Source organism: Gobius niger, assembly GCF_951799975.1.
Source record: "Gobius niger genome assembly, chromosome: 3".
Taxonomy (NCBI): Eukaryota; Metazoa; Chordata; class Actinopteri; order Gobiiformes; family Gobiidae; genus Gobius; species Gobius niger.
This window is the reverse complement of record NC_136854.1, coordinates 562,591-706,769: the sequence shown is the minus strand read 5'-3', so window position 1 is coordinate 706,769 and position 144,179 is coordinate 562,591. Positions and strand designations below refer to the sequence as shown.

The 144,179-nt window shown below is 42.4% G+C and overlaps 2 protein-coding genes and 1 pseudogene across 3 annotated transcripts; all 3 read left to right on the top strand.

Annotated features, from left to right (window-relative positions):
• Positions 1–27,287: 27,287 nt before the first annotated feature.
• LOC306960550 (NACHT, LRR and PYD domains-containing protein 12-like) lies at positions 27,288–83,565 on the top strand (the record flags this gene model as incomplete). The annotated part of the gene is made up of 16 exons (XM_079552983.1): positions 27,288–27,347; positions 28,989–29,175; positions 41,077–41,147; positions 43,087–43,154; positions 44,228–44,326; positions 44,417–44,502; positions 44,595–45,091; positions 45,684–47,005; positions 47,082–47,255; positions 47,497–47,673; positions 56,914–57,090; positions 58,083–58,259; positions 60,928–61,104; positions 82,098–82,271; positions 83,020–83,193; positions 83,496–83,565. The coding sequence occupies 16 exons, from the start codon at positions 27,288–27,290 to the stop codon at positions 83,500–83,502; spliced, it is 3,627 nt and encodes a 1,208-aa protein (XP_079409109.1). The 3' UTR covers positions 83,503–83,565.
• On the top strand, positions 69,042–79,220 carry LOC306960391 (protein NLRC3-like; annotated as a pseudogene). The gene is made up of 6 exons (XR_013794269.1): positions 69,042–69,077; positions 76,197–76,295; positions 76,386–76,471; positions 76,564–77,060; positions 77,653–78,951; positions 79,028–79,220. The product of XR_013794269.1 is annotated as a protein NLRC3-like (transcript).
• A 16,878-nt stretch (positions 83,566–100,443) lies between the features above and the next one.
• Positions 100,444–118,283, top strand: LOC306960390 (NACHT, LRR and PYD domains-containing protein 14-like; the record flags this gene model as incomplete). The annotated part of the gene is given in 12 exon segments (XM_079552824.1): positions 100,444–100,508; positions 100,599–100,684; positions 100,777–101,273; positions 101,863–103,190; positions 103,267–103,440; positions 103,664–103,840; positions 105,569–105,745; positions 106,163–106,339; positions 115,167–115,172; positions 115,174–115,341; positions 116,187–116,363; positions 118,112–118,283. Coding segments are annotated over 12 exon segments (3,204 nt in total).
• Positions 118,284–144,179: the final 25,896 nt, after the last annotated feature.

Below are 144,179 nucleotides of genomic sequence, written 5' to 3'. Positions count from 1 at the left end.
AGGAGTCCCACAAGCCAACAAGGCCAGGTAGGACTCCTTCTTCAGCTTGACGGCATCCCTTACTTCCGGGCGCCACCACCGGGTTCGGGGATTGCCGCCGCGACAGGCACCAGAGACCTTACGGCCACAACTACGAGCAGCCGCATCGACAATGGAGGAGGAGAACAGAGTCCACTCTGACTCCATGTCCCCCGCCTCCCCCGGAATCTGGGTGAAGCTTTTCCGGAGGTGGGAGTTGAAGACCCCACTGACAGAGGGATCCACCAGACGTTCCCAGCAGACCCTCACAACACGCTTGGGTCTGCCAGGTCTGACCGGCTTCCTCCCCTGTCAGCGGATCCAGCTCACCACCAGGTGGTGATCGGTTGACAGCTCCGCCCCTCTCTTCACCCGAGTGTCCGAGACACGCGGCCGGAGGTCAGACGACACAACTACAAAGTCGATCATCGACCTCCTGCCTAGGGTGTCCTGGTGCCACGTGCACTTATGGACACCCTTGTGCTCGAACATGGTGTTCGTTATGGACAAACTGTGACTAGCACAGAAGTCCAATAACAGAACACCACTCGGGTTCAGATCGGGGAGGCCGTTCTTCCCAATCACCCCCTCCCAGGTCTCACTGTCGTTACCCACGTGGGCATTGAAGTCCCCCAGCAGAACAATGGAGTCCCCAGTCGGAGCACTATCTAGTACCCCTCCCAGGGACTCCAAGAAGGCCGGGTACTCTGCACCGATGTTGGGCCCGTAGGCCGAGACAACGGTGAGAGACCTGTCCCCGACCCGAAGGCGTAGAGACGCGACCCTCTCGTCCACCGGGGTGAACTCCAACACGTGACGGCTGAGCTGGGGGGATATGAGCAAACCCACCCCAGCCCGCCGCCTCTCCCCGCGGGCAACTCCAGAAAAATGGAGAGTCCAGCCTCTCTCCAGGAGTTGGGATCCGGAACCCAAGCTGTGCGTGGAGGTGAGCCCGACTATATCTAGTCGGTATCTCTCCACCTCCCGCACAAGCTCAGGCTCCTTCCCCCCCAGCGAGGTGACGTTCCATGTCCCGAACGCCAGAAGCTGCGCATGTGGACCAGGTCGTCGAGGCACAACCCCACCACGTTAAGGTAGCAGTTCACGGGGTTGAACCAGTTTGGTATTTAGTTTTGGGTTTTTTAAATCATACATTTTACCAAATCATGGTTAATATCTAACATTTTTAACACAAGTATTTTGAACAAAATAGGTTTTTTATTTTAACTTAGGCTTTAACCACATAATTCATATTTTTACTCAACCAAGGTTTTTTACACCATAAACATCAAATAACACAATTGCAGGTGGGTTTGATTGCAGGCATGAGCAGGAAGAGGAGAAGGAGCGCTTGTTTCGGTGTTGGATGTATCCTGGTCGGGTGGGCAGTGCACAAGCCATGACTTTGGAGCATTGTCTTCTTTATTCTTTTTCTGCTTGGACTTGACATTCACCTTGAGCATCTCTGAGCCGGACGACCCGTGTGCTGAGTCACGGTCACAGATGAAATAACAGATGTGACACGTGTATCTTCATATGATGTTGAGTTGACTTAATGTGTTAAAGGATGATTTAATCCAGAGCACGTGTTTTATTATGTTTTCTTCAGCCTCTTCTCTAGTCTGACTGTGACCTTTACTCCCCACAGGTGCACAGGCTGTTCCTGTTACTGCTGAGAAAAGCTCTGAAACACAACACTGGCTCCACTTCTCATCGGCCCCAAGTAGAAGCAGACCTTCAAAGAGGCCACGCCTGGAGGAGGACGAGGAGGAGGAAGACATGGACACACATGAGCCCAGAGCCTCGGCCATTTTAGAGGAGTCTGAAGTGATGTATGTGTTTCTAACCCTTTTACACTTTATGCTAATTGTCTTGTTGCACGGTGTGGCTATGCTAGTTCCTCTGACCTGAAGGTGTGAGCGCCTGGACTTCCTGTTTTCTTTTCCTGGAATAATAATCATATTTTCTAAAGATTATGTTGTGGGCGGTGAGTTCCTGGTAGATGATCATTTACTGTGTTCAAATCATGAAGTTCAGATCAGAGACGCCTGTGATCATGAAGGATCGATAGTTTGTCTTGAAGCTAAAGGCTAACATGCTATGAAAATATATATAAAGGCACTATTTCAAGTTGTGTAAAGCATTTACCCCTTAACTCCCACCTGAACCGAGCACATTTTCTCAACGAAAACAATGATGGAAATGTGGCAAAAAATGGACAAAAAATGACAAAAATGTGACCAAAAATGATGAAAAAAATGATGAAAAATGTGACAAAAATGACAAAAAAATTACAAAAAATTACAAAAAGGTGATAAAGATGTGATAAAAATGGATGAAAAAAAGGAAAAAAATGTGAAACAAATTTGACTAAAAAAATTAAATAAATTGACAAAAATGTGATAAAAAATGTGATAAAAAAAAAGATGAAAAATGTGACGAAAAATGTCAAATGTGACAAAAAAATGACGAAAAAAATTAAATAAATTGACAAAAATGAAAAATGTGACAAAAATGTCACAAGACATTGACGAAAAATGACAAAAATGTGACAAAAAAATGACCAAAAAATGAAAAAAATGTGATGATAAATTGACGAAAAAATGAAAAAAAAAAAAAAATGAAAAAAATTTAACAAAATGTGACAAGAAAATTACAAAAATGTGTTAAAAATTGACAAAAAAGGGACAAAAAATTGATGAAAAAGTGGCAAAAATGTGACAAATGTGACAAAAATGTGATAAAATTTGACCAAAAAATGAAAAAAATATGTGACAAAAAAATGACAAAAAAGTTACAAAAATTAGTTAAACACTCAACAAAAAAATGATGGCAAAAAAAAACTGACGTGAGGAAAAAAATGATCCTCTCGGTTCAGGCGGGAGTTAAGAGCTTAAATTAGCCTTTAGCATCTCGTCTATGGGAACTCACTGGTCTGAGCTAATCTTAATGGAAATGAATACGAACAGGAAGTGCTAGCGCCCACAGCTTCAGCTCAGAGGAACTAGCGTAGCCACATTGTGCAACCAGCCGATTAAACGCCGATACTGTTCTGTTTGATATGACGCAGTGACCAAGAGCCCACGGCCTCAGAAGACGCCAAGTACGTGGTGTTTGAGAGCCGTCTGAGGGAGCTCTTCCACCAGTGTCCCGTGTGTCCGAGCCGGTGCCGAGTCCAGAGGAGGATCTGTGGGACTCTGGTGTCGTTCACACAGGAGTGTCCGCGGTGCCGCTTCAGCCGCCGCTGGCAGAGCGGGCCAGTGGTCGGGAGCTCCCCCCTCGGCGACGTCCAGCTCTCTGCCGCCGTGTATTTCTCCGGGGCGTCTTTTGCGAAAGTCGCGAGGGTGAATATAAGAAAATATCATCTTTAGAACCTGCAAAACGCTGTAATACTGTCGCCTTCCTCAGATATGCAACGCCATGAACCTCCAAATCCACCGGTTTAGTTCCTTCAGGAGGCACAGTCGATGGTGCCTCGAACCAGCAATCCTCCACAGATGGACCCGAGAGCAGACACGCCTTTTAGAGGGTTTGAAGAAGAAAGGCAGAGTGGCTCTAGCTGGAGACATGAGAGCAGATCCCTCAGGTAATGACTGGTGTTCTAATAATCTGATAGAACATTACACTTTACACTTCCTCCTCTTTTGTTTCAGGACACAAGGCAAAGTTTGGCACCTACACATTAATGGATGTTGAAAGTGAAAAGGTTGTTGACGTGAAGCTGGTGCAGGTGTGTCTCAGTAAACCCCTCCCCCCTCACTACTGTAATGTGTGGTGAAATGTAATTATATAATGTGTTTTTGTAGAGCAGCGAGGTGGACGGGAGGGAACGCCTGGAGAAGGAAGGACTCCGCAGAAGTTTGGATTCCCTGGAGGAGAGCGGTCTGGAGATCGACTCGATTGTAACTGACGCCCACCCTCGAATTCAGAAGTTCCTTCGTGAGAGAGACGTTACACACTACTGCGATGTTCGGCATGTTGTGAAAGGTATGGTTTTAATGTGTTGTTCCTTTGTGTTAAGGGGTTAACTGAGTTAACCTTTAACTCCCACCTGCACCGAGCACATTTACCCCAGTCCAAAAGCTTCTGGGGAAAAGGTGTGGAAATAGCAACAAAACTGAGACAAAAACAGTGATGAAAATGTCACAAAAATGTCACAAGAAATTGACAGAAAATTGACGAATAAATGACAAAAAAAATGTGATAAAAAATGAAATGAAAAAAAAGACAAAATGTGACAAAAATGATAAAAATGTGACAAAAAAATGAAAAAAAAAGTTAACAAAAAAAATGACACAAATGTGATAAAAATTTGATAGAAATGGATGAAAAAAGGACAAAAATGTGATACAAATTTGACAAAATAGGACGAAAAAATGACAGATGTGACAAAAATGTGATAAAAAATGGATGAAATAAAAAAAAAAGACAAATGTGACAAAAAAGGACAAAAAATGTGACAAAAAATGGATGAAATTAAAAAAGACCAATGTGACAAAAAAGGACAAAAAATGTGATAAAAATTTGACAAAAAATAAAAAATGGACAAAAAAAATGACAAATGTGATAAAAATGGACGAAAAGAAATAAAAAAAATTACAAAATTGATGAAAATGTGACAAAAATGTGACAAAAAAAGGACAAAAATGTGATACAAATTTGACAAAATAGGACGAAAAAATGGACAAAAAAAAGACAAAAAAATTACAAAAAATTGCAGAAAAATGTGATAAAAATGGACAAAAAAATAAAAAAAAATGGACAAAAAATGACAAGAAATTGAAAAAAATTGATAAAAATGGATGAAAAAAGGACAAAAATGTGATACAAATTCGACAAAATATGACAAAAAAATTACAAATGTAACAAAAATGTGCTAAAAAATTGACGTTTTTTTGTTTTTTAAATGACAAATGTGACAAAAAAGGACAAAAATGTGACAAAAAAGGACAAAAAATGTGATAAAAAATGGACAAAATAAAAAAAAAAGACAAATGTGACAAAAGACAGAAATGTGATAAAAATTTGACAAAAAATAAAAAAATGGACAAAAAAAATGACAATGTGAAAAAATGTGATAAAAATGGATGAAAAAAAAATAAAAATTACAAAAAAAATTACGAAAATGTGACAAAAATGTGACAAAAAAAGGACAAAAATGTGATACAAATTTGACAAAATATGACAAAAAAATAAATGTGACAAATGTGATAAAAAAATTGACGTTTTTTTGTTTTTTTTAAATGACAAATGTGACAAAAAAGGACAAAAATGTGACAAAAAAATTGCAAAAAATGTGATAAAAATTTGACAAAAAAACAAAACAAAAATTGACAAAAAAAATAAAAAAATTGACAAAAAATGACAAAAATGTGACAAAAAAGTTCCAAAAATGAGTTGATACCCAACAAAAAAGTGATGACGTGAGGGAAAAAGCTCGTCTCGGTTGAGGCGGGAGTTCAGAGGTTAATCACCTGCTCATGTTCCTACAGGTCTATCCAAGAAGTTGGGAAAGATCTCAAAGGACAAAGCGTGTCCGCTGGTGAAGAAGTGGTCGACAGCCGTGAAGAACCACCTGTACTGGACCGCGTCCTCCTCAACATCTGGACCAGAGAAAGTGGCCAAGTGGACGTCCCTGATCCGTCACATCCAGGACGATGACCCGCTGTTTCCAGAGTGCGCCCGCCCACTCAAAGTGCCCAGAGAGCAGGACCAGAGGCTTCACCCTGGTCAGTCATGCTTCTCACCACTACTCTTCAAACGGTGATTTTCAAACGAGTGTTTCCTTCAAAAATTGATGGAAAAAAGGACAAAAATGTGATACAAATTTGACCAAAAAATTAAAAAATGTGACAAAAAATGACCAAAAATGTGATAAAAATGGATGAAAAAAGGACAAAAATGTGATACAAATTTGACAAAAAAAGGACATAAAATGATGAAAAAAATGACAGAAATGTAACAAAAATGACAAAAATGTGATACAAATTTGACAAAATTAAAAAAAAATTAAAAAAAAAGACAAAGAACACAAAAAAATGACAAAAAATGACAAAAATGTGATAAAAATTTGACCAATTTTTTTTTTTTAAATGTGACAAAAAAGACAAAAAAAATGACAAAAATTTGATAAAAATAGATGAAAAAATGACAAATGTGATACAAATTTGACCAATTTTTTTATTTAAAATTGACATAAATTAGACAAAAAAAAATTACAAAAATGTGACAAAAAATTACAAAAAAATTACAAAAAAGTTGCAAAAATGAGTTTAATACCCAACACAAAAATGATGGAAGGTTCAGGCGGGAGTTCAGAGGTTAATTACCTGCTCATGTTTCTACAGGTCTATCCAAGAAGTTGGAAGTTCACTCAGGCACATCAGCCTTGGACACGCTGGAGAAACTGATGGTGAACAAGAGAGTGCTTTCAGCTGTGGCTAAACTACGCTCAGCTCAACAAACGTCTGCTCTGGAGTCGTTCCACAGGACGAGTCTGCGCTTCACTCCCAAAACATCCGACTTCAAACACGTGGGGGTGCTGTGCCGGTACATCAAACACTTTGTTCTTTTCTAAACCTTCTGTCACGGCATAATCGCTTTTTCCTGTTCTAACCAGATTACATGTTTTTCTTTGCAGGCACTTCTTGGCAGCGATGCACCAGAATGAGAACGCTACAAGGAAACCAGCGTTATACAGGACGTCCTATCCCGAGCACGGGAAAGGCCCGGGCACAGCCAAGCCAAAACCAACCAAAGCCACGTACGGTACGAAACATATTTCAGGTCTTTGGTATAAATATTGAGTAAAAAAAAGAATATATATAATACACCTTGTAGACAAACAAGTAAGGGATAATGTAAGCACCGACTGGAGGTGCTTATTTTCCCGATAATGACCAGCGTTCTCTACATTATCCCGCTTATTATTCGGCCATTTGCAACTGAACACACACAACATAAACTTCGTACGCTTTTATGAAGGTCGAAAAGTTTATTTAATGACTTCCGCGACAAATAGTTCCCAAAAGTTGGCGAAAAGTTTGCGAGCAGCAGAGCAACGTTTTGCTAGGCTAGAAGCAGCAAGGCTAGCAGCTAGCCTTACTTAGCTGAAGGTGCAGTTGGAGGAATGGGGGTGAATCTCTGGGTAAATTGAAAGTCAGACTCACGCTAACTTCACGAGCGATTCCCCGACTTCTCTCTCAGTGACGGGACAGATAGTGTCGCTGCTACGTACTCGTACTACGGACCGGTAGAACGTTGGGAAATCCCATTCAAATCAACGGAGCTTCTACTTGCGTTGTGAAGAGCCGTATAATAAGAATAAATAACATACAAGAGGATATATTTAAACTGTAAACTAACTGTAAACTGTCCACACTTTAGGCTACGCTGCTGCTCTGATGCGTCTGGTGTTCGAGGAGGTTCTCCCTGATCCCTCAAAGTTTGTGGCACAGTTGAAGACGGTCCCGGTGCCAAAAGACCTTTGTGCAGAGTCTGAGAGGGCATCAAAGGAGGACGTCAGCACTGCCCATCAGCATCATCATCAGCATCAGGAGCATCATCAGGAGCATCCCAAACCCCCACACCGCGACCTTCAGGATCCTGAAGGTGGATCTGGAGGACAGCACACGCTGGAATGACCATCCTAACCGTTGCTCAGAGTAGCCCCAGCACCAGCTCACGATGCTTCTGTAGCTCTAAAACCAGACGTGTGTTGTTGTACAATATAGTTATGAACCACTGCTGCAGCGTCTACATGGCATATCATTGTTTCAATGTATTTTTTTGAATGTATGATTAATACATTGTATTTCAAATGTTTATTTTGTTACTTACTCTTCTGTTCTTCTACGAACTGGCCCATAGTCAGCGCCATGAATATTGTTCATGTTTTGCAAGGCTTATTTACAGGAACAGGCCAGCGTTTTTACAGACTGAGATATGTTCTTACCTGAGCTGTGACGAGTTCTTTAGGACCTGTCTGATCTTCAGTCACGTAAACACAGCGCAGACGGCGTTAGCATTTAGCCTCTCCCTCTCTCCTCTATAGCATTAGCATTTAGCCTCTCCCTCTCTCCTCTATAGCATTAGCATTTAGCCTCTCCCTCTCTCCTCTATAGCATTAGCATTTAGCCTCTCTCTCTCTCCTCTATAGCGTTAGCATTTAGCCTCTCTCTCTCTCCTCTATAGCGTTAGCATTTAGCCTCTCTCTCTCTCCTCTATAGCGTTAGCATTTAGCCTCTCTCTCTATCCTCTATAGCGTTAGCATTTAGCCTCTCTCTCTATCCTCTATAGCGTTAGCATTTAGCCTCTCTCTCTATCCTCTATAGCGTTAGCATTTAGCCTCTCTCTCTCTCCTCTATAGCGTTAGCATTTAGCCTCTCCCTCTCTCCTCTATAGCGTTAGCATTTAGCCTCTCTCTCTCTCCTCTATAGCGTTAGCATTTAGCCTCTCTCTCTCTCCTCTATAGCGTTAGCATTTAGCCTCTCTCTCTATCCTCTATAGCGTTAGCATTTAGCCTCTCTCTCTCTCCTCTATAGCGTTAGCATTTAGCCTCTCTCTCTCTCCTCTATAGCGTTAGCATTTAGCCTCTCTCTCTCTCCTCTATAGCGTTAGCATTTAGCCTCTCTCTCTATCCTCTATAGCGTTAGCATTTAGCCTCTCTCTCTATCCTCTATAGCGTTAGCATTTAGCCTCTCTCTCTCTCCTCTATAGCGTTAGCATTTAGCCTCTCTCTCTCTCCTCTATAGCGTTAGCATTTAGCCTCTCCCTGTCTCCTCTATAGCTCCAGATAGAAGCTACCAAGCTCTTCCACGTTTTCCCTATTTAAAGCCGTGCTAAGTAACCTGTTTACCTTAATAAACCCTCCCCGTAGTCCCTGTGGGGGTGATACAAGTGTTTATGGGATGATTGGAGGGTCTTTCATCATTTTGTAATTTTTTGTGATTTTTTGTGTGATTTTTTTGTGATTTTTTTTTGTCTTTTTTTTGCCATATTTTGTCATTTTTTGTCATTGTGTGTTTTTGTCACATTTTTTTGTTATTTTTTGTCACATGTTTTTAATTTTTTTGTGATTTTTTGTGATTTTTTTTGTGATTTTTCTTGTTTTTTTTTTTCCATTTTTTTCATTTTTTTTGTCTTTTTTTGTCATTTTTTGTCAGTTTTCTCACTTTTTTGTCCTTTTTTTCGTCACTTTTTTGTCCTTTTTTTCCGTCACTTTTTTCTCATTTCATGCGCGGGTGAAGATCAGACAGGTCCTAAAGAACTCGTCACAGCTCGGGTAAGAACATATCTCAGTGTGTAAAAACGCTGGCCTGTTCCTTTAATGAAAGCAGGATGGGCTGAAATGCACGGAGGTGGATGAAGGAGTCGGTTAATCCTCCTCATAACCTGAAAAACGGAGACAGTTCAGGAACTAGTTTAGAAGTTTGTATCACTGACACTTCTCATTATCCAGAGCAGTTTTCTTCTTTCTAAAGTATCACTCTATTTGTGAATGAGAATAAATGAGCTCAGTCAGAGTTGAGTTTGCTTTTTTCAGACTCACTGCTCTGATGCTTTTTCACCACCAGATGGCGCCTAAGCCTAACATCTACCATCTACCATCACTGCAGTAAGTGTAATAGGCTCCACACACTGCAGACTGGGACTGAAAACCAGCCCTGGACTCTGGTCAGTCTGGCCCAAATTAGCGTAAATGTGACGCCTCCACAAACACATGTGTGAACCTCTTTCCACCCGCCTTAACCCAGAGCATTTTCTCCAGTTCGGCTTTGCCCAAATCTAGAAGCTTCTTGACTGGAGAGCGACACTGTAACGCCTCATTTTCTTGTTGCTTTTTCATTACTTTTTTGTGGCTTTTTTGGTGCGTTTTTGTCACTTTCTTGTAGAGGTGGGCATAGATTAATTTTTTAAATCTAGATTAATCTAGATTAATTCTGAAATTAATCTAGATTAAAATGTCTCGCTTTAATTCTGCCGAAGCAATCAATTTTCTGGTGACAAACTAAATCTCCTCTTCTGCAACTATGACCTGCTACAGAAAAAAGATCCGGGACTTTAATGGTGCTTTTATCGGTGCTTTAAAAGAAAAAAGAAAACGTTAGATAGAGGCTACTGTATAAAGGCAATGTAGTCTAGGCCAATATTTTTTATTAAACTTTTTTATTACACATTTACTCTGCACTTGGACCTAATGTATTCCCAACACTTAATATATGGGAGGTAAAATACAAGTATAGACCAAAATGTAAAGTAGTAAAGGATTGAGTGTCATAGTTTGTTAATCAGGCTGTTGGTTAGATTTGGCTGGAGCTGACACGTGTGTGCGTTTGTGGAACATAGACTCCACTGGAATCGGGTATTTGTGACGAGGCTCTGTTCAATATGAAGGCGTTACGTTTCGCTTTTTACAGCGGGTCAGCGGCAGCAGCTCGGGGGGGTCGCAGCGTGTCGTTCCCGTGCACACCTGTCTCACCGCGCGCACCTGTCTCACCGCGCACGGCTGCAGAAGGATATGGCAAGCCATGTGTGCCAAAATTCATCACTTATTACGCGTTATTTAATAAAAAAAACGCCGCTTTTCAAAATAAAACGCCGCTTTTCAAAATAAAACGGCGTTCATTTACAAATAAAACGGCGTTTGAAACGCCGTCCAGAGTGTATGATATGATTTTTCAGCCAATCAGTAAATACAAGGACAAGCATTTAATTCTAAATGGACAATACTTACTTTAAACATATACATTAATACAATTGAAGTATAAAGATTATTATATTTTATTTTCAAACATGAGTTAATGACCCAGATTATCTGTCTCAGATGATGGGGTAGTGGACAGTGCGTGTGGCTCTACAGTAGTTGTGTTTTCTGTTCATGGGTTCGAACCCCGGCGGGGCATGTTTATTTTGCCTTTTCTCTTCAACGTGGATACATATTCTTCATTAATTAATTCTTAATTCTTTATGTGTAGCTTTTAACATGTTAACCTTTTATAAGCACCGTTGATTGAAAGTTAATTCACTTTAAAACAGTATATTGTGAAAGTACCATTAACCAATTCTGTCTCGCATATTCTGGCATATTATGAAACTGCAGCAACACAGAGAGCAAAGCAGTGACTGTGTTTACAAATCCTAACATTAAAAAATATATATATATATATATATATATATTTATGAAGAATACTGCACTGCTAAAACAAAACTGCATATATTTTATAAGTAAAAATAACTTCCAAAAGTAATAAACAGTTGACAACAATTGACAGTTTTTATTCTGTTCAACATTTATTTAGGTTGACAAACCACCTCCTACTTAAACTGGATTAAAAGTCTTTGTGTCTTTTTCTCTCAAAGTTATGCCAGCGACTGCCGTGAAAAAGCCAAACAATAACAGAAAGGCAAATCATCAAATGTATGTATCTGACTGACACATGGGGAAGAAAACAGTATTCGATTCAAGAAATAACAATGACATTCTTTATCCACATTATACTGGGCTCATTTTACACCTGTGAAGAGGCACTTTTGTAACATTCTGTATCAAAAAACAGATTGATAGCTTTCGACCCTCACAGATTTTAATGGCACTCTTTACATTTAGATTTCTCTTCAACTCTTGAAAGGCAGACTAGTCTCTTTGCCAAATCCAAGTGAACCTTTAATCGCAAAGTCCATCATTGCACGGAAGTCTTTTTTTTCTTCTACCCCTCTTGGTAGGAACAAAACCAATGCACATGTTGATGCACATGGCAAACCTTTTTCCCCAGGCTCCTGGTCAGGCTCCTGGTCAGGCTCCTGGTCAGGCTCCTGGTCAGGCTCCTGGTCAGGCTCCTGGTCAGGCTGCTGGTCAGGCTCCTGGTCAGGCTGCTGGTCAGGCTCCTGGTCAGGCTCCTGGTCAGGCTCCTGGTCAGGCTCCTGGTCAGGCTCCTGGTCAGGCTCCTGGTCAGGCTCCTGGTCAGGCTGCTGGTCAGGCTCCTGGTCAGGCTCCTGGTCAGGCTCCTGGTCAGGCTCCTGGTCAGGCAGCTGGTGCTGGCTCGAATCCCAGAGGGGGCACGGCATCTGCTCCAGTAACGAGGACATCCTGTAGTGTCGGGTCAACTTGGCCCTCTGTGAAGACAGTGTCAAATACTAACTTCTTTCATAATGATTATGAACAAATTCATGAGGCTAGATTTGTTTACCGTGAATATCCCTCAGTCAGCAGGCCCAGCAGAATATCGTTTCCTCCTCCGACTCCCTGCGATTGCTGCCAGCCACCGACCATTTCATCTTGAAAAGTGCCTGCATGTTGTTTGTCAGTTTCTCACCCGTGTGACAAAACACCGGCTGAAACTGCACAGAGGATCTCTGGGCGATTTCCCAGAAGCCCCCACAGGAGTTAAATCCCTCAATATCGTATCATGCTGGCCATTCTGTAAGGAAAATATATATTTTTGGTAAACTGAAAGAATTAGTATCATGCATTTCAACTATTAATCTAGCACAGCTTTTAATTTTAAATTGACCAAATATGAACAATTTGTATATTTTTTTTACCTGTGAAATAAGAAATGCTCCATTAGTCTTATTCGCACAACTGGGAGCTTTTCCAAGGTTGTGGCAAAGACTTCAGACATGCCACAGGACGCCACCCAGTCCCCAAGTTCCTCCTTCAGTTTGCTGACATCTTCCTGGGACAAGCACTTCCACACCTGTACACCCTGCAGTGGCACTGTCATACCATCAAAGTCATTATACATCAAATGAAACATTAAATCCTGCTCCATTTTCAGCCGTTCATCTTCGTCTGTCATGACATCTAGGCCGCTGTCAGTAGCCTAAAAGAGGCCTAGAAATAGGGTTTCGTTCCACCAAGTGGGGCACTAACTAATTTTTTTATATTTAACATCAGAAATATGTAGAGATTCCTTAGGAAAAAGTTCTCCACGCACAACCTTGCAGTTTTTGAGAAAAATGATGCTAAAGGTGCCCATTTTGAAGAAAAAAAAAGGTAAAAGAAAATTGCAATTTTGCACTTTCAAACCCAAGACCTCAAATAAACCCAAAAAATGCAATATTAACGCTTGAAGTACAAAATAAACCAGCTTGAAATGTGTGATCTACCTTAAGTTGTTATCTAGGCACAGTAAACGTGATCAGATTATCAAGAAAACCTCTACTTTAGCATTAACATCCCAATTACTTCTCATTATGTAATATTACCAACCAATATTACCAACATACAAAGTTAATATTTGCTTAATATTTGAGGCATTAGATTGTTGTTGAGAGTTGAGAGGCTGTTATGTCACAAAAATTTAATTTGAAAGTGTCTTGGTCCTTTTGTATGTATCGAAAAATGGGGGGGCAGCTGTTGGAGCTGCCCAAATCACGCTGCACCAGCCCCTATGGCTCCTCCTGCAGGTGGTGGGTCCAGAGGAGGACGGTCTCACGGTTCTAACAGGGCCTGTTGGTCTCTCATAAGGGGCTTCTGAACCGCTCTTTGTCTGACCCGTCACCTATAGGACCTGTTTGCCCTGGGAGACCCTACCAGGGGCACGAAGACCCCCTCAACAGAGCCCCCAGGATCATTCGGGCTCAAACCCCTCCAACACGTTAAGGTGGCGGTTCCAGGAGAGGATAAATAATTTGATTATGGAATTACATTGCATTCACACGCAATATGTAAATGTCATAGGTGTGATACCACAGATTTGTGAACAAATTTTTTTTATCTCTTTGAGTTTTGCTGAGAAATCATGTGTAATCTCGATAGCAGGATTTGTGGTATCGGATCTCGACTGCAATGCAGTCTTTCCCACGAATGTGTGTCAGAATGCTCTCATCTGATTTCCTTCGAGCTGCCTCACGAAGACGTCCTACATTCAAGATATTAAGAATAGATTATAACCCAGTTGACAATATACAGGTGCTCTACCTATAATTAGAAGATCATGAAAAAGTGTATTTATTTCTGTAATTACTTGCAAAGTGACATATGTCAAGCCTTTATTTGTTATCATTTTGATAATATTCTAATTTTATGACATTTTTAATTTGGGGTTTTTACAAGCTGAGCCATAACAATCCAAATTATAACAAATAAAGGCTATACATATCTCACTTTGCATGTAATGAGTCTATATTAGTTTCACAGTTGAAGTTGAATAACAGAAGTGAATGCACTTAATCATGATAGTCTAATTACAGGAGGAGCAGCTGTAGTAGCTTGCATAACATACAATACAAGCTATCGCTATGTCGTCATATCTGTTGGCCGTGGTCGGCATTTTACGTTTTCATATTTGATAAACATTTTATTAAAAACAATGCACAGCAAAAATGTCCATAAACAGGGCGTTGCTTCTCTTGCGCTGTAACAGATCTATCATTTTATAAAACCGAGTTAGAGACCTGGATGCATCAGGTGTTGCCGACCATTCACCAAAACATTCAGCGAAAATTGCGGAGGTAAACAATAACAGCGATCGCTCGTACTAACGCGTGAGTAAACATACCTGCATTTTCGGCCTCAGACTGCACCAACTTAACGTCTTTTCATCCGCTCTGTCTTATGTTGACGCTTTTGTGCACAAGTCAAGCGTTTTATGTCTATAAAACGCCGATAGCAAGCCGAGTGAAAGCCGTGGTTTGTTGGGACATCTGAGACCGGTTTGTCCAGGAGGGCTACATGTTTATTAGCAATAGCTAGCTCCGTAGTGTCCGACGTCTTCAGCCATTCCTTCGCACACTGCTTGATTTTTTCCCATCGGACTTCGGTAAAGGGCTGCGGACCTTTCCCACCATCTTTTCCGACACAAAGAATACATTTTACGGGTGTTAACCGAGCTTGATCTTCAGATGAAGGTGCGCTGTTTACGTCCTCCTCCATGTTTACATGCGCGGAGTGATATGAGCGTGATTTTGGCTCTGACCTACTTAAATTCTCGACGCTGATTGGTTGAAAATCGAGCTCAACCGTTTTACACGTCTCAATATGAAGTCAATATAGTGCGCCAATAAATCATACTTTTTTCATTAACTGCAGGATAATGCGTGGAGAACTTTTGGCTTGGATTCCTTTTATTAACGTTGAACAGTTTGAGCAAAAGAAAAAGTAGTGCCCCGTTTGTCGGAACGAAACTGAACAATACAGGTCACGTACAGCGGCCTAATCAGGGCCCAGAACACCAAGGTCCGTTTTCTGACCACACATATGTTGGAATAATTGTTTATTCCTTGTGAAAAATGGACCAAGCTGCTAGTTTGCCAGCAAGCTGATACTTTCCATCGGCGAGGGCTTGAAGATTATATGTGAAAAGGAGGTTGTCTGGTTTACCCTCAAATACTCCCAAAGAGGAGTTCACCTCCGCTCTCAGCAGCCTGAGGGACATTTTCTATTTACCATTTTGTTGGTGTAACAGCATTGTGATTTGATTGACAATTTTATATAAAATAAACATACCTTAAAAGCTCACGTCGTGGGCCTCCCAAATCTTCACCCATTTCTCCCACAAACTCTACAGATGGGGTTCTATTCCATAAAAAAATGGGACTGTCCATGGCGATTTTGGCGCTGCGGACAGTCCTTTTTCTGCGGGCAATTACTCCACTCTCCTGTGCATCTGCAAAAGCTGCCTGAAAACTGGAGAGTATTCCGGGCAAGTCATGGTTTTCCTGAAAATAAAATCAAAATATAAATCTGTGTTATTAAATATAATAATAGAGAGTTAAATCTCTGAACAGACAGTTATACTACTACTAAACGATCCTTTTAATTGACGGTAAATGTCACTCATACACACCTGTGTGTGTCCATTTGGGATTTTGCAGGTGGTTTACATAGTGTGGTTGATTAGTAAAGCTTGCTAAATTCATTGGAATTGATTATACACCTGCAGTAAATCCACATAAAACAGACTGTACCTGCGAGAGATACTAAAAGGTTAAATTATTACAACTCACATGAAGGCCAGGAGGTGCTTCGGACATCTGAGCAAGGTCCCCCTCCACTTCCTCATCGGAGCCCTCGGATAATGTGATGACCCTATTTTAAAGTGCAAATTGTTTTTAATTGTTCTTGTTTTGAAATTGTAATATTACTGCAAGATTACCGCCATAACGTTTCATTTAAAAACATGTCAATAATGACAAATAATAAAAACATTTTTCCTGTTTCTGCAGTGTCAAGGTGAGGATAGTGTAATGGAAAAAAATAACCTATAAACATCTAAACATAGACAATCATGTGAAACCACTAAATCCCAATCACTGCAAAGTGACTTACACAGAAACAAAGACAAGAGAGCACAATGAACACACACAGGAAGTTTACAAAGTGGACAAAAATAATGTGATAAACATTAGGACGTAGCAGGCTATCAACAAAAAGAACACGGACATGAAAGATAATCAAAGATAAAGTGAATAGTGTTTTGAATGCAGAATATTTCTTAAAATTATAAAACTGACCATGTATCCTCTGCTGCTGCAACTGCACCGTGCTGATTTTGTCCACTGTATTTGTGTTTAAAAAGGATTACAAATGTAGAGCAGACACCATAGTGAAGAAGGACATGAATAGAACACTTTCCTTGTGCCTGGTATTTCCACAGGTGGAAGGGTTTCCTGTAGAGTGGGTGAAGACTGCGGTGCTTTATGAATTCACAAGATTTATTTAAGTTTAGTACAGAGATAGTATGAGAAAGCCTTACAATTGATTTACAGACCTTTCAGCAGCCTCTGTCACTGCAACTTCACTGTGAAGGAAAATATATAATGAATATTGTTCAAATGTAATTCTGCGTTTTTGTTTGGGGGGGTCAGTACCTCGTTGACTCCTCTTCAGGATGAATTCTTGAATCCTGCACCAGGTAAGTAATTTAAATAGGGGGTTAATTCTGTAACTGTAAAAGACGTGCTAAAAATAAATCAATATTAACATACCAAAGGACGGATGTAGAGGGCTGATCGATTAAGGAGCCGGAGGCTCTTGATTTGAGCTGGTGTTTTTTCCCTTAAAGGGAGAACCACCCTTTGCCCATTCACCCGGCACAGCTCGAAGTTCTGTGGAATATTCTCCACAGATGTTCTTAAAAAATCCCCAAATTCATCCTCTGTTAGGTGTAGTGGCACAGCAAGAGAGCCTGGTGGATGAACCTCTGCAAATAAAAACATGTGTTTTAATGCCACGTACAAAGATAATGCTACATGCTGTACAACACAGTAGATAAAATACTAGGCTGATATGATTGTCTGACGTGCAGATGATCGGAATTGGTCACAGTGTTGTTTGAACACGGTGACCTTAAATGTTGCAACACGACGTCTGCGTCTGCTTTGTTGCCATTTTGTCATAGTTGCCAGGTTCTGGCTAAAATTCTGCAATCTGAAAACAAAAATATCAATATCTCTCTAGATATATAATATTACAATGAATAGAAATTAAATAGCTAAACTGAAATAGCTAGGCTACATTCATATTTCAATGCTGCACATTACAAATAAAAATTAAAAATAATCATACCAATCATTTTAAAATGGATTGCCTGTTTTTTCATAATGCTGTCTTGAGTACTCGTTCACCAATATTTAACACTTGTCCATTCAACTTATAAACTAAAGACATAGGCCTAGTTTTCTGAGGTCAGGCCAGAGAAAAACGAAAGTCGGCCTACTTTTTTTTTTTTTTTTACAAAGTAGTGAATAATATTTCTTAGATTACAATTAGAGTTCGTTACATACACACTAGTTTTTCTCAACCCCACTCAAGTCAATGATTTATCTTCACTACGATTAATATGTTTAAAACTACAGATGAAAACCAGCCTCCTGGCTAATTGTGGCGCGTTACGCAGTTACACTGTTGGTTAATATGCACTGTCCTATAAAAAATAAAAAGTAAATACAATTTATGACTTACCTTGGAAGTACAGACGCCTCTTCTCCCTCTGAATGTATAATCCGGTTAAACTGTGCCGTTACTCTGTCTCTAATGTTAGCTACACGTCTGTGAAATGACGACTCTGACATTTTATTTTTCAGTAGATATGGTCACCTTTGAGGGGGAAAAAGGCCAAGGCGCCAAGTCAAGTGCTTGTTCAAGTGCTTGTTCAAGTGCTTGTTCAAGTGCTTGTCAAGTGCTTGTCAAGTGCTTGTCAAGTGCTTGTCAAGTGCTTGTTCAAGTGCTTGTCAAGTGCTTGTCAAGTGCTTGTCAAGTGCTTGTCAAGTGCTTGTTCAAGTGCTTGTCAAGTGCTTGTTCAAGTGCTTGTCAAGTGCTTGTCAAGTGCTTGTTCAAGTGCTTGTTCAAGTGCTTGTCAAGTGCTTGTCAAGTGCTTGTTCAAGTGCTTGTTCAAGTGCTTGTCAAGTGCTTGTCAAGTGCTTGTTCAAGTGCTTGTCAAGTGCTTGTCAAGTGCTTGTCAAGTGCTTGTCAAGTGCTTGTTCAAGTGCTTGTTCAAGTGCTTGTCAAGTGCTTGTTCAAGTGCTTGTTCAAGTGCTTGTCAAGTGCTTGTCAAGTGCTTGTCAAGTGCTTGTCAAGTGCTTGTTCAAGTGCTTGTCAAGTGCTTGTCAAGTGCTTGTCAAGTGCTTGTCAAGTGCTTGTTCAAGTGCTTGTCAAGTGCTTGTTCAAGTGCTTGTCAAGTGCTTGTCAAGTGCTTGTTCAAGTGCTTGTTCAAGTGCTTGTCAAGTGCTTGTCAAGTGCTTGTTCAAGTGCTTGTTCAAGTGCTTGTCAAGTGCTTGTCAAGTGCTTGTTCAAGTGCTTGTTCAAGTGCTTGTTCAAGTGCTTGTTCAAGTGCTTGTTCAAGTGCTTGTCAAGTGCTTGTCAAGTGCTTGTTCAAGTGCTTGTTCAAGTGCTTGTCAAGTGCTTGTTCAAGTGCTTGTTCAAGTGCTTGTTCAAGTGCTTGTCAAGTGCTTGTCAAGTGCTTGTTCAAGTGCTTGTCAAGTGCTTGTCAAGTGCTTGTTCAAGTGCTTGTTCAAGTGCTTGTCAAGTGCTTGTCAAGTGCTTGTTCAAGTGCTTGTCAAGTGCTTGTTCAAGTGCTTGTTCAAGTGCTTGTCAAGTGCTTGTCAAGTGCTTGTTCAAGTGCTTGTTCAAGTGCTTGTCAAGTGCTTGTCAAGTGCTTGTCAAGTGCTTGTTCAAGTGCTTGTTCAAGTGCTTGTCAAGTGCTTGTCAAGTGCTTGTTCAAGTGCTTGTCAAGTGCTTGTCAAGTGCTTGTCAAGTGCTTGTCAAGTGCTTGTTCAAGTGCTTGTTCAAGTGCTTGTCAAGTGCTTGTCAAGTGCTTGTCAAGTGCTTGTTCAAGTGCTTGTTCAAGTGCTTGTCAAGTGCTTGTCAAGTGCTTGTCAAGTGCTTGTCAAGTGCTTGTCAAGTGCTTGTCAAGTGCTTGTCAAGTGCTTGTCAAGTGCTTGTTCAAGTGCTTGTTCAAGTGCTTGTTCAAGTGCTTGTTCAAGTGCTTGTCAAGTGCTTGTTCAAGTGCTTGTTCAAGTGCTTGTCAAGTGCTTGTTCAAGTGCTTGTCAAGTGCTTGTTCAAGTGCTTGTCAAGTGCTTGTTCAAGTGCTTGTTCAAGTGCTTGTTCAAGTGCTTGTCAAGTGCTTGTCAAGTGCTTGTCAAGTGCTTGTCAAGTGCTTGTTCAAGTGCTTGTCAAGTGCTTGTCAAGTGCTTGTCAAGTGCTTGTCAAGTGCTTGTTCAAGTGCTTGTCAAGTGCTTGTTCAAGTGCTTGTCAAGTGCTTGTCAAGTGCTTGTTCAAGTGCTTGTTCAAGTGCTTGTCAAGTGCTTGTCAAGTGCTTGTTCAAGTGCTTGTTCAAGTGCTTGTCAAGTGCTTGTCAAGTGCTTGTTCAAGTGCTTGTTCAAGTGCTTGTTCAAGTGCTTGTTCAAGTGCTTGTTCAAGTGCTTGTCAAGTGCTTGTCAAGTGCTTGTTCAAGTGCTTGTTCAAGTGCTTGTTCAAGTGCTTGTTCAAGTGCTTGTCAAGTGCTTGTCAAGTGCTTGTTCAAGTGCTTGTCAAGTGCTTGTCAAGTGCTTGTTCAAGTGCTTGTTCAAGTGCTTGTCAAGTGCTTGTTCAAGTGCTTGTCAAGTGCTTGTCAAGTGCTTGTTCAAGTGCTTGTTCAAGTGCTTGTCAAGTGCTTGTCAAGTGCTTGTTCAAGTGCTTGTTCAAGTGCTTGTTCAAGTGCTTGTTCAAGTGCTTGTCAAGTGCTTGTCAAGTGCTTGTTCAAGTGCTTGTCAAGTGCTTGTCAAGTGCTTGTTCAAGTGCTTGTCAAGTGCTTGTCAAGTGCTTGTTCAAGTGCTTGTCAAGTGCTTGTCAAGTGCTTGTTCAAGTGCTTGTTCAAGTGCTTGTTCAAGTGCTTGTTCAAGTGCTTGTTCAAGTGCTTGTCAAGTGCTTGTTCAAGTGCTTGTTCAAGTGCTTGTTCAAGTGCTTGTCAAGTGCTTGTCAAGTGCTTGTTCAAGTGCTTGTCAAGTGCTTGTCAAGTGCTTGTTCAAGTGCTTGTTCAAGTGCTTGTCAAGTGCTTGTCAAGTGCTTGTTCAAGTGCTTGTCAAGTGCTTGTTCAAGTGCTTGTTCAAGTGCTTGTCAAGTGCTTGTCAAGTGCTTGTTCAAGTGCTTGTTCAAGTGCTTGTCAAGTGCTTGTCAAGTGCTTGTCAAGTGCTTGTTCAAGTGCTTGTTCAAGTGCTTGTCAAGTGCTTGTCAAGTGCTTGTTCAAGTGCTTGTCAAGTGCTTGTCAAGTGCTTGTCAAGTGCTTGTCAAGTGCTTGTTCAAGTGCTTGTTCAAGTGCTTGTCAAGTGCTTGTCAAGTGCTTGTCAAGTGCTTGTTCAAGTGCTTGTCAAGTGCTTGTCAAGTGCTTGTTCAAGTGCTTGTTCAAGTGCTTGTTCAAGTGCTTGTTCAAGTGCTTGTCAAGTGCTTGTTCAAGTGCTTGTTCAAGTGCTTGTCAAGTGCTTGTTCAAGTGCTTGTCAAGTGCTTGTTCAAGTGCTTGTCAAGTGCTTGTTCAAGTGCTTGTTCAAGTGCTTGTTCAAGTGCTTGTCAAGTGCTTGTTCAAGTGCTTGTCAAGTGCTTGTCAAGTGCTTGTTCAAGTGCTTGTTCAAGTGCTTGTTCAAGTGCTTGTTCAAGTGCTTGTTCAAGTGCTTGTTCAAGTGCTTGTTCAAGTGCTTGTTCAAGTGCTTGTTCAAGTGCTTGTTCAAGTGCTTGTCAAGTGCTTGTTCAAGTGCTTGTTCAAGTGCTTGTCAAGTGCTTGTTCAAGTGCTTGTCAAGTGCTTGTTCAAGTGCTTGTTCAAGTGCTTGTTCAAGTGCTTGTTCAAGTGCTTGTTCAAGTGCTTGTTCAAGTGCTTGTCAAGTGCTTGTCAAGTGCTTTTCAAGTGCTTGTTCAAGTGCTTGTTCAAGTGCTTGTCAAGTGCTTGTCAAGTGCTTGTTCAAGTGCTTGTCAAGTGCTTGTTCAAGTGCTTGTCAAGTGCTTGTTCAAGTGCTTGTTCAAGTGCTTGTTCAAGTGCTTGTTCAAGTGCTTGTTCAAGTGCTTGTTCAAGTGCTTGTTCAAGTGCTTGTTCAAGTGCTTGTTCAAGTGCTTGTCAAGTGCTTGTTCAAGTGCTTGTTCAAGTGCTTGTCAAGTGCTTGTTCAAGTGCTTGTCAAGTGCTTGTTCAAGTGCTTGTCAAGTGCTTGTTCAAGTGCTTGTCAAGTGCTTGTCAAGTGCTTGTTCAAGTGCTTGTTCAAGTGCTTGTCAAGTGCTTGTTCAAGTGCTTGTTCAAGTGCTTGTTCAAGTGCTTGTTCAAGTGCTTGTTCAAGTGCTTGTTCAAGTGCTTGTTCAAGTGCTTGTTCAAGTGCTTGTTCAAGTGCTTGTTCAAGTGCTTGTCAAGTGCTTGTTCAAGTGCTTGTCAAGTGCTTGTTCAAGTGCTTGTCAAGTGCTTGTCAAGTGCTTGTTCAAGTGCTTGTCAAGTGCTTGTCAAGTGCTTGTTCAAGTGCTTGTTCAAGTGCTTGTCAAGTGCTTGTTCAAGTGCTTGTCAAGTGCTTGTCAAGTGCTTGTCAAGTGCTTGTTCAAGTGCTTGTTCAAGTGCTTGTCAAGTGCTTGTCAAGTGCTTGTCAAGTGCTTGTTCAAGTGCTTGTCAAGTGCTTGTCAAGTGCTTGTCAAGTGCTTGTCAAGTGCTTGTTCAAGTGCTTGTTCAAGTGCTTGTTCAAGTGCTTGTTCAAGTGCTTGTCAAGTGCTTGTTCAAGTGCTTGTTCAAGTGCTTGTTCAAGTGCTTGTTCAAGTGCTTGTTCAAGTGCTTGTCAAGTGCTTGTCAAGTGCTTGTTCAAGTGCTTGTTCAAGTGCTTGTTCAAGTGCTTGTTCAAGTGCTTGTTCAAGTGCTTGTCAAGTGCTTGTCAAGTGCTTGTTCAAGTGCTTGTCAAGTGCTTGTTCAAGTGCTTGTTCAAGTGCTTGTTCAAGTGCTTGTTCAAGTGCTTGTTCAAGTGCTTGTTCAAGTGCTTGTTCAAGTGCTTGTTCAAGTGCTTGTTCAAGTGCTTGTTCAAGTGCTTGTCAAGTGCTTGTTCAAGTGCTTGTCAAGTGCTTGTCAAGTGCTTGTTCAAGTGCTTGTTCAAGTGCTTGTCAAGTGCTTGTTCAAGTGCTTGTTCAAGTGCTTGTTCAAGTGCTTGTTCAAGTGCTTGTTCAAGTGCTTGTTCAAGTGCTTGTCAAGTGCTTGTTCAAGTGCTTGTCAAGTGCTTGTTCAAGTGCTTGTTCAAGTGCTTGTTCAAGTGCTTGTCAAGTGCTTGTCAAGTGCTTGTCAAGTGCTTGTTCAAGTGCTTGTTCAAGTGCTTGTTCAAGTGCTTGTTCAAGTGCTTGTTCAAGTGCTTGCGCGCGGGTGGGCATGATCTTTTTTCTTTCTGAAAATTAAAAAAAATAAAAAATAATAATAATTACTAAATATTATATCTATAGATATAAATATAAACATAAATATATTGTTTATATAACATTTGCCATTTCTCAGTACATTGCAGAGTTTGCCTGCTGTTGTATGGTTTGCAGCAGTTACTACCGATTTGCGACAGCTTGTTGTTTTCAAAACGAGAGCATTAGCTTTTTTATGTCGATCATCTCGACAGAAAAGACGAAATTGAAGCAGGCAGGATAATTTAAAATAATGTGCTAATGGAAGGATACTTTACCTATGTTGTTATATACTACAGTAAAACGTTATTCTGTTCCACCATCACATTATTACGTGTAGAGAATTAATATAGCTGTTACATTGGTTCTAAGTCAATTTGGCTGGTAACCAACCAATTGCCAATTATTTAAAGTGTTACATGTTGATGTTTCAAAATTGAAATGTGTGCCTCCATTTGACGATGTTTGCTCTATCGCAGGTTATATTAAAGATGGCTTTGACACGCTTTATGTCGAGGTGCAGATTCATTTTTGAGGATGCCACTCGACGATTGCTAATGGACAGTGCTGGGGCTGATGTTCGGACTTTGTCATTGACCAGGTATGTTTTCATAATCTGTTTTATCTGGCGAAGACATTTCACAATTGCAATGTATAAAGGCATAATGTTTTTAGAGTCTACGTTTTAGTAGTAGTCCCATATTTCTTTCCAGAGTGCTACTTATATGAAAAAAAGTCAAATGCTTTGAAAACATTAGTGTAACTGACTTGGGTTGATGTACTTGTTTATTCTTTAGTTTCCTTGAGCTTTTCTGCTTATGTTGTATATGTTCAGAACAAAAAGAATATGTACCCTGAATTCTGTTCCTCAAGCATTATGTATAAATGTAGGTTTCTTGAGGTGATGGAGGCTACTGGATTAAGATCCTTGGTTTTCACAAAGCATTGAATCACTTTTTTCCCTCTCAGGCTACAGTCATTGGAGAGAGTGCTTTGCTGGGGACAAGGCGATTGGCCCAATGAAAGGGAGAGTTTCGATCATCTGCTCCGTGACCTGAGGGAAGTTATTGAAGAAATGGCTCAAACTATCCGCCTGAAGTTGAAGGTGTGGAGAAAAAAACTTTCTCTGGAATGTTTATAGTATTGTGTAACTGACAAAGTTTGATCTGTTATTTCTTATTAAACTTCACATTTATAGAGACATTATCTGTTGAAGATGTGTTTTATATTTTAGGCCATAACAACATCAGATAATGCTTTATATGTTTATGTTTATGTTCTTTAAATATGTTTATGCTTCTCTGCGCTGTAGACACATTTATGTTTGAACCTTTTTTCAAACGTGACCACCACGACACAGAATGTTGACTCAATCATTTAACACTGGTACCTTTCAGCGAGTTTTCAGTATCAGGCTCCGCAAGATCCATGTAGTGGCAGAGGACGACCCACTTTTAAGATTCCTCAAGAACACCTCAGTTTTTTAATGGCCTGTGGATTTAATGCTCGTCACATTGCGGGCATTTTGGGTGTATCAAGGCGCACTGTCTACCGCCGCCGGAGGTACTTTTTTAAAGTAATTTTTGGTTCATTGTTGTTAATTTTGCCATTCCACTTACAATCTGTTCACTTGCAGAGAGTTTCATCTCCAACGATGTTTACTGTACAGCACTATAACACAAGAGGAGCTGGATCAGAGTGTACAGGGTATTGTTGGTCGAAACGAGCTTATGGGTCCAGAAGCTGTCCGGGCAGCACTATTTTCGCAAGGAAATAGAGTTCAGAGAAGAAGGGTGCGGTCTTCGATGGTTAGGATTAATCCAGCAGCTGCTGCCATGAGGTCACTGTTTCAGAGACCAGAAAGAAGAGAGTACCATGTCAGTGGCCCCAACTCTTTATGGCACATTGATGGGAACCATAAGCTAATGTGGTCACACCGCCTTTGCTCTGCCCAGTCCCGTCAGACCTTGGAAGCTCAGCAGGGAAGGGCCTGGTCGGTGCTTGGATGGGAGACCGTTTAGTAACACCAGGAAGCCTAGCGAATGTAGTGAGTGAGTGAGTGGTTGGTGGTGGTCGGAGGGGCCGATGGCGCAGACTGGTTGACTCGCTTCCGTCAGTCTACCCCAGGGCAGCTGTGGCTACAATAGTAGCTTACCACCACCAAGTATGGAGTGAATGAATAATGCAATGTAAAGCGTCTTTGAGTGTCCAGAAAAGCGCTATATAAAACCGATGCATTATTATTATCATTATTATTATTATTATTATTATTAATAAGGTGACTATTTGTATATTGGTTTTGGTTTGATATACTCCACCTCTGTAAAATGTGCAATCAAATAAGAAAAAGTTGAATGTGGAACGATGGAGTAGGAAGTATAAATGTACAAAGTGTAACAATATTAAAGCCAGCAGTGTTAATACATGAATCATTGGTGTTATAGTTGATGTGCTTTTTCTGTTTTAGATGGAGAATAGTTATTCACGGAGCCATTGATAGCTTCAGTCGACTTGTTGTATTCATGCGTGCTGCTGATAACAACAGAAGTGGCACAGTCTTGGATTTATTTGTGAGTGCTGTTGCACGTTATGGTACACCGTCAAGGGTGAGGACGGACAGAGGAGGGGAGAACAATGCCGTCTGTTTAATGATGAACGTTTTCCGGGGCTTTCATCGAGGCAGCGCTATACAGGGAAGGAGCACTCACAAGCAGAGGATTGAAAGACTGTGGGCAGATCTCTGGCGGAGCCTTAACAATGTCTACTATAGGCTCTTCCATCAACTGGAGGATGAGGGTTTCTTTGACGTGGACAACGAACTGCATCTCTGGGCTCTGCATTATGTGTACCTACCGAGTATAAACCATGATTTAGAGTTGTTTGTGAGGCAGTGGAACAATCACGGCTTGCGGACGGAGAGATTTTTGAGCCCACTTCAGCTTTTTGTCAGAGGCTGCCTGGAGCGGCGTGGCCAACAGTCAACAGCAATGCAAGACATTTTTCAGCCTTCAGTATAGAGCCTTGCACTCCCGCGGGAGTCCCACGGGACTAAAGCTCATTGCGGGAGGGGGGCGGGACGGCAGAGTGCGGGAGCGGGCGGGTGGGACGATAAACTGCTGTCCCGCAAACTAAATAATTTTTCATTTTCATTTCATTTGTTCATTCTATTTTATAACGAGAGCATTAGTACCGCAGAATCCCTGTGTTCATGCTCAACATTGATACAGTTATTGGCTCCAGTCACTGCGTAACACGGACAAGCGCAGACTGGATCTATCAAGTCAAACACATAACAACAAACGCACGCGCAATGAGTTAGTGCAACATGGCATTCAGCCAGACTTTACTCCACAGAATAAGCATAAAAACACTCACTGTGCACTCGATCTTCTGGGGATCCGTCGAAGAACTTGCTGCTCTTCACGTCTTTATCCAATGATTCTCTCCTGTCGTATCGGTCATTAGCGCCATTTGGAAAAACTTCTTTTGCATAATCCACAACAAAAGGCCTGTCTTTGCATTCAGGGACCGTGAGAAGTGCGCACTTCTGCCGCCGCTCCTCAGGTGCTGAAGTTCCGCCGGCTTTTCCTCCTCCTGCGGTCGTTCCTCCTGATGTTTGGGAGTCAGTCCCTGCCACCCCTATTGCCCCCCCGCTGGAGAACCCCACTGTTATATATTTGTCCACATTTTCCACACGTTTGTGGATAAAAGGGACAGTAAGAAGTGCGCCTTTCCCGCACTTCTCACGGTCCCTGAATGCATCTTCCACGCTGCCTCCACTGACCAAAACAACAGCGCGTGGTTACAGCAGCTACACCACAGATAAGTTAAGGCTTATTTACAACTTTTGACATGTAAAGCAAGCGGCGATGGGCGCGGGGCAGGTGAAGACAGGCCTGTTTTGTGGATTATAAAGTTTTTCCAACTGGAGCTGAGGACTGACCCAGGAGATCGAGTGCACAGTGAGTGTAGTGTTTTTATGCTTATTCTGTGGAGTAAAGTCGGCCCTTAATGTGCGGCTGTTACACTGACTTATCTGACATGAAGCGCGTGCGTTTGTTGATTTGTTTGTCTTGATAGATTCTGTGTCTGATGCTACACAGTGACAGGAGCATAGTTTGGGGTTGAACTGGTGTGACTGTCCCATACACCGTGAAAAACCTATGTCATACACAAGGCTATATGGACAGGCCTGAGCTGATTTGCTTTTTGTATAACCCGATTTGGCAAGAGCCCAATGAGTCAGGGGAGAGCAGGGCGGAGCGAGACGTCCCTGCTCTGCCCCGTGTGCGCGGCCGAGGTCTGTCCACACGTCTTCCTGCACTGGTCATGACTCCTGCAGTGCAAACGTCCCCATTTTGCGTATTGCGGGATTTTTGCGGGCGGGAGCGGGACAAAACAACACAGATGCGGGCGGGAGCGGGAATAAAAATTACAATCCTTTGCGGGATGCGGGCGGGAGCGGTACTGCACCATGCGGGGGCGGGCGGGCGCGGGACTGAAAAATCGGTACCGCGCAGACCTCTAGCGTGGCGCTCCAATTCAGTTTTTGGTTTGCCCTGATGTCCCCTTTGACTGTGGGGGGTACAGACGTACGCCCAAAAACGCGTGTGTTTTAGGCTCGGATAATGTGTCCAGTGGCCCATGTAAAAGGAGAAAGGATTAGAAAAGCACCTGAGACAACCACGCTACCACTGAGCCACCATGAGCAATGTTCCCGAGTCCAAAAGAAGAAGAAAAAAAAAAGAGTCAAGGTTGAGATCGATCCAGCCGTCTTATGGATGGGAACCCAGCACTCTACCAATTGAGCTTCTCAGACTGAGTGAATGACACAACCGATTTTACATTAATCTTATGAAAGACCGCACTTGTGTATTTGCAGAAAACAGAGTTACAGTTTAGGCAATAATATATTTAAACATTTTGTAATTAGGGTAAATTCCCCTGGCCGCACAAAGATGTGTTGAGAGGGTGCTCCAGCCCTGCAGCACCCTCGATATTGAAGCAATATTTGGTTGAGACCCATATAGTACGAGGAACACACAGAGAGATGGACAGGAAAACAGCCAAACTGAACTTCCTTTGATTTCCAGTCCAAAAAAGATGAATTTGGAGCAAAAAACATCCAAATTGAAGTGTCTTCTTTCGATGACAGAGGGGTAGTATGAATTTGTACGAGTCTAGTCTAAAACTGTGGCTTTTGTTAAGAAAGGGGGAAATAAGGGAATTTGACAAATTTCAGGACAAACTCTTACAGAGGCCAACATGCTGCCAGGCTAAGAACTCTGGCTATTTTCACAGAGGATGGGTGGGCCACTTACAAGCCACTGGAAAGGCTACATGAAAGTCAAAATTTCCGCCTCCCTGTGCATCCGGGCGTGGCACTACAATTCAGTTTTTGGCTTGCCCTGATGTTCCCTTTGACTGTGCCGAAGGGTTTGGGCGTACGACTAAAAACGCGCGTTTTCATTTGAATAGGGGTCAACTTCGAGGGGGCGCAGTGGAGCCATTTTGTTGTGGGCGCGGCAAATTAGTCTATTCCCATACATTTTCACGCCCCCCCAATGTCTCCGCCAAATTTGGTGAGTTTTCGGCAACATTTAGCGGGTCAAAAGTACGATCATTTCCGGAGACCGGGGACTGCGTCCGGTTCAGGCCTATTAAAAAAAATGTTATGTATAAATTCAGCTTCTTTATCAGTTTTATTTTAAACCTGATTTCACGATGTAGCGAGAAGAACCAACATTTATATTGAATAGTTGCCCAAACTCATCCCTAACTTTCTGTAAAAAGCAAGATGGTGGCGTAGGACGTGTTTGCGGTAAAACTTTGGATATTCAGATTCGTTTTTCAATCAAGCTTCAGATTTCATCTGACGATATACTTATAGTTCATATGCCACCCACTCGTTCCACTCTAAAAAAGGAAAAGGCCAAAATGAATCCCGAAACCACTACATCTCAGGGGCAAACCGAAGCCTACCTTGATTCAACTTTGACAAAGTTCTTTTTGGAAGCAGAAGGTAAATTCAAAAAGAGATTTGAGCGTTTGGAGAACCAACTTGGTACCATTTAAGAAACTTTGATTAAGCATACCGAAGAAATCAATGCACAGCGCGAGATCAGTGCTAATATTCAGGTGCGTGTTCAGAACAACGAGGACGCACTGCTGAAGATGAGCAACACCATCAACCAGTTGGAAAATAAATTGGTGGCCCTCGAGGACAGAAGCAGACGAGACAACCTACGGATTATGAACATCAAAGAGGGAGAAGAAAATGGAAATGCGCTGGCCTACCTTTCTGCAAACATAATGAAATGGTTTCCTGGCCTGGCTGGTAATCCACCGGAGTTTATGCGAGCCCACCGCATCGGTGCGCAAAATGAATCCTTTCCCAGAGTGATGATCGTGAAGTGCCTACGGTTCACCGATAGGGATCGTATCCTGAATGAAGCAAGAAAATCCTCCGTGCAGCTGTTTGGGAAAACCATTCGTTTTGCTCCGGACTACAGCGATTCTACGGCCAAGCGGAGACGACCTTGTTATCCAGTCATGAATCGTGCGCGGAGCGTGGGTTTTCAGGCATTTCTCCTCTATCCAGCCACAATTAATCTTTTGAAAGGCAATGAGCAACATCACTTCAGAAATCTGCCTGATGCGGAGAAGTTTGTCTCTGACTTTGAAGCTCCCTAAACTTCAACCCGGTAAGACTTTTCACATGAACACAACAGCGGCACATGACAGTTTGTTTACTTCCGCACGAGGTGACGTCACGGAACGCTCGGCGTCATACGTCATGAACTGATCTTTGTTTTTTGTTGTTTTTGTTTTTTCAAAGTTGTTATTATTATCACCACTATTACTTACTCAAAACGAACTATCCAAAGTTTGAGTCTATGTTTTTTTCCCTTGTCTGATATGCCCATAAAATGATGAAATCACATTATTAGTCCTTTTTTTTATATATATATATTTTATTTATTTTTTATTTATTTTTTATTATTTTTTTATCACCCCCATTTTTGCTATTAATGTTTTTTCATTGCTTGTTTTTATTTTTATTTATTTATTACTTCCTAGCTATGGTCTTGCGGTTGTTGTTTTTTTTTATTTTTTTATTTTTTTAGCCTTTATTTATTTTATTTATTTATTTTGCCTTTTTATTTGTTTTTATTTTTTATTTTTATTTATTTATTTATTTTTCTCTCTCTCCTTCTCTCTCTTCCTTTGTCTTTTTTTTGTGTTTTTGTGGTTTTTGTGTGTGTGTTTTTTTTTTTTTTTTTTTTTTTTTTTTCTTCACTTTTATTTTTATTCTTATTTTACTGTTTTCGTTCCCTTATAGACATGGGGCTCAGTGCGGGGGGAGCGAGCGGGGTTAGGATCTTTCCTTTCTCTAGTCTGTCTTGCTTAAAATCGCTTTGTGGGGGGACTGAAGGGATGGTTTGGGACCCAAACAGGTGGGAGGGTGGGAGGGGAGGGAGGGGACCTCATGGACTCAAGAACAACTATTTTTATTCCTTGGTGACATTGCTTACTTTTCTCCTTTATTATGAGTAACATAAGCTTGCTTTCATGGAATGTGCGGGGTTTGAATATTTTGCAAAAAAGAAATTAATTAATAATTTTGGGTAAACGCACACTTCCTATCCAACACTTGGGATCTGGAGGAGACAAACATGGAAGGATTGCATACACCAAATTAACATTAAACGGAATCAAATATGCAGTCTTGTCAATTTATGCACCAAACGAGTTTGATATCGCATTCTATAATGATTTATCAGATACTATTTGTGATTTAACTTAATTTGCTTTGATAATCGGCGGTGATTTTAACACCGTCTGGTCTCATACATTGGACAGATCGTGCATAAACCAATCAAGAGATCAGCGCCTAAGTTCAGAGGCCCTTAGAAAATGGGCCGCAGACTGGTCTGTGGTTGATGTGTGGCGCACTACACACCCCACGTTAAAAGAGTTTACTTATTTTTCTCCCAGACACCATTCATTTTCGCGTATTGACTACATCTTTGTTTCCACACATATGCATGATCAAGCTTTAGATTTTGATTTCCTCCCAATGTCTCTTTCAGATCACAGAGCAGTGATTGGTAAAATACTTATATCTCCCACCCATAGGAGAGCAACTCGTTGGCGTTTTAATTGCACCTTATTACAAAATGAAGAATTTGTCAAAGAAATGAAAGAGTATTTATTTGAAATGATCTCATGGAATAAATCTTCTGTTAATGATCCTAGTATCCTCTGGCAGACAGTGAAAGGCTGCATCAGAGGGAAAGCAATTAGCTTTGCCTCTCACTTACACAGATCTAGACTGAAACAAATTGAATTATTAGAAAAACAAATCTCGGAATTGGAACAGAACATGGTCTCTAATAATTCACCTGAAGTAATGTTGAAGAATGAATTGTTGAAAAAAGAATTAAATGATTTGCTCACTAAAAGAGCCAATTTTTTAATGCATCGAGTTAGACAAAAATATTACCTGAACAGTGCTCAGCCTAGTCGATTACTAGCCATGAAGCTAAAGACATGTGAAAATCTTGCAAATATAACAAGTGTTAAAACCAGCACCGGCCATTTAGTCACTGATTCCAAAGATATTAACGATACATTTGCGGCATTTTACAGCGTGTTGTACTTTTAATGAACAAGCCATTTCAACCTTTATGAATCCATTAAATCTACCTTGCCTCTCAGATCAAGATTGTAATAATCTGGATACACCTATTACTCTGTCTGAACTATTTAAGGCCCTCCAATCTATGAAAACCGGGAAATCAACCGGTTTAGATGGTCTCCCACCGGAATTTTATGTAATTTTCTGGTCAGAGTTAGGTCCCCTTTTACTGGAAATGATAAAATGGCCCATTGCAAGTGGCACATTTCATCAGCATACCAATACAGCTCTTATTTCTTTACTTCTGAAAAAAGGCAAAGATCCCACCGATTGCTCTAACTACAGACCACTTTCTCTTTTAAATACTGATATCAAATTATATGCTAAAGTTCTGGCTTCTCGCTTAGAATCCCACATGACTCCTCTGATTGATAAAGATCAAACTGGATTTATTAACACTGGACAAAAAGACCTAAAATCCGGGAAGATTTAACCCAGTATATGTCCGTATTTGTCAAAGATCCGGAGAATATCCGGAGATATGCAAACCGTATCTTCGACGTATGCAAATTCGGATCTTCCCGGATCGGGACCACTTTTGTATCCGGGAATATCCGAACTCCGGATATTTATCCCTGAAATATACGGAGATATCCGGAAGCCAGTATATGTCCGTATTTGTCAAAGATCCGGAGAATATCCGAAGATATGCAAGCCATATCTTCGAGGTATGCAAAGTTCGGATCTTCCCGGATCGGGACCACTTTTGTATCCGGGAATATCCGAACTCCGGATATTTATCCTTGACATATACGGATATCCGGATCCCGTATTCTCAAAAGATTCATCACGGATCTCCCCGCATATTTTCTGTATCTTCTAAAGATCGACGGATATAATCCCTCTTGTATCCGGAAAATATACGGAAACCGAATCTCCGACAGATCCATTTCGGATCCCCTTGCATATTTTTTTGTATAATTTTTTGGAAATCTCCGGATTTTTATTCCTTTGGTGCACCAAAATATCCTGAATCCAAATGCTTCACAGGTCCCGTCTGTGATCTCACTTAAGATCTCGTTTGAAAAAGTTGGAATACTTACTGCATATTTCACAGATATAACAAAATGCCTGTGCATCTTACAGTATATTTAAGTGAAGATACCATATTTCAGGAATCTCTAATTTATTAACCATGTCACATTTTGTAAATGTCAAACATTCAAAACATATTGAAAAATAAAAAAAGCTTGCTTTTACATAATACACTTGTCTGCAAAGCAATTCTCTCTCCAAACTGAAATCAGATAATCAATTAAACTTTTCACATATGAACAATAAAAACACATTTATTTCCAATAACCTTTCAAACTGTCCTGTTTGGAGAGAAGGGATATGACTTGAAGCAGTGTGGAAGTGCCACAACTAAACTAGATTTAATCTTGGACTAATGACAGGTAAAAACATGTACAATAGGCAAATCCTCTAGCCAGACTTGGATCCACTTCTGGAGATTGGTCCCTGGGGGGCGGTCCTGCCGTCACTCACTGCTCCTGGCGGGTTGTCCCAGCAGCATCAAAGGATGGGTCAAATGCCAAGGACACTTATCGTTGTATAGTTGATGCATAATGACAAATAAAGCACCTTAATCTTAAACTGTACCAGGACTAAACCTGAACTGAACCAAGACTTGAAACAGTACACAACTAGTACTAACATAAACCAGGACAGACAATGCAACCCGATTAAATTGACAAGGCAAAAACACCACATCAATGGGTTAGTAATGGCTCTCGATTAGGGCGGCACAATTGTATATTAATATCAATAACATTCTTTTAGACTTGTGTTGTAATCATCAATTTTTAAGATTCAAGATTAAGTTGAGACTCACTTTGACGTCACATTTTACACATAAGAGCATAATCACTAGAGTAAAAACTTCACACATGCATTTCAGAACATGAGGACAGATTTAGTTTGGAATTACCTAAGAATTGCAGTCATTTCCAATTTGATTTGAAAACAATTAACTGTGCAGCCCTATGCGACGCGTGGGACAAATATTTTTTCATTCGCCAAGGCAAAATAAAAGTAAAGCTATGATCAATAGCTGATAAATTGTATCCATCGCCAGAGCTTATTAAAAAGGTAACTGTGTTCTGTGAGGGAAGTCGCAACATCATGACCACACAGGCTGGACCGCCCTGTCCGACTGTTTCATGACATTACACAGTTGTGAGGCTGGGTGTCTCTTTGGGTTACACTGGTGTCCTCTTCAGAAAAACAGCAAGCAGAGGAGCCCCATCAGCCAGTGGCCTCCACTTTCACAGGATTCAGGTGCTTCAAGAAAAAAATAAAAATACATAAATATGTTTTGTTTATATACAGTAAATCAGCATCAAATACTTTTTGCACAAAGCCCTACATGCAAGGATACATGTAAGGATAGCTTTTGTTTGCTCACTTAATTTGAAATGCGTTTAGCTTACCTGTTTGTCTTGGCATGAAGATGGCCTTGAAATATGGTCTATTGCGCTCATAAGGGTTGCATGTTCCTGAAAAAAAAGCAAGGCAATGTCACTAAGGAGTGCTTAAAAAAAAACAAAGTATCTTGAAGGAAGCGAATGATAAAATAAGCAGTTAGATGAATACAGACTGTAGGTCAAACCTAGTATTAATGGAGACAAATCTAAGTGTTTATCTTGGAAATCTGATTCAATGTTTTTGCCCCCATGTCTGAATCAGTAGTTATGCAGAAACAAGGCTTTAACAAAAGGTAAAGAATCAAATCTAATCTCCTAGCAAACAGTTCACAACTCACACAAAGGTTGCTTCACCAGGCTGTGGTTCACAGAGAAAGTCACGTTGGCTCTGCACTGTTCGTTTCTCCAGCTCGGTCCTCCCTCTGTGTCTCCAGCGTCCTCGACTGCAGCTCCTCACTGTTCATGTGCAGCACTGCAGGTGACAAAACTGAGTTTCATTTGGCCAACCTAGTATGTAAAACCACAGTGTAGGAGAGGCTTTCCTGTACTTACCTTATTTGTGGGCCTCAGATTGTGGTCTTCCTCTTCTCCAGGTTCAATGTGGCCTTTCTGGCTGTGTGAGCCACTGTTGAGAAGAAGCCAATCACTGAGCATCCAAGAGGCTCTGTGCACACAAGCGACACATCAGCCGCTGGTTTTCCACTCGTTATTTTCCTATCGAAGATTAGTACAATAAATATTTCAAAATGGATGGATGTAACACAACTTCACTTGAGGATAATGTGTGTTCATAATGGAGGGTGTGAAATGGCACCAAGATCATAACTAAGTGAAGTCTTTAGTTTAAATTAGAACATTGAACATTAACTTTCAGTATTCTCATCCAACACATTTCCAGTGCTTGCAGCCTGCCACCTGTGTTCAAAACACTGCTAATCTTTCATGAGAAAAGGATGTATATGTACTATATATGGTAAATACATTACTTTGTAAAAAGTGTTGAAAATAACCTATGTCTGGCTCTTCTCCCTCAACTGCAGTGGTGTCATCTCTTCTTCCCTGCACACCACTTCCTGTCTGCCAGTACCCTGTTAAAAGACAAATATGGTGAAGTTGTGGCTCATTAGACAGATAAATAGTATTTTGCATAGGGGGAAAGGAAATCATTTCTGTACAGCACTTTTCACAGAACACACCCAAAGCCCTACGTAAGGGACACAAGCTTCCAATTATTGCCAACGTACCCTCTTACCCCCTCCGTCAACTTACTCAAGCTGCCATATATTTCCGCATGGTCTTCCATCGTGGTACAATCCCGCCCAAGCTGCTCAGCCTCTGACCCCTGGCTCGAACAGGCATTGTCAAAGTGGCATGGCCTGTAAATAAGAATAAACATTACATTCTAAAAACACAACAAACAAGATAAAAAACTAAAGGCAGATGATCCAAACATCTGTTGGGACATTAATATTTTTCCCTCCCAATGCACGGCCTTACAAACTTTCAGAAAGGCTGATTTAAAACAGTATGACAAAAATATGATTGAACTTACTATCTTAAATGGTCACATTTACACAGCGCCTTTCTACCTACTTTTGAAGCACTAAAAGCGCTTTACATCAAGGAATCACTCACCCATTCACATTCATACACCTGTGTATGCAGACACTGGAGGCAAGGTGGGGAAGTGTTTTGCCCAACGACACAATGACAGTGCGCACCTGTCCGAATGGATCTAAACACATAAAACAAAACAGGCTGATACAGTATATAACAACCCTTTAGTTTTCTTTTTCATTTTTTTTACTTGCCTCATATCGACATCCACCCTGGTCCTCATCCATGTGTGGACAGCATTCAGATCCTCCCAAAACGTTTGTGGCAAAGCAAATATAGACATTATTAATAGTAAAAGCATAAACAGTAAAGGATTACATGATGCAAACGAGATTAAATGCAGCATGAAAGTGCAATATTTTTGACACTTAGCAAATAAGGTAAGAAAATAATGAGTAATACTTATTTTTACCAAGTTTGTGCTGGTTTGACACACACAGTCTGTCTCAGAGACACACACTTAAAGTTTAGTCTTTTAAGCTTTAAAAATAAAACAGCGCCAAACAGTGTAAATATTAAAATTTTTGGTGCAAGGCATTAATGTCTAGGACCAAATGCATTATTAATATTATCATGTTGTTTTGTAAATGACATGACTCAGTCCAATTTATTAAAATAGAAGGCTATGCAGCACAATTAAGTGGCAAACTAATTTTAACTATAACAGAAAAAACGGTTGGCTTATCTTTAGGTCATTTATTAGACTTGTATTTTGTAACCTAGGGACAGTAGAAAATAATGTGTGTTTTGTCTGATTGCTAGCGACACAGTGCCAATATTCTCAGTGAAGTAAAATACTTACGTAAATGCCAGACATCGGTCGTTAGATAAAGCTAGCCATTAGCACAAGTATGCTAACTTAGCTTGCTAGCTATCTAACGGTTCTCGGCGCGGAGTTCTAGTCCCAAGGATCCAGTTTTGGTTTTTGGTTTGCTTCGACTTCTCCCAGCCGAGGCTTAGTCGATGTTGTGTCCATTTCACTCTGCTGGGTCCAAGTCCGAAGAGAACGTACATTAGGAAGAACATTTTCTCTCTCCGTGTCTCCGGAGCTCGCACCGCTCCCCGCTCTGGCCGCAACACACACTGTACAGCGCGAGCGCCCGTCTCTGTTACTCCCGCCCACAACAGGTGCACGAGCCAATCGGCTTTCGCGCCACAACTATTTCAAAATAATCTAGCTCCCTGATTGGTTCTTATTTTTCGGTTGAACGTAGTTATTATCCGGTATGTTGAAGCATAGTCGTAATTTTGAGTGTATTTTCAACCTTAGACGCCATCACCAATGCAAGGATAAATATTCGCTTCTTTTAGTAGAAGAAACTTGTGACGCGCGTCAAGGTCTCAATGGCACAGTAGACAGTGCGCGTGCATGTGCCCCCTCCTCCACCCCACCACCCAACTCCTGTTTAAAGTTTTAGGCCATGTCACCCTCATATCTACAAATATGATTGAAAATGTACCAAGATTGAACCTGCGAGAATCCAGCATGGATATTTTTCCGGATTTGTCGCGGACAGTCATATCTCACAGATCCGGAGAGATGCACCACTGGATCTGTACAGTAACATTAACAAGCTCATATAGTGGGGCTTTATGTTGTCTAAATATCTCCAAAACACAGCCCGTACATACGTAAAGATTGTTTAATGAAATATTGCCAAATAAAAAAATACTGACATTTTAAATTCTCAGATCCGGAAAGATAATTATATGCATATGTCAGGATCTGTGACAGATCAGATCCTCCCGGATTTTCCAGGATATTTCCGGATATCTGACAGATCCGTGAGCTAGGATCTTATTATATCTTCCCGGATTTTAGGGCTTTTTGTCCAGTGTAAAACACATCTTGCTTCTGATAACACAAGGCGTCTTCTTCACATTGTTGAAAATGCCAAGAAAATAAAATCTTCTGCTGCCATTCTTTCCTTAGACGCTGAGAAGGCGTTCGATCGCCTTGAATGGAGCTTTCTATGGTCAGTATTGGAATCTATGGGATTTGGCCCTCATTTTATTTCAATGATTAAGATATTACACACCAACCCTATGGCAATGGTAGTGACTGGGCAGACATTCTCTAAACCATTTCAGGTATCCCGTGGTTCTCGTCAGGGATGTCCTCTCTCACCTCTACTATTTGCACTCAGCCTTGAACCTGTGGCACAAGCAGTGCGTCAATCAATCAGCCATAAACCTATTCATCTTGCCAACACTTCTCATTCAATATCTTTATATGCAGATGATGTTTTGCTTTATTTGGAGGATGTTGCTCACTCACTTCCCCATCTTCTTGGTATTTTCAACAATTTTAGGCTAATCTCAGGCTACAAAGTCAATTGGAGTAAATCTGCAGTACTTCCACTCAATTCATCTGCTCGCCAAGAAAGCTTAATATCAAATATTCCAGTTGTAGACCATCTGAAATATCTAGAAGTATCTATATATCCCTCAATCTCAGATATAGTCAAACATAACTATAATCGGCTGGCAGCAGAAGTTGAAGTAGATTTACGAAAATGGGACTCACTTCCTCTGTCTTTTCATGGACGCATCTCTGTAGTAAAAATGAACATTCTTCCCCGTATTAATTTTATAAGCTCAATGATCCCTATTTCCCCTACTAAAGGATACTGGGAAAAGTTGCACTTATTAGCTGCTAATTTTATTTGGTGCAATAAAAAGCACAGAGTTAAATAATCAATATTACAAAAAACAAAAAAAGAAGGGGGGGGTTAATGCACCTAATTTTAAATGGTATCACTGGTCATTTGTTCTCCGCCCCTTGAGTCACTGGTTGAACCCATCATCAACTGTTTCTTGGAGACCCTTAGAGGAGAACCTTGTGTTCCCTCACAGACTCCAAGATTTTCTGTTTGCAAATATTCCTTCAAATGATTGCACCAAATATGGCTTAGTTATTGGTGAAATTATTAAAGTTTGGAATAATATAAGGAAACATTGTAACATCCAAGCCAAATGGTTCTCTCACTCGCCAATCTTTCATAATCTTTTACTCAAAATAGGAGAGATCCCTATTTCCTTTCCTCAATGGTCTCGTAAAGGTGTCCATAATTTGAGTCATATTTGCAACTCTTCAGGTCTCCTGACATTTCAAGACTTACAACAACGGTACGATCTGCCAGGATCAAGTTTTTTTTTCTATCTCCAATTGCGGACTGCAATGCGCACTTATGGGGTCCCATGGAACAGTTGTCTACTTACTCACCCATTGTACTCAACTCTACTTACCTCTCACAGAACAGTTTCTAAACTGTATTCTTTATTGCAATCAGCACTTGATGAGCCTATGCGTGTTCTCCAACTGTGGAAAGAAGAACTTCCTCATCCTACAAATCTAAATTGGAATATGATTTGGCAAAATATGCAGTTATCGTCAAGAAATCCTAATCATCAGGTTATTCATTTAAATTTTATCCATAGAACATATTTCACTCCCTACATTCTATTCAAAATGAAAGTGCTACCTTCCCCCAATTGTACATTTTGCAATCTCAAAACCCAAGGCACATTTATGCATATGGTTTGGGACTGTCAAAACGTTAAAACTTTCTGGATGGGTGTTTCGAAAACACTAACTGACCTGTTGCTGAAGAATATTCCCTGCACTCCCGAAGTTTTACTCCTCAATGATAGCTCCACTCTAGACCTCAATGTAATGGAGAAGCGTGTATGGCTAGCTGGTCTTACAGCAGCCAAACGAATACTTGCTCTTAGATGGAAGACACCACACTTGGTCACCATGCAAAAATGGCTTAGTGATTTCTTAGATTTGGCAAAACTGGAACAATGGGCCTCACAAATGCATAATGCAAGCTCAAAAAATATAATTTTCTGGGACAAAGTATTTACTGCTATAAATCCTGGGATGTTCCATTGAACATCTATATCTTTGATCTCACCACTGTAATTTTACTATTGTATCTCCGCATCTACGTGTCTGTTTAATCTTGGTTCATTCAATTATGGGTATGAAATGGACAGTACAAATAACCATCGAATGTTAATGATGAATTTTGTCAATAGAAAATACCATGGGGTCAGGGTCCAGGGGTGGTGGGGGAGGGGGGGTGGGTGTTGGGTCCCAATGGTTGGGATGGGGTAGCATACCTTTGAGTTTGCAGTATGTATCTGCGCTTTTTTTTTGTGTGTGTGTGCATCTCTCGCTGTACTATACACATGCTGAATATGTGGATTCTCACCCCTACACTTTAATGGAAAATTAATAAAAAATTGATCACAAAAAAAACAAAACAACAAACAAGAGACAAAAAACGCGACACAAGTGCTTAAAAAACAAAAACGTGGCAACAATGCATGTGCAATGCATGGAAAAAGTTACGTTCAGTTTAAGTTTAGTTTCCAAATGAGGAATGAGGAATTATACACTGTTGCTTTCCAGTTTAGAAGCTTTTAGATTTGGGTAAAACCAAACTGGAGAAAATGTGCTCAGTAAAGGTGGGGATAAGAGGTTTATTTGCTATCTGTCAGTTCAGGGTTATTTATTATATATTGGTTTATTTGGTCAGGACAGTGCATTTTAATGAACATACAGTGGGGCAAAAAAGTATTTAGTCAGCCACCAATTGTGCAAGTTCTCCCACTTAGAATAATGACAGAGGTCTGTAATTTTCATCATAGGTTCACTTCAACTGTGAGAGACAGAGTGTGAAAAAAAAATCCAGGAATTCACATAGTAGGATTTTTAAAGAATTTATTTGTAAATTATGGTGGAAAATAAGTATTCGGTCACTTCAAACAAGGAAGATCTCTGGCTCTCACAGACCTGTAACTTCTTCTTTAAGAAGCTCTTCTGTCCTCCACTCGTTACCTGTATTAATGGCACCTGTTTGAACTGGTTATCTGTATAAAAGGAAGTAAGTATATATGTCATGAATGCATGTTAAAATGTCGCAAAAGCTGCACATGTTAATGTAAAAAATGGTGTAAAAAAATGTATACATTGTACATTGAGCTCGGAATAAACAATCAATCAATCAAAGGTGAATCCAGTACAAACAAACTTCTCCTGCAGTTAAAGAACAGACGCCTGAAATTAAAGGAAAACTTCATTAACCTCTTAAGTCCCGCCTTCACAGAGCACATTTTCTCCAGTTTGAGTTTATGCAAAGTGTCATAAAAGCGACAAAAACAAGGATGGAAACACAACAAAAATGTGATCAGTTTTCTTTCACATGAAGCGTTAAACTGTTGCTCTCCAGCTGAGAAGCTTTTAGATTTGGGTAGAGCCGAACGAGAGACACTGTGCTCAGTTCAGGCAGGAGGTCAGAGGTTCAATGAATTCAGGAAACGGAGCTCCATAAAAGGACTGTGAAGTGACTGGACTCTGAGCGGAGCCCGTCCCTGTGTCAACAACACAAAGACACACAAAGACACACCTGGGTGAACTGTGCTGCTCTGTGATTGGCTGAAGCAGGTCACATGCTTTCCCGTAAACCTCCTGCTCCCTTTGCAGCTCAGACTCAGGGAAACTCTCCTCAGGCTGAACAACACTGCTGTAAAGGAACATCTTCACTGCTGATCCAGGTGAGGCTTTAGGATTCATTTATTTTCCATCAGTGGCTCGTCTGTTTCAAAGGTTCTGAACAGAGATTCAGTGGAAACATGATCACACTGATCTTTTCCTCACACATTTCACACAGACTCACTTTTGGGTTGTGTGAGTGTTTCTTTCATGTCGAGACTGAGTCACAGAGAGTTCTCACACTGGTGTCGTGGGGAAATGGAAATACCTCAGATTAATGTGAGACTCACTGACAGACACTCCTGTAAACTCCTCAGACCACCTCAGACCACCTCTGACCACCTCTGACCACCTCAGACCACCTCACACCACCTCAGACCACCTCAGACCACCTCAGACCACCTCTGACCACCTCAGACCACCTCAGACCACCTCAGACCACCTCAGACCACCTCAGACCACCTCAGATCACCTCAGACCACCTCTGACCACCTCAGACCACCTCTGACCACCTCAGACCACCTCAGACCACCTCTGACCACCTCAGACCACCTCAGACCACCTCAGACCACCTCAGACCACCTCAGACCACCTCAGATCACCTCAGACCACCTCTGACCACCTCAGACCACCTCTGACCACCTCAGACCACCTCAGACCACCTCTGACCACCTCAGACCACCTCAGACCACCTCAGACCACCTCAGGCAGAAACAGGAGGAGCAAACTCTCCACAGTGAACTGTGCTCCATTAACCTCTTACCACCCGCCAAAACCAAGTGCATTCTCTCCTCTTTGCCATTGTCGTCACTTTTTATTTACCTTATGTGTTTCTGCCATTTTTTAAATTACTTTTCTGCTGGATTTTTGTCTCTTTTTTTTGGATTTTTGTCACTTTTTTCTGGATTTTTGTCACTTTTTTGCTGGATTTTTGTCATTTTTGTCGCTGTTTTTGGTCACTCTTTATCGCTTTTTTGTTGTGTTCATCCTCATTTTCTTGTTTTCCTTTTTTATCGCTGTTTTGAAGAAGCCTTTGGATTTGGAGAATTTGGAGAACAGGAGAGAACATGTTCAGGTGGGAGTTAAGAGGTTAAAGGGAAGAGTCTGAGCTCCACCCACAGCAGAGTGAAGAGGAAGAAGCAGCACAGAGCCCGCCTCCACACTTCCTGTTTAGATTAGGGTAGTTTAGTTTGTTTATTTGAGCAACAGATGCATACAGGTATAGTATACATATAATACAGAATTATTCACAACATAATAATTCTGTATCAAAGGGAGTAGGAAGAAGTTAGTTATAACTTATAAGGCCCTACCCCTCCTTTCAGACTTACACAACTTAAACTACTGCTCACGGCACAATACTTTTAATGTGTAATTAGGCTTTAACCATGAGATCTATGCGGAAATTCCAGACTGAGGAATTGCCTTAGTAGCAAATTAAATCAACAAAAACGGCTCCTCTTAGCAAATCCCAACAGTAAAGTCATTAGTTCAGGACGTTCTTGTGTTGCTCTTGCATAAGGTTGAAGGTGCACATTCTGGACATCACATAGCAAATCCGGATTCATAACATACTTCTCATTATCAAGGATCAAAATAACAGACAATTCATAGTTCAGGAACAGATGATTCATTGCAGGAGTTTTGCATACTTTTCCAGTATTTGCTTTCTGTACATTATTATAAATTGTACTACAGTTGAACACATTTTTAAATCCTCTTCTAATGAGTTCCAGAGGTCGACTCCACTTCGTGTAACAGACATACTTTTTGAGTTGTACGGGAATATTTTTTCTTAAGATTCATTTTCCTTCTTAGGTTATAGCCCCCATCACGGTCTGAAAACATGATTTGAATGTTTGCAGGGAGTAGAGTGTCTTTGGCTTTGAAGACAACTTGGGCAGTTTTTAATTGCACCAATTCTGTAAATTTGAGAATCTGCGACTGTACAAATAGTGGGTTGGTGAGCTCCCTATATCCGACTTTGTGGATAATTCGTAGGGCCTTCACACTAAAACTGCAGAGGAGCCGCCTCAGATTCAGAACAGCACATTCAGAGACAGCGCCCTGTAAAGCCGCATTACGTAATAACACATTATGTATTAAAAGTCCAAATTGTAATAAAACTGTCCCTTCATTTTGTAATTAGTTCTTACATTATGAGACAATTGTTACAAGAAACATTTAACATGTTTTTGAAAAACGTAAGAACAATCCACAAAACAATTTAATAGTAATTTAGACTGAAACAAGGTAATAATAATGTTTGATGAAAATAGAAAATGAGCGCTCTTCGGGTCCCACAAGTTTAACAAGTTTTAGTGAACTCCGGGTGCTCATCCAAGGAGCCGATAGGATGGACAAAATAATAAAAAAAGGCTTTGATAATTTCCTCCGTGGAAACTCTACATGTCTCCCTCGAGCTCTGATCTGTTATGGTGTCCTATGTAAATGCTGCCATTCTCACTGTTTACTTTCCCCATTGCTCATGCAGTGTCAACATGTGCGGTCACTGTGCTTCGAAATATAGTATTTTCCACATGTGAATGGTTTTAACATGTCCTGTTCACATATGTGAAGTTTTTTGACAAGCTACTGGCCCTAGAAGTGATCACTTCATGTCTATGTACATTGTAAGTTTATTATTACAGAGTTTTTAAATGAAAAATGTTGAATTTGTTGCAAAGGCTGGAAATGAATAAAGATATTCTGATTCTGAACACATCTGTTGTAGATGAAGGTTTGTATTATGAACTATGGATCATGAACATTAAAGCCTTTTTTGAAAACAAATACTTCTCAAAATAACATATTCTTACTTCATACAATAAACAAGAAGCATAGAATAAAAGAAAAGTACCTCTTACCACAGCATTGCCTTTGGGAATTCTCACTGTGGCTCCGGTCTGTCCTTTACATGAGGAGGTTTATCTCTGTGTTTAACGGCTCTGACTCTCCCCCAGGACGAGACTCCAGGAAATGTCAAAAAGGAAAAGAAAGTCCTCTGAGCCTCCAGAGGGCAGCACTGAGCCACAGCTCTGTGGGACAAAGTGAGTTCAGTCGTTTCTTATCGACTTTAACCTCCTTCAAAGACACATGTGTTTTTAGACAAAGCAAAACCTTATTATTCTTCTCTCCACAGACACAGATCTACAACCTCAGTGTCGGCTCTGTCCATGAAGAGCGACTGGTCTAAAGCTCCTCCTCTAACCTTCAGTGGTGAACCTGCTCCAGACTCACAGTAAGACCTGACCTAAACTGTGCTTTATATTTGTGATTGTAACTTGTGAGATGTTAAAGACGTGCTCAGTGCTGTGTGTTTTTGTCACAGAGAAACAGAGTCAGAGCAGGACGCCTGGCCTCAGTGTGGAGACACAGGCAACAGTCCTGATCAGGGGGTTCAAGGCCCTGCACCAGGTGAGTCTGCTCAGTCTGAGACTCATCAACTACAGCAGGGAATAAGAGACCTGTTCATCAACATTAACAGGTGTCTCCTCCTCTGTGTCCAGGTGAAGGTCTCCACAAGGTTCTGAAGGAGCATAAGCAGAGCCTGAGCAGCAGATGTGAGAGTGTGACAGAGGGAAGTGAAGAATCAGGAGATAGAACTCTTCTGAACAGCATCTTCACTGAGCTGTACATCACAGAGGGCCTCAGTGAAGAGGCCAGAGCCCAACCTGAGGAGTGGAGTCTGGAGACACAGTCCAAGAAGAAGCAGGTCCAGGCGATCACCATCAGGTGCCAGGACATCTTTAAAGCTCTGCCCCCTGAGCAGCAGCAGGGGGCGCTGCAGCAGGGCTCCATCAGAGCCGTGCTGACTGTGGGCGTGGCTGGAGTGGGGAAGACCTTCTCAGTCCTGAAGTTCTGTCTGGACTGGGCCCAGGGCTCAGAGAACCAGGAGCTGCAGCTGGTGGTGCCACTGTCCTTCAGAGAGATGAACCTGGTCAGCAGGGGGCGCTACAGTCTGATGGAGCTGATCCAAGTGTTCCATCCAGCGCTGGATCCACAGGTCACTCTCATTTAGAGAAAGCTTTACCTTTCACATCATATATTTCAAAGTCTCAAACACTTTTGAAATGACTCCTGGCTCTCAGGGCGTTTGTTAGTTCAGTCTGTGTTCACATTCACTGCACCAAACGCTTCAAACTATTGTTCATGGTCAAAGCAGCGGCTCACACGCGCTTCCTAGAGCTAATCCTCTCACTCTCTTGTGGCCAAAAAGGAAGCAGGTGAAAGAAATGCACTTGATTAAACAGATGGAGATGAAAGCTTTACAGCACAGACTGAGGCAGAGACACATCGCGGTTATAAAGATGAACATCCATCAGACCAATGTTCCAAACGCCCAGCGCCGTGTATTCAGTAGGAAATGCTCCAGTCCTTTCTTCACTTCAAAATGAAACATGACACTGAAAGTGGGTCGTCAGCCTTCACACCCGTCAGGAGACTGACGCCACAAACCCGTTAAAGAAATGCTAAATCCATTGTAAACCCTGCAGTCCCTCACACTGGAGCTCCACCACTCACTGGTTTAAAGTGAGGGTTGAAGGAAAGTGGTGTAAAGTCATGGATGTTAAATGTTGTGTTTCTCTGCCCCACAGACGCTCACAGCCCACACTCTGTCCGTCTGTAAACTCCTGTTCATCTTTGACGGCCTCGACGAGAGCAGACTGTCTCTGGACTTCAGCTGTGAGCTCATCTCTGAGGTCACACAGAGGTCAGAGGTGGGCGTACTGTTGGTGAACCTCATCAGAGGCGCTCTGCTTCCTCACGCCCTTATATGGATCACCTCCCGCCCAGCGGCGGCCCATCAGATCCCAGCGCGGTGCGTGCACAGGGTCACGGAGGTCAGGGGCTTCATCACTGACCCACAGAAGGAGCAGTACTTCAGGAAGAGGTTCTCAGATGAAGAGCAGCTTCAAACAGTCCTGTCCCACCTCAGAACCTCCCGCAGCCTCCACAACATGAGCCAGATCCCAGTCTTCTGCTGGATCACCTCCACAGTCCTGGACCACGTGTTGAGAAGCCATCAGAGCGGACCACTGCCCCAGACCCTCACAGACATGTACGCACACTTCCTGTTGGTGCAGACGCACAGGAAGAGGAAGTACAAACAGACACAAACAGAGGTCAGGTCTGAGACCTGGGGGCTGACAGAGGCCGACACAGAGCTGCTCCTGAAGCTGGGGAGACTGGCCTTTGAGCATCTGCAGACAGGAAACATCATGTTCTACCAAGAAGACCTGGAGCAGGTGGGTCTGGACCTGAGCGAGGCCTCGGTCTACTCCGGACTCTGCACTGAGATCTTCAAACGAGAGAGTGTCTTCAACCAGTCAGTCTACTGCTTCATCCACCTGAGCGTGCAGGAGTTTCTGGCAGCCGTTTACCTTCACCACTGCTTTCAGAACAACCGGGAGGTGGTCAGGGAGTTTCTTTATGGAAGAGAAGGAACCGTCTCAGGGTTAAGTCCAAATGAGTTCCTCAGTAAAAATCTTGAAAAGTCCCTGCAGAGTCCAAACGGCCACCTGGACCTGTTTGTGCGGTTCCTTCATGGCCTCAGTCTGGAGTCCAACCACAGACTTTTAGGAGCTCTGCTGAGTCCAATAAAGGAATCAGAAATCACAGAAGTCATTGAAAACCTTAAAGAGATGAACATAGAGAAAGTCTCTCCCGACAGAAGCATCAACATCTTCCACTGTCTGATGGAGCTGAAGGACCAGTCTGTGCAGCAGCAGATCCAGGACTTCCTGAAGTCTGGAGGTGGATCTAAGGAGGAACTGTCTGAGATCCAGTGCTCGGCTCTGGCCTACATGCTGCAGATGTCAGAGCAGGTCCTGGAGGAGCTGGACCTAAAGAAGTACCACACGTCTTATCGGGGTAAAGAGAGACTGATCCCAGCGGCGAGGAACTGCAGGAAGGCTTTGTGAGTCCTCAGTCACAGACAGAAGCTTCACAGACCTGTTAGAATCACTCACATGTCGCTCTAACATCTGTTACAGGTTTGACAACTGTGGACTCTCAGAGCTTCACTGTGAAGTGGTGGCGTCAGCGCTGAGCTCCAGCCCCTCCCATCTCAGAGAGTTGGACCTGGGTTATAATAAACTGAGAGACTCCTCAGTGTCTGCTCTGTGTGTTGGTCTGAAGAGTCCTCACTGTCAGCTCTCCTCTCTCAGGTCAGTGTCAGGTCTGTGACGGCTCTCGCTCGTCCATCCTCCTCCTCATCCTTTAATCACTGAGTGATGGGACGTAACCGTTCTCTGACAGTGAAGTAAAGTGTAGGATATGAAAAACTACAGCATTTACCCCTGACCTCTGAGTCCTGCTCCAAACCAGAGTCTCAGATGTTCAGCTGTAGCTACAGAAACTCCTCTGACTTTAGTCTGGACTTAATCACTGCATTTATTCTTTATTCAGATTGAGTTGGTGTCGTTTGTCAGAGATCAGCTGTTCCTCTCTGGCCTCAGCTCTGAAGTCCAACCCCTCAAATCTCACTGAGCTGGACCTGGGTTATAACGAAGACCTGTCTGACTCAGGAGTGTCTCATCTGTGTGGTTTTCTGCAAATCAAAGACTGTCGCCTACAGACTCTCAGGTCAGTTCACTGTCTCTGTGTCAGAGCTCAAGCTTTAACACAAAGTATGAATAAAACAGTTTTAGTGATTTGTTTGTGTTTTGTTCATGTAGGGAATAAATTAATTTCCAGAAGAACTAAAGTCTATAAGTCTTATCCTGTAAATGTTTTAAAAAGAGACGTAACAAAATACATGTAATGTATTTATCTGTTTATGTGTTTAATGCATTTTGATTTGTATATTATTCACACTATGACTGTTTCCTAAAGCCTCGGTACCTCTCCTTGTGTTGGTCTGAAGTGGGCGTGGCCTTGGTCTGAAGTGGGCGTGGTCAGACATCTACATCATCACTCGCCGCCAACGTGATGTTTCAATAGGTGTGTTTAAGATGAGCGAGACGCTGCAGGCGCTGCAGGGGCTGCGGGCGCTGCGGGCGCTGCGGGCGCTGCGGGCGCTGCGGGCGCTGCGGGCCGGTCAGATTCGTGTCCAAGATGGCCGCCCCTCGCTCTGACGCCACCTGTGCGACGGTGCCGTATTCTCGTGAGACCGAGGCGGCTGGAGCGCCTTGGGTCGGCGAGCGAAGTTGCTTTTCTCCGCCTCGCTCGGCTGGCTGAACTACAAAGGCCAAAGGGATTGTGGGAAATGAAGTGCTGTAAACACGTTTGCTGACAGAGGACTGACAGATGATGGATCTGAGTTGTGTTTAGATCAGAAACGTGTTGCCCTGACGCTCCTACTTAAAGAGATCTACTTAAATCTGCAGAAATGCTTCATATTTGACAGAAAGTGCCGCGTGTTCAACATATGGCCTACATTTAAATAAGCATAAGTTTATTGTTGCAGCCATTTGAGGCACAGATGACCAGAGAGTTGTCTCATTCTGAAGAGTTTTATTTTTGGTCAAAAAAGGTAAAAGCATCTCAATACCCGTGCCTCTCTGCGCTGTCTAACAAGTCACGTTCAACAACACTTTGTACAATACCCGGTGAGGCGTTCGGGGGCAATCAGTAAGTTAGAGCACAACATTGAACAATGTTGCAAAATGACACACAAAATAAGAAAAACGTTGTGGGGTGTCTTTGAACCATTTGTAAACCATTGTATAACATAAAATTCTCAAATAAGTATAATAGTCCATATCTCTTACACTCTCCCCCACTTAAAAGATGTCGTCCCGACATGTAAATGTACCTTCTAAATAACAATTTATGAATCAAATAGTATGGAATGGACAGTTTGCATAGGTTATAACCTGTCTTCGAGTTACCCAGACTACCGTGCACTGCAGATGTGTATTCCCCTGATGCTTTCTCAGTTTACCATTAATCAGTCCATAACATGTAATGAATAGACATAACCAAACCATTTGACCATTTTTTTCACACAAGGGTATTGTTTTCACATTTCATTTACCAAAAGAAAATCATTTACCCAACTCTCAAAATACATAGCCGGCCATTAATCCATGTGTCATTAATATGAAGTATGTACATTTTCAAAATATATGTGGGGAACAAAGTGTCTTTTTTTTGCTTTTTTTTTTTTTTTTTTTTTTTTACCAAGGTCGCCAGTAACCATTAACATTTAAACTTTTAGTTGCAACTGCCCTTTCAATAAAGGTTGGTTGGCCAAGAGTGTGATAGGTCAAAGTCTGTGGTCTCTTCCTTTGTCTTTTAGGATATGAGCTTTTCTGCTCCGTTTCCTCAGCAAAGTCAGAATCGGAACCACTGTCATTGTCCCGTACGTCCTCATTGGCCACATCCTCCTCAGCAGGTTGAGCTGGGATGGGGTCGTCCTCACCATCCTCAGTCATTTGAAAAGGCTCATCTTGCTCCTGAACATCCATTTCGATCTGTGGGATGAACTCAGCAGCAGTGGGATCCAATGCAGGTGTACTGTGAGACTCAGGGGCAGGCCACTTGAAAACAAGATCTGCCAAATCTTCATCTGACTCCTCCTCACTTTCCACCTGCTGTGCTTGTGTCATCCTGGTGATGTTCTTTTTATCCAAATGTCTTTTCTTTGCTTTTGTCTCACTTACAGTCTTTCTGTCATCTGATGTGACAGGGAGGAAATCGCAGGGCAATAACAGATTTCTGTGCATAATCCTTGTCCTGCCTTTTCCAGTCTCTGGCTCCAACTCAAACACAGGACTGTCCTCACCCTTTTGACTTTTTATGACATAAACGTTATCTTCCCAGTAGGAGCGGATTTTGCCTGGGCCCCCCTTCTCAGTCACATTTCTCACCAGTACACGGCTACCTATCTGCAGTGGTGGGCCGTGAACCTTTTTGTCATACTGCTTTTTACCTCGCTGCGCCGATTTGCTTGCATTCCTGGTGGCAATGTTGTATGCCTCAGACATCCTTTGCCTCCATTTGTCGACATAGTCCTGGTAGGGGCCGGGGCTTTCCTCCTGTTCAATGTCAAATAGTAGATCCACAGGGAGCCGTGGTAGCCTACCAAACAGCAAGAAAAATGGAGAGTAGCCCGTGGACTCGTTAACGGTACAGTTGTAAGCATGTATGACTTTGGGAAGGTGGTTTTTCCAGTCTGTTTTTTGTTCTTCAGTTAGTGTTCTTAGCATAGATAGAAGTGTTCTGTTAAATCTTTCTGTCTGTCCATTCCCTTGCGGGTGATAAGGAGTTGTATGTGAACCTTTAATGCCGGATAGTTCTTTCAGGTGGTGTAGCAGTCTGTTTTCAAACTCTCGTGATGTAGTTTTTCAGGAAAGCCAAATCGAAGGCAAAAGTCATTAAAAAGTCTGTCTGCTACAGTCTTTGCTGTTTTGTTTGTAGTTGCATAGGCTTGAGCAAAGCGGGTATAGTGGTCCATGACTACAAGAATATACTCACAACCACCTTTACATTGCTCGAGGTGCAAAAAGTCAATAGACACAATCTGAAACGGGTGAGTGGTGTCAATGCTCTGCATAGGGGCACGCGCTTGTCTGTTTGGCTTCCTTTTTTTTAAACATTCACACACATTCATGACAAAATGCTCAATGTCTCTTTGCATTTTGGGCCAATAAAAACGACCTCGAATGATGTTTATTGTCCTTTCTGAGCCCAAATGACCCATCTGTTTGTGCATTTCGTTTAGGACAAGAGGGTGGTAAACTGTAGGAAGAACCAGCTGTTTTTTGTGTTGAGTTTCTCTAAACAAAGTCCCATCCTCCCTAATCTTGAGCTTACTCCACTCCCTGGAAAGTGCCTTAAACTCAGGGCTTTCATTTTGGAGTTCATGTGCAACAGGTTTCCTGTTTTGTTTCACGTAGCTGTACATTTTCCCAATCACAGGGTCATGTTGCTGAGCTGCACAGATCTCTTCTCTGGGTAAAGGCTGGATTGTGTCCAAAAGTCTCTCTGCCCCTACCTGCTGTTGTAGGGCGTCAAATGAAACAGCACTGAACATAGGAACTTGCTCTATTTGCTGTACAAGGATGCTCTGCTGTGTAGCTGCTATAGCATCCTGACTGACTGTCTGTGTACAGCGGCTCATATAGTCCTCAAAGTCCATTGGCATTCTCGATAATCCATCTGCGTCTGCATTAGATTTGCCTGGTCTGTATTTTATTGTAAAGTTAAAATCTGCCAACTCTGCCACCCAGCGTTGACCTGATGCATTTAACTTGGCTGAGGTTAAGACATAAGTGAGCGGATTATTATCAGTATAAACCACAAAAGACGGTGCATGGAACAAATAATCTCTGAAACGCTCACAAATAGCCCACTTAAGTGCTAAGAACTCTAATTTTCCTGAATGCATGTTGTAGTTTTTCTCAGGAGGCGTTAAAGTTCTGGACCCATAGGCTATGACTCTTAGCTTGCCATTACTGCGCTGATAGAGCACAGCTCCTAAACCTGCCTGAGAAGCATCAGTATGCAACACAAAAGGTTGGTCAAGATCAGGGTACCCTAGGATCGGAGGATTGGACAGTTTATCAACAAGGTTACACACGACTTGGTGGTGAGTCTCAGTCCATTTGACAGAAGCAGATGAGGGCAGCTGTCCTTGAATCTGTTTTTTTTTTCCTTTCTTAGTCTTTTTCAGTGTCTTAGCATTCTGTGGGTTTTGACCAGATGGCGTGGCGAGCAGTTCATACAAGGGCTTAGCAATGCGTGAAAAGTCTTGTATGTAAGACCTATAGTAAGATAGGAAACCCAGTAATTGTCTCACCTCACCCACTGTGCAAGGCTGTTTCTCTTTCAGTGCCAGCACAGGGGCAACTTCTGCTCGATCAATACTGTGACCCTCTTTTGACACAACCCTGCCCAAAAACCTGACATTGAGCTTGAACAGTTCACACTTTTTAGCTGTAAGTTTTACCCCATGTTTTTGATACCTTTGTAACACTGCTTTGACATGTTCAACATGGTCCTGAAACGACTTACTGTGGACCAAATTGTCATCAAGATAGGGGAGGCAAATGTCATCACGTAAGCCCCACAGACACTCCTCCATGCTTCTCTGAAACTCAGCTGGGGCAGAGCTTAGTCCAAATGGGATCCTGACCCACTGGTATAAACCCCAGGGTGTAATGAACGCTGTGAGAGGCTGGCTTTCTTCATCTAAAAACCCCTGATGATAAGCCTTCCCCTGGTCCAGTACTGTAAACCAGGAGCTACCAGTAAGGCTATCAAGCATGTCTTGTATCCTGGGAATAGGATGTCTGTCAGGCACTGATTTAGAATTCAGTTCACGATAGTCCACGCAGAGTCTGAGTTCACCTGACTTCTTCCTTACGCACACTATGGGGGACGAATAGGGCGATTTTGACTTTGTGACCCACCCCCTGTTTATCAAGTCTTGCAAATAGGCTTTGACTTCCTGGTGTAGGGGTTTGGGTACACTGATATAAGTCTTTTGAACTGGTGCCTGGTCTTTGAGCGTAATGTGCATGCGGAGGGAGGGAATACAGCCTACATCATTTTCATCTTGAGAAAAAGCTTTACATTCCTCCCTTAGCATTTCCCTTACTGCACTTTGTTGTTCACTTGTTAAATGGTCTAAGGCTACAGGAGGGTCCCATGCCTCACTCAAGTCACTTTGTGGAGATGAGACTTGGACATCTGCATCACTTGCTACTTTATCAGTTTGTGTCTCTACCGGCTGGAGGGCGGCTGGATAAATAGCTTTAACCCCCTCAATGTGTCCCAAAATAACACGAGGTCCTAAAGTGATTCTATGGCCTGTAGTATTAGTAACAGACACTGGGACTGCAGTGGAGTTGCCCTTTTTCACTCTAAACAGTACCTCTTGGATAAGGAGTCCCTCAGGTAAAGCTTGGTTCACACTTGGGCAGAACAGCATTGCAGCATCTTCTTCGGCAGATATGCGTGTGCGGCAGCGAAGGGTAGCCACCTCACCCGGACCCAGATCAACTTTACCTCGTCCTGTTTTGACATGAGTCCCTACGTCAGCCGTTTGGTTGGTCTGCATTAACTGGATAAAGGTTTTAGCAGAAACAGTGTCAATGTCAAAAGCATTACTCACAATGCTAGCAGCACAGTCATTGTCTTTAGTACCCCACTGTTTTGCCTGCTCATTAAGAATTTCCTCTATCACATTAAATCCTATGATAGGGTCCTGAGCCACATTAGGGTCACTAGAGACTAGTACAGGCACTAAAAGGCTGGAGCTGGAAACATCTGAACCCGCAAGTTTGAACTCTACTGGGACCCACCCAATAAAAGGTATCTCAGTCTGGTTGGCGGCTAGTCCATTTAAGGGTTGTGGTCCTAAGAGTTCATCTATCCCCCTTAGGAGTGTATGAGGTAAATGCTCAGCTCTCCATTTGTCGTTTATTACAGTAGCCTGTGCACCTGTATCCCAAAGTGCTGTAACTGGTACCTTATCAAAAGTGCACCTGACCATTTTGCGTCTACCAATAAGTTTGATGAGTTTTCTACCTTCCTTATTTAGCAGCATGTCAACATTTCCTATGTGTGAGGACCACCTCTTTTCTTCCTTGTCACCCAAATATTTTTCAACTACCCTCACTGCTTTACATGTGTGTTGGTGTTCCTGCCAGTGGTGTGTCTGACATGTCTTGGAACAGTAGGTGGCGGAAGAGCACCCTGCACATGTCTGGAGTGGGGCATCACGTTGCTCCTCCAGTTGGCAGTGGCAGCAACGGCGGGACTCCTGATGAGGTGGCTGGGTCACTACTGGTCCCGTGGCAGTGGCCCTCCGTCGTTTCCCTGAAGAGGACGCGAAGCTCGGCATCCTCTGGAGATGTGGCCCGATTGGCCACACTTGAAGCAGTGGGTGCAGCTGTCTCCCTCACCGTTGCTCTGACAGGTCCGGCAGCCTCTCCTTCTACGGGCGCGTGCGTCGTCGGGTGGTTTCTTCATGGGCTGGGACTTGCTTGCGTTCAGGGAAGCCAGAACCATCTGCTTCATCTCGGCCATCTCAGCTTTGAGTTCTGTTACTAGGGCATGTACTTCTGGGGGAGCCCGAGCAGCCTTTGTGGTCTCCTTCGCTGGGGCTGAGGTGTTTTGCGGGCTGCTCCGTGGCTCATCTGGTGTCAGCAACTCATTGATTTTTGGTGCTTTATTGTTATTGTTCCGCTTTAACTTGTTCAGCCTTTCCATTTCTAGGTTGGCTGCTTCATTTAGTCTCTCAATTAAAGCTTCATCAGTCACATCCGGGTTGTCGAGAAGTGGTTTCAGCTGAAACTTGATGTTGTCATTCAGTAGACCTGTACCCACTGACCTCAAGAACTTCCTCTTAACTAGGTCTGCTCCGTAGTGCTCGGCTTCTTTCCCCTTTGAAGCATACAGTAGCCTGTCTTTCAGCTCAATAGACCTGAAGAGAAAATCTTGAGGAGACTCTTTCTGATCCTGTGAAACGTTGATCAGTTTTTGGTACAAGTCAGATGTATCATCTTCTCTGTAATGTCCTTTCAGTATTGTCTTTAGCTGAGGGAGGGTCAAGTCTGTTTTAAGTTCAAGCATGTCTCTGAGTTTGAGTCCAGGACTAATGGCTCTTATCACTGCTTCAATCACTTCTGACTCACTGTGGCCTTTTCGCAGTCCGCTTTCCATCTGGTGGAGGAGGTTGGTGTATGACAGTTTATCACGTTGTCCGCCTTCACCTATTTGCCCACTGACGTGAAACTCTCTGCGGATGGTCACTTCTGGGACTCTCAACGGCTGGGTGTTTTGGGTCGAGACCGGCTCCGCGCCCGCCATTTTCAACTTCTCCCCCAGCGCTCTGATCTCTCCCCGTAGCTCCTCCATCTTGTCCATATTGTCCAAGTGGCTGGTAAAATCGCGCCACTCACCAGCATCGCCTTTTGACCCAATTTCTGGACCATCAATAGCTGATAAAAGTTCACTCACATACCGGACAGCATCCTCTGGCTCATAGTCTTTCTCTACTTTGTCCAACTTATGTTCGATTACTTTCATCAGCTCCCGGCGGTTAGCCTTCTTTAGTGACTCCTCCGTCGCCTCATCAGTAATACATTTCAACAGCTTACAGACCTCAATGAGTCGATCCTTGCTTAGGCGACACAGTGTAACCGTAACGTGATCCCTCGAGGCTTCCAGCTCCATTTTTTTCCGAAAGTTGTTCTATTAATGTCCGATTCTAGGTTCGTTGTTGTAGGAGAGCGGTTTGTCAGCCGCGCGAGGAACGCTAACGGTAGCCGCTAACGTTACCAACTGAAAATCTTCACTCACGCTCATAGTCCGTTTAAAACCAATCTCCTGGCTGTGGCTCGCCAAGATGTTGCAGCCATTTGAGGCACAGATGACCAGAGAGTTGTCTCATTCTGAAGAGTTTTATTTTTGGTCAAAAAAGGTAAAAGCATCTCAATACCCGTGCCTCTCTGCGCTGTCTAACAAGTCACGTTCAACAACACTTTGTACAATACCCGGTGAGGCGTTCGGGGGCAATCAGTAAGTTAGAGCACAACATTGAACAATGTTGCAAAATGACACACAAAATAAGAAAAACGTTGTGGGGTGTCTTTGAACCATTTGTAAACCATTGTATAACATAAAATTCTCAAATAAGTATAATAGTCCATATCTCTTACATAATCCTAAACTGTAAGAGGAGAGTCTGTTATTGTAGCTGTAGTGATGGGTCTGTCTGGTGTGTGGGAGAAGCAGAAATGTGTCACAAACTTTAACAATAGTTTTATTACCAAAGTCTTTCTAACAAACGCGAGACGCTGCGTGACCTGAGGCTCCTCTCTGTTCTCGGGGCTGAGATGTGTCTGACTTGATTAGAGGCGCCTTTCTCCGCCCTCGGCGCCACCGCCTGGTCTCGTCTGGAATCGAGGCGAGGCCACTTCATCTTAAACACACCTATTGTTCAAGTCGTCTGGAGGCGTGTCCTCCCTTTGGTTAGCATTTGGCTAATTTACCAAGGATACATCAGTGTAGCCTTCGCTGCCTTTGCTCAAGCCAAAAACACCCATAATGCACCACGGCTGTCAAGAAAGTAAAAGTAAAAGAGGTGAATAAAGTCAGCACGGCTTGTGTGATTTTTTAAGGCACTTAAATCCCACTTTTTAAGAAAAAAAATACGAGCTCTGACTAGTTTTGTGGTTCTGCCCGTGTTCATTTTATTTGTGTCTTTTTACAAACAAAAAAAACTTTTTAAAGATTTGGCAAAATAATCAATTTTAGGTTTTACCTTTTTTCCGTCAATAGTAGAAAAACAAATATTTGATTATTTTTTTTATAATTTTTATGAATATTTCATTCAAATATTTAATCAAATGTCACTGCTTCACGGAGCAGCAAAGGACTTGATCTGTTTAGTGGGAACTGAATTTAATTGAAATCAAGCACAAGTTTTTGTTCCCACTTTCTAGCTTTATTTTGTATTTTCCGATAGGTTTCATCATCTGAGAGCTTTTTCTTTATTTATCTTCAGTTTGTAATAATATAATTACTTAGAATCTGCCTCAGCAGACCCTCTGCCCTGGACAAAACAAAACCTCCTTTTTTATTTTGTGATGTCACTTCCTTTGCCTTTGAAGTGAGTTCCAGTAGCAGGTCTTTTTGGACCAAGGTCCTTGGTTTGGAAGGAAGTGAGTTTGGAGGCACAGCCTTCAACACCAAGGCTTTGGGAAACAGCCCTTATTTTAGAAAGTTTTAGGGAAGAATTAAACTTTAATCGGTTTGTGGAAAATTATTTCATTCTTTATTATAAACTCTTCAGTTTGAATTCATGTTCAGGTCTCAGGTTTTATCTGTATTAACGCTCGACTTTAATCACTTAATTTATTCTTTATTCAGATTGAGTGGCTGTGGTTTGTCAGAGATCAGCTGTTCCTCTCTGGCCTCAGCTCTGAAGTCCAACCCCTCACATCTCACTGAGCTGGAGCTGGGTTATAACGAAGACTTGTCTGACTCAGGAGTGTCTCATCTGTGTGGTTTTCTGCAACACAAAGACTGTCGCCTGCAGACTCTCAGGTCAGTTCACTGTCTCTGTGTCAGGGCTCAAGTTTTAACACAAATTATGAACAAAACAGTTTTAGTGATTTGTTTGTGTTGAAAGTCTCGAGGTCTTATCCTACAGACTTTTTGAACTCTGTAAATGATTTAAAAAGAGTCAACAAAATAAATGAAATGTATTCATCAGTTTTTGCTTTTTATACATTAAGATTTGTATATTAATCAAAGTGTATTTTATAAAGTTTTAGGAAATAATTAGACTTTAAACTGTTTGTGGACAATTCTCTTGTGGTTTTATTATCAACTATTCAGTTTTGATTCATGCTGTTTATTAATGGAGATGTCTGTCTTTTTGTTTTTTTCTGTTTTAACTCTGGACTTTAATCACTGAATTTATTCTTTATTCAGATTGATTTACTGTGGTTTGTCAGAGATGAGCTGTTCCTCTCTGGCCTCAGCTCTGAAGTCCAACCCCTCACATCTCACTGAGCTGGACCTGAGTGATAACCAAGAAATGTCTGTCTCAGGAGTGTCTCATCTGTGTGGTTTTCTGCAGTACACAGACTGTCGCCTGAAGACTCTCAGGTCAGTTCACTGTCTCTGTGTCAGGGCTCAAGTTTTAACACAAACAATGAACAAAACAGTTTTAGTGAATTGCATTAGTTTTCTTCATGAAAAAAATGAATTTGTTTCCAGAACAGTGAAACTCTAGAGGTCTTATCCTACAGACTTTAGAACACTGAGTGTTTGAAAGGACATAACAAAATAAATGTAATGCATTTATCAGTTGATGCTTTTTATACATGAAGATTTGTATATTGTTCAAGCTATATTTCATCAAGTTTCAAGAAAGAATTAGACTTTAAACGGTTTGTCTTATATTCTATTTGTTTTAATTATTAACCATTCAGTTTAAATTAATGTTGTTTATTAATCAAGATGTCAGTTCTTGTGTTTGTTTTATCTGTATTAATTCTGGACTTTAATCCCTTCATTTATTCTTCATTCAGATTGAGGGAATGTGGTTTGTCAGAGATCAGCTGTTCCTCTCTGGCCTCAGCTCTGAAGTCCAACCCCTCACATCTCACTGAGCTGGAGCTGAGTGTTAACAAAGACCTGTCTGACTCAGGAGTGTCTCATCTGTGTGGTTTTCTTCAACTCAAAGACTGTCGCCTGCAGACTCTCAGGTCAGTTCACTGTCTGTGTGTCAGGGCTCAGGTTTTAACACAAACTAGGAACAACAACAGTTTTAGTGATTTGTTTGTGTTTTGTTCATGTAGGGAATAAATTAATTTCCAGAAGAACTAAAGTCTAGAAGTTTTATCCTATAAATGTTTTAAAAAGAGACATAGCAAAATACATGTAATGTATTTATCTGTTTATGTGTTTAATGCATTTTGATTTGTACATTATTCACACTATGGCTGTTTCCTAAAGCCTCGGTACTGCTCCCTGTCTTGGTCTGAAGTGGGCGTGGCCTTAGTCTGAAGTGGGCGTGGTCATGTATCCACAACTTCACTCACTGCCAAAGTGATGTTTCAATTAGGGATGTCCCGATCAGGATTTTTGGCCCCCGATCCGAGTCCGAGTCATTTGATTTTGAGAATTGCCCGATACCGAGTACCGATCCGATACGTAATACATTATATTTAAAATTAAGAAAAAAACTGTATTATTCAACTTGTTTTCATTCATGGTTTTGGATACAGAGAGTAACTCTTTACAGTGTAAAATAGTTTTACACAGAGGCTGATCTAAAATCCCATTCGTTATTAAATGTGTTTGTTGCTTGGCAATGAAAACAAAACTTGGGAAATACATTTTTTGGCAGCACAGAAAAAAACACTGCAGTAATTGTGGGCAAACAGTTAAATAACAATATGTTTGGCCAAAAGCTAAATGTGCCATGTTAACCTGATTACAGTCTCTTTAATAAGTAGATATACAGTGACCACATTTCCCAGCCTGAAAACCGGGACAGGGTCGAGGTCCGAGCGCGCAGAGCACCGTCCACCGAGCTGTGCACGTGCACCGTCCACCGTGCTGTGCACGTGCGCGTGCACCGTCCACCGAGCTGTGCACGCGCACGTGCACCGTCCACCGTGCTGTGCACGTGCGCGTGCACCGTCCACCGAGCTGTGCACGTGCGCCGTCCACCGAGCTGTGCACGTGCACGTGCACCGTCCACCGAGCTGTGCACGCGCACGTGCACCGTCCACCGAGCTGTGCACGTGCACGTGCACCGTCCACCGAGCTGTGCACGCGCACGTGCACCGTCCACCGTGCTGTGCACGTGCACCGTCCACCGAGCTGTGCACGTGCACCGTCCACCGTGACTTGAGCGCGTGTCATCTAGTGTGGGCGTGCACAGAGTGCGTGTGTTTTACTAAAGGTTTAAGACAACCAGGAGTGACAACAAGTGCTTAAATTCACCTCCTGAACGTAGCGCAGGGAGAAGTGAAGAGAGGAGGCAGTGGTGAAGAGAGGAGGCAGTGGTTAAGAGAGGAGGCAGTGGTTAAGAGAGGAGGTGGTGGTTAAGAGAGGAGGCAGTGGTTAAGAGAGGAGGCAGTGGTTAAGAGAGGAGGTGGTGGTTAAGAGAGGAGGCAGTGGTTAAGAGAGGAGGCAGTGGTTAAGAGAGGAGGCAGTGGTTAAGAGAGGAGGTGGTGGTTAAGAGAGGAGGCAGTGGTTAAGAGAGGAGGCAGTGGTTAAGAGAGGAGGCAGTGGTTAAGAGAGGAGATAGTGGTTAAGAGAGGAGGCAGTGGTCAAGAGAGGAGGCAGTGGTTAAGAGAGGAGGCAGTGGTTAAGAGAGGAGGTGGTGGTTAAGAGAGGAGGCAGTGGTTAAGAGAGGAGGCAGTGGTTAAGAGAGGAGGTGGTGGTTAAGAGAGGAGGTGGTGGTTAAGAGAGGAAGCAGTGGTTAAGAGAGGAGGCAGTGGTTAAGAGAGGAGGTGGTGGTTAAGAGAGGAGGTGGTGGTTAAGAGAGGAAGCAGTGGTTAAGAGAGGAGGCAGTGGTTAAGAGAGGAGGTGGTGGTTAAGAGAGGAGGTGGTGGTTAAGAGAGGAGGCAGTGGTTAAGAGAGGAGATAGTGGTTAAGAGAGGAGGCAGTGGTCAAGAGAGGAGGCAGTGGTTAAGAGAGGAGGCAGTGGTTAAGAGAGGAGGTGGTGGTTAAGAGAGGAGGCAGTGGTTAAGAGAGGAGGCAGTGGTTAAGAGAGGAGGTGGTGGTTAAGAGAGGAGGCAGTGGTTAAGAGAGGAGGCAGTGGTTAAGAGAGGAGGCGGTGGTTAAGAGAGGAGGCAGTGGTTAAGAGAGGAGGCGGTGGTTAAGAGAGGAGGTGGTGGTTAAGAGAGGAAGCAGTGGTTAAGAGAGGAGGCAGTGGTTAAGAGAGGAGGCGGTGGTTATCGTTTGCGCACGTATGAGCGCAGCGGCCGCGCTCTTGTCTTTGTCCATGGACGTTTAAACATCTCCGCAGAAATGCGAGGAGAGTTTCTCTGCTCAGTGGGGTCAGAGTAGGCCTGGTTTAATCACATGTAGCGGTGTAATAGCGATAAAAAACAGCTGTTTGCTTCTTCTTACCGCTCTCTCCGCCCTGTCTTCCCGTCTGTTCTCACTCTTCTCGCCTCTTAGCCCACAGTTAACTCTGCACGGGTTGTCGGAGATGTTGTTATTGTTCTCCTGCGCTGGCACTTATTTTAGAAAGTTTTAGGGAAGAATTAAACTTTAATCGGTTTGTGGAAAATTCTTTCATTCTTTATTATTAACTTTTCAGTTTGATTTCATGTTGTTTATTAATCAATATGTCTTTGTGTTTGTTTTATCTGTAATAACTCTGGACTTTAATCACTTCATTTATTCTTTATTCAGGTTGGAGGACTGTGGTTTGTCAGAGATCAGCTGTTCCTCTCTGGCCTCAGCTCTGAAGTCCAACCCCTCACATCTCACTGAGCTGGACCTGAGTGATAACACAAACCTGTCTGACTCAGGAGTGTCTCATCTGTGTGGTTTTCTGCAAAGCACAGACTGTCGCCTGAAGACTCTCAGGTCAGTTCACTGTCCCTGTGTCAGAGCTCAGGTTTTAATACAAACTATGAACAAAACAGTTGTATTAATTTGTTTTTGTTCACAATGAAAAGAAATACATTTCCAGAAGGATTAAAGTCTAGATGTCTTTTCCTACAGACTTTTTGAACATTGTTAACGTTTGACAAAGAGACAAAACAAAATGAATGAAATGCATTTATCCGTTTATGCTTTTTATACATTAAGATTTGTATATTGCTCAAACTATATTCTAGAAAGTATTAGGAAGGAATTAGACTGTTAGGAAAATAATTTGGAAAATGGTGTTTATGATTATTTTTTTAACTGTTCAGTTTGAATTCATGTTATTGATTTATAAAGATGTCTGTCTTTGTGCTTGTTTTATCTGTATTAACTCTGGACTTTAATCACTTCATTTATTCTTTATTCAGATTGAATTACTGTGGTTTGTCAGAGATCAGCTGTTCCTCTCTGGCCTCAGCTCTGAAGTCCAACCCCTCACATCTCACTGAGCTGGACCTGAGGAATAACGGTCTGAGATACTCAGACAGGAAGGAGCTCCTCGACCTTAAACAGAGCCCTCACTGTCGACTGGAGACACTGGAGTGAGTCCTGACTTTATGAAACTGTTCTGAACCTGGAGCCGCTTTTTCTGTCTGTTTTTGTCTCTAAAATCACTGAGGCTGTTGGAGTTTGTTTTAAAGAGTTTCTTCGTTCGAATCATCAGCAAAGACTCTTTTTAAATTATAACCAGGTTATGTTTTATTAAAAACAGACCTGGAGACTTTATCCTTTCATATATTCCAGTGTCAGTTGATATTGCAATTAATGATTTGGAATATAAAGCTAATCTGATCTCTGCTTCTCCACAGCTGATAACAGACTAATGTGTCCTGAAGATGTTTAGCTCCAGATCAGACGCCTCAGACTGAGCCCAGGAGAATAAACAGAAGGATCAGCATCACGGCTCAGAGGAACAGGTCTGAGCTCCATCAAGAACAGGTCTGAGCTCCATCAAGAACAGGTCTGAGCTCCATCAAGAACAGGTCTGAGCTCCATCAAGAACAGGTCTGAGCTCCATCAAGAACAGGTCTGAGCTCCATCAAGAACAGGTCTGAGCTCCATCAAGAACAGGTCTGAGACACAAAGTCTCCTCCAAAGAAAGAACGACGAGGACGAGAGAAGAAGGTGAAGTCCTTCAGGCCTCGCGGGTCACAGACTCTCCAGGCGTCTAATCCTGGAGCTAATACTTAATGATATTATTACATTGATCTGATATTATGAGCTGATGATTTGCTTTTTAAACACATTTCTGAAATGAGATAGTTTTAATCACCTGTTCTCTGTGATGATTTTTAACCCTTTAAAACCTCCTGCCGTCCCAGGAGCCCCCGGGGGGAACGACTGTTCTAACTCACTCTCCAGGCGGAGGCTGAAGCTTCTTGTAGTTCGAGTCCTGTAAAGACTCACTTTGTGCTTCAAGTTTGGCTCCAAAGAGTTTCTCTTGAATAAAACTCTCTGTGTGACATATTTGAACCACACTGTTGTTTTTGTACATTAGAAATAAAAAGCTGAAGCCTAAAGCTCGATTCACACGGGATGAGTTTGACCTCAGGACCACATGTGATTAGTCATAATCACGGAGAAGGTCTGTGACGTTAATCCCATGTCAGTGATTTATAAAGTCAAAATCCCTCTGTGAATGACCTCCTATATTTAGCTGAACTCCGAGCTGATCAAACTGATCCAGTGTGAATCAGCAGGTCTGTGATTTGGACAGAAATGGGAAAGATCCGACACGTGATTCCACTGTTTCTGTTTCCTGAGAACATTTTTCTGAACTGTTGCTGAAGAATAGAGGCTGCATTAGTGTTTGGTTTTGTACAGCCCAGGATCACAGCAGGAGTTTCTTCCAGGCCCGCCTTATCCAACGGGCTAGCAGGGGCTGGAGCCCAGGGGCCTACTATTGTCAAGGGCCTATCAGAATTAAAGAAAAAAGGACAAAGTAAAGATGATTCGTCGATTTTCATGTCAATCACTTGACTTCACGCTGTGTACCTGGAGTAGGCCCGCCCTTCTTGGCCCAGAGGGCCTATCAGATATAATCGAATTCCATAATATTGTAATTTGTTTGTTTTACCTGTCAATCACATACTGCAGCGTCAACTGACCAATTGGCTAGAATTTGTCATCGCATCGCATTGATACTATGACAAATTCTAACCAATCCAAGCGCATAGAAAGACGTAACTTATGTACGTAACGCATCTATTCACTTTCAACGGGCTTTTTAAAATCAACACCCAGAGGTGGAACCAGCGCCGCGGACGCAGGCACCTCCACAAGCCTCGGCGAACTGGCACCCGCAGCCGCTGCAGCCAGCGCCCATGACACGGGAGGCGCAGGCCGCGCAGCTGACAGCGAGAGCGAGGAGATTGTTGGCTCTCAATCCGGTGAGGAGGAGCTGCTAAAGGAGGTGCCACTGCCTTCCCCGTACAGCCAACCCAGCCTTCAACCAGTAGCTATGCAGCTGCCATTTCACCGCTACACCCAGACGAGTCGGGGGGGGAGAGCGCGGACCAGTTAGGAGCAAAGAAGGAAAAAGACGCCGCTGATGCAGACCTCCTCCCGCAGCAGGAGGAGGAGTGGAAGAGGACTCGAACATTGTGGACCCTTTTAACTCAGACCCTGTTCGATGGCTGGGGAGCGGTCCTTTTCAAAGCTTTCATTGGTAAAATCTCGCCTGAGGTCAGGGATGCACCAAGAGAGACATAGCCATCTTTCACTGATGTCACTTGAAAATGACATCATTCGTGACTTGGACTTTACGGACATAATTAAAGACTTCTCAGCCAGAAAGTGAAGCATGTTTTCTGTTTGCAAGAGACAGTCTGTTTTAGTTGAGTTGTAGTTTTTTTTTTAATTTGCATTAAAGATAGAGATTTTGATACACATTGCAAGATGTCATTTAACATTTATTTTTGACACATGTAGGAGTTGCAGGTTGTTGTTTTTTTAATGGGATTTAGGGTTAGGGTTTGCGCTGAGGGGGGGCCTACAATTCTGTTCAAGCCCCGGGGCCTATGGGTACATTAAGGCGGGCCTGGTTTCCTCACAGGCTGCACAAAGACACTGCATTTGTTCAGATGTGGTGGATTTTCTAAGTCTCAACAGTTTTACAAATAAACAATGGAGAGAGTTAAAGTCTGAACCAAGTGGTCCTTTATTTCCCTGCACAGGGAGAACACGACATCACCAGAGCAAAGGTTCTGCTCCAGGACACGCTCAGCACATGTTTAGAATCAGTTTAAACGTGACAAGTCACAGGCCATAACCCAGACGCTGCACTACAGTGGGATCTCCAAACAAACACAAAAGCTGCCAGAGAATTCCAGCAGAAATCCCAGTGAAGTGTCCAGGCCTCTGAAGCCTCTGTGAGGGAATGCAGGCTAGCTGATACTGAAGAAATGCACCAGCCTAGCACTAGCCTAGCACTAGCCTAGCACTAGCCAAAAGAACTTAAATCCCGTCTTGTAAACCTCCAGCCACAAACCAACCTGCTGGTTTCAGATGTTTCCAGTGAGAGTCTCCTCTAGTCCATCAATATCGTCCCATTGGTGAAGACATGGGCCTTAGTGGATGCTGGAGTGACTGCCTTTCGGTTAAGTCCTCCGAGTAGTTTTTGCAGACACGAGGCAGGATTATTCAAGTAGTGAGTCTGATCCTCCATGACCAGGGTGGTTCAACATGTGAATAACCTCTGTGTTTCCAGTGAATGTTTTTTACAGCACTAGGAAGCAACACATGCTTTGGGGGTTTCTACTGCCCACCAGTGACTGCACATATGACGTCCTGGCTAAAAGACCAACGAGGAACCTTTCCATGTGACTTGGTGTGGAAATGGATGAATTGGTGTCGGTGCTGCCTCTTCTTTAACGGCTGATCTAATTTGTGATGAAGCCTGGTCTGTTATTTTGTTTGACCAAAGCTCCTTCTTCCACATGGAGCTGTGTCCTCCATATGACTTCTACAAACTTCAAACGGGATTTTTTATGGCCCCCTTTCAATAATGGCTTTCTTCTTCCACTCGTCCATGAAGACCAGATTTGTGAAGATACGACTTATAGTTGTCCCATGTACAGATTCCCCCAGCTCAGCGGCAGGACTTCACAGCTGCTCCAGAGTTATCATGGGGCACTCGGTTGCATTTCTCACCAGTGTTCTCCTTGTTCAGTTTCTTAGTTTAGGTGGAGGACCACGCCTTGGTAAGTTGGCAGTGGTGCTTTACTCTTTCCATTTCCGAATGATGGATTGAACAGTTGCTCCGGGAGATGTTTAAATCTTGGGAAATATAACTTAACGCTGCTTTAAACTTCTCCACAGCTTTATCCCTGACCTCTCTGGTGCTCCTGGACCTTCATGATGTTGTTTAGTGACCACAGCTCTGAGGCCCTCACAGAACACCTGTAACTATACTGAGAGTAGATACACACAGGTGCCTCTGTTTAACCGTTAGGCCAAGGTGTGAACATTCTGGAGTCATGTTTTAAAGGCAATTTAATGCACTCAGAAAATGCTGTATGAATACTTATGCAAGCCCTACTTTTCACTTTTCTATTTTTTGAAAAATAACAGAATCATGTATCATTTTGCTTTCACTTCACAGTTGTCTGTTACTTGTGTGTGAACGTTCAGTAAAACAACAAAAATAAAATCTTTATGTTTAGTGTTGTAAACATGACAAAATGTGCAAAAGTTCAAGGTGTATGAACACTTACGAGAGGCTCTGTATGCAGATTACACATTGTTTGCCTCTGCACAAACAGATTGGCAACTTAATAACATTCTACACGAGGAATTAGCCTTACTAACTCCATGGATCAGAGCAAAGAAATTAGTAGCTAATGTCGAAAAAACTAAATGCATGGTAGTTTGTACAAAACACTTATTGAAAACAACACCGATGCTACACCTGAACTCAGGAAATAAGATAATTGAACAAGTAGATCAAGCGAAATTGTTGGGAGTAGTAGTAGATTCTAGACTGTCGTGGACCAGTCAAATTAATTATATGTTGCAGAAAATGGGGAGGAGTATGGGCATAATTAAGCATTGTAGAAAATGTATTCCTCGGTTATTGACCAAACAACTAGTTCAATCACTTGTTCTTTCATACTTAGATTATGCATCAGTTGTTTGGTCAAACACACGTGAAAATAATCTACACAAGTTACAAGTAGCTCAAACAACAACTGTGGAACACCCTGCCCTTGAATGTAAAGAACTCCTCCACAGTTCAAATCAACAAATATCAACTCTCACACACGACTGTAAATATTAGATATTAACTTTAAAAACAGTAGTACCTGTGTTGTTTATTCTAGTTTATGGCTTTAAGTATAATACCTGCGAATCAGACCATTTATGTTTAGTTTTTTTTGTCTACATTTTGTATTTGAAGAAAGGGGCACTTAGCAAAAGCGTTGTCTTCTTCGTGCTCCTTTTCAATCATGTATAAAAAAATAAATAAATCATGTATAGTTGTTGAAAAACATGTAACTAACATGACTGAAATAAATAAATAAATAAAAATAAACTGGGCGTAGTAAGTTTTCACTTCAGCCTAAACCCTTTCAGTCACGTTGTACACAAAGAATTGGAAATGTTTTTACGTTTAAAGGAATGAACTGACGGAATAAACTACTACTACTAAATAAAGCGGCACGGATTGTTTTAGGTTGCCCATACAGAACCAATGTGAGGACAATGCTTAATAGTTTGGCCTGGTTAACGATCAAATGTAGATTAAAGTACTTCCTAGTAGCATTTATTAGAAACATTTTGACAAAAATACCTAAAGTCATACATAATAAATTGTCATTTTTCTCAGATAATCCTAGTTCTGGAAGACGTCTGACCAGTGCAACAAGGTGAGCTCGACCCTGCTGTAAAACTAATCAGATGCTGCTGTTTGTTACAGAGCCATGGTTACCTGGAACGCTCCACCAGGATTTATGTTGTTAGAAAACAGTAAAAGATGTTTTAGTTAAAGGTGTTTTCGTTCACACAAGAATGAATTCAGCGATGACTATAGAGTTGAATTGTTCGGTTGAGATTTTTTTTACTATATCTAAGACTCCAAATGTTGTTGTTTTATGTGATATGGTTCTATTTGGTTCCACATTGAGCTCCCACAGTTTGCTTTGTGAGTGTGTGTGTGAAAATCAACAAGAAAAAGCAACAAAAATGAAATGAAAAAGTGACAAAACACACGACTGGCACTTAAATAATGCGGCAACATAACATTAAAGTCACAGTTTTGAAGGCCTTAGCTTTCAAATGAGCCGTGACTCTGGCCTAGGGCTGCTCGATTATTGAAAAAATAATAATATATATATATATATATATATATTTTTGTCATAATTGAAATCACGATTATTCAAACGATTATTTGTTGCCTTTAAAACAATCCATCAAAAAAGTGACAAAAATCCAGCAGAAAAGTGACAAAAATCCAAAAATTAAAAATTAGAAAAATAAATGTGAAAAAAAAATTTGAAAGAAGAAGAAAAAAAAAAAAATTGAAAAAAAAAATTATAATCGTTTTTTTTTTTGCGATTATGCTATTTTTGTTATCGTTTACTGTTGTAATCGAAATCGTAATCGAATTTAGATTAATTGCACAGCCCTACTCTGGCCTGTAGTCTGTGAACTCCTCAGGTTTATCGTCCGAGCCACTTTTCCAGTTTGAATTTGCTCATGAGTGGTAGAAAAGTGAAACCATCGACTGGACTGCACTGTTAAAAAATTCTGTCAAATTACGGTAACTCACTGGCAGCTGCAGTTAAAAAAACAGTAACATGATCTGTTAATACAATTACAGTGAAAAACTGGCAACTGCAGCTGCCAGTGAGTTACAGTGAATTTTACAGAATACCTTACCGTATTTTTAATGGTGCAAAAACGTACATTTTCCATTATCTAACTGAAGTTCTTAACTGTAAATAATATTACAGAAGTGACCTGTAAAAAGTGCAGTTAACTCAGTATTAACAGAGGAAACCTGTAATAATTACAGAAAATGTATGTTGACAAATACAGTAAATGGGCGTAATTGTGGTTACAGAACATGTCATTATAAAAACCTGCATTTCTTTAAATTTAATGGTGTAAAAATGTACATTTTCCATTATCTAACTGTGAAATTTACATTATTAACTGTAACTAATTTTACGGAATTGATCTGTAAAAAGTACAGTTTACTCAGCATTAACAAAGTAAACCAGTAATGTTTGCAGCAAATGTATGTAAAATGTACAGTATGTCAGTTTTCAAAAAAATACTTATACACTGTAAAATAAACAGTAATTTTCCATGAACCTATTAACATACTTTTTCTGTAGGTAAATTACAGTTTTTTACTGCATAATTTAAAGACTTTTTTTTACAGTGTGGGTTTTGGTGAAGTGGACGACGTTTGGATTCTTCTTTGACCCAAACCGAGCTGGTCTTTGTTCTGTGTGGAGCTCGTTTATAGGAGAGACTTCAGCACATGTGTCTGAGTTCACTTCCTGACAGGACTGAGCTGTGTTTATAGGAGAGACTTCAGCACATGTGTCTGAGTTCACTTCCTGACAGGACTGAGCTGTGTTTATAGGAGAGACTTCAGCACATGTGTCTGAGTTCACTTCCTGACAGGACTGAGCTGTGTTTATGGTCAGAGGTTAAACGAGTTCAGGAAAAGGAACTCCATAAAAGGACTGTGAAGTGACTGGACTCTGAGCGGAGCCCGTCCCTGTGTCAACAACACAAAGACACACAAAGACACACCTGGGTGAGCTGCTCTGTGATTGGCTGAAGCAGGTCACATGCTTTCCTGTAAACCTCCTGCTCCCTTTGCAGCTCAGACTCAGGGAAACTCTCCTCAGGCTGAACAACACTGCTGTAAAGGAACATCTCCACTGCTGATCCAGGTGAGGCTTTAGGATTCATTTATTTTCCATCAGTGCCTCGTCTGTTTCAAAGGTTCTGAACAGAGATTCAGTGGAAACATGATCACACTGATCTTTTCCTCACACATTTCACACAGACTCATTTTTGGGTTGTGTGAGTGTTTCTTTCATGTCGAGACTGAGTCACAGAGAGTTCTCACACTGGTGTCGTGGGGAAATGGAAATACTTCAGATTAATGTGAGACTCACTGACAGACACTCCTGTAAACTCCTCCACCTCAGACCACCTCAGACCACCTCAGACCACCTCAGACCACCTCAGACCACCTCAGACCACCTCAGACCACCTCAGACCACCTCAGACCACCTCAGACCACCTCAGACCACCTCTGACCACCTCAGACCACCTCTGACCACCTCTGACCACCTCAGACCACCTCAGACCACCTCAGACCACCTCAGACCAGCTCAGACCACCTCTGACCACCTCAGACCACCTCAGACCACCTCAGACCACCTCAGACCACCTCAGACCACCTCAGACCACCTCTGACCACCTCTGACCACCTCAGACCACCTCTGACCACCTCTGACCAGCTCTGACCACCTCTGACCACCTCAGACCACCTCTGACCACCTCTGACCAGCTCTGACCACCTCAGACCACCTCAGACCACCTCAGACCACCTCAGACCACCTCAGACCACCTCAGACCACCTCAGACCACCTCAGACCACCTCTGACCACCTCTGACCACCTCTGACCACCTCTGACCACCTCAGACCACCTCAGGCAGAAACCGGAGGAGCAAACACTCCACAGTGAACTGTGCTCCATTAACCTCTTACCACCCGCCAAAACCAAGTGCATTCTCCCCTCTGCCATTGTCGTCACTTTGTATTTACCTTATGTGTTTTTGGCACTTTTTAAATGACTTTTTTTCTGGATTTTTGTCTTTTTTTTGCCAGATTTTTGTCATTTTTTTTGCTGGATTTTTGTCATTTTTGTCGCTGTTTTTGGTCACTTTTTATCGCTTTTTTGTTGTGTTCATCTTCATTTTCTTGTTTTCCTTTTTTATTGCTGTTTTGAAAAAGCTTTTAGATTTGGAGAATTTGGAGAACAGGAGAGAACATGTTCAGGTGGGAGTTAAGAGGTTAAAGGGAAGAGTCTGAGCTCCACCCACAGCAGCGTGAAGAGGAAGGAGCAGCACAGAGCCCGCCTCCGCACTTCCTGTTTAGATTAGGGGAAAACTGCAGAGGAGCCGCCTCAGCAGGGTTGCCAGGTCTATGCAGCCAAACCCGCCCAAAAAATCTGTAAACCCGTGGACATACGGCCCATGTGCTGCTGCGATGATGAGAAACAGCGACTCTCGCGCTTCACGCTCTCTTTGTCTTAGTTTTAGTCAAAGTAAGATTTTTTCGGCCTAAAATTGGACTAAAACTAAGTTAAAAGTTTTTGATGAGACTAAAACTATGATTCAAATCCTCCAAACTCAGTGACAGTTTGAAAAAGATCCTTTAAATCCTGTGTTAAAGGAGCAGCTCTGAGCTTTGATCATGTGGGAGAAGCTCCAGAAACCAGAGGAGCTGATTATATATGATCAGAATCAATATTATTCATGCAAATCCACTAAATCTGTCTTTACCTTACTGTATATAAGGTAAAGTTTATATAAAGAGATGTTACATAAAGAGTTGTTCCATGATCAAACAGCAGGTGGCGCTGTCTTAGATCTGCTGTGCTGAATCTGAGGCGGCTCCGGTCTGTCCTTTACATGAGGAGGTTTATCTCTGTGTTTAACGGCTCTGACTCTCCCACAGGACGAGACTCCAGGAAATGGCAGAAGGAAAAACAAAGCCTCCAGAGGGCAGCACTGAGCCACAGCTCTGTGGGACAAAGTGAGTTCAGTTGTTTCTTATCGACTTTAACCTCCTTCAAAGACAAATGTGTTTTTAGACAAAGCAAAGGACACGCCCCCTGCACGCCTCCATTACACCATATAAGGACATGCAAAGGAACTCAGGAATGAGATTTATCTAAACATGAGAGGGTTTAACCGAGACCCAGAGAGAGAGAGAGAGACATAAACTACATCCTCCTCATGACCAGGATGTAACTCTTCATAAACTGTGATAAAATGTTTGTTCAGTGGTTGTAGGTGTTCCTCTGAAGGGTCTGCAGGACATTTATTTTGCTCGAGCTCTAGATAAAGCAGACATAATATAATCGTACTCAAAACATCCTCTATTTAGAGAGTTTGAGCTGCTCCCCTCAGGTCGAAGGTACAGGAGCCCCGCCCTGACTAAAAACAGTGTGACGGATTGACAGTTTGTTTGTTATTATTGTTATTATTATTGTTAGGCTGGCTTTTAGGGGTGCCAGTCAGGTTTCCCTCCTGACGTATAGGATAAAGGAGTATGTATCACAGTGTATTCTATGGGTTTACAATAGTCGGTGAGTTTCCTTTCAATGCCACAATCCTCACAAGGACATGTGCTCCATGGCATAGACCCTTTTGTACGTAAGACATAGGTTGAACACCACCAACACAGACAGAACATGTGTGTATTGAAAATAAACAAGGACTAATAGCACATAAGTGTTCAGAATTTTCTCCCCCCCATACACAAAATAAATCCCCACTCAAAAGAAGAACAAAACAGAGGAGCCAGAAATGCTTCTTTTGTCATTTCCAACATTTCCTTTTCACAAACACACATACAAAAGCATTAACTCATACGTACTGCGAGAGAACCAAGTGACGTCACACTGACGTAATGTGAAGTGCGGTCGAGCCAGCACCAGAGTGATCTACAGTAAACATTATCAGTATTATTTTAGCATACTTTTATCAAGGCTCGAAACCACAGCAAAAACACAGAATAATGCGTAGATCAAGGCACAAAGAAAAAAGACTCACAGACAATCGAGAGTCCAAGCGGACCTGTACGTGCGGTGCACAGGATGACGTCACCGACGTACTGTAGCAACCAGGAAGCAGTAGGTCCGGTTCTGCGGGGAATTATTTTGTTAAAAACAAGATGTTTGCAATACTGACAAGCGCTATGGAAGGAGGGAATGTTACCAGCAAAGACTTGTTTGTGGAGGAATTAACCACCCTCGTTGGGAGTAAAACTACTAACGCTTTGCTACCCCTCAGGATCTGAGGCTGCTACTTCCCTGTCCCGCAAAGGTATGCCATTTTACTAGAGCAAGCCGAGGAGGCTTAACCGGCGGCGGGAACAGGGGAGCGAATGAGCAAAGGGGCAGAGATGGGCATTGAGTGTGAGGTCAGAGCGAGAGGCTGGACAGGGGAGTAAACCGGGTGTGGTGAAGGCGAGGGTATAGGTGACTGACCATGCACAGACGGGTGCCTGGTTGTCACAACTGGACCAGGCAGTCATTTGTGTCACAAGCCATTTTACAATTAAACAAACCAACAATATGACGTAACCAACAGTGATGTTTCTATTCTGCACAGCTGGTCTGTCAGAGAAGGTTTCAAGGAATGTAGGTAATGATTTGAATATAATTCAAACTGAGGTTGACGGGCCGTGGTTTGTTCTTTGTGTGTTGTGATGTTTGGATCTGTCTGCTGTGGTCACTGTTGTCTTTGTGTGTTTCCACTCACTGCAAATGAATTACCCCAAGGGGACAATAAACATTTCTACTACAGTGACTCTCGTCTGCAGCCCGTGGTCTGCTCCTCAGAGATGCTGGGCCAGGTCTTCACTGTCGTTCTACCTGATCTCTGTGGCACATTTAAAACTACAGCTGACTAAAGCTCAGCTCACACTGTGAGATTTTTCATGCCCCATTTTGCTCTAATTCCTCATCTTCGGTGAAAATTACCCCGAGGAACACTTTCACGTACGCCGTTCACGTCAACTTGGCTCACGCGGCTCTTGCTAACCTGAAGCACCTTAGCCGAGCGGAACCCGTGGCTATAGACAGCGTGACCAGAGCTAAGTGCGCGCTCGTCAATGCAAGGTCCGTTACGGACAAAACTCTCATACTCCAGGACTTCTTTTCGTCAAATGGCCTGGATCTCCTTTTCGTGACTGAGACTTGGATCAAAGTGGGTGAGTCCACCGCCTTCGTCGAACTGATTCCTACCGGTTGTACTTTCATAAACACCCCGAGAACCTCGGGTCGAGGTGGGGGCATTGCTACCATACTCAAGCAATCTCTACAATACAAAAACCTCTATCGATGCCGTATTTCTCATCTTTTGAATTGAGTTGCTTTGAATTGAGGCAGCGCAATCCGCTTCTATGCACAATTGTTTACCGCCCGCCCAAACATAGCAAAGACTTTATTAAAGATTTTTCGGACTTTGTTGCTGGTGTCTTAAGTCAGTACGACAACATTTTAATTGCTGGTGATTTTAATATCCATGTTTGTTGCACATCCAAGCCCCTGGCTAAGGCATTTTTAGAGTTACTTGATGCTTTTAATCTCAACCAACATGTTACTGGGTCCACACAAATGTATGGCCATACGCTTGACCTCCTACTGTCACATGGAGTGCCTGTGGATAATGTGTTGGTTTGTGATGCAGTGTTCTCTGGTCATTGTCCAATACTGTTCGAAGCTGTGATCGAAGAAAGTGAAAAAGCACAAGCGCCCGTGCGCCTCAGCCGTGTGTTAAAGCCCAACTCTGCAGAGTTATTCTCGCCTCTTTTTAACGACTTGCAGTGTGATAGTGGGCTGAGTTCTTTAGACACTGATCTATTGACAAATCGTTTTCTTTCTTCCTGTAACAATATTTTAGACATTATTGCCCTGCGTAAAGCCGTGTGTTATAGGTCTAAACCGAAGCCATGGCTTAAGGATGTTACGCGAGCAGCACGACAGGAGGGCAGAAAAGCAGAGAGAAAATGGAAGAAAGACAAGCTTCATGTGTCCCATCAAATGTTGTCCAACTGTTGACAAAACTATCAGAAAACTCTTAAAACTGAAAAAACGAAATATCTTTCAAATATTGTTTCCCAGAGCCTGAATAAGCCCAGGGTGCTTTTTAAAACAATAGGGTCAGTTCTGAACCCTCCCCAATCCAACATTCTTGATCATTGTTGTGACACTTGTGAGAGATTTTTGAGCTTTTTTCAAGAAAAAGTTGCCACTATCAGGGCCGGTATTTCAGCCCCTGCCATTAATCTTTCAACTGTAACTTACGGCCCTGCAGTTTTGGATCAGTTTTGGACCAGTTTGAACAGGTAACCTTGTCTTTCCTCACAAATATTGTTAATAAGCTCAAACCCTCATCCAGCCCCACAGATCCTGTTCCCCCAGGTCTTTTCAAAGAGGTTTAAACGACTATTGGCCCTTATGTCCAAACAAAAGTTAATAGTAGCCTCACCTCAGGGACTGTGCCAAAGTTTTGTAAACATGCTGTGGTTGAGCCGTTACTTAAAAACCCCAGCCTTGACTCATCTGTTCTTTCAAATTATCGGCCATTCTCTAAACTTCCCTTCTTGTCGAAGATTATAGAGAAAAGTGTTTTTGTACAACTTCAAGCATTTCTTGATGCACATTCGATGTTTTCCAGTCAGGCTATAAAGCATTGCACAGCACTGAGACTGCACTTTTAAAGGTTTTTAATGACCTGTTTTTAATGACTGATTCTGGTGATTCAGCCATTTTAGTGCTTTTAGATCTGACTGCTGCTTTTGACACAGTTGACCACACAATTCTTTTAAATCGCTTGGAAAACTGTGTTGGTGTCAGGGGGACTGCTTTAAAATGGTTTAAGTCCTACTTCTTGGAGAGATCTTTTGCAGTCAGGCTGGGAGACTCCACATCTTCCTCTGCTACCCTTCACTGTGGAGTTCCTCAGGGCTCTATACTTGCGCCTGTACTGTTTGCACTTTATATTCTCCCACTAAATGAAATATTCCAAAGGCATGGCGTCGCTTACCACTTTCACGCAGACGACTGCCAAATCTACATGCCGTTGAAGAAAAATGGTAGGTCCCCCCTGACACCTCTACTCCAGTGTTTGAGTGACATCAAGGTCTGGTCGGCTCAAAACTGTTTCAATGAAAAGAAGACTGAAATTGTTGTGTTTGGCTCCATGGACCCTTCAAATGACCCGGGGCCGTCTTAAACACCATGTTCGCTCTTCAGCCTTGGCGTCATTGTTGACTCTGATTTTAAACTTCACAGGCAAATCAATACTGTTGTTAAAGCCAGCTTTTTTCACCTTCGTCTTTTAACAAAAGTTAAACCTTTTTTATCTTTTAAGAACTTCGAGCAAGTCGTGCACGCTTTTGTTTCAACTCGCCTGGACGACTGCGCCGCACTTTACACTGGCCTAAATCAGAATGCTCTTTATCGCTCGCAGTTAGTCCAGAATTCTGCGGCTTTTAACAGGAACCAAAAAGTAGGAGCACATCTCCCCCATTCTTGCGTCGTTGCACTGGTTTCCTGTTGATTTTAGAATTGATTTTAAGATTTTATTGTTAGTTTTTAAAGCTTTGAGTGGTCTGGCCCCTCAGTACATCAAGGAGCTCATCCACCTTTACACACCGTTGCTCGCTCTGAGGTCCGAGGGCCGGCTCCAGCTCGTGGTGCCCAGGACGAGCCGTAAGGCCAGAGGGGACAGAGCGTTCTCCGTTGTCGGCCCTAAGCTGTGGAACGCTCTGCCCCCCCACGTCCGAACGGCACCCACCCTGGAGTGTTTTAAATCCCATCTTAAAACCCACTTTTATTCTCTAGCTGTTAACACCATGTGAGTTGTGTGGTCCTCTGTGTCTTTCATTTGTGTGGTTTTATTTATTCTGGAATTTTAGAATTTTAAAATCTTAAAGTTTTGAAACTTTATTATTATGTTTTTCATTGTTTTATTCTTATTGTTTTTATTTTCTTGTGCAGCACTTTGGAAACTCTTGTTTATGAAATGCGCCATAGAAATAAAGTTGGATTGAAAAACAGATGAATTCAGGCATAAGTGTCGCTTGTTTCAGACGTCAGTAAAAGAATGTTGGTCTCTCGCTCTGCTCTTGGATCAGCCTCAGACGTCTCCATCACCTGCATCACACACGAGCTGCTGATACTTTGTTCTGACTCAGGCTCCTGAAGCTCAGTGTAGATCCAGCTTCACTTCTCAGGCTGAAAAACCTGATCTTCTCTCCACAGAAGCAGATCTACAGCCTCAGTGTCGGCTCTGTCCATGAAGAGCGACAGGTCTAAAGGTCTCCCTCTAAACTTCAGTGGTGAACCTGCTCCAGACTCACAGTAAGAACTGACCTAAACTGTGCTTTATATTTGTGATTGTAACTTGTGAGATGTTAAAGACGTGCTCAGTGCTGTGTGTTTGTGTCACAGAGAAACAGAGTCAGAGCAGGACGCCTGGCCTCAGTGTGGAGACACAGGCAACAGTCCTGATCAGGGGGTTCAAGGCCCTGCACCAGGTGAGTCTGCTCAGTCTGAGACTCATCAACTACAGCAGGGAATAAGAGACCTGTTCATCAACATTAACAGGTGTCTCCTCCTCTGTGTCCAGGTGAAGGTCTCCACAAGGTTCTGAAGGACCATAAGCAGAGCCTGAGCAGCAGATGTGAGAGTGTGACAGAGGGAAGTGAAGAATCAGGAGATAGAACTCTTCTGAACAGCATCTTCCCTGAGCTGTACATCACAGAGGGCCTCAGTGAAGAGGCCAGAGCCCAACCTGAGGAGTGGAGTCTGGAGACACAGTCCAAGAAGAAGCAGGTCCAGGAGATCACCATCAGGTGCCAGGACATCTTTAAAGCTCTGCCCCCTGAGCAGCAGCAGGGGGCGCTGCAGCAGGGCTCCATCAGAGCCGTGCTGACTGTGGGCGTGGCTGGAGTGGGGAAGACCTTCTCAGTCCTGAAGTTCTGTCTGGACTGGGCCCAGGGCTCAGAGAACCAGGAGCTGCAGCTGGTGGTGCCACTGTCCTTCAGAGAGATGAACCTGGTCAGAAGGGGGCGCTACAGTCTGATGGAGCTGATCCAAGTGTTCCATCCAGCGCTGGATCCACAGGTCACTCTCATTTATAGAAAGCTTTACCTTTCACATCATATATTTCAAAGTCTCAAACACTTTTGAAATGACTCCTGGCTCTCAGGGCGTTTGTTAGTTCAGTCTGTGTTCACATTCACTGCACCAAACGCTTCAAACTATTGTTCATGGTCAAAGCAGCGGCTCACACGCGCTTCCTAGAGCTAATCCTCTCACTCTCTTGTGGCCAAAAAGGAAGCAGGTGAAAGAAATGCACCTGATTAAACAGATGGAGATGAAAGCTTTACAGCACAGACTGAGGCAGAGACACATCGCGGTTATAAAGATGAACATCCATCAGACCAATGTTCCAAACGCCCAGCGCCGTGTATTCAGTAGGAAATGCTCCAGTCCTTTCTTCACTTCAAAATGAAACATGACACTGAAAGTGGGCCGTCAGCCTTCACACCCGTCAGGAGACTGACGCCACAAACCCGTTAGAGAAATGCTAAATCCATTGTAAACCCTGCAGTCCCTCACACTGGAGCTCCACCACTCACTGGTTTAAAGTGAGGGTTGAAGGAAAGTGGTGTAAAGTCATGGATGTTAAATGTTGTGTTTCTCTGCCCCACAGACGCTCACAGCCCACACTCTGTCCGTCTGTAAACTCCTGTTCATCTTTGACGGCCTCGACGAGAGCAGACTGTCTCTGGACTTCAGCTGTGAGCTCATCTCTGAGGTCACACAGAGGTCAGAGGTGGGCGTACTGTTGGTGAACCTCATCAGAGACGCTCTGCTTCCTCACGCCCTTATATGGATCACCTCCCGCCCAGCGGCGGCCCATCAGATCCCAGCGCGGTGCGTGCACAGGGTCACGGAGGTCAGGGGCTTCATCACTGACCCACAGAAGGAGCAGTACTTCAGGAAGAGGTTCTCAGATGAAGAGCAGCTTCAAACAGTCCTGTCCCACCTCAGAACCTCCCGCAGCCTCCACAACATGAGCCAGATCCCAGTCTTCTGCTGGATCACCTCCACAGTCCTGGACCACGTGTTGAGAAGCCATCAGAGCGGACCACTGCCCCAGACCCTCACAGACATGTACGCACACTTCCTGTTGGTGCAGACGCACAGGAAGAGGAAGTACAAACAGACACAAACAGAGGTCAGGTCTGAGACCTGGGGGCTGACAGAGGCCGACACAGAGCTGCTCCTGAAGCTGGGGAGACTGGCCTTTGAGCATCTGCAGACAGGAAACATCATGTTCTACCAAGAAGACCTGGAGCAGGTGGGTCTGGACCTGAGCGAGGCCTCGGTCTACTCCGGACTCTGCACTGAGATCTTCAAACCAGAGAGTGTCTTCAACCAGTCAGTCTACTGCTTCATCCACCTGAGCGTGCAGGAGTTTCTGGCAGCCGTTTACCTTCACCACTGCTTTCAGAACAACCAGGAGGTGGTCAGGGAGTTTCTTTATGGAAGTGAAGGAACCGTCTCAGGGTTAAGTCCAAATGAGTTCCTCAGTAAAGCTCTTGAAAAGTCCCTGCAGAGTCCAAACGGCCACCTGGACCTGTTTGTGCGGTTCCTTCATGGCCTCAGTCTGGAGTCCAACCACAGACTTTTAGGAGCTCTGCTGAGTCCAATAAAGAAATCAGACATCAAAAAAGTCTTCAGGGGAAGTCTCTCCCGACAGAAGCATCAACATCTTCCACTGTCTGATGGAGCTGAAGGACCAGTCTGTGCAGCAGCAGATCCAGGACTTCCTGAAGTCTGGAGGTGGATCTAAGGAGGAACTGTCTGAGATCCAGTGCTCGGCTCTGGCCTACATGCTGCAGATGTCAGAGCAGGTCCTGGAGGAGCTGGACCTATACAAGTACAACACGTCTGATCAGGGTCAACTGAGACTGATCCCAGCGGCGAGGAACTGCAGGAAGTTTGTGTGAGTCCTCAGTCACAGACAGAAGCTTCACAGACCTGTTAGAATCACTCACATGTCGCTCTAACATCTGTTACAGGGTTAGAGGCTGTGGACTCTCAGAGCTTCACTGTGAAGTGGTGGCGTCAGCGCTGAGCTCCAGCCCCTCCCATCTCAGAGAGTTGGACCTGAGTCATGATAACCTGAGTGACTCCTCAGTGTCTGCGCTGTGTGTTGGTCTGAAGAGTCCTCACTGTCAGCTCTCCTCTCTCGGGTCAGTGTCAGGTCTGTGACGGCTCTCGCTCGTCCATCCTCCTCCTCATCCTTTAATCACTGAAACTGAGTGATGGGACGTAACCGTTCTCTGACAGTGAAGTAAAGTGTAGGAGATGAAAAACTGCAGCATTTACCCCTGACCTCTGAGTCCTGCTCCAAACCAGAGTCTCAGATGTTCAGCTGTAGCTACAGAAACTCCTCTGACTTTACTCTGGACTTAATCACTTCTTTATTCTTTATTCACATTGAGTCTCTTGTGGTTTGTCAGAGATCAGCTGTTTCTCTCTGGCCTCAGCTCTGAAGTCCAACCCCTCACATCTCACTGAGCTGGACCTGAGTGGTAACAAAGCCCTGTCTGACTCAGGAGTGTCTCAATTGTGTGGCTTTCTGCAAGGCAAAGACTGTCGCCTGCAGACTCTCATGTCAGTTCACTCTCTCTGTGTCAGGGCTCAAGTTTTAACACAAACTATTAACAAAACAAAACATTTTTGCACGGGCCTATGTAGTGAATGAGGGGTTAGGGAATAGTTTGGACATTCGGATTCAGCCTTTGTGTTTTTTCTGCATGTTTTTTGTATTAACTCTGCACTTGAATCACTTCATTTATTCTTATTCAGTTTGAGGAGCTGTGGTTTGTCAGAGATCAGCTGTTCCTCTCTGGCCTCAGCTCTGAAGTCCAACCCCTCACATCTCACTGAGCTGGACCTGGAGCGTAACCCAAACCTGTCTGACTCAGGAGTGTCTCATCTGTGTGGTTTTCTGCAAAGCACAGACTGTCGCCTGCAGATTCTCATGTGAGTTCACTGTCTCTGTGTCAGGGCTCAAACTTTAACACAAACTATGAACAAAACACTTTTAAGGATTTGTTTGTGAAAAACAAAATTAATTAAATGCATTTATCAGTTTATGCTTTTTATCCATGAAGATTTGTACATTGTTCAAGCTATATTTCATCAAGTTTTAAGAAAGACTTAGACTTTAATGAGTTTTTCTTTCATTCTATTGGTTTTAATTATTAACCATTCAGTGTTAATTAATGTCGTTTATTAATCAAGATGTCAGTCCTTGTGTTGGTTTTTATCTGTTTTAACTCTGAATTTTAATCATTTATTTATTTTATTCAGATTGAGGGGCTCTGGGTTGTCAGAGATCAGCTGTTCCTCTCTGGCCTCAGTTCTGAAGTCCAACCCCTCACATCTCACTGAGCTGAACCTGAGTGAGAACACAGACCTGTCTGACTCAGGAGTGTCTCATCTGTGTGGTTTTCTGCAACACAAAGACTGTCGCCTGCAGACTCTCAGGTCAGTTCACTGTCTCTGTGTCAGGGCTCAAGTTTTAACACAAACTATGAACAAAATAATTTTAAGGATTTGTTTTTGTTTTGTTTACAATAAAAATAAATACATTTTCTGAAGAATTAAAGTCTTGAGGTCTTATCCTACAGACTTTTTGAACACTATTTTTTTTAACCCTCGTGTCGCCTTCGCGGGTCTTTTTGACCCGCTGTCATGTTCCGGACATTTAGATGCAAGGTGACACAAGGGGGCGCCCTTCCAACCTTCTCAGTGTAAACGTGAGTTGACTTTCTTCAGAGTGAGACTTTAGGTCAGACACCATGAGTGACAGTAACATGAGGCTAAATACAGTGAGCTCTTTGTTTCCGGTAAAAAGGCTGAGGCCTCATTGTTCTTCAGTCACAGACTGAGAAGTGAAGAAGGAAGTCATGGAGCTTCTGCTTTAGACAGAACTTCAGACTTCTGCTGCATGTAGTCGTCATATTAAATCATGTAAAATGTTGTAATCTGTAAAGCACTTTGTGATACCAGTATGAAAATCGATTTATAAATAAAGTTTGATTGATTGATTGATCATATTCTGAAACTCAAATCTGTAGTAGAAACATAATATATGGAAAATATTTTTTGATTAGAAAAATATTTGAAAATCCTGTATCTAATCAAAAAATTACTATTTTATTTACTCTCATTCTAAAAAAGAAAACCCAAACAAACCCTAACCATTTCTATCTGCTGTAAAGTCATGTTTGTCCCAGTTCCTCTAGTTGTGGTGGGTCCTGGTGGACCATGACAGATGTGGACAGGACTGTGGTAGATCAACTTTTACTTTGGAGAAAATTGTTACTATAGTAACCGTTGAAGAAATGAACCTCATGAGCTTCTTCTGTAACATCTGTCCACATCAGTCCTGCTGCACCACGACTCAGAGGAACTGGGTCAAACATGACCTACAGCAGATACACATGACCTGGCTTTGTTTTTTTGTTTTGTTTTTTATAATGAGAGTAAATTAAAACAAAAACTATTTTTTTGATTAGATACATGATTTTCAAATGTTTTTCTTTTTGTAATTGTAATAATTTTCCATATATTATGTTTTTGCTACATATTTGAGTTTCAGAATATGATATGACTCTTACATGCAGCAGAAGTCTGAAGTTCTGTCTAAAGCAGAAGCTCCATGACTTCCTTCTTCACTTCTCAGTCTGTGACTGAAGAGCAATGAGGCCTCAGACGTTTTACTGGAAACAAAGAGCTCACTGTATTTAGCCTCATGTTACTGTCACTCATGTCTGACCTAAAGTCTCACTCTGAAGAAAGTCAACTCACCCGCGAAGGCGACACGAGGGTTAAAAGAGACATAACAAAATGAATGAAATGGATTTATCTATTTATGCTTTTTATACATTAAGATTTGTTTATTGTTTAAACTTTTAGGAAAGAACTTGACTTTAAAAGATTTGTCGAAAATTCTATTGTATTTTAATTAACTCTTCTGTTTGAATTCATGTCGTTTATTAATCAATATGTCTGTCTTTGTGTTTCCCCTATCTCTATTAACTCTGGACTTTAATCACTTCCTTATTCTTTATTCAGATTGTGGGAATGTGGTTTGTCAGAGATCAGCTGTTCCTCTCTGGCCTCAGCTCTGAAGTCCAACCCCTCACATCTCACTGAGCTGGACCTGAGTGAGAACAGACTGTCTGACTCAGGAGTGTCTGATCTGTGTGGTTTTGTGCAACATAAAGACTGTCGCCTGAAGACTCTCAGGTCAGTTCACTGTCTCTGTGTCAGGGCTCAGGTTTAACACAAACTATAAATACAATAGTTTTAGTGATTTGCACTAGTTTTCTTCACGACAAAAAAATAATAATTTCCAGAACAGTGAAACTCAAACTTTTAGAACACTGTAAATGTTTGAAAGGACATAACAAAATAAATGAAATACATTTATCAGTTTATGCTTTTTAAACATTAAGATTTGTATATTGTTCAAGCTATATTTCAAGACGTTTTATGAAAGAATCAGACTTTAAACAGTTTGCCTTATATTCTGAATGATTATAACCATTCAGTTTATAATCATGTCGTTTTTTAATCAAGATGTCAGTCATTGTGTTTGTTTTATCTATTTAAACTCTGGATTTTAATCATTTAATTTATTCTTATTCAGATTGAGTTACTGTGGTTTGTCAGAGATCAGCTGTTCCTCTCTGGCCTCAGGTCTGAAGTCCAACCCCTCACATCTCACTGAGCTGGACCTGGATCGTAACAAAGACCTGTCTGACTCAGGAGTGTCTCATCTGTGTGGTTTTCTGCAAATCAAAGACTGTCGCCTGAAGAATCTCGAGTCAGTTCACTGTCCCTGTGTCAGGGCTCAAACTTTAACACAAACAAATATTTTTTTAACTATTACTGACTTTAATTCATGTCGTTTATTTATCAACATGCCATTCTTCGTGTTTGTTTAATCTGTGTTAACTCTGGACTTTAATAACTTCATTTATTCTTTATTCAGATTGAGTTGGTGTGGTTTGTCAGAGATCAGCTGTTCCTCTCTGGCCTCAGCTCTGAAGTCCAACCCCTCACATCTCACTGAGCTGTACCTGAGGTGTAACAGTCTGAGAGAGTCAGACCTGAAGGAGCTCCTCGACCTTAAACAGAGCCCTCACTGTCGACTGGAGACACTGCGGTGAGTCCTGACTTTATGAAACTGTTCTGAACCTGGAGCCTGTTTTTGTCTTAATAAATCACGGAGGCTGTTGGAGTTTGTTTTAAAGAGTTTTCTTTGTTCAAATCCATTCTTCATTTAAAGGTCCCACATCAGCAAAGACTCTTTTTAAATTATATCCAGGTTATGTTTTATTAAAAACAGACCTGGAGACTTTATCCTTTCATATATTCCAGTGTCGGTTAATAAAATATTTCATGTGAAAATAAGTTGTAATTATTGATTTGGAATTTGAAGCTAATCTGATCTCTGCTTCTCCACAGCTGGTAACAGACTAATGTGTCCTGAAGATGTTTAGCTCCAGATCAGACGCCTCAGACTGAGCCCAGGAGAATAAACAGAAGGATCAGCATCACGGCTCAGAGGAACAGGTCTGAGCTCCATCAAGAACAGGTCTGAGCTCCATCAAGAACAGGTCTGAGCTCCATCAAGAACAGGTCTGAGCTCCATCAAGAACAGGTCTGGGCTCCATCAAGAACAAGTCTGAGCTCCATCAAGAACAGGTCTGAGCTCCATCAAGAACAGGTCTGAGCTCCATCAAGAACAGGTCTGAGCTCCATCAAGAACAGGTCTGAGCTCCATCAAGAACAGGTCTGAGCTCCATCAAGAACAGGTCTGAGCTCCATCAAGAACAGGTCTGAGACACAAAGTCTCCTCCAAAGAAAGAACGACGAGGACGAGAAGAAAGTGAAGTCCTTCAGGCCTCGTGGGTCACAGACTCTCCAGGCGTCTGATCCTGGAGCTTTTATCTGTCCTACTTAATTATATTATTACATTGATCTGATATTATGAGCTGATGATTTGCTTTTTAAACACATTTCTGAAATGAGATAGTTTTAATCACCTGTTCTCTGTGATGATTTTTAACCCTTTAAAACCTCCTGCCGTCCCAGGAGCCCCCGGGGGGAACGACTGTTCTAACTCACTCTCTAGGCGGAGGCTGCAGCTTCTTGTAGTTCGAGTCCTGTAAAGACTCACTTTGTGCTTAAAGTCTGGCTCCAAAGAGTTTCCCTTGAATTGGATTGTTATGGAAATCTGAACCATTAATTGTTTATTCCTCTCATCATGTCACATATGCTTTATGGATATTTGACCATTACATACAGGGACCTATATTCAGTGAGCATCACCTCATTTACTAGAGTGGTGCATGTTGTGTATGAGTTGTAACAATGTAAGACTCCTTTGACCATTGCATCATTGGCACCTGCTTGGTCGAGGTCAGGACATCTTATCTAGAATTTAAGATATGGTGTTTGTGTCCTCGCTTTGGCGACATTTGTCTTATACATTTGGTCAGTGTCCTGAATGTCTTAGGTCAATCTGACCCATTACACCATTGGGGCGTTCCATAATCGTGTGATCATTGTGCTGTCTCTGTGTATAAATACTGTGAGCTGTGAACTGTTCTTCAGAGCATCTTGTATCCAGGTACTTGGTGTGTCTCCATATGCATATGTTAAATAAACCTGCACGCTTGATTCAGGACGGTTTTCATTTAATATGGTTTCAATGTTTACCATAACAATTGGCGTTGTCGGTGGGATTTTTGAGCGATCCTTTTTCCTCACGTAGTGAGCAGTGTTGGCCACATGGAAGCCTCATTTTCTTTCAGCCTCAAGCCTCGCAATTTGGAGAAAGAGGACTGTGTCACTCCGTGGGGGAAAACGTCGCCACTAAGTTGAAGGATCTGCAATTATAATGGTGAGTTGTGGTCTGATTCAACTGTGTTTAAAAAAAGTTCTGATTTCAGTAGAGTTTATATTTTAGCTGATGTCTTGTGCTCGAGGTAACCCACTGCCCTTGGGTAGTGTTTAGTCTGTCTTGTTTCCTTGCCATTTCCTCTAGGGTGACGTTTATCGCGTTTGTTGGACCCTGCTGTTTGTGACACACACTTGAGACTGGGCCTAAATCCAAGCTCACCAAAAAGGTAATAAAACGGGTGGTTAGAGTCCACCTTGTAGGGATAGTCTTCCAATAATTTTAGTGGCTAGAGTCCACTTTTAGTGTCCCTACTGAGGTTAGAGTCCTCAAAGTAGTGATTACCAGGTGGAGCAAGGGCTGGGAGCACTGGCAACAGTCGTAGAGACGTCTCGGCATAAGTTGTTTTAGTTGGATATTAGACAAAGTGTACGTACGACCATTTAGGTAATGGGCAAAGGGCAGTCAGGGAGTGGTGTGTCTGAGGTCCCGGAGACAGCTATTACCTTGGTTATGGAAAACAAACATGGCAAAGAAAGTTTAGAGTGTCTTACAGTATGGACAGCACAATTTGGGTTTCCAGCGGGGGGATCTCTGAGCACAAACCAGCTTGAAAAACTAAGGATAAATAAAGAAGGGAATTACAGAAGTTAAGTGTATAAATAATTGTGTGTAGCATAGAGTAATAGAGTATATTGTAAAACATGGTTATCTATTTGTGTATAGATAAGAGAGAGGAAACAAAAAGTAGAGGAGAAAATTGCGAACAATAAAGATACACAGTCAATGTTACATGTGAAAGAAACTGACCTGTGGCAGATAAAGCCCCACAAAATTTAAGCTTAAGTAGTTGTAATAAAGACATATATACGAAGCCTGTTGTACAGATTAGTGTTTGTGCACGCACACGCATCCACACCCTACTCACTCCACTCTCTCTCTCCACATGCTCTGCGAGGGAACTGCAAGCACCAGGCTCCAAGGCCACCTGCCACCAGTCTGAGGGTCACTGTTCAACTCCACCCTGAAACTCGGTCACTGAAGAAGACCCGACCTCCGCCTCGCCTCGCTGAAATACACTCTAAACATCAACCCCACTATGTCCAAAGCCATGCCTGCTGTGAAGCCACGGAGAGCTGAAGGAGACTGTGCTGATTTTCATGACCACGTTGTCTATGTCAACCCAGAAGCATGTATCAGTCGAGGACCCAACATGCAAAGAAAACCAGTACAAGAACATTACTGGGCTGTACATCTGTAAGACGGGGTTGCTGAGTTGTCTTTGTGAGAAATCAGCCAGAAGAAGACCACGAAAGATTAAGCTGAATGACTTTGAGAACTGCTCAACACCGCTGCTGTGATGCAACATTTCGGGAGAACATCTAAGGTTGTGGGAGGAGACAGAGACTATATCAAGGACATGGGCAGGAGACCATCCACTTGGGCGCACTCCAACTACAGTGACCCTTAAAGGTTGTGGCGGGGCCTGGTCGCGAGCAGCAAGAGAGGTAATCACATGACACTTAGAATGCTCTTCATGAGATACGTTTTGTTACACCTTTAGACATTAAACTCCAAAGTCCAGCACATGTCAATCACATGTGAAAATGCAATGAAGAAGCGCTTTGCTACAGACACCAGCTTGTTCAATAGCACATGCTCTGGATGTAACCTGGTAGAGCTGTATCCCCACCTCCTCTTTGTGTTTGTGTTTGTGTGTGCTGTGGGCGTGTCTTGGTGTGGCAGCACAGGTGTTGGGAATCAGCTCAGGGAACACTACTTAAGCAACAGGCACACACCACTCTGTCTCTCTGTGTCTCTGGTTAAACTTGTGCAGGTGTGCGGAAGGGGGAGCTACGGGCGTGGCCCTCCGGAGAAGCAAAGTGGGTCCAAGACAAAGGTCCGACACACCTCAGCCCAGCAACACTTCGTGTCACAGCTGCCCGGTCGTGCCAGTCGGACCAACAGAACCGACCCAACTCCTCCATTAACTTTTCCCCTTCCTGATCGTTACGCACGCCACACTTTTGGACTAATCCCCCCTTTTATCCTACCTTTTTAACATTTTAACTTTTTGTAATAATTAAACTTTACCTTTTTAAAAACAATACCTGGCTCTGCGAATTTTGTCCACCCGGTTGTCAGACAGAACTCTGGGCGTTACATGCTTAACAGGTTCCACCATTTGTCTAGAACAGAGGTCTGCAACATGTGGGTCACTGAACACAACAGGGCTGTATTTGGATTATCTGGGTTTGCTCAGATGACACGGCATTATTATTGCTCCAAAAACCAGAATCAATCACAGCAAAACAATCAAACACACTTTGTAGTGAGGTGTGTTGAGTCTCATTTTAGTGAATACATCTGCTCTTTATTCTAATTTACAGGTTAAAGTGGTTTGTGGGAACTCTGGGGTTCAGGGTAGTTTTGTTTGAATTAGTGACTGGCCGAGATCTCAAGCAATACATGATATAGTTTGACCTCAACACCTGTTGGATTGTAGGTCATCTCCATTTCAATTAAGGGGTAGCCTGAGGCACTGGCATGTTTTTATTATTTAGATTTTTTTTTAAGTCAGGATAATTGCCAGATTTAGTTATGCAATTCTATAATTTTGCCTCGAGTAATTTTTGGATTTAAAAAAAAAAAAAATTAGATGTTTTTTTTTTTACTGTGAGCTCACTCATAAAACAAATTTCTTTTTTGTCTAGAAATAATAGTGACAAATGAGTTGAAATTAATGTTGTCCTTTCTTCATTCACCTTTTTGGCCAATTCTATGTCTGCAGACAACAAACCTTTTTCCTATTTTCTCTCAGGCTCTGTTCTCTATCTCGCCTGCTCGTAGGGCCGCCTCAACAGCAACAGCGACAAACAGGGAGACAAAATCTCTATTGGATTTGCTTTATATTAACAAAGAATAACACAATCAAAACAGGAAATAAACAAGTATTATCTCAATTTAAAATGATAAATCACAGAAGGGAAAATAATGTCTGCAAATTAGGTTAAATAGTTTGAAAAGAGTCTGAAAGATCAAAGTAAAAACAGAATGTTTAAAATATATTTTGAGGAAATATCTGAAAGAAAACAACTTAAAAATAATAATAAGACTGATGCTTGTTTCATGAAAATAATACAAACAATGGAGAAACAAACAATCAAGAAAACAACAGATTAATAATAAAAAGTAAAGTTACTTGGCTCGCTCGTGAAAGATAAATAAATACATGAACTAAATATAATAAACCGTGTAAACAATATTGTTGCAAACTCTGTTGATTAACTTGAGCTCGACCCAAACCGCTTGATAAGAATTCTTTGCAAAGGCCTGTACGAAATGTGTTTATTTTTTGTTGGAAATGTGATCACATGACAGGACAACTTCCTGGCCCAAACATAGTGAATTATACAAACGATTATTATCCCATATGGCAGTAATGGCACATGTGCTCTGGGAAAAGGTGAGTATTTGGTGAAGAGTTGACGACTTGACTGGACTGAAACGTGTCACTAACACAGGTTTTGTTTGAGTGAATGTGAACGGCTGAACTAATAACTTTATGTTTGTCTTGTCTATGACTTGGACAGAACACCAGGGTAAACATCTATGTGGGTATTTGATTTTTAATTTCCAGGTTTTTTAACAGGTGCCGGGAAGCAGCAGTGACGACAGAGTCACAAATCTGAGAAAATAATGTTTTTTGTCTTTGTTTTCTTTGTTTTTGTTTTTTCTCTCTCTGTGTCCCTGTTCTCAGACCGTAGAGGCATCACTACAGTTCAAAACTAACACAACCAATATGCAGAATGAGAAGCCTATATGAAACCATGGTTTGTGTGCAAGAAACTAACTGTGAGATCAGGATATAAACAAGACATTGTAGTCAAGTGAGAAATGGACAGTCTGCCCCTGGGCAGCTGTGGCTACAATAGTAGCTTACTGCCACAGAGTGTGGAGTGAATGAATAATGACTAGAGAGCAGCAGAGACTTGTGACACAGGCTTGTAAATAATGAAGTGGCTTGTGCATTGATTTAATCTAATCCCTCACAATGACTGAAATAAACTTGATTATGAGTCATTATAATAACATTAGAAAATTTAAATGTTTCAGTCTCATATATTGTATTTCCCTGTAAGTACATTTGTATATCCCTGACCAGCTCTAAACTGTCATGTGACTGTGTGTTTACTTTAGTAGAATGTGCTGTTGATGTAGTATATATATATATAGAGCTAAGGCGGGAGGTCAGAGGTCAAATTAATTCAGGAAACGGAGCTCCATAAAAGGACTGTGAAGTGACTGGACTCTGAGCGGAGCCCGTCCCTGTGTCAACAACACAAAGACACACAAAGACACACCTGGGTGAGCTGCTCTGTGATTGGCTGAAGCAGGTCACATGCTTTCCTGTAAACCTCCTGCTCCCTTTGCAGCTCAGACTCAGGGAAACTCTCCTCAGGCTGAACAACACTGCTGTAAAGGAACATCTCCACTGCTGATCCAGGTGAGGCTTTAGGATTCATTTATTTTCCATCAGTGCCTCGTCTGTTTCAAAGGTTCTAATAACAACACATTTTGTAATAACCAGAGGTGGGAGACTCGAGTCAAGTCATGTGACGCAATTTTCGGGACTTGAGACTGACTTGGGACTTGCTGTTTGTGACTCGAGACTTAACTTGGACTTGAGGCCAGTGACTCTCAATGACTCGCTGTGACTTTATATTATTATTTATTTGAGTGAAACTGTCAAAGACCAGGATTCATTTGGTAAAAGCGGTGCATCTTTGTTTACATGATGGTAATTATCCACATGCGTGTTCAGGTTTCCAGACGGAGCTTCTAATCAATACAGCGCGAAAAGGCAGGAGGAAATACGAGGTCGAAATACGTGCATGAAAAGTTTTCTAAAGACAGTGAAGAGGAGGAGATTTACTGACAGGAAAACGTTTGAAACAATGGGCTGGACCTACAGCGCAGACGGAGACTCCAGAACCACCATGTAAGAGCTGATTCATCTACGGGAAACTTGGGGTTTTTCCATGTTTTAAGGCGTTAACACAAAAAGCATTTAGAGGTTATTTTCCGCATCCGCCACAGCCCAGAGACAGCGGGACTGAAGGCTACGCAGAATCTACTCTGAGCAGGGGCGAATCCGAGTATACAGGGGCTGGGGCAGTACAGGGGAACCACTGACAGAAACACTGCCAGAAACTAACAAAAATAAATAAAAATATAGCCGCAAGCGGCGATTAGCGGCCCTCGCCGACCGCCCTGCCCCCTTTGGTCTCCCTCAATCAAAATTTACGGTATTGCTTGTTTGGGTTCTATCTTTAGTGTAGCTTCAGACTAATGGCCTGATACAAAAAAAATGTGTTTTTTATTTTTTTTCAGTGTATAGGCCTTGTTTATGTAAAAAAAACACCAAATCCTGAACAAACAACAGTCATAAAATATCAAAAATCTACTTCTGAGGAAAACTCGGACTCTCTGGTCAGTTTCCAAGTGGAAATAGTCAAACTTTTGTGTTAATCCAATTTTTGAATTTTCTCATACATTTGAATGAGAACAAATAGTTACACTCGTGGTCACCATTTTGTTTCTCTAATATTTCACTCATAAAATAACATTTTGAAATAAATGTGGTTCTATCTTTAGTTTGACTTCATAAAAATGCACTGATAGTAAATTTACCAGTTTTTATCATTTTTTGGGTCGGTGGGACATGTTTATGTAAAAAAAAGTCAAATTTTGAGCCAAAAATGGCCCTGTAACACTGAAAATCCTGAAGTGGATATAACTGGAAGTATTTGGTGAATTGGGCCCTGGGAGAGGCTCAAAGGTAGAGCAGGTTCTGTTTCTGAAAAATGTTTCATTTTTGAATGAGAGCAAATAGTTACACTCGTGGTCTCTGGGGCAAAACCCCATTCATTTCAATGGACATGAGCCGATCCTCCATGTTTTCTGTCTTTGACCTTTTGTACCGACTTCATTTGTGCTTCAGATATGAAACCATTATTATGTCTCCATCCCAGAGGACCTCCTTCACATGCACATTCACCAGATTTTGAATTCACATATTTTTACAATAGTTACAGGCCCTAAAGCCTGAAAACAGCAGCAGCTCTCCATTCATTTCAATGGCAGTGTCCTCCATGTCTGTGATTCCAGCTATATTTTGGACTTTTGCCTTTCATACCAACTTCATTTCAACTCCAAATCCATAACTTTTTTTAAATATACACTCCACAGAGCCTCCACTACATGCACATGTGCCACATTTTGAATTCAGTCATTTTTTCATAGTTTTAGGACCCAAAAACCAGTGCTATAACCAATGGCCGCTGGCTGCCCTGCTTTTTGACCACAAACGTGGGGGCCGCCATTGCTCCGCCGTTGCTGCAGTACCTCCATATCGCCGCTAGGCCCCCATTGAAAAGCATTGGACTTTAGACACGTTAAAAACTACTTTAAAGCCTGGTTTCAATTGTTTCAACGCTAGACTAGGCTAGATCTTCCTCCTGAGATCACGCTGGGTTAATAACAATATATGAAACCAGGCTGGTTTTCGTAATATGATTTTTTGAAATCTCGTATTTAACGAGGCTCGGACTGTTAGCATTGGAGCAGCGCGAGCTACACGTCACGCAAGGGCCGAGTCTACGGTGAAAATCCCGCCCGTATGTCCTTTTTAGGAACATGCTTCGTCAGAGCTGGGGAGGGGGAGCCTGTAAATCCGCCATGAATTGCCCCACGGCCGTGGTCATTCTGGTAAACGGGGAGGAGTGAGCATAAGACGTCCATTATTTTCTACAGTCTATGGCTATAACCCAGCTTTGAAATACAGCCAAACTGTGATTCTCACTCTCTTATTTCAGGAAAGTTTCTGTATTCTCATAAAAAATCTGCTCAAAGCAGAGTTTACATCTTAATTCAAGAACTGTTATCAAAATATTTAATGTTCAGTGCAGTTTGACAGTGAAAGTAAAGTACAGTAGAGCAGAATGTGTTTGGAAAAACAAAGCTGTAAAAGTTATACAAACAACTGACATTCTATAAACACCAAACAAATGCACATTTATTTATACAAAATCATATTTTTTGATCATGATCTCTCCTAAAACTACTTAGACACTGAAATGCATCTGATTTTATGATCTGTGATAAAGTTTTGAGACAAAACGCTGTAAACACTAACCCTAACCCTAACCCTAACCCTCTGAATTATGGGGCACACAAGGGTTAAATGTGGTTGAAAAAATCTCCCAGTGAAAACGGTATTTAAAACTCAATCCACTGTTCCAAATTATTATGCAACTCATTGTTTCAATACATTTTAAAGCTTGTAATTAACTGAAAATGGTCATTTGTTGTATCTGTAGCATTAGGAGGTCATATTTACGGAAATCAAAGATACAGTGCCTCTCGTAAGTATTCATACACCTTGGACTTTTGCACATTTTGTCATGTTTACAACCCTAAACATAAAGATTTTATTTGTATTTTTTTTACTGAACGTTCACACACAAGTAACAGACAACTGTGAAGTGAAAGCAAAATGATACATGATTCTGTTATTTTTCAAAAAATAGAAAAGTGGGGCGTGCATAAGTATTCATTCATATAAACGCTGTAAAGTTTAAACACTCAAAAGTTTATCACAGATCATAAAATCAGATGCATATCAGTGTCTAAGTAGTTTTAGCTGGAATCACAGACATGGAGGACACTGCCATTGAAATGAATGGAGAGCTGCTGCTGTTTTCAGGCTTTAGGCCCTGTAACTATTGTAAAAATATGTGAATTCTAAATCTGGTGAATGTGCATGTAGAGGAGGTCCTCTGGGATGGAAACATAATAATGGTTTCATATCTGAAGCACAAATGAAGTCGGTACAAAAGGTCAAAGACAGAAAACATGTCCATTGAAATGAATGGGGTTTTGCCCCAGAGACCACGAGTGTAACTATTTGCTCTCATTCAAAAATGAAACATTTTTCAGAAACAGAACCTGCTCTACCTTTGAGCCTCTCCCAGGGCCCAATTCACCAAATACTTCCAGTTACATCCACTTCAGGATTTTCAGTGTTACAGGGCCATTTTTGGCTCAAAATTTGACTTTTTTTTACATAAACATGTCCCACCGTCCCAAAAAATGATAAAAACTGGTAAATTTACTATCAGTGCATTTTTATAAAGTCAAACTAAAGATAGAACCCACATTTATTTCAAAATGTTATTTTATGAGTGAAATATTAGAGAAACAAAATGGGGTCAAAAATTAGCCCAGGTGACCACGAGTGTGACTCTGAATTATGGGGCACACAAGGGTTAAATGTGGTTGAAAAAATCTCCCAGTGAAAACGGTATTTAAAACTCAATCCACTGTTCCAAATTATTATGCAACTCATTGTTTCAATACATTTTAAAGCTTGTAATTAACTGAAAATGGTCATTTGTTTTATCTGTAGCATTAGGAGGTCATATTTACGGAAATCAAAGATACAGTGCCTCTCGTAAGTATTCATACACCTTGGACTTTTGCACATTTTGTCATGTTTACAACCCTAAACATAAAGATTTTATTTGTATTTTTTTTACTGAACGTTCACACACAAGTAACAGACAACTGTGAAGTGAAAGCAAAATGATACATGATTCTGTTATTTTTCAAAAAATAGAAAAGTGGGGCTTGCATAAGTATCATACAGCATTTTCTGAGTGCATTAAATTGCCTTTAAAACATTCCTAATGACTCCAGAATGTTCACACCTTGGCCTAACGGTTAAATAGAGCCACCTGTGTGTAATCTACTCTCAGTATAATTACAGCTGTTCTTTTAGGCCCTCAGAGCTGTGGTCGGAGTGTGTTGGTCACTGAACAACATCATGAAGGTCAAGGAGCACCAGAGAGGTCAGGGATAAAGCTGTGGAGAAGTTTAAAGCAGCGTTAAGTTATACAAAGATATCCCAAGATTTAAACATCTCCCGGAGCAACTGTTCAATCCATCATTCAGAGATGGAAAGAGTAAAGCACCACTGCAGACTTACCAAGACACGGCTGTTCATGTAAACTAACAAACTGAACAAGGAGACACTGGTCAGAAATAAAACCAAGTGTCCCAAGATAACTCTGGAGGAGCTGTGAAGTCCTGCCGCTGAGCTGGGGGAATCTGTACATGGGACAACTATGAGTCGTATCTACACAAATCTGGCCTTCATGGACGAGTGGAAGAAGAAAGACATTACTGAAAGGAGGCCATAAGAAATCCCGTTTGAAGTTTGTAGAAGTCATATGGAGGACACAGCTCCATGTGGAAGAAGGAGCTTTGGTCAGATGAGACAAACGTTATGTATGGAGCAAACCTGACACTGCTCATGGTCCTGAGTGCACCATCCCCAGTGTCAAATATACGGGGGGGAGCATCATGCTGTGGGGCTGCTTTTCCCCAGCGGGAACTGGGAAGATTGTAAGAATAGTTGGGAAGATGGATGGAGCCAAATATAGAGACATTTTGGAGGAAAACCTGCTGGATTCAGCAAGAGAACTGAGGCTGGGGTGGAGATTCACCTTCAGCAGGACAATGACCCTAAACACAAAGATAAATCTACAATGGAATGGTTCAATAAAAACATATTAATGTGTTAGAATGGCCCTGTCAAAGTCCTGACCTAAATCCTATTGGAAATCTGTGGAATGATCTGAAAACTGCTGTTCACAAACGCTCTCCTTCTAATGTGACAGAGCTGGAGTTGTTTTGTAAAGAGGAATGGGCTAAAATGTCAGTCTCTACATGAGCTAATCTTGTAGAGTCAAACCCCAAAAGACTTGTGCTGTTATTATAGTAAAAGGGGGTTCCACAAAGTATTCATTCATGCTGTATGAATACTTATGCAAGCCCCACTTTTCACTTTTCTATTTTTCGAAAAATAACAGAATCATGTATCATTTTGCTTTCACTTCACAGTTGTCGGTTACTTGTGTGTGAACGTTCAGTAAAAAAATAAAATCTTTATGTTTAGGGCTGTAAACATGACAAAATGTGCAAAAGTTGAAGGTGTATGAATACTTTCGAGAGGAACTGTATTTCAATCAAAAACATCTCAATAGGTCAAGTTAGATTTTAACATAGGACCTTCTTTGAGCAGCTTCAAAATTCTTAAATCCATTAAACTTGTGAGTTTTTGGACAGTTTCTGCTTGGATTTCTTTGCAGGATGTTAGAATAACCTCCCAGAGCTGCCATTTGGATGAAAACTGCCTCCCACCCTCAGAGAAGTTTTTCTTGATGAGGCTCCAAAGGTTCTCAATAGGGCTGAGGTCAGGGGAGGAGGGGGTCCACATCATGAGTCTCTCTCCTTTTATGCCCATAGCAGCCAGTGATGCAGAGGTTTTCTTTACAGCAGGACATGGTGTGTTTTCATGATGAAGAGGATCTTGTTCGGGAAAACACTGCTCTTCTTTTTGTAGCATAGAAGAAAGTGGTCAGTCAGAAAGAGGTCATTTTCACACCGTCAGGGATCCTAAAGGGGCCGACCAGCTCTCTGCTAATGATTCTGACTCCGCCCCCTCCTTACTGACGTCACAGCCTTGTTGGGACATGGTGGCCATTCACCAACTATCCACTACTCCATCCATCTGACCATCCAGGGTCACACGGCCTCATCAGTGAACAAGACTGTTTGAAAATGAGTCTCATGTATTTCTGAGCCACTGCAGCCGATTCTGCTTCAGCTTCAGTGAACAGTTTAGGGGAGGCCGGAGAGAAGGTTTATGCACAACTGCAGCCTCTGGAGGGTCCGACACCTTGATGTTCAGGAGACTCCAGAGGCACCAGCAGCTTCAAATACCTGTATGCTGCTTTGTAGCATCTGTTCTCTTAATCTGATGTGTTTGTCTGGCAGAAACCGTCCATATTGTGCCTTAATCTGCACAAACCTGTGTGTGTCTGAATCATCCACAGATCTCTTATCAGTTCGATGATTGCGCTTCATCTTTCACAATAAAATGGGACATTCTGGTCATCGGTATGGCAACACCGTGAAAAATATGGCATAGGTGTGATTGACTTTTCTGATCGGTGTGACCAAATAGAATTTTGTGCCAAATTATATTAATTTTCGTGAAACAAAAATTTGTACTCACCATATAATTCCTATAGGGGGCGCTATCGCGCCAAATTTGAATTTTGCCTAATGAGAGTGTTTAGGACTGTGACTTTAACACCTGACAAAAAAATGATCAAAATCGGGCTTCATATGTGCGAATGGGAGCCATTTATTGTTTGCGAAAAATTGCAAAATACTTCGTATTCCCGCTTCGCAGGCTTTCATCCAAAATGGCCGACATCCAATATGGCCGACGGCCTTGCCGTAATAATATTTTTTGCTCAACTTGTCATGATGCACGTCTGTACCAATTTTTAGGATTCTACGACAAACTTCATTTTTGCCCGTGTCCTATCCTGCAATACAAAAAAAAAACTGAGGTGGCGCTAACGCGCCATTATTTTGAAATTAAATATTTGGAAATAGTCAAAAGTTTCGTCGGATCGGGTTTGAATTTTGGGCCAAAATTTGAACGAAATCAGGCTTCATATGTGCAAATGGGAGCCATTTATTGTTTGCGTAAAATCGCAAAATACTTCGTCCAGTTTGCGGCTTCGCCGCATAAAAACCGTAAAAGTTAGAAAAATAATTTGGATAACTTTTAAAGTTCTACTTGTCAAGATTATTTTCCACCCAAAATAAGCTTGTTCCGATAAACGCTCTAGGAGGAGATAGATTTTGTACGAAGTGAAAAATAGAGGCAGATTCCCGCTTCGCGGGCTTTCATCCAAAATGGCCGACATCCAATATGGCCGACGGCGTTGCCGTAATAGTAATTTTTGCTCAACTTGTCATGATGCTCATCTGTACCGATTTTCAGGATTCTACGACAAACTTCATTTTTGCCCGCGTCCTATCTCGCAATGTTAAAAAAAAACGGAGGTGGCGCTAACGCGCCATTATTTTGAAATTAGAAATTTGGAAATAGTCAAAAGTTTCGTCGGATCGGGTTTGAATTTTGGGCCAAAATCTGGGACTTTTCGTCGATGTTCACTGGGTGAAAATCGCGACGGCGCGAAAGAAAGAAAGAAAGAAAGAAAGAATAATAGTCTCACACGAAAACAGTGTTTCCGCTTACGCGGGCGCCATAAACTATATATTTTCGGAAAGTGCTCGCGCATTCCTACCTCATGGTAGAGGTCCTGGGTCACTGACGGGCACTTCGTGCCCGTCAGTGACCAGTCGCCCATTGACTTTTATGGGCTCTGTACAATTACAATGTTGATTTTTGCATTATATATGTACGTGCACGGGACGTGCACGACAAGAGGAGTGCATTAGTGAGTGTTTGAGAGGAGGGGAGCGCTTCGCGCTCATTTTTTCTGTGCGCTCCGCGCACTTTGGGTGAGTGCGCTCCGCTTCGCTCCGCGCACTGTCCAATTACATTGTTTGTTTTCTGATACATGTGCACGTGCACGGAACGTGCACGTCAAGAGGAGTGCGTTAGTGCATGTTTGATAGGAGGCGAGCGCTTCGCGCTCGTTTTGTGCGCTTCGCGCACTTTGGGGGAGTGCGCTCCGCTTCGCTCCGCGCACTCTACGCGATTACAAGAGGCCCTTCGCCAGCCCTGATGGCGCTCGGGCCTAAATATTATTTTATATTTATATTTCACACTACAGGAAAAGCAGCTCATGTTTACAAGACTCTGTTTCATATTTTTTTAGTCTTTAGTTCTTAGTGTGTATTGCTTTCTCCGGACTGGTGGCAGTTAAGTTGCAAACATGGTTTTCTGGCCAGAGACACCAGGGGGAGATGAAAGACCCTCCACTCATCCCATAAACACTTGTATCACCCCCACAGGGACTACGGGAAGGATTTATTAAGGTAAACACGTTACTTAGTACTGCTTTAAATATCAATTAGACTTTAAATTCAAATCCATGAGTTTTTAAAAGTTTGATTTTAGTCTAAATTTTCAAAATTACGGAGAAAACACTTGTTATTTTCAAGATTAAACACATGAAAAGTCGACACGCTGGCGTTTGTGACTTGAGGTGACTTGACTTGACTTAACTTGACCCCATGACCGATTGACTTGGACTTGACTCGAGACTTGCATTTAGTGACTGACTCTCACCTCTGGTAATAACAACACATTATGTCAATGTCAATGTCAATTTTCTTTATAAAGCACATTTAAAAACAACCATAGTCGACCAAAGTGCTGTACAAGAACAGTAACAATATGTACAATAAACACAATAAAAGTTAAACACAGGTCATATATAAAGGCACAAACTATCTGGTCCACATGGAACCGAAGGCCAAAGCAAAAAGATGAGTTTTTAATTTGGTTTTAAACTCCTCTACAGACTGAGCCGAGCACATGTAGAGGAGGCGGTTCCAAAGTTTACGGGCCACGGAGAAGGCTTGGTCACCTCTGGACACACGCTTGGATTTAGGAACAGACAAAAGGAGCTGGTCTGCAGACCTCAGAGCTCTGGAAGAACAGTAGAGCTTATGTAACAACACATTGGGCCCGATCTTGTGCATCAAAACAGAGACGATAGCGTGACATTTTGCGCTCAGTCGGGGGCGCACTTTGTGATCTTGCCACTCCAGACTTGGCGCATTTAAGTGGGTTGAGACATACACATTTTCCTCCAACCAGGTCGACTCCGCGTCCAGGAGAACGCTTGTGTGGGAGTGTGGGGTGAACATGTGCTTTTGTTTTGCTTCGCGTTCACGCCGAGCGCGGGCTGATCCGCGCCACAGCGGACGCTGTAGCTCTTTTTCTCTCGAGACGTGAACATGGTTTAGCTCACGATGGGGTAAATAAAGTTTTTAGTTTGACCTGTGAGAGCCTAAGGCTTAAGAAAGAACGCAAGACAGCTTAATGTAAACCAGGAAGTGAATGTCAGCCGTGTTTCCATCAGTGCAGTCGCCTCCTCTTGTGACGCCCCCTCACAGGTGGCGGAGGCGAATGGCACATACAGCTCCGCCACTCGGAAAATAATTCGCCAAGAGCCTGCGCCGTCCCGTGCGCCGCCACAAGATCTGGCCCATTATGTAATAACAACACATGTAATAACAACACATGTAATAACAACACATTATGTAATAACACATTATGTAATAACAACACATTATGTAATAACAACACATTATGTAATAACACATTATGTAATAACAACACATTATGTAATAACAACACATTATGTAATAACAACACATTATGTAATAACAAATTATTTAATAACAACACATTATGTAATAACACATTATGTAATAACAACACATTATGTAATAACAACACATTATTTAATAACAACACATTATGTAATAACAACACATTATGTAATAACACAGGTAATAAAAACACATTATGTAATAACAACACATTATGTAATAACAACACATTTTGTAATAACAACACATTATGTAATAACAACACATTATGTAATCAAACGGACATGTTTTTGTTTTCAGGAAAGTGTAAGAACAATCCCGAAAACAATGTAATAGTAATTCAGACTGAAACAGCGTTTACAAAAGGTCATAATATCTGATATTGATTAATCCCACATGAGTTTTGATCATTTTAAGTTGTTGAATTGATTAAAATCGTTTTACCTTTTTTTTGTACCTTTTTTTTCTGCTGCAACATTGTACACGAGCGGGAAAAATACATCGGAAATGATAAATTTACAGAGTTTTTAAATGAAAAATGTTGAACTATGGGTCATGAACATTGAAGCCTTTTTTGAAAACAAATACTTTTCCAAATAATATATTCTTACTTCATACAATAAACTTAACAATAAACATACAATAAAAGAAAAGTACCTCTTACCACAACATTGCCTTTGGGAAACTAAACAAAATTGTTCTTTTTGTACCAAACAAAATCTCATAGAAACTCTGCTCAAACCTTCAGTACATGTTTATTAAAGCTGCAGGACCTGATTTTTAGTTGTGGCCCAAACTTGTTTCTAGCTCTCATAATCCCTCCTGCACATCCGAATGTTTGAGCAAATGAATGCACGTTTCAGGCCAGTGTACAGCTCTGAGCGGTGGAAAGTGAAGCAGGGGGACCGCCCCAAAATAAACTCATTTAGATTCTACTTCTGTCTTGAATCGCTCCATAAACATTTAGGTGAAGGAAATGCAGCTGCTTCTCACTGTGGCTCCGGTCTGTCCTTTACATGAGGAGGTTTATCTCTGTGTTTAACGGCTCTGACTCTCCCCCAGGACGAGACTCCAGGAAATGTCAAAAAGGAAAAGAAAGTCCTCTGAGCCTCCAGAGGGCAGCACTGAGCCACAGCTCTGTGGGACAAAGTGAGTTCAGTCGTTTCTTATCGAGTTTAACCTCCTTCAAAGACACATGTGTTTTTAGACAAAGCAAAAGCAGATTATTGTTCTCTCCACTGACACAGATCCACAACCTCAGTGTCGGCTCTGTCCATGAAGAGCGACTGGTCTAAAGATCTTCCTCTAACCTTCAGTGGTGAACCTGCTCCAGACTCACAGTAAGACCTGACCTAAACTGTGCTTCATATTTGTGATTGTAACTTGTGAGATGTTAAAGACGTGCTCAGTGCTGTGTGTTTGTGTCACAGAGAAACAGAGTCAGAGCAGGACGCCTGGCCTCAGTGTGGAGACACAGGCAACAGTCCTGATCAGGGGGTTCAAGGCCCTGCACCAGGTGAGTCTGCTCAGTCTGAGACTCATCAACTACAGCAGGGAATAAGAGACCTGTTCATCAACATAAACAGGTGTCTCCTCCTCTGTGTCCAGGTGAAGGTCTCCACAAGGTTCTGAAGGAGCATAAGCAGAGCCTGAGCAGCAGATGTGAGAGTGTGACAGAGGGAAGTGAAGAATCCGGAGATAGAACTCTTCTGAACAGCATCTTCCCTGAGCTGTACATCACAGAGGGCCTCAGTGAAGAGGCCAGAGCCCAACCTGAAGAGAGGAGTCTGGAGACACAGTCCAAGAAGAAGCAGGTCCAGGAGATCACCATCAGGTGCCAGGACATCTTTAAAGCTCTGCCCCCTGAGCAGCAGCAGGGGGCGCTGCAGCAGGGCTCCATCAGAGCTGTGCTGACTGTGGGCGTGGCTGGAGTGGGGAAGACCTTCTCAGTCCTGAAGTTCTGTCTGGACTGGGCCCAGGGCTCAGAGAACCAGGAGCTGCAGCTGGTGGTGCCACTGTCCTTCAGAGAGATGAACCTGGTCAGCAGGGGGCGCTACAGTCTGATGGAGCTGATCCAAGTGTTCCATCCAGCACTGGATCCACAGGTCACTCTCATTTATAGAAAGCTTTACCTTTCACATCATATATTTCAAAGTCTCAAACACTTTTGAAATGACTCCTGGCTCTCAGGGCGTTTGTTAGTTCAGTCTGTGTTCACATTCACTGCACCAAACGCTTCAAACTATTCATGGTCAAAGCAGCGGCTCACACGCGCTTCCTAGAGCTAATCCTCTCACTCTCTTGTGGCCAAAAAGGAAGCAGGTGAAAGAAATGCACTTGATTAAACAGATGGAGATGAAAGCTTTACAGCACAGACTGAGGCAGAGACACATCGTGGTTATAAAGATGAACATCCATCAGACCAATGTTCCAAACGCCCAGCGCCGTGTATTCAGTAGGAAATGCTCCAGTCCTTTCTTCACTTCAAAATGAAACATGACACTGAAAGTGGGCCGTCAGCCTTCACACCCGTCAGGAGACTGACGCCACAAACCCGTTAGAGAAATGCTAAATCCATTGTAAACCCTGCAGTCCCTCACACTGGAGCTCCACCACTCACTGGTTTAAAGTGAGGGTTGAAGGAAAGTGGTGTAAAGTCATGGATGTTAAATGTTGTGTTTCTCTGCCCCACAGACGCTCACAGCCCACACTCTGTCCGTCTGTAAACTCCTGTTCATCTTTGACGGCCTCGACGAGAGCAGACTGTCTCTGGACTTCAGCTGTGAGCTCATCTCTGAGGTCACACAGAGGTCAGAGGTGGGCGTACTGTTGGTGAACCTCATCAGAGGCGCTCTGCTTCCTCACGCCCTTATATGGATCACCTCCCGCCCAGCGGCGGCCCATCAGATCCCAGCGCGGTGCGTGCACAGGGTCACGGAGGTCAGGGGCTTCATCACTGACCCACAGAAGGAGCAGTACTTCAGGAAGAGGTTCTCAGATGAAGAGCAGCTTCAAACAGTCCTGTCCCACCTCAGAACCTCCCGCAGCCTCCACAACATGAGCCAGATCCCAGTCTTCTGCTGGATCACCTCCACAGTCCTGGACCACGTGTTGAGAAGCCATCAGAGCGGACCACTGCCCCAGACCCTCACAGACATGTACGCACACTTCCTGTTGGTGCAGACGCACAGGAAGAGGAAGTACAAACAGACACAAACAGAGGTCAGGTCTGAGACCTGGGGGCTGACAGAGGCCGACACAGAGCTGCTCCTGAAGCTGGGGAGACTGGCCTTTGAGCATCTGCAGACAGGAAACATCATGTTCTACCAAGAAGACCTGGAGCAGGTGGGTCTGGACCTGAGCGAGGCCTCGGTCTACTCCGGACTCTGCACTGAGATCTTCAAACGAGAGAGTGTCTTCAACCAGTCAGTCTACTGCTTCATCCACCTGAGCGTGCAGGAGTTTCTGGCAGCCGTTTACCTTCACCACTGCTTTCAGAACAACATGGAGGTGGTCACGGAGTTTCTTTATGAAACTGAAGGAATGAGGCTACGTTCAAATAAGAGTCTCAAAAAATGTCTTGTAAAATGTGTAAAAAAGTCCCTGCAGAGTCCAAACGGCCACCTGGACCTGTTTGTGCGGTTCCTTCATGGCCTCAGTGTGGAGTCCAACCACAGACTTTTAGGAGCTCTGCTGAGTCCAATAAAGGAATCAGAAATCACAGAAGTCATTGAAAACCTTAAAGAGATGAACACAGACAAAGTGTCTCCCGACAGAAGCATCAACATCTTCCACTGTCTGATGGAGCTGAAGGACCAGTCTGTGCAGCAGCAGATCCAGGACTTCCTGAAGTCTGGAGGTGGATCTAAGGAGGAACTGTCTGAGATCCAGTGCTCGGCTCTGGCCTACATGCTGCAGATGTCAGAGCAGGTCCTGGAGGAGCTGGACCTAAACAAGTACAACACGTCTTATCAGGGTAAACTGAGACTGATCCCAGCGGTGAGGAACTGCAGGAAGGCTGTGTGAGTCCTCAGTCACAGACAGAAGCTTCACAGACCTGTTAGAATCACTCACATGTCGCTCTAACATCTGTTACAGGTTCGGAGGCTGTGGACTCTCAGAGGTTCTCTGTGAAGTGGTGGCGTCAGCGCTGAGCTCCAGCCCCTCCCATCTCAGAGAGTTGGATCTGAGTCATAATAACCTGAGTGACTCCTCAGTGTCTGCGCTGTGTGTTGGTCTGAAGAGTCCTCACTGTCAGCTCTCCTCTCTCGGGTCAGTGTCAGGTCTGTGACGACTCTCGCTCGTCCCTCCACCTCCTCATCCTTTAATCACTGAGTGGTGGGACGTAACCGTTCTCTGAGAGTGAAGTAAAGTGTAGGAGATGAAAAACTACAGCATTTACCCCAGACCTCTGAGTTTCAGATGTTCAGCTGTTGCTACAGAAACTCCTCTGACTTTACTCTGGACTTAATCACTTCATTTATTCTTTATTCAGATTGAGTTACTGTGGTTTGTCAGAGATCAGCTGTTCCTCTCTGGCCTCAGCTCTGAAGTCCAACCCCTCACATCTCACTGAGCTGGACCTGGATCATACCATAAACCTGTCTGACTCAGGAGTGTCTCATCTGTGTGGTTTTCTGCAAAACACAGACTGTCGCCTGCAGACTCTCAGGTCAGTGTCTCTGTGTCAGGGCTCAAGTTTTAACACAAAAAAAATAACACAAAAACATCTACCTCATCACTCGCCGCCAAAGTGATGTTTCATTAGGTGTGTTTAAGATGAGCGAGGTGCTGCGGGCGCTGCAGGCGCTGCAGGCCGGTCAGATTCGTGTCCAAGATGGCCGCCCCTCGCTCTGACGCCACCTGTGCGACGGTGCCGTATTCTCGTGAGACCGAGGCGGCTGGAGCGCCTTGGGTCGGCGAGCGAAGTTGCTTTTCTCCGCCTCGCTCGGCTGGCTGAACTACAAAGGCCAAAGGGATTGTGGGAAATGAACTGCTGTAAACACGTTTGCTGACAGAGGACTGACAGATGATGGATCTGAGTTGTGTTTAGATCAGAAACGTGTTGCCCTGACGCTCCTACTTAAACAGATCTACTTAAATCTGCAGAAATGCTTCATATTTGACATAAAGTGCCGTGTGTTCAACATATGGCCTACATTTAAATAAGCATAAGTTTATTATTCTAATCCTAAACTGTAAGAGGAGAGTCTGTTATTGTAGCTGTAGTGATGGGTCTGTCTGGTGTGTGGGAGAAGCACAAATGTGTCACAAGCTTTAACAATAGTTTTATTCCCAAACTCTTTCTAACAAACGCGAGACGCTGCGTGACCTGAGGCTCCTCTCTGTTCTCGGGGCTGAGATGTGTCTGACTTGATTAGAGGCGCCTTTCTCCGCCCTCGGCGCCACCGCCTGGTCTCGTCTGGAATCGAGGCGAGGCCACTTCATCTTAAACACACCTATTGTTCAAGTCATCTGGAGGCGTGTCCTCCCTTTGGTTAGCATGTGGCTAATTTACCAAGGATACATCAGTGTAGCCTTCACTGCCTTTGCTCAAGACAAAAACACCCATAATGCACCACGGCTGCCAAGAAAGGAAAAGTAAAAGAGGTGAATAAAGTCAGCACGGCTTGTGTGACTTTTTAAAGCACTTCAATTCCACTTTTTAAGAAAAAAAATACGAGCTCTGACTAGTTTTGTGGTTCTGCCCGTGTTCATTTTATTTGTGTCTTTTTACAAACAAAACATTTTTTTTAAAGATTTGGCAAAATTATCAATTTTAGGTTTTACCTTTTTTCCGTCAATAGTAGAAAAACAAATATTTGATAATTTTTTTTATAATTTTTATGAATGTTTCATTCAAATATTTAAGTAAATGTCACTGCTTCACGGAGCAGCAAAGGACTTGATCTGTTTAGTGGAACTGAATTTAATTGATTTCAAGCCCAAGTTTTCAGTCCCACTTTCGAGCTTTATTTTGTATTTTCAGATAAGTTTCATCATCTGAGAGCTTTTTATTTATTTATCTTCAGTTTGTAAAAATATAATGACTTAGAATCTACCTCAGCAGACCCTCTGCCCTGGACAAAAGAGAACTTCCTTTTTTATTTTGTGATGTCACTTTCTTTGCCTTTGAAGTGAGTTCCAGTAGCAGGTCTTTTTGGACCAACGCAGGACCTTGGTTTGGAAGGAAGTGAGTTTGGAAGCACAGCCTTCAACACCAAGGCTTTGGGAAACAGCCCTTTTTTAGACAGATTTAGGGAAGAATTAAACTTTAATCATTTTTTGGAAAATTTTATCATTCCTAATTATTAACTCTTCAGTTTGAATTCATGTTCAGGTTTCAGGTTTTATCTGTATTAACGCTGGTCTTTTATCACTTCATTTATTCTTTATTCAGATTGAGGAGGTGTGGTTTGTCAGAGATCAGCTGTTCCTCTCTGGCCTCAGCTCTGAAGTCCAACCCCTCACATCTCACTGAGCTGAGACTGGATTATAACACAGACCTGTCTGACTCTGGCGTGTCTCATCTGTGTGGTTTTCTGCAAAGGATAGACTGTCTCCTGCAGATTCTCAGGTCAGTTCACTGTCTCTGTGTCAGGGCTCAAGTTTTACTATGAATAAAACAGTTTTAATGATTTGTTTGTGTTTTGTTCACAACAAAAATAAATACATTTCCAGAAGAATGAAAGTCTAGAAGTCTTTTCCTACAGACTTTTTGAACTCTGTAAATGATTTAAAAAGAGACATAGCAAAAAAAATGAAATGTATTAATCAGTTTATGCTTTTTATACATTAAGATTTGTATATTGTTCAAACTGTATTTTATAAAGTTTTAGGAAACGGTTAGACTTTAAACAGTTACTGTTGTGTTCTTAATATCAACTATTCAGTTTTAATTCATGTTGTTTATTAATGTAGATGTCTGTCTTTGTGTTTTTTTTATGTTTTCTGTATAAACTGCACTTTAATCACTTCATTTATTCTTATTCAGATTGAGGTGCTGTGGTTTGTCAGAGATCAGCTGTTTCTCTCTGGCCTCAGCTCTGAAGTCCAACCCCACACATCTGACTGAGCTGGACCTGGATGAAAACAAAGACCTGTCTGACTCAGGAGTTTCTCATCTGTTTGGTTTTCTGCAGAAAACAGACTGTCGCCTGGAAACTCTCAGGTCAGTTCACTTGTCTCTGTGTCAGGGCTTAAGCTTTAACAAAAACTAGGAACAAAACAGTTTTAGTGATATATCCAAACTACTTCATTGATGAGGACAAAAGTATAACTGACATGAATACAGTGGTCATCGGTTTTAACACATTCTTCATAAATGTTGGTCCAAATCTTGCCATTAAAATAGTGTCACCTAAAGAAACCATGATCTTCGAATCTGAGGAAACCATCAAATCTTCAATGTTTTTAAGCCCTGTAGTTGAAGAAGAAGTCTTAGAAATAGTGCATGATTGTAAGAATAATGCTGCGTCCACACCAAACGTGTTTTGGGGCCTCCAAAGCGTCAGGTTTACATTTAAAATACATGGAGGACACGCCTCCGGGGGGCGTCAAGATGTCCTTCAGCGCCTCACGCGCCTCCTGTGGGGCGCGTTTTGAGGATTTTCGCACTTGGTGAGTGTTGGACGCGCATACAGGGCTTGGAGTTGGGAAATGTTGAACTTTTTGGAGAAATTCATGAGTGTCGACCAATCAGGAGCTTTCCCCCCATAGTGACGTTGTAGCTGAGCCACCAGGGCGGATCCTACGCCGGCCCCACAGATGTAAACAAGTCACAAGTCACAAGTCACGGAGGTTTAGCTTCATTGTGAACCGGAGCTACAGCAGCTCTGGGACTTTTACAAAGACACACCAGTGCTTCTTTATCTAAATACCCAGGATTAAAAGCAGCGACAAGAAAGGTTATTCCAGAGGCAAATTGAAATGTACTCAGAGATGACAAAATATTTAATAGGACACATACGAAGGAAACCATATGTTTATATATGCACGTACTGTCCTTGTACAGTTGTATATAAGGCAGCATCAGACGGCAGCAATAACCTGTCACCATTCCATATTTAATAATGTACTGTGTGGGAAATTGATGATTTTTAGCTAATGTTATATTTTATAATGCTATTGAATGTTTTTTATGAGTTTAATCTATGTGCTTTAAGTTTCAGTGGAAAACCAATCTTTTCACACGCACATTGCTGCAACAATACCCCATTTCTCGCTCTTGCATTCTTTTGCTCATATCTATGGAGACGTCCAGGTGCCCACACCAGTGTGGACAATAATAACTCCAAATAAGGATTCAGGAAGACACTTCTAGTGGAAAACTACTGAGAGAAAAGCTTGGTGACCTTGGCCTAAGCTCAACTCATCTCCTATCTCTTCGTGAACGTCACATTTTTGATAATATATATTGTAAGAGCGCAGTTAGACGATGCTTTTCCCGGGACTGCCCCGCTCGAGCACCGTGTGTGTGTGTTAGTGTAGGGACTTTAGCGCTCGGAGAATCTGTGTTTAGAATTGTAATTGTTATAGGGAATAAATCTTCTTTGTCTAAAGCTACTGAATTCTGGTTGTTTCTCCTTGGACCTTGGGATCAACGAACACGCTTGGCGAGACCTTTTTGATACTTTAATACTTTAAACTTAACTGTTTAACTGTGTTTAAATTGATCTTATGGAGTCAGATCTTGTGTATATTAGAGTGCTAATATTTCCTGTAAAATCGCCTACAGTTTTGGTGACCTGCCCGACGTGATTCCAAGTGACCAATGGGAACCCCAGTCTCGTCCTCAAGGACTTGAGACAGGCAACAGACCTCCGTGACCTCTGCTCACTTGTGTACACCGCCGCGGCACTTCTAAAAGGTAAGGACAAGCCTGTTGTTTTTAAATAACCAAAATTGTCCACATTGGGAACAGAAAATTGTGTGTACACAAGTAAGCATATCACTGAGTGTCTGCCGTTTCAATTTGAAATAAAATACAAACAAAACTTAAGAAAACTTAAAGTTAAAGTTTTTTGAAAAACACAGATTGTCTGAATGTGGTGGCTCGAGCGGAGAAGTAGGGACAGGATTTTATGTTGTGAAATGTGCTGGAAGTGTGAAATGAAATGTATATATAATGTATATAAAGTTTAAGTGATTGAAAGGGAGTGGCACCGCGGGCCAGCTCGCCTATAGGTACAATTATCGGAGGAGGTCGGCGTGCCTTGCTCATTAATGATATTGTAGCCTGCCACCCCGTAGACTGGGAAAGACCTAGACGTAGGTTCTTTGTTGCAACGTTACGGTATACGTTGGGGAGGTTTGTGGTCCTCAAAAACCGTTGTAAATATAAGAGTTACTCATTGTACGGTCGGCGTGCCGTTTTTTATAGAACATTGTATATAAAGTTAAAGTGACTGAAAGGGAGTGGCACCGCATGATACTATAGAAGTCAGTAACGGGCCAGCTCGCCTATAGGTACAATTATCGGAGGAGGTCGGCGTGCCTTGCTCATTAACGATATTGTAGCCTGCCACCCCGTAGACTGGGAAAGACCTAGACGTAGGTTCTTTGTTGCAACGTTACGGTATACGTTGGGGAGGTTTGTGGCCCCCAAAAACCGTTGTAAATATAAGAGTCACTCGTTGTACGGTCGGCGTGCCGTGTTGTATAGAAAAATGTGCATGGTATTAAATTGTGTAACCCGGGATATTAAGTATTGTGTAAAAAAATTGAATTGTGTAACCCATGATATTAAGTATTGTGTGAAAACGTTGAGTGAAAATGGATGGTGAATGTGAGAGAGAGAGTGAAGAATATGGATGGATATGTGTGAGTATGTGTATAAATAAAAGTTGTGCAAAGAGCTCCTTAAAACTAGCGTCTGGCTTTGAAAGGAGTTCACATAACTAAAGTTGAGGAGGAAGTGAAAATAATAATAATAATGAGAATAATAATAATAATAATAATATATATAAAAGGAAGCAAAAATATAATGGATATAATAAACTATAACAAACATACTAACAGAAATAGATAAAATGACACTGCTTTAGGTTATGGACTCAAACGTCCGTACTTTAAGTGCATATGAGAGGTTTTAATTTCTTTTATATTTACAGAGATAAGATTTGTTTAGTGAAGCAGCAATTTAATAAAGGACAAATGGGAAGAAAAATTATTTCTATCAATATATATAGTTAATAACAGAAGGATAGTCCCATAGAAGTTAAACTTTAATCCCTGTAGGGAAATCCATAGAAAAGAATTACAAGATGATTGAATTCTCATTGATAAAACATGGTTGGCACAGCGACAGTTTAAATCTTACTTGTATTTATGTCACTTATTGTTACTGTCCAATGAGGAAGTGAGACCATAGTATTTGTGTTGTAGGTAGAACCTAATGAATATTAAAATTTTTTGCAGAATCTTAAGTATAATTGTTTTAAATGTTTTAGCACAATGTTTGTCTAATGCCATAATCGTGCACATGACAAATGTCAGTTTTAATAGACCTAAGGAAAACCTTTGCTGATATCTGGCCTCGAAACTAAATACCGTGTGAAAGAAAAACACAAAAATGTATTAATTGCGACAAATTACTGAAACAAATATTCCTGTGAGCAGTCGACGAAAGATAACACAAACCTAAATCACATTGTAGCAACATGCAGCGTTTCCCCTGCCATTATTTACAAGTAGAACAGAATAAAATAGAGCAAAGCATTGGTGAGAGATGGTGAGTGTGTGACTCGATGGTGTGGGACAGTCTGGATTTGAAAAGTGGCAGAGAGTCTATGGTACGTAGGTCGGGGGAGTGAGTTCCAGAGCTGGGGGCAGAGCGGCTGAAGGCTCACCCCCTGGTGACGGAGCTGGAGAGAAGGAGCAGAATGTGTGGGCAGGAGGTCAGATATGCACGGAGGAGCCAGGTTAGGAAGTGCTTTGAATGTAATGATTTTTGTATTTTGAATTAGATTCTTTGTTTTATGGGAAGCCAGTGAAGTTGCTTGTGAGAGGTGAAGGTCCGTGTGATGGCGTGTGCTGTACGGTTTTGAAAGAGCTGCATTTCCTGGAGGGAGTTGTCTAAATTGAACTGGATATTTATCATAAAGGAATTCAAACAAAATGGTTACAATATTATCTACAGGCTAGATATTTTCCCCGGCAGTGTGCACATTTTGGTCTTAACTTCTTAGTCAAACCGGTAAACATATAAGGGAAACACTGACATGGGTTGAGAACTGTATAGAGTTTTTATAAAGTTTGGGATAAAACATGTACAATAGGCCTGGATGAAAGAGAGTGTGTTTGAGAGTGCGCATGGGGGACGACGGATGGAAATTACCCCAAGGTGTGGCTTGTTTACATGCATGAGACCCATGTATGTTCATTAACATGCACTGTCCCTACCAAATAAGCCAATAAATACATTTAAAAAAAGAAAGAAAAATAAATAAATAAATAAATAGCAAATGAACACCCAAGACTGACTAAAAAATAATAATAATTAAAAAAAAATTTTTTTTTTACTTCACTTTAATCTGAAATAACTGACCATATAAGGACCAAAGCAATGGGCCAAACATCGTGTTTGAGCTAAAATTCTGAAGAAATATGAAAAATCTAGTTTTTTATATATACAAAGATGAATATGATGGTTTTGTATTGTGAAGATTTGTAAATACTGTGCAGAAGATACAAAAAACAACTGTAAATATTTAGAACATCGAACATGAACGTTGAAATATTGCCAAGAACTGACTGATAATTGAAAATATTATTGAACACAGCCTGATGTGAATTAATAGTAGGAACTGAGGGGCAGATCATTAGATTGATCTCCTGATTCCTTACATTCAAACTGTATTGGCTTAGCAGTTTTAGTATTATCATTTTAATGGCACCTCTAAATGAAATAAATAAATATAATGGACTTGAACACTAAACAATACGGTGCAGTGTTTATCTTCTCAGGTACCTGGCACATTGTGGAGATTGACTTGAACACCCTGATGGCGAGGACCTTTCCAGGTATATAACAATAATGAGGGGGACACTTGAAACGGACCCCTGAACAATGAATGGGGGAAAAGCCGTTTTAGAGACTGGAATGTGGAATGTGGACAGACCTGATCAACCTGGCCGCAGTCACCATTCTTATTGTCTGACCTATTTTGATAAGGGTTCTATAGGAAAAAATAAAAAACATGGGCAAAATTAATGCTAATTTGAACTAAAATTGTATATTAAGGGCTTCAGTGAGCCCTGGCACTGCCAGGTAATAGTAACGGTGCCATTGACAGTTACCCTGACTGACCCTGACTTTGACATGACGGACTCTGAGCGTTCCCTGGTACCAAAATGACCCCTTTGTGGGGTGAAGACCCGGATGAAGACATCTTCCCTGTCCCTAGTATATTGATTATAGCACACAAAACACACTTTACGATTTGCTAATACACCTTCACTACAGACAACTGTTCCATGAGAACTGTGCGATCAATTATATATCACATGTGCCTTACTGACAAGACAAGAGCATTATTAGCATTATTAATGACTAATAATGTAGTAGCCATTGTATGAAAGCTTTCACCACAAACCTTATACTCATTTGATATACTGTGACGGAAATATATGCACTCTGTTATCACATTTACGTTATACTCAAGCGTTTATAATCAAATTATTTTAAGAACAGTGCTGATTCTCTATTATATACCTTTACGTAAATGCCATGTTTAAATTTTGTCTTTCTAATTATCATATTAAACTAAACCTTAAAATGACACAACTTCTAGATTGTTGATCTCAGTTCTCCTGGAACCACATTTCGCACACACATAGAGCTGGAGCTAACAAATAGGTTTTAATCAGGTACACCATTAGTTACGGCCCAGGGACAGACGACGAGGCAGGGATAGAGAGGGTTTGAATCTCCTGGTACTCGTCGCAAATTCATGCCTGGTACCGGCACATCTGAAACTTTCTTGCCGTAAAGAAGGGGGCTGATTTTGAGAGTAGTTTACTAATAGTTTTAGGGCATTTTTTCTTTTCCACCCATTGTTATGACACATTCTTACTCTGTGCTGCTATGCCACATCATTGCTGCTTACACATAGCCGCTGATGGGGCATCATAGTGGTTTGGTATCTATCTCCATGGCGACCGGATATGTGCTGGCCCGGCAGTGCTCGTTTCTGATGGTTTAAATGGAGATCTGCATATCTAGCCACTTCCTGCCTATACAGTAATATAATGTTACACTTCCGGGGTTTGTAGCTTGTCATGGGTGGACAAGCTAACAGGGGGTATTGTAAGGGTCACTTTCACGTAGTTTAAATATGAAAATGAAGCGCCTGGGATATTGTAACGTAAGAGGCCGCTTCCAGAAAACACAGTGCATTGTTTCGGTTGTATCCGAAAGGTGCTCTAATCAGGCCAAGGTCAGGACACGAAAAGCTCCAGCAGCGCATCGTAACACTCCATCGCAACACTCCCCACACATTCCTTTTTGAAATACATGATTATGAGCTAATGATAAACATTTTTCCCATCGAGCCCATCCTACTTTGAATTTGAAAACGGCCTTGGAAAAAGTATCATCTGACTCAAACCAGGCCGGCTGCGAACTATTCCACACCGGACGTCTCTTCTTCCATTGAATAATTTTCCTTTTTCTGCTTTCGCTAACCACTTCAGTTAGTCTCCAGGTCAGAGCTGCAAGTTAAGGTCTCCAGTGGGTTCTTAGGAGTGTTTCCTGTTCCCACTGTACGTGGATATATTACTCCCTGGTCGTAAGTCACACTTTACACCGCTTACATGCTTCGTTTTAATTACTCTGATGGCCTGGGTTACCCCAGTCCAAAAGAGGGAAGATTGGTATGGGTATTATAGTGCCGTGATTTTTTCTTTTTCACAAATAAACACCTGACACACCACAACATTCACCGTTAACAGTAGAAATACACCACAATAATAGCGGCATGTACAGACCTTACAATCTCAGACTACTATTTTAATGTTGGCGTGATGCCACAAGACAATATGGCACACGCTTACTCTATTGCAATAACTCCGTGGTTGTAACCCAGACCGGGAGGTGGGGCATACACATAATGGCAACTGCCATGACCACATGCAATCACACTTTGACCAGACCTTTTAAAATGTGTGCCCGACGCAGTGATTATTATACCAACCTCATTGACCCGCATGGCATGACACAGACAACAACAAAAATATGCATTAAGTCAATATATGGTACAAATATGCCAAATGGACTGCTAATCACAGGAATCTGATCAATTGCTTTGTGTGTACCCAAATGCCCAAAGCTTCAGGAACCCCATCTTTATTTGTCAGACCATACCAATCCAAACCAGCTCTGACATGCTACCCTCTGTCCTGTCTAAAAGACTGTTAAAATATATCACTCACATTAAACAGAACCCCCACCTTTGAATTAGAAATTACTATAGAATTTTGTCACAAAAGCCATCTCTGACCTGCAAAAACAGGCAGAGACCAGAAATTTCTGTTGCTTGTACTAATCATACTGATTTGGTTCTGTGTCTTTGCCATGTGCATAGTGCCCTGTCTTCGCAGCATGCTGTCTAAAATGATAACCTCGATGGTGGGACCAGGAGGACAGTATGTGCTGGTGCCGGTATCAACGGATGCTGCGGAGACAGCGGACACCACAGAGACTGATGAACTCCTGCCATAACAGTATGCAATGAACACACACACACACACACACACACACACACACACACACACACACACACACACACACACACACACACACACACAGATATATACATTTGTATTGTAAGTTTTTTAATTTATATTGGACATTTAAAAAATAAAAATATTTTTTATACACGGCCATTTCATTGTTTGCTTTTGCCATTTTTGTGATCTCTGGTTAGAGATCAAAAGAGGGAATGTGGGAAATTGATGATTTTTAGCTAATGTTATATTTTATAATGCTATTGAATGTTTTTTATGAGTTTAATCTATGTGCTTTAAGTTTCAGTGGAAAACCAATCTTTTCACACGCACATTGCTGCAACAATACCCCATTTCTCGCTCTTGCATTCTTTTGCTCATATCTATGGAGACGTCCAGGTGCCCACACCAGTGTGGACAATAATAACTCCAAATAAGGATTCAGGAAGACACTTCTAGTGGAAAACTACTGAGAGAAAAGCTTGGTGACCTTGGCCTAAGCTCAACTCATCTCCTATCTCTTCGTGAACGTCACATTTTTGATAATATATATTGTAAGAGCGCAGTTAGACGATGCTTTTCCCGGGACTGCCCCGCTCGAGCACCGTGTGTGTGTGTTAGTGTAGGGACTTTAGCGCTCGGAGAATCTGTGTTTAGAATTGTAATTGTTATAGGGAATAAATCTTCTTTGTCTAAAGCTACTGAATTCTGGTTGTTTCTCCTTGGACCTTGGGATCAACGAACACGCTTGGCGAGACCTTTTTGATACTTTAATACTTTAAACTTAACTGTTTAACTGTGTTTAAATTGATCTTATGGAGTCAGATCTTGTGTATATTAGAGTGCTAATATTTCCTGTAAAATCGCCTACAACTGTAAGACAGTATTCTAAACCTGATTCTGTACCAAAGACTATGTAAACTTATTTCCTTAGTTTGATTCTGGTTATGTATCTATATCCTAAGCCATGTGTTGATTATGGTTATGTATATGTTTATTGTACCATAATTAGCTGGTCTCAGAGAACAAACAAATCAACAAAAATCAGTTTATGCTTTTTAAACATTAAGATTTGTATATTGTTGAAGCTATATTTCATCAAGTTTTAAGAAATAATTAGACTGTAAAAAGTTCGTCTTATTTTCTATTGGTTTTAATTATTAACCATTCAGTTTAAATTCATGTTGTTTATTAATCAAGATGTCAGTCCTTGTGTTTGTTTTATCTGTTTTAACTCTGGACTTTAATCACTTCATATATTCTTTATTCAGATTGAGTGACTGGTTTGTCAGAGATCAGCTGTTCCTCTCTGGCCTCAGCTCTAAAGTCCAACCCCTCACATCTCACTGAGCTGGACCTGAATCGTAACGAAGACCTGACTGACTCAGGTGTGTCTCATCTGTGTGGTTTTCTTCAGAGCACAGACTGTCGCCTGAAGACTCTCAGGTCAGTTCACTGTCTCTGTGTCAGGGCTCAAACTTTAACACAAACTATGAACAAAACAGTTTTAAGGATTTGTTTGTGATTTGTTCACGATAAAAATAAATGCATTTCCAGAAGAGTGAAACTCTAGAAGTCTTATCCTACAGACTTTTTGAACACATTTTTTTTAAAAAGAGACATAACAAAATTAATGAAATGGATATATCTGTTTTATTTTTTTCATCCATTAATATTTGTATATTGTTCAAACAATATTTTATAAAGTTTTAGGAAAGAAATAGACTTTTTGAACGTTTGTCGAAAATTCTATTGTTTTTTTTATTATTAACTGAAAGCATTTGTGTGAAGGAAGATTCGAGGCCAGTAACGCGGAGTACAGAATATTTACTGGGTGAAGAGAACAGAACATTTGAACAACGATAGACATGGGTTTTTATCCTAGTATGTAAATGAGGTACGTACAGGGCGTGTCCTTAAAGATGATCGGCTGAGTCCACATTCTAAGTAAAAGTTGTTATTCTCGGTGAGTTTAGTTGAGACAGACTGTGTGTCTGTGAGGCCCCGTATCAATCACTGTGAGGCCTTAAGATAGAAAAACACACTCCTTGGCCTATAGATTACCAATACCTCCAGGTAGTGTAGGAAGAATATACGTGTCATACTCATAACTGAACACACTGGCATATTTATTCATTTATAATATAATTTGAACATAGAAAAGTTACAATTTTGATTTCATTAATTGATTTCATTCATGAATTCATGTTGTTTGTTAATCAATATGTCTTTGTGTTTGTTTTATCTGCATTAACTCTGGACTTTAATCACTTCATTTATTCTTTATTCAGATTGAGGCGCTGTGGTTTGTCAGAGATCAGCTGTTCCTCTCTGGCCTCAGCTCTGAAGTCCAACCCCTCACATCTCACTCAGCTGGACCTGAGTGGTAACAAAGCCCTGTCTGACTCAGGAGTGTCTCATCTGTGTGGTTTTCTGCAACACATAGACTGTCGCCTGGAAACTCTCAGGTCAGTTCACTGTCTCTGTGTCAGGGCTCAGGTTTTAACACAAACTATGAACAAAACAGTTTAAATGATTTACGACAGGGCGTATCCTTAAAGATGATAGCAAGACAAGGCAAGGCAAGTTTATGTATACCGCGCATTTCGTACACAAGGCATCTCAATGCGCCTTACAAAAGAAAATATGCAAAATTACAATCAGGTTAAGTTAAGGCAAATTACATGTATAAAAACATCAAGACATGGGAAACACACAGTCCACCTGGGCAGGCGCTGTAGGGGAGGGGCGCCCGCCTGTCGACTGGAGGGCGGGGGGGTTGGTGAACACAGACGCAGAGGGATTTGGGGCTTAGGGAGGGGATGTGTGTGCAGTTATTTGCATAGTTTATTTGCATAGTCCTTGAAATGAATGTTGTGAGTGAATTTTTGTAAGTATAGTCACAGAAGCGTCAGTCCGGATCGGGTTTAGCTCCGTGACTTGACCTTGAGTGGGGAAAGCTGACGGTGTAGGAGAGAAAAGAGGTCCAGCTGCTTCAATCTCCTCTCAGGAGGAAAAGAATTATTACAGTATTGGTTCATCTATGTATAATAAATTTGCTTTTTTATTTTTTCTCTGTCTCAGCATGAGTTCAGTTCTCCAGGGCAGGTAGTTCCTTCACAGTTCATCCCTTTTCCTGCCAAGATGTCGCCCTCCTTTTGTCCGTCTCCACAGTGAGCTGCCAGGTCGTGCATAACAGTCCATCATTGTGCATTACTTTCCTGTATAAGTCCATCACTCGCTCACTCCCTCGGTCACTCCCAGCTCCAAAGTGCTCGTTCATTTCAAGCGACAGCAGCGGGTCCGATTGCAAGTTGTCAACTTTCCGACTTTCCGATAAACCAGGGCAGAGCCAAGTCCGTGCCCTGTTATCAAGGGTCCAAATAAGTGAATATCTTTGATGTCTCCGACCGACAGGACTGCGAGGCAAACGATCCACTGACTCCACACGTCCACCTGTGAATGTCACTTTGTGAAAAAACTTTATCAATTGTGCTGAGATTCCAGTTAATCATTCCATAGTTTAGCGGTTCGGGAGGACAGAGAGCAGGTGGTCAAAGAGAAACAAAAGTCAAACAAAGACCTTGCAGAAGCAGGAAAAAAGCACAAAAGCCAGGAGCAGTTAGAAAACGCGTCTGCACTCGACAGAGACAGGAAGATCAGTATGGGATAATGTATAGTCGGTACATATTTTCCCGCTTATTATTCGGCCATTTGCCAACTGAACACACACAACATAAACTTCGTACACTTATATGAAGGCCCAAAGGTTTATTTAATGACTTCCGCGACAAATAGTTCCCAAAAGTTTGAGGCGCAGTTGGAGGAATGGTAGTGAATCTCTGGAGAAGTTGAAAGTCAGACTCACGATTCCCCGACTTCTCTCGCAGTGACGGGACAGAGATAGTGTCGCTGCTACGTACGCGCGGAGTGATATGAAAGCACCAACTCCGTTGCCATTGGCAGCGTCATTATTTTCATCAGAGGTCCTTTATCAGAAAATAATGACCGGGAGAATGTTGGGAAATCCCATTCAAATCAACGGAGCTTCTACTTACGCTGTGAAAAGTTATAGGAAAGAATTAGACTTTAAATGGTTTGTCGAAAAGTTCAGAAGTTTGAATTCATGTCATTTATTTATCAACATGTCTGTCTTTGTGTTTGTTTTATCTGTATTAACTCTGGACTTTAATCACTTAATTGTTTCTTCCTTCAGATTGATAAACTGTGGTTTGTCAGAGATCAGCTGTTCCTCTCTGGCCTCAGCTCTGAAGTCCAACCCCTCACATCTCACTGAGCTGGACCTGAGGATTAACAGACTGAGAGACTCAGACCTGAAGGAGCTCCTCGACCTTAAACAGAGCCCTCACTGTCGACTGGAGTCCTGACTTTATGAAACTGTTCTGAACCTGGAGCCGCATTTTCTGTCTGTTTTTGTCTCTTTGAATAAAATCACTGAGGCTGTTGGAGTTTGTTTTAAAGAGTTTTTCTTCGTTCAAATCCATTCTTCATTTAAAGGTCCCACATCAGCAAAGACTCTTTTTAAATTATAACCAGGTTATGTTTTATTAAAAACAGACCTGGAGACTTTATCCTTTCATATATTCCAGTGTCAGTTGATATTGCAATTAATGATTTGGAATATAAAGCTAATCTGATCTCTGCTTCTCCACAGCTGATAACAGACTAATGTGTCCTGAAGATGTTTAGCTCCAGATCAGACGCCTCAGACTGAGCCCAGGAGAATAAACAGAAGGATCAGCATCACGGCTCAGAGGAACAGGCCTGAGCTCCATGAGGAACAGGTCTGAGCTCCATCAGGAACAGGTCTGAGCTCCATCAAGAACAGGTCTGAGCTCCATCAAGAACAGGTCTGAGCTCCATCAGGAACAGGTCTGAGCTCCATCAGGAACAGGTCTGAGCTCCATCAAGAACAGGTCTGAGCTCCATCAGGAACAGGTCTGAGCTCCATCAAGAACAGGTCTGAGCTCCATCAAGAACAGGTCTGAGCTCCATCAAGAACAGGTCTGAGCTCCATCAAGAACAGGTCTGAGACACAAAGTCTCCTCCAAAGAAAGAACGACGAGGACGAGAGAAGAAAGTGAAGTCCTTCAGGCCTCGCGGGTCACAGACTCTCCAGGCGTCTGATCCTGGAGCTTTTATCTGTCCTACTTAATGATATTATTACATTGATCTGATATTATGAGCTGATGATTTGCTTTTGAAACACATTTCTGAAATGAGATAGTTTTAATCACCTGTTCTCTGTGATGATTTTTAACCCTTTAAAACCTCCTACCGTCCCAGGAGCCCCCGGGGGGAACGACTGTTCTAACTCACTCTCCAGGCGGAGGCTGAAGCTTCTTGTAGTTCGAGTCCTGTAAAGACTCACTTTGTGCTTAAAGTCTGGCTCCAAAGAGTTTCTCTTGAATAAAACTCTCTGTGTGACATATTTGAACCACACTGTTGTTTTTGTACATTAGAAATAAAAAGCTGAAGCCTAAAGCTCGATTCACACGGGATGAGTTTGACCTCAGGACCACATGTGATTAGTCATAATCACGGAGAAGGTCTGTGACGTTAATCCCATGTCAGTGATTTATAAAGTCAAAATCCCTCTGTGAATGACCTCCTATATTTAGCTGAACTCCGAGCTGATCAAACTGATCCAGTGTGAATCAGCAGGTCTGTGATTTGGACAGAAATGGGAAAGATCCGACACGTGATTCCACTGTTTCTGTTTCCTGAGCACATTTTTCTGAACTGTTGCTGAAGAACAGAGGCTGCATTAGTGTTTGGTTTTGTACAGCCCAGGATCACAGCAGGAGTTTCCTCACAGGCTGCACAAAGACACTGCATTTGTTCAGATGTGGTGGATTTTCTAAGTCTCAACAGTTTTACAAATAAACAATGGAGAGAGTTAAAGTCTGAACCAAGTGGTCCTTTATTTCCCTGCACAGGGAGAACACGACATCACCAGAGCAAAGGTTCTGCTCCAGGACACGCTCAGCACATGTTTAGAATCAGTTTAAACATGACAAGTCACAGGCCATAACCCAGACGCTGCACTACAGCGGGATCTCCAAACAAACACAAAAGCTGCCAGAGAATTCCAGCAGAAATCCCAGTCAAGTGTCCAGGCCTCTGAAGCCTCTGAGCTCCACTGAAGGAACCAACATGTCACTGCCTCTTCTTTAACGGCTGATCTAACGTGTGATGAAGCCTGGTCTGTTATTTTGTTCGTATGTGATGACTTGCTTTTCCATACTCTGAGTTCTTGACACATAATCTGGTTTTCTACATTAACGCTCTGCAAAGATACGCCCTCAGGAACCATCAGTATCTCGCCTTCATCATCTGAGAACATGAGAACTGAATCTTGGAGCTCGTTTCCCAAACAAACGGCGAAGGTGCTTCTCTGTGGATCAGTCACACCTTCAGATTGGACAAACGACTGTAACTGTGTAGTGAGGGAGGCCGATGGAACAATCCTGTAGGAATGACGTCACTTCTGATGAAATGAGGCCTTTTTGGTGCATCTCATGGCCTCGGTCTTGTGTGATCTTTGTAGCGTGTGGCGTGATAATGGGCTTCTGCAGCAACTACGTCTCTACTTGTCACTAATAACATTTTTCCATCTCTTTTCTGGATCGCACATTCTCTCAGCTTTTGATCTGCTCTCAATTCCACCGCCTGAGCAAGTTTTTCACGGCTTTTGGAGACCTTCAGGAATGAGCATTTTTCTCTCTTGTAGCCACTGAACACCTTACCTTGAGATAAGACCCCCTAGTGGTCCGCCATCGCCCCCTAGTGGTCCGCCATCGCCCCCTAGTGGTCCGCCATCGCCCCTAGTGGTCCGCCATCGCCCCCTAGTGGTCCGCCATCGCCCCTAGTAGTCCGCCATCGCCCCTAGTGGTCCGTTAACAGTAACCAGCGCAGTGAGACCAGGGCAAAGTCTGTCCTTTTTGAGGGACAGAGCTGGAGGTTTATGATGCTCATGGATGCGCCGCTGCCACTTCTCAGAACCGAATCCGAACCGTGCGGAATCTTTCCTCATCCTGTTTGTCGATATGTAGCTATTGTACATTTCTGCACTGGTTGGTTTGACTGAAGTTCTTTTTGTTTAATGTGTAAAATCCCAGTAGTTTCAGTGATGTTGGACATTAAGGGAAAAACATGTTTCCCAGCATTATTTTTAGCATTTTATTGTTGTTATGGTTACAACCATAGATACAGACGGCATCTCGTCACAGAAGGGGGCGTAGCTTCGCCGAGGGGAATATAGAATCTTTAGAGAAACACCATTTTCCACTCTTTTTTGCGATTTTCTTGTGGAATATCAACTTATTTATCACACACAAATAACGTCAGGTGTAATTCGGGCAAATATGAATATTTTTCTCACAGCAGATTGTTTTGTAGAAGTGAAAAAACGGCAGTTGTTGCTAGCGCTAGCTAACCGTTAGCATTAGCCCGATGCTAACATGTAGCATCAAGTTAGCATTCTCTGTTATTCATGTATTTATGGGCTGTTGAACCACTTTGCTCCTCTCCATGTCTTTGTATCATTATTTAGTAGAAACTATATTCATAATTCAGCATTTGTTACAATAATTTTTGAATAATTAGAGAAAACGTTCATTTTTTCAAAATTGTTTTCCCCCTTAATTGTTTTCAAAAATGACCATATATGGGCAATTCCAGAGATGCCGTCTGTATCTATAGACTTCCTGTAGCACCACCTCAGGTTGGATCAACTGGCTCTTTAGAATGACATTAAGGTTAAAGGGACTATAAGGAGTTTAAAAATGTTAAAATTATGTATTTTCCTCCCCCTACATGTTCCAGCCATGTCCTAATGTGTAGAATGAGCTCAGACCTGTTCACCACAACTGCCTCTAAAATCCTGCCCTGTCACTCAAAAATGTGTCACTTTGGCCCGAATTGCCGTCATGCACGAGCTTAATATAGAAGGTGCAGTTACACATATGGCCTGAGGTGGCAGTAGTGAGTATAAAATGGCGAACTTGCATCCAGCCCCTTTAAGTTACAGCAGCTTTTTTGCACATGTTCTGTTGTTCATATTAAGCTGCAGCTCATTTCACATTTACTTTTTCACATTAAATGAAATTCATATGAGAATTTCTGATCAGATCATTGCATTTGTGTTTGAATCATTTGTTTCTGACTTGAAACAGTTGCATATGAAACATCAGTTTAGCTCCTCGTTCCTATGTAGTTGTTTTTTGGGGGCGTGTTGGAGTGGGATTCTGTGAGGTGGTTTTCATCAGAAAAACATTGGAAGTTAAAGTGGTCCTTGGGCTGAAACAGTGTGAGAAACACTGCTCTACGCTGACTGTACTGCTCTCCTTGTCAGAACAAAGTGGCTAAAAATGAAGTCAGGATGGAGGAGCTGCAGACGCTCAGCCAAGGTGAGAATGAACCTTTTGCTCCATCTTTATTCTGGACTAACTGGACTGCTCTCTCTGTCAGAACAAAACACACAACTGGCTGATGTAATAAGAAAACCAGACAAAAACATACAACAATTATCGCAAACTGTCAGCTGCTGACTGGGCCCCAGAATGTGACAGTGCTCTGCAGACTTTAAAAAGTGCCCTGCTCAGTAATGTTATTCTTGCTCACCCTGATTTTTCCAAGCCATTCATCCTTTCTACCGATGCTTCTACAGATGGTTTGGGTGCAGTACTATCTCAGGTGTCATCAGACAGTGACAGGGCTCGCCCAATAGCCTTTGCCAGTAAGACCCTGAACAAAGCTCAGAGCAATTATCCTGCACATCGTCTCGAGTTCCTGGCCTTGAAATGGGCAGTGTGTGAGAAGTTCAGCCACTGGTTAAAAGGACATATTTTCACTGCCTGGACCGATAACAACCCACTCTCCCACATACTCACCAAACCAAAGTTAGATGCATGTGAGCAGCGCTGGGTTGCTAAGTTAGCAGCCTATGAGTTTGACATTAAATATGTGCCAGGGCTTAAGAACGTTGTTGCTGACGTCTTGAGTGGAGAACCCTTTGTGAGAAAGAGGATTGGTGAGCGTCTAATATCTGAGCCTTACCACTGCTTGTTGAAAGAGTCTGAGTGTGTCTCTGGTGGTGAAGTGCAAGAGACATTTAGATGGTCTAACATTCATCAGTCCACTCAGAAAACTACAAAGCTGGTTCATGATGCTGTTTCAGTAGCTCCTTCTATTGGCTCTCTGTCAGAAGCAGAAACATCAGCTCTTATTCAGTGTCATACAGAATGGGACACCGCCACAAGGATCAGGTCCACAGTGTTGGTAGATCATGTACAAACTATAATGTCTCATGGCCAGGATACCCTACCATCAATGTCTAAGCAAGAGCTCAGAGACAAGCAACAGCACGACCCTGACCTGGTTCGAGTTGTATTCTATGTTGAGCGTCATCGCAGACCATGCAGACGAGAACGGCCAAATGAAACAACAGAGACATTGAGGTAACTGAGGCAGTGGCATAAGTTAGCAGTTGTGGATGGAATTGTATATCGTGTGTCCAGGGATGTCATTAGAAGAAAAAAACGACATCAGTACCCTTTATCATTAAGAGCTGTTGCACAATCTGGTTGTCATGATGAGGCAGGGCACCAGGGTCAGGAAAGAACCCTCTCACTCATGAAACAAAGGTTTCACTGGAGCACTATGGAGCATGAAGTCAGGGATTATGTGAAGCACTGTCCCAGGTGTGTCATGGCTAAAACATCAGAGCCAGATGGTCGTGCACCACTTGAGAGCATTATAACGACAGCTCCATTAGAGTTAGTCTGTATAGACTTTTGGACAGCTGAAGACTCCAAAAACCGCCCAGTAGACGTCTTAGTTGTCACAGACCACATCACGAGGCCATCACATGCCTTCCACTGTCCAGATCAGACAGCTAAAAATGTTGCTCAGAAGCTGTGGGACAACTTCTTCTGTTTTTATGGGTTCCCTGAGCGAATACACTCTGATCAAGGTGCTAATTTTGAGAGTTTATATCGGCCCTTCTCCAAGTGTCAGGGGTCAAAAAATCTCGCACCACTGCTTACCATCCAATGGGAAATGGTTCTGCTGAGCGCTTCAATAGAACTCTTGGCAATATGATCAGAACACTCTCGCCACGGGCAAAACAGGCTTGGCCTCAAATGCTGCACACTTTAACCTTCATGTACAACAGCGCCGCTCATGAGACCACAGGGTTCTCACCGTTCTATCTAATGTTTGGTCCCTCGCCTCCCAGTGGATGTGCTGTTCAGGTCAGTCTTAAGAGAAGATGGTGAAGTCTCATTCCCTCTATATGTGGAGGAGTTAAAACCTGAAAGAGGCTATGGCATTGGCAGAGAGACAAGCAAATAATGAGCAAAAAAGACAAGCAGACAACTACAACAAGAGAGTCAAAGGAGGGGAAATTGAACCAGGTGACAGGGTTCTTGTTGCAAACGAGGGAGAAAGAGGTCGCCACAAGTCAGCTGACCGTTGGGGAGATGTGGTTTACACTGTAGTGAGCAGCAATCCTAAAACTCACACCTTTGAGATTCGACATCCCATCTCAGGACAAAACAAAGTGGTCCATCGCAACCTCTTGCTCTGTGTCAATCTCCTAGCAGTCCTTCCTGAAGCCAATGAAAGTGCATCTGTTGTGTCCTCATGTGCCTCAGACAGTGAAATGTGTCTCTCAAGTGAACGTCGGTCTCAGCCTAACCTGCCAGTCGATCATATCTCTCGTACTGAACACTGGATTTCCACATTGCCCACAGTCACAAGTGACCATCGGTCTGAACCCTCTGTGTCCCCCCCGCTGTGTCCTGTGAAGACATACAGTCTGTTGGACCATCAGCTGATATAGAAGCCCTCTCAAATATCCCTGTCCCTGATTCTGACTCGACTGTCCAGAACACTGACGAAACTGAAACACATAGAGGACGATACTCTGACATTTCAAACACAGTCTTAAGATCCAGGGCGGGACGCATTCTTAGACCTGTCAGTAGATACACAAGCAAAATGAATCACCAGTCAGTTAATGTTGAAAGGTCTATAATTCAAACTTGGGTTTCTTCTCCAGTAGTTTATAAGACAACCCTTTAAATTCAAGAATCATTAAAATCATAATCAGCTTGAGCACCCCCTGTTATTTGGAGTGTGTTTTACCTGGCAGAGGTGGTTTCCATGGCTACGCACTTAGCTCCTCCCCTTTGACTGCTGTGTGGTACGTACGGTATGTACCTGGTTTGGCTTTGTGATTTTATGATCATTTACTCAACTTTATATCAGTTTAATTTGTTTTATCTGTAACATAACACTGCTAAATCTATGTTTTAAGTGATTGTTTGAATTTTGGAAGTTTTTACATTGACATTTGGTCAGTCGTCGTCAGTTAGCTTGTCAGGGGAGTAACTGCCACAGCTCCATAGATACAATGTGCAGTTAATGCTCTGTAAATAACACTCTTGTATCTGGTGTGGTGCGTTTAGGGGCAGAAGAGAGAATCAGACCACCTGTAATCACCTGTCCTGGTTTTGTGTGATTCCAGAGATTCATATAAAGCCACACAACCTGTTCGAGTGGTCTCATCATTGCAGCCTGGGTCAAACTTCGAGGGGTTTACATTTATAGGAGAGACTACAGCACATGTGTCTGAGTTCACTTCCCGACAGGACTGAGCTGTGTTTATGGTCAGAGGTTAAACGAGTTCAGGAAAAGGAACTCCATAAAAGGACTGTGAAGTGACTGGACTCTGAGCGGAGCCCGTCCCTGTGTCAACAACACAAAGACACACAAAGACACACCTGGGTGAGCTGCTCTGTGATTGGCTGAAGCAGGTCACATGCTTTCCTGTAAACCTCCTGCTCCCTTTGCAGCTCAGACTCAGGGAAACTCTCCTCAGGCTGAACAACACTGCTGTAAAGGAACATCTCCACTGCTGATCCAGGTGAGGCTTTAGGATTCATTTATTTTCCATCAGTGCCTCGTCTGTTTCAAAGGTTCTGAACAGAGATTCAGTGGAAACATGATCACACTGATCTTTTCCTCACACATTTCACACAGACTCACTTTTGGGTTGTGTGAGTGTTTCTTTCATGTCGAGACTGAGTCACAGAGAGTTCTCACACTGGTGTCGTGGGGAAATGGAAATACTTCAGATTAATGTGAGACTCACTGACAGACACTCCTGTAAACTCCTCCACCTCAGACCACCTCAGACCACCTCTGACCACCTCAGACCACCTCAGACCACCTCAGACCACCTCTGACCACCTCAGACCACCTCAGGCAGAAACAGGAGGAGCAAACTCTCCACAGTGAACTGTGCTCCATTAACCTCTTACCACCCGCCAAAACCAAGTGCATTCTCTCCCCTTTGCCATTGTCGTCACTTTTTATTTACCTTATGTGTTTCTGCCATTTTTTAAATTACTTTTTTGCTGGATTTTTGTCATTTTTGTCGCTGTTTTTGGTCACTCTTTATCGCTTTTTTGTTGTGTTCATCCTCATTTTCTTGTGTTCCTTTTTTATTGCTGTTTTGAAGAAGCTTTTAGATTTGGAGAATTTGGAGAACAGGAGAGAACATGTTCAGGTGGGAGTTAAGAGGTTAAAGGGAAGAGTCTGAGCTCCACCCACAGCAGTGTGACGCCGGGCTCAGACCAAGCGGGAAAAAAACGCTTTCCGTGGCTCAGCTTGCTCTACTTCCTTCGCCAGCCCCCCCTCCCCCCCTTGTGCAGGAGCGCGTGGAGGTGGGTTTGAGACGCAGCTTTTGCGCATGAGCCAATTACGCACAGGTGTCTGTCAGGTCTAGCTCTGTGGTTGGTGGAGCCGCCGCCGGAAATGGCTCTGTATTTGCATAACGTTGACATTTTTTTAACGCTAGTCTCCGCTCCGGCCGCCCGTATCTCGCCGCTCTCCTCTGGAAAGGCTTCTTTCCGGTCGCCAGGCAGCAGAGGGAATGAATGGAAGCTCGCCGCTCTCCTCTCTTCCGCCGCTCTAGGTCTGAGCCCGGCGTGAAGAGGAAGGAGCAGCACAGAGCCCGCCTCCGCACTTCCTGTTTAGATTAGGGTAAAACTGCAGAGGAGCCGCCTCAGCAGGGTTGCCAGGTCTATGCAGCCAAACCCGCGAGAGTTTGTCATTTGAAAGACTGATTTGGATCAAAAATAAGAAATAGACAATTTGCCGTTGATCACAGGAAGACCTGGCAACCTGCCCCCTCAGAGTCAGAGCCTTCGTCACAGCAGGTTTGGTTTGGACTCGGCTCTCGCGCTTCACGCTCCGTTTACAGAAACTATGGTCAGTGTGAAGCGCAGCACTGCTGTGATTATATCGACTCGTTGGTTTTAGCCAATAAGACGTTATAAAGCTTTATGTTATGGCCGGACAGATGAGAATGTGCTGTGTTGAACTGACCACGCCCCCTCACGGCTCCTTCGCCGAGCCGACCCACAGCATCGGTAATTTCAAACTGCAAATGTGGGCGGAGTTTGGTCTTTACTGTCACTTTAAATAAAGGTCAATTTACAGGACAAGCAGATTTAGTCAAAGTGAAAAACAGCTGCCACGAAAAGCTTCAAGTCCAGCCCTGGAATATTTAACAAAGCCAATGTTTACGATATAAGTCACTCTTACTGTATATAAGGTAAACTTTATATAAAGAGATGTTACATAAAGAGTTGTTCCATGATCTTCCAAACAGCAGGTGGCGCTGTCTTAGATCTGCTGTGCTGAATCTGAGGCTGCTCCGGTCTGTCCTTTACATGAGGAGGTTTATCTCTGTTATTATAGTTTTGTTTCTTATAGTAAGACAGAAAGGTTTAGTTTTACCTGCTTGACTAGTTTCGATCACTTCCTGTGATCTTCCTCAGAAGCGCCCCCTGGTGGTGGAGGTGTCGTGTCGTAGCCGCTTACATGGATTTTCCAGTCAGTAGGGAGAGCTTACGCCCCCTACTGACTGGCGCCTTCTCCAGGACGGCATCCCAGGTGTGGGATAAGGTGTACGCTCCCTCGTCCCGGTTCATAGATGTTGGTGCACGTTTCCTGATCTCGATGGCTTCTCTGATCCAGCGGTGATACTTGTTACTTTCGGCACGGATGACCCTGGCATTGTCCCAGTTCATGATATGGTTTTCCCTCTTGCAGTGGTCTGATATGGCTGATTTGAGATTTTCTTGCATTGCTTGTTCTTTTATTGCTCTTGTTTGTCTGTTGGCCGTCTCCTTTTCACATTCCTTCTGGTGTTCTTTCTTTCGTGTGCTGAATGATCGCCCTGTCTCCCCCACATGTTTTATTGCATGATAAGCATGGGATTTCGTATATGACATGGCATCATGGAAAATCCATGTAAGCTGCCTACGACACCTCCACCACCAGGTGTCGCTTCTGAGGAAGATCACAGGAAGTGATCAAAACTAGTCAAGCAGGTAAACTAAACCTTTCTGTCTATAAGAAACAAAACTATAATAGCCTTAACCTAAGAAAACAGTATGAACCTTCTACAAAGAGGTTGATCTCTGTGTTTAACGGCTCTGACTCTCCCCCAGGACGAGACTCCAGGAAATGGTAGAAGGAAAAACAAAGCCTCCAGAGGGCAGCACTGAGCCACAGCTCTGTGGGACAAAGTGAGTTCAGTCGTTTCTTATCGACTTTAACCTCCTTCAAAGATAATGTGTTTTTAGACAAAGCAAAAGCAGATTATTGTTCTCTCCACAGACGCAGATCCACAGCCTCAGTGTCGGCTCTGTCCATGAAGAGCGACTGGTCTAAAGACAAGAATCCAGACTTCAGTCCTGAACCTGCTCCAGACTCACGGTGAGAAACAAACCTGATGTGGAGAGATCTCCTTATAACGAGACAGTGACTTAGGGCTTTTTCTTCCGTTTGTTTATAAGTTCTCCACAGTCTCATAATGGATAAATAAAATACATTTAAAAATGGGATTTATGAAACCCTCTGTACGAGCAGCAACACGTCCTCTCCCCTTCACTGATTCCACCTGGAGCAGAAATGTGCAACACATGACCCTCCTCAGGACACGCCCCCTGCACGCCTCCATTACACCATATAAGGACATGCAAAGGAACTCAGGAACGAGATTTACCTAAACATGAGAGGGTTTAACCGAGACCCAGAAGACCAGAGCAGAGGCCGGGGGGATCTTTACTGACATGTTACTGCTGTTTCTCTGAAAGTATTAACAGAGTGCAGTGTCATCAATAAAACTCAGAGCTCAAACTTCCTGAAACTCCAGAATCAGCTTTTAATCACTCAGAGGTTGTTTTTGAGCTCGATGTTCGTGCAGTCGGGGTTTGGGGACGAGGCAGCGGTCGCTTTGGGCAGAGAGAGAGAGACACAGACAGACAGACGAATAAATCCAATGAAACATAAACTACATCCTCCTCATGTCAGAGCGAGACCAGGATGTAACTCTTTATAAACTGTGAGTAAAATGTTCAGTGGTTGTAGGTGTTCCTCTGAAGGGTCTGCAGGACATTTATTTTGCTCGAGCTCTAGATAAAACAGACATGATATTATCGGACTCAAAACATCCTCTGTTTAGAGAGTTTGAGCTGCTCCCCTCAGGTCGAAGGTACAGGAGCCCCGCCCTGTCTGAAAACTTCACTTCACTTCACTTCACTTCACTTCACTTTATTTCATGTCCCCGATAGGGCAATTAGTTTTACAGCACAAGATACATAAAAAATAGATACATAAAAACAGACAAGAACAGTAAAAAAGCATTCATTCACCAGTTCAAACAAGCTGGCGAAGTGCAAAACCTTTTTCCCTCACACTGAATTCGGTGCCTGTAAACTCCTTTTATACTCAGCGTTTAGAGTGGAGATGGCTACAGGTATGAAGGAATATTTGTATCTGTTTTTCCCACCAATGGAGCCCTGAGCCTCGAACCAGAGGGCAAGTAACAGAATTCACAATGAAGAGGATGAGCATCATCAGCCAGAATACTCAGAGCCTTCCAGAATACAGGTCCGAAAGTGGAGTCTGAGGAGCTCCCAGAATCTTAGCACTCAAATTTAGAATTTTGCTGAGTGAGTTTTTCGCTTTGATGTTAAGGTTACCAAACCAACACATCATAGAAAATGTTAGCACTGACTCGACACAAGGTTTATAAAACAGTCTCATTATGGTCCTGTCCACATGAAAGTAGGCCAGTTTCCGGAGGCAAAACAGGTGCTGCTGCCCTTTCTTACACAGCTTCTCTGTGTTTTCATTAAAGTTGAGCCTGTTGTCAATCAGCGTCCCCAAATATTTGTATTTTCCCACAAGCTCCACATTTTGACCCTTGATCGCAGTGGTTTGAGGTGATGTGACCTTCCTCCGAAAATCAATAGACATGTCTTTAGTCTTAGCAACATTCAGTTGCAAGAATGAGTCATCACACCACCGTATCATGTCCTCAACAACAGGACCATGCTCCTTTTCGTCACCGTGCAGAAGACTATTTATGACAGAGTCATCTGCAAATTTAAGTATGTGGCGATTCTCATGGCGGCTGCGACAGTCATTTGTGCCACAAGCCATTTTACAATTAAACAAACCAACAACATGAAGTAACCAACAGTGATGTTTCTATTCTGCACAGCTGGTCTGTCAGAGAAGGTTTTAAGGAATGTAGGTAATGATTTTAACATAATTTAAACTGAGTGTTAGAGAAATAACAATGGTGTTCGAGAGGAAAGATGAAAAACAGGCAGCCGTCCCAATGTCTTATGCAGGAGAAGTTTATTTACCATCGGTGCGGGACCCGGAGACATGAACTCGAGACATTGGGCTCGTCCTACCATTCAAGTCTGTCTATGCTTCCACAGAAGAGGGATAAATACCCTCTCAGAGCGTCAGACTGATACGCAAGCATTCAGTGGCAGAGAGTGGGCGCCTGAGCCTCACAGTCAAGGCTATGACAGAGATAGTACGACTGTACAGCCTGACCCAGTATGATAAATAGCGATTTAATGTTATCCTCTAACACTCCTCCCTTTCAAAACTACAGCTTTCTAGTGGTTTTGACTGAGTGAAAAAAATCTAAATCAAACGCCAGCATAAAAATAAACCTCAACTACCTAAGTTTCAATTTAATCCAAAACTAAGATTTCATTATAAAATCAAAATTCAAATGGTTTATCTATGCCCTAAGTGGAAGCATACACAGAATGTACATTTCAAAACAACATTCAACACACTTCATGTAAAGTACCACAGTACACAGTTATACGGGTCATTGTGGTGGAATTAAATGACCCCCCTCCCAGTGACCCCAAAGTACTGAGACATATGCATCATTAGATTCACTAATCACCCAATCGGGGCAAATACTGCTACCAATAAAAACACATGCATCAAGTACTGAAGGCGTGTAAAATATGGAGACCATATTGTGTCAAAAACATTTGTCTGTGTGTAATCAGATTTGTGCGTGCGTAACCAGATGCGTCTGTGCGTAACCAGATGTGTGCGTGTGCAAACCGATGTGTGCGTGCGTAACCAGATGCGTGCGTGCGTAACCAGATGTGTGCGTGCATATTTATTTTTGCGTGCGTAAAATTAATATTTGCATGTGTAATAAAACAATGTGTGCGTAAATTTCCATGTTGTAAAACAAGATCAACGGAAAATGTCAAAGTCCTACGCACAAGTCTCTCTTTTACACACAACACTTTTGACACAGTCCTGCCTTGTCGAAGTTACAAGCGTAACCTAGGCTGTGTGTGTGCGTAATAAAATGCGTGCGTGTGTAATCAGATGTGTGCGTGTGTAATCAGATGTGTGCGCGTGTAATCAGATGTGTGCGTGTGTAATCAGATGTGTGCGTGTGTAATAAGATGCGTGCGTGTGTAATAAAATGCATGCGTGTGTAATAAAATGCGTGCGTAATAAAATGCGTGCGTGTGTAATCCGATGTGTGCGTGCGTAAGAAAATGCGTGCGTGTGTAATCAAATGCGTGCGTAATTTTTTTTTTGCAAGCGTAAATGAACAAACAATGTGTCTGTAAATTGTCCAAGTTGTGAAAAAAACTAACCCTGGAAAAAAAAAAAAAAAAGGTCCCATGCACAAGTTTCTCTTTTACACAAAAGTCTCTTTTTTACGCACGAGTCTCTTTTTTTTTTACACACGAGTCTCTGTTTTACGCACAAATCTTTTTGACACAGTCCTGCCATGTCAGAGATTTGTGCGTAACTTTTTGTCGCCCACAGTTCTGACTGCTTAAGGATAGCTAACCTATCAAAACAAGCTGCCCTTTGACAGGTAGGAGCTAATGCTAATTGCTAACCAGCATTCATATCCTACCACACTGACACCTTCCCCATTACCAAAAAAAAACATCTGGTTAATAGCTACAGTGGAAGAGCACACCTCTTTTTATTTGTCAGAAGAAAACAACTTACCTGAAGCAGAAGTGTCCTCTTGGTTTCAGCCCAGATATGATTGATGGTGCTGCTCTTGCCTTAGCAGAGAAGGGTTCGGCTTGTTCCTATTGGCTGCAAAACCATCCATTTTACTGGCGGTCCAAACTTCAGGGTGGAGATCATTAGCATTTCTATTAAAATATATGTTGTCGTCCTCTGCAAGTCCAGCTTCAGAACTTCAGAACAGGTCACCCAAACACAGCAAAACAGCACTATCTACTGGCGATTTGGTTTTAGTGACATCAACCAGCCTGACAGTCAAAACTGTGGGCGACAAAAAGTTACGCACAAATCTCTGACATGGCAGGACTGTGTCAAAAAGATTTGTGCGTAAAACAGAGACTCGTGTGTAAAAAAAAAAGAGACTCGTGCGTAAAAAAAGAGACTCGTGCGTAAAAAAGAGACTTTTGTGTAAAAGAGAAACTTGTGCATGGGACCTTTTTTTTTTTTTTTTTCCAGGGTTAGTTTTTTTCACAACTTGGACAATTTACAGACACATTGTTTGTTCATTTACGCTTGCAAAAAAAAATTACGCACGCATTTGATTACACACGCACGCATTTTCTTACACACGCACACATCGGATTACACACGCACGCATTTTATTACGCACGCATTTGATTACACACGCACGCATTTTCTTACGCACGCACACATCGGATTACACACGCACGCATTTTATTACGCACGCATTTTATTACGCACGCATTTTATTACACACGCATGCATTTTATTACACACGCACACATCTGATTACACACGCACACATCTGATTACACACGCACACATCTGATTACACACGCACGCATTTTATTACGCACACACACAGCCTAGGTTACGCTTGTAACTTCGACAAGGCAGGACTGTGTCAAAAGTGTTGTGTGTAAAAGAGAGACTTGTGCGTAGGACTTTGACATTTTCCGTTGATCTTGTTTTACAACATGGAAATTTACGCACACATTGTTTTATTACACATGCAAATATTAATTTTACGCACGCAAAAATAAATATGCACGCACACATCTGGTTACGCACGCACGCATCTGGTTACGCACGCACACATCGGTTTGCACACGCACACATCTGGTTACGCACAGACGCATCTGGTTACGCACGCACAAATCTGATTACACACAGACAAATGTTTTTGACACAATATGGTCTCCATAGTAAAAGGGGGTACCATGACCAAACCTTAAATCCCTGACCTGATTGCCAATTATCAGGGATAAGTAAAAGATCATGGCCGCCAATCAGTTTCTCCTGCAAATTATATATTATTGGTCCAAGTCAGAAAATGTACATACAACAAAATACAAACACAACACAATATTCAAAGATGTGAATCAATCAATTCTCATGAAAATTATGCTCAGACATTAAGAGAAATGCTCATAACAATATATTAACCATGAAACAATCTTCATACCGGATGGTTGATTTCAACACAATACTTGTGAAGCCCGTCAAACACCTCCAGGTGCCTCAGATATATACGGATTACGAGTAGACTATCGTGCCGGAACACCTCTTATTGTCTTCCAAGTCTTCAAGTTGAAATAGAATGGCGTGGAGAATTGGCAGTGTCCATTGAGAAGGGTGCAAGCTCATACACTCGTGCACAATGAATTTTCCTTAAAATTCAAATCTAACGAGATCGTAAGCCTTATTATTTGTTATCCCTTGCTTCCAATGTTTTAATCAAGATTAAAAATAATGTTATTGAAAACTGCTAAGCAAGAAACCATCATTCAGGACAAAATATATTAAATCCTCATATATTTCAGGCATAATGGCCTCTGAAATAGAGCTTAAAACCCTTTATATTTTTTACCTAAACATTGACCTGCAATGAGCAACACACACAACATAACATGAAAGAACCTCACCACAAGATAACCAAGTATTAAGTACCTGCCCTTTTATCTTGTGAATCTGTACCTGCAAAGTTATGGATTGAAATAAAATGAAATTGGTAAGTTGAATAACTAAGCCATAAAGAATAAGCACCAAAGATTCAAAAATATAAATGCAAAATAAAAATATAAGCTGAAAACTGACTGGACCAAAAATGAGTAATACTATATAGAAAGAATAAAATAGAAAAATAGAATATATATATATATATATATATATATATATATATATATATATATATATATATATATATATATATATATATATATATATATATATATATATATATATATATATATATATATATATATATATATATATATATATATATATATATATATATATATATATATATATATAAAGGTAAATATAGAAATAAAGTATTTTTAAAAAAATAGCCTCACACTAAGTCCTAATCAATCTATATGCATTTGTCGCTTTAATTGAAACAAACTGCCAACCATCAGTGGTTTGAGCCGCGGGAACAAATCCTGGCTTTAACGCTCACTCGGTGTTGGACACTAGTTGCGGACTTCAGTGATATGGCCAGAAAGTTTGTGTTTTGTTCATGTAGGGAATAAATTAATTTCCAGAAGAACTGAAGTCTATAAGTCTTATCCTGTAAATGTTTTAAAAAGAGACATAACAAAATACATGTAATGTATTTATGTATTTATGTCTTTAATGCATTTTGATTTGTACATTATTCACACTATGGCTGTTTCCTAAAGCCTCGGTACCTCTCCTTGTGTTGGTCTGAAGTGGGCGTGGCCTTGGTCTGAAGTGGGCGTGGTCAGGCATCTACATCATCACTTGCCGCTAAAGTGATGTTTCAATAGGTGTGTTTAATATGAGCGAGGTTATGCTGGTGCTGCAGGCGCTGCGGGCGCTGCGGGCGCTGCAGGGGCTGCAGTCGGTGCAGGCCGGTCAGATTCGTGTCCAAGATGGCCGCCCCTCGCTCTGATGCCACCTGTGCGACGGTGCCGTATTCTCGTGAGACCGAGGCGGCTGGAGCGCCTTGGGTCGGCGAGCGAAGTTGCTTTTCTCCGCCTCGCTCGGCTGCCTGAACTACAAAGGCCAAAGGGATTGTGGGAAATGAAGTGCTGTAAACACGTTTGCTGACAGAGGACTGACAGATGATGGATCTGAGTTGTGTTTAGATCAGAAACGTGTTGCCCTGACGCTCCTACTTAAAGAGATCTACTTAAATCTGCAGAAATGCTTCATATTTGACAGAAAGTGCCGCGTGTTCAACATATGGCCTACATTTAAATAAGCATGAGTTTATTATTCTAATCCTAAACTGTAAGAGGAGAGTCTGTTATTGTAGCTGTAGTGATGGGTGTCAGAAAATTAGGGTTAACACCTTGGTTTTCCAATTCTGGAGAACGCTTACTTGAAAGAAACGACACAGAGATCAGTACTTTGGTTGGCTTGCAAGGGAGAATTGCAGTTCACCACAGCTACGCAGCGTGGTTCTCCTGCACCCATTCTCAACGAGTTATTTTCTGCACAGCCTTTTATTTAGTTTTTCCATAGCATATAACATATACAGAGGTGGAGTTACATTTTACATCCTCCAATACATCTCAGACACATGAATCACACTATTTTGTCTAAGTGGGGAGGCCTAGTGCGTGCAAGGCCATCTGCTCTTAGTGACACACAGTTAGCCTGCACGCGCCAGGGCCCCCCTCCCTCTCGTCGCCTTACTGTCTCCTTATTTCTGATAAAACAGTCTCTTACAGATATTAAGGGAACAATGTGACACTTATGCTAACCTTGCAGATAATTTCAAACACTTGATTATTGCATCATTAATTTCATTGCAGTTATTACCATATTTACAATTCTATTACATTTCCCTCCTGTTTATCAAAATGTTAGCATATTTTCTCACATCCAGATACACCATTCCTTCCAGATTTCAGTATACCCTTCATATTTTTTAACTAATGCTTTTTACACCCAGAGAGGTAATACCTAAGCAGTGTAATAATTGTCAGTTTCGGCTGTGCTATCTTCTGCTGGTACCAAAGCGTATGTGTCAATGTATGTGTTAGGGACCCATCTGCTGCTGTATTGTTGGGAATGAATGTGCAACACTGGTCTCCAAATATGGAGCAGACTCCTCCTTTCTCTGCCAACAACATGTCCACTGCCATTCTATTCTGCCACGTCATTAAGGACGTGTGATGTAATTGACTCCCCAAACTTTGTCCTAAGTTATGGGTGAGATTGGTTAGACGTTGCATCTGGAAGTGCAGATAATTTATTCTGTCAACATTTTTGTTTGGAGTTACAGGGAATACTGCTGATATCAGTGGGAGGTTTTCAAACCCGGTGGCAATTTGATCCACCAATTTATACTCATTAGGGACCCCCCTTGGGACGCCAATTGCATCCATGTATGTGGTGTCGGGCGCCACAGGTAACAGGACCACAGGTGAAGACGCTGTGTCACGCCTCCCCCTGGTCCCCCGTACCTGTGGGGCTGTGATAACCGTGGCAGGCCATATTAGGGACACATAGGCACAGCTCCCCGTACCGCTGGCTTCCATGTGACCTCGTAACATGTTGCCTCCACACCACCACCATACATCTTGTCGTTGTATAGTCAGCATGCCATTCCCTTTTAACTCCAAAGTCTTATTACACAGGTGCTTAGGCACCCTTCCAACGTCTATGCATGCAACATTAGATTGGCAAGTGGTGATGTCGTAGCAGGTAAAGGTGGTGTCTGTGGGTAATGCAAAAATAGGTTGTTGTGTATTGCTGGTTACTTTTGGAAATGCTGTTTGATAGGTAGTGCACATGTTCCTATCACCTGTTCTGCTCGCTAGAGTGTGTGCACAAGATTCATTTACAGGTAATGCATTTACCAATAATAATTTGGGCATTGCTGTCATACATACCACGCAATCCTGTCTCACCGCTGTGCCCACCCCCAATGCCTGTCGCACCCATTCATTGTCAGTCGAATTTAGCCCTGTTGCTGCATACATATAGTCAGATGAATCCATTGTGTCCGTGTCTATTGCAGTGATACCTGTAGTTAATCTTCCCACTGTGTGAACAACCGTTTCTTTGCTTGGGACTGCCACAGCGCAGATGCTTATGTAACAAAACGGGTCTCTGCCGGTAGTGTACCAATAGAGTTTAAATAAAGGACACTGTGTAATGTTTTCCATGTGTTTCATGTTTACTGTTTTCCATGTGTTTCATGTTTACTGTCACTGATAAGTGTTTTGGTGTCTGTATGAGGACTATCCTGCCCGCCCACACTTTGGCCTGTGTTGATGCTGCCTTGGGTACCCACTGATCCCCTGAATTAGCCACCTCATTGTCCCATGAGTTCCCCCCTGGCAACACCACAGCATACACTATGTCATTTCTAATGTCTGCTTGATCTGACAACTTGATTTTTCTATGCACAAACTTATCATATGGCACTTGAAAGGTATAAGCTTTATTCACTGGTACACAAAATTTGAGCAGTGTTGACTCTGAGCTTTGAAAAGAACATGGATCAGATGACCATACGACCTGTTCCTTGTCGTCAGTGCCGTCCGCACCATGAGTCCACGCCAGGATGGTCACCAGGCCCCAATGGATGGCAAACGTGCTGAAGATGACCAGGGGTTTTTTCCCTGAATTGGAAATGCCACTCATCGTCGCAGAGTAGTGATACTTTGCGCACCGTAGTACTCTGTTGTTGTCTCAGCTTACAAGAGAAGTCCTGCGTCTCTCCGGTTTTACTCACTCGACGTGGTGGGTCCAGAGATGTTCAGGTCTGGCAATTCCCGCAGCTTGCAGTGAGACAGGTGCACCCACGTGGTTCGTGCCTCCACCTTTACAGCTGTTGGTGTGGCCAGCAGTACTCGATATGGCCCCTCCCACCTTGGACTGTTCCACTTTGGCCTCTTCACAGCTTTGATGAACACCAGGTCCCCGATATTCACCAGCTGTGAGGATACAGTAGAATCGTTCGGAAGTTCGTGCATTTTATACAGTTCTCTTGTTAACATTGTCTGTTTCATATGCCATGATAAGTCCTTTGGTATATTTTCCTCTTTCTCTCGTACGTCAGCTAGTCCAGGCAGTCGCATTGGTCTGCCATGTATGATCCCAAATGGTGAGAGTGTCTGTCCTTCTGCAGGCATCATGTGCATATTCAATTTCACCAAGTCTATGCACTGTGGCCATGGTCTTCCCGTTTCTTTTACAGCTTTTGCTAGTTTGTTCTTTATAGCCCCGGATGGATGGAACGAGCAGTGATTTTTTAGGGTGATGTCGAGGTTCGTGGCCATCGTTGAGATTACCTCATTCACAAAATGGCTGCCGTTGTCTGATCGTATTATTTCTGGGATGCCAAAAGTTGGTACTATATGTTTACATATTGCTTTGGCTACTGTCATGGCATCTGGTGTTGCTGTTGGGAATATTTCTATCCATTTTGAAAATGCATCTATTATTACCAAACAGTACTGTACTCCTTGTACTTTGTCTAATTGTATGTAGTCCATATGTATTACTTGAAAGGGGTATTTTGGCTCTGGGAATCTACCCCTCTTTGGCCTCATGTTTCCTTGAGTATTGTTCATTGTGCAGATTAAACACAGCATGCAAAATTTCGTTGTATACGTATTGAAACCATAGGTGTGGTAATATTGTTCAACTAGTGCCACCATCCCTCCTGTTGAGACATGGCATGCCCCATGGCTCAATTCAGCAGCCCATATGAAAAGTGATTTAGGTAACCAGGGTTTACCATCGGGCCCTCTGTACACTTTGTCTTTTAAAAGTGCACCTTTTGCGATCCATACCGTTTTTTCTGATTGTGGTGCGTCATTTTGGTGTTGCTTCAAAATGTCTAAAGGGTCAGTGTCTTCCTGTTGTTCTGTGTACATGACAATTATCCCCGATGCTGCTTTTTTAGCGGTGTCGTCGGCCAGATTGTTTCCGAGTGTTATGGGATCTGTCCCCTTTTTGTGAGCTTCACATTTACAAATGGCCAATTTTGATGGCAGATGTATGTTCTCTAATAATTTCTTAAGTAATCCCCTATGGGTTACCGGTTTCCCTGTAGTAGTTTTGAAACCTCTTAAGCTCCATTGCTTGCAAAATGTATGTGCAGAGCCGTATGCATATTGACCGTCAGTCCAAATTGTTACAGCTTTGTTTGCATATTTAAAAACATTTCTGTCTCTGTGTTGTCTTCCCCTTCTGCCCCTGTGATAACACCTGCTGCAGCAGCACACTCTCCCTTTTTGTCTTTGCAGTTCTTACAACAATTTCCTTGACAACTTTCTTCTAGTCATGCCTGTCCCTCACTGTCTTCTTCATCTTCACTGTCACCTTTGGCCTTGCGCTTATAACAGTTCCTGGCTAAATGTCCCTTTTAGTGGCAAACAAAACATCTTCCCTCTCTCCAGTCCTGAGTCTTCTGTGTATCATCCTCGTCATTGTCTTTCTTCCCCCCGTTTCTTTTCTCATTACTCCTTCTCCCTGATTTCCCTTTTTCGCCTGAACTTTTTTGTGACAGGGCCTCTGATGAAACTAGGACACATATTCTGTGGCTGCTCTGTTCTTCTCTTTTTCTTTTTCCACTTTTTCTGCATGTATGGCTTGCTCCATAAACTGATCTAGGCTCCCTGTAGTCATATGCACATAGTTCTTGCTAATCCAGTGTTTGATGGCTGGTCTAAACCCGTCACATATGGCCTTCTTTAAGTGCTGTTGATATGCACTCTGTACATCTGCACTCTCGGGGATACCACTGTGATCTCTGAAAATCCCTGTCATTTTGCACCTGAACTCCTGTACTGTGTCTGTGTCTTTTTGTTTAGTGTTGTGTATGGCGGCATAGTCAGTTTTTCGTTTATACACTACCTTTGCCCTTCCCCACAACCCTCCATCAGCTCCCAGTGACAATTTTGCTATGCTGTCGGCTGTAAATGGTGTTGGTGTCGCCCCTGTTAGCGGGGTCCAATCTCCCTGTATATGAATATACTGTAACCCAAACACGCGCCTGAAACACTGCTCCATTTCTACACCATTCAATCTGTGATTTGTGATAATCAGCTCCAGTACTTTCAAGGTTCTGTCAATGTTTACTTTTGGGTCAGGGACTTCCTCCAAGACTTCTCTTACGTCTTTCATTGTCCATGTGCGATACACTTGTTGTGTCCCTCCTCGTCCATCTGGGACCTCAATCATGGGACAAAATTGCCCTTCCTCCACATTGGTCCCGTATCTTTCAGGTTCTTTTAGTTCATCACGTTTTCTTAAATTTGCTCGATCGTAGTGGGGCTGATTAGCACTATTGGGCTGTATAGGCATGGAGCCAGTGTCACAGTCGGCCAGACTTGGGTACAGTACACTGCTTGTTCCCTGATTGTATGGTGGGGGTCTACCTGCCTGCTCATTTGTGTTACCTGTGTATGAGTCAAAACTACGAGTGTCGTGGTCTTGTATTTCGTCTGCAGAATGTGCCTCCTCTATCTCTGATTGTTCTTTATCTTTGGTCTGTCTCTGTGCGGCCTCCCTCCTCCGCCTTTCTTCCTCCTGCCTCTGCTTTTGTGCCTCTCTTTTTTTCTCTCCCTCTCTGTGCTCCCTTTCTTTTTGTTCCCTGTTATCCCTCTCTCGGCGCTCCTCTTCTGCTTTTTTCCTGTCTTCCCTGGCTTGCCTGTCCTGGCGCTGTCTCTCCTCTTCTGCTAGCCTGTCTGGCCCCCCTTCTCCCCCTGCTGCTCCTTCATTAAGTCGCCAGTCAGCTGTCCAATTCTCTCCACCGTTATCACCTGGTTTTACTATTACAAATACTCCAGAATCTGTTTCTCCCTTTGTATCCTGTGCTGTCATCTTTTGAACTCTTGTTTTTGCTTCTTTTAGCCAACTTAGTGCTGCTACCACCTGTTTTCCGGGCCGTTCTCTAGGCCGTCCCTTCATCTGGTCGCGTGCTCTCAATGCTTCCACTAACCGATTTACATTATCCACATGTAGAGTCCCTGAAAATCCATATTTCTTTGTCCATTTTGATAGGTACTTAACGCTATGAGGGAAATATTTTTTCATCCATTTCACATCTGTTAAGTCTTTATCACTCGATTTTACTGAACGAGGTGTAACCTCATGGTCAGCCATTATGTGGTCTGGTCGTCTGGGGAAAATGCTACGTGCTCTGCCAACGGACCCAATGTCAAGCTTCTAGTGGCTCCCCTTTTGGTTACCACCGGACATTAGCTAGGTGTTCAAGATTCACACCCGTTGACAAATTTTAGATTCCTCAGATTAACGCCTTTTGACCCTAATAGAATTAACAATGCTCACACAGATTCACAGGGAAAAAAAATTACAAAATAGCACGTCGTTAATTCTCATTCATTCAATCATACTTTTCATTCCTGTTGTCTGTCTTGACCGCTCTGTCTTGAGCTTGGTTGTACGTTTCGTTCAGTTCGTCTGTCTTGACCGCTCTGTCTTGAGCTTGGTTGTACGTTTCGTTCAGTTCGTCTGTCTTGACTACTCTGTCTTGAGCCTGATCGCTCGTACTTTAACCAGTATGCATATAGCGCTTATATGTCTCACTCTGTCACACAAAGTTATCTGACCTCTGTCCTTGTCGCTCGTTCTCCTCTGGCTCGGATGACGAACCGTCTCCGTGGAGAATGAGGTGAGATGGACGGCCACTGGAAGGTGGACTTCTCTCGTTGCTGTACAGACTTCGCCAATCGCCGTTCACCCTCCACGAAGATCAGCTGTCATCCGGCTCGAAGGACCATCTGTATGTCAGAAAATTAGGGTTAACACCTTGGTTTTCCAATTCTGGAGAACGCTTACTTGAAAGAAACGACACAGAGATCAGTACTTTGGTTGGCTTGCAAGGGAGAATTGCAGTTCACCACAGCTACGCAGCGTGGTTCTCCTGCACCCATTCTCAACGAGTTATTTTCTGCACAGCCTTTTATTTAGTTTGTCCATAGCATATAACATATACAGAGGTGGAGTTACATTTTACATCCTCCAATACATCTCAGACACATGAATCACACTATTTTGTCTAAGTGGGGAGGCCTAGTGCGTGCAAGGCCATCTGCTCTTAGTGACACACAGTTAGCCTGCACGCGCCAGGGCCCCCCTCCCTCTCGTCGCCTTACTGTCTCCTTATTTCTGATAAAACAGTCTCTTACAGATATTAAGGGAACAATGTGACACTTATGCTAACCTTGCAGATAATTTCAAACACTTGATTATTGCATCATTAATTTCATTGCAGTTATTACCATATTTACAATTCTATTACAATGGGTCTGTCTGGTGTGTGGGAGAAGCAGAAATGTGTCACAAACTTTAACAATAGTTTTATTCCCAAAGTCTTTCTAACAAACGCGAGACGCTGCGTGACCTGAGGCTCCTCTCTGTTCTCGGGGCTGAGATGTGTCTGACTTGATTAGAGGCGCCTTTCTCCGCCCTCGGCGCCACCGCCTGGTCTCGTCTGGAATCGAGGCGAGGCCACTTCATCTTAAACACACCTATTGTTCAAGTCGTCTGGAGGCGTGTCCTCCCTTTGGTTAGCATGTGGCTAATTTACCAAGGACACATCAGTGTAGCCTTCACTGCCTTTGCTCAAGACAAAAACACCCATAATGCACCACGGCTGCCAAGAAAGTAAAAGTAAAAGAGGTGAATAAAGTCAGCACGGCTTGTGTGACTTTTTAAAGCATTTAAATTCCACTTTTTAAGAAAAAAATACGAGCTCTGACTAGTTTTGTGGTTCTGCCCGTGTTCATTTTATTTGTGTCTTTTTACAAACCAAAAAAAACTTTTTAATAGTAGAAAAACAAATATTTGATTATTTTTTTATAATTTTTATGAATATTTCATTCAAATATTTAAGTAAATGTCACTGCTTCACGGAGCAGCAAAGGACTTGATCTGTTTCATGGGAACTGAATTTAATTGAAATCAAGCACAAGTGTTAAGTCCCACTTTCGAGCTTTATTTTGTATTTTCAGATAGGTTTCATCATCTCTGGGAGCTTTTTATTTATTTATCTTCAGTTTGTATAAATATAATTACTTAGAATCTGCCTCAGCAGACCCTCTGCCCTGGACAAAACAGAACTTCCTTTTTTTATTTTGTGATGTCACTTCCTTTGCCTTTGAAGTGAGTTCCAGTAGCAGCTCTTTTTGGACCAAGGCAGGACCTTGGTTTGGAAGGAAGTGAGTTTCTCTCTCTGACCTCACACTCAATGCCCATCTCTGCCCCTTCGCCCATTCGCTCCCCTGTTCCCGCCGCCGGTTAAGCCTCCTCGGCTTGCTCTAGTAAAATGGCATACCTTTGCGGGACAGGGAAGTAGCAGGCATTTCTGGCTCCTCTGTTTTGTTCTTCTTTTGAGTGGGGATTTATTTTGTGTATGGGGGGGGAGAACATTCTGAACACTTATGTGCTATTAGTCCTTGTTTATTTTCAATACACACTTGCAAAACCCACATGTTCTGTCTGTGTTGGTGGTGTTAAACCTATGTCTTACATACAAAAGGGTCTATGCCATGGAGCACATGTCCTTGTGAGGATTGTGGCATTGAAAGGAAACTCACCGACTATAGTAAACCCATAGAATACACTGCGATACATACTCCTTTATCCTATACGTCAGGAGGGAAACCTGACTGGCACCCCTAAAAGCGAGCCTAACAATAATAATAACAATAATAACAAACAAACTGTCAATCCGTCACACTGTTTTTAGTCAGGGCGGGGCTCCTGTACCTTCGACCTGAGGGGAGCAGCTCAAACTCTCTAAACAGAGGATGTTTTGAGTACGATTATATTATGTCTGCTTTATCTAGAGCTCGAGCAAAATAAATGTCCTGCAGACCCTTCAGAGGAACACCTACAACCACTGAACAAACATTTTATCACAGTTTATGAAG